General features: G+C 39.1%; 6 protein-coding genes and 4 long non-coding RNA genes across 16 annotated transcripts; 8 read left to right on the plus strand and 2 right to left on the minus strand.

The window, feature by feature from the left end:
* The first annotated feature begins 18942 nt into the window (after positions 1-18942).
* Positions 18943-22635, plus strand: LOC135645214 (RAN GTPase-activating protein 2-like). Its single transcript, XM_065163382.1, has 2 exons — positions 18943-19081; positions 20679-22635. Exon 2 carries the CDS (start codon positions 20695-20697, stop codon positions 22330-22332), a length of 1638 nt encoding a protein of 545 aa, XP_065019454.1. The 5' UTR covers positions 18943-19081; positions 20679-20694; the 3' UTR covers positions 22333-22635.
* A 676-nt stretch (positions 22636-23311) lies between these two features.
* Positions 23312-28129, plus strand: LOC135645396 (uncharacterized). 6 transcript variants are annotated; one of them, XM_065163729.1, is made up of 7 exons: positions 23313-23766; positions 23970-24048; positions 24889-24946; positions 25426-25524; positions 25665-25758; positions 26222-26399; positions 27761-28129. In XM_065163729.1, exons 4-7 carry the CDS (start codon positions 25441-25443, stop codon positions 27822-27824), a joined length of 420 nt encoding a protein of 139 aa, XP_065019801.1. In that variant the 5' UTR covers positions 23313-23766; positions 23970-24048; positions 24889-24946; positions 25426-25440; the 3' UTR covers positions 27825-28129. The 6 variants fall into 6 exon arrangements, with proteins under 6 accessions (XP_065019798.1, XP_065019801.1, XP_065019799.1 ...); XM_065163727.1 differs by having other exon boundaries at positions 23313-24048; XM_065163730.1 differs by lacking the exon at positions 24889-24946.
* A 4831-nt stretch (positions 28130-32960) lies between these two features.
* On the plus strand, positions 32961-39176 carry LOC135643989 (tobamovirus multiplication protein 3-like). Its single transcript, XM_065161323.1, has 11 exons — positions 32961-33281; positions 33627-33717; positions 33824-33876; positions 33964-34056; positions 34138-34209; positions 34747-34819; positions 34905-34950; positions 37080-37143; positions 37225-37278; positions 37390-37467; positions 38826-39176. The coding sequence occupies exons 1-11, from the start codon at positions 33135-33137 to the stop codon at positions 38916-38918; spliced, it is 864 nt and encodes a 287-aa protein (XP_065017395.1). The 5' UTR covers positions 32961-33134; the 3' UTR covers positions 38919-39176.
* Positions 39177-40937: 1761 nt separating this feature from the next.
* LOC135645499 (auxin response factor 12-like) lies at positions 40938-49806 on the plus strand. 2 transcript variants are annotated; one of them, XM_065163923.1, is made up of 15 exons: positions 40938-42092; positions 42183-42298; positions 42369-42467; positions 42549-42605; positions 42694-42849; positions 42954-43038; positions 44820-44910; positions 45017-45181; positions 45270-45392; positions 45545-45620; positions 46589-46736; positions 47110-48020; positions 48098-48288; positions 48563-48687; positions 49492-49806. In XM_065163923.1, the coding sequence occupies exons 1-14, from the start codon at positions 42050-42052 to the stop codon at positions 48642-48644; spliced, it is 2343 nt and encodes a 780-aa protein (XP_065019995.1). In that variant the 5' UTR covers positions 40938-42049; the 3' UTR covers positions 48645-48687; positions 49492-49806. The 2 variants fall into 2 exon arrangements, with proteins under 2 accessions (XP_065019995.1, XP_065019996.1); XM_065163924.1 differs by lacking the exon at positions 40938-42092 and having other exon boundaries at positions 42276-42298; positions 42553-42605.
* Positions 49807-51891: 2085 nt separating this feature from the next.
* On the plus strand, positions 51892-52556 carry LOC135645474 (uncharacterized). The gene is made up of 3 exons (XR_010498793.1): positions 51892-51967; positions 52050-52157; positions 52249-52556. It is a non-coding gene; the product is annotated as an uncharacterized LOC135645474 (long non-coding RNA).
* Positions 52557-52941: 385 nt separating this feature from the next.
* On the plus strand, positions 52942-56492 carry LOC135645764 (BRCA1-associated RING domain protein 1-like). The gene is made up of 8 exons (XM_065164453.1): positions 52942-53283; positions 53418-53518; positions 53810-53996; positions 54096-54205; positions 54309-54429; positions 54668-54833; positions 55515-55636; positions 56011-56492. Exons 1-8 carry the CDS (start codon positions 52942-52944, stop codon positions 56452-56454), a joined length of 1593 nt encoding a protein of 530 aa, XP_065020525.1. The 3' UTR covers positions 56455-56492.
* A 997-nt stretch (positions 56493-57489) lies between these two features.
* On the minus strand, positions 57490-58312 carry LOC135644432 (defensin Ec-AMP-D2-like). Its single transcript, XM_065161979.1, has 2 exons — positions 58156-58312; positions 57490-57866 (listed from the first exon to the last, which is right to left on the minus strand). Exons 1-2 carry the CDS (start codon positions 58217-58219, stop codon positions 57685-57687), a joined length of 246 nt encoding a protein of 81 aa, XP_065018051.1. The 5' UTR covers positions 58220-58312; the 3' UTR covers positions 57490-57684.
* Positions 58313-59990: 1678 nt separating this feature from the next.
* LOC135644011 (uncharacterized) lies at positions 59991-61206 on the plus strand. Its single transcript, XR_010498399.1, has 2 exons — positions 59991-60696; positions 60826-61206. It is a non-coding gene; the product is annotated as an uncharacterized LOC135644011 (long non-coding RNA).
* Positions 61207-96155: 34949 nt separating this feature from the next.
* LOC135645340 (uncharacterized) lies at positions 96156-97109 on the plus strand. The gene is made up of 4 exons (XR_010498742.1): positions 96156-96290; positions 96393-96524; positions 96843-96926; positions 97000-97109. It is a non-coding gene; the product is annotated as an uncharacterized LOC135645340 (long non-coding RNA).
* A 1564-nt stretch (positions 97110-98673) lies between these two features.
* LOC135645423 (uncharacterized) lies at positions 98674-100363 on the minus strand. The gene is made up of 4 exons (XR_010498777.1): positions 100154-100363; positions 99697-99767; positions 99565-99613; positions 98674-98905 (listed from the first exon to the last, which is right to left on the minus strand). It is a non-coding gene; the product is annotated as an uncharacterized LOC135645423 (long non-coding RNA).
* Between the last annotated feature and the right edge of the window lie 2708 nt (positions 100364-103071).

Here is a 103071-nt window from a genome sequence, read left to right on the forward strand (position 1 = left end):
AAATATATGTGCATGACATGTCATATTAGGAGACCAAATCAAAATCCCCTTTGTCGATAATATTAAGTCGGTAAATGTGAGGCAATTAGATTGACCCACATGGCCTTCCATCGTTATAGGTAGGGACCAATTCTCGTATCATCAAAGGCAATATGTTGACTATGACGAAACATTCTCACTTATAACCATGCTAAAATTCATCTGAATTCTATTGACTATTACAATACACTATGATTATGAGATATGACAAATGAACGTGAAAACCGCGTTCCTTAATGGCAACCTCGAGGAGGAGGTGTATATGATATAACATGAGGGATACGTGTCCAAGGACTGCCCAAATAAGGTGTGTAGTTTGCTTAGATCCATTTATGGATTAAAGCAAGCTTCCCGAAGTTGGAACATAAGATTTGATGAGGCAATTAGATCTTATGACTTTGTTAAGAATGAAGATGAGCCTTGTGTGTATAGGAAGATAAGTGGGAGCGCTATCATCTTCTTAGTATTATATGTGAGTGACATCCTAATAATTAGGAATGATATAGGAATTCTATCCATGGTAAAGACTATTGAATCTCAGATTTTGATGATGAACCAATTGATAGTATTTATGATTTAATCTACGTTTTGAGTAACACAGGATGCTTCAATCAGGGAGAGACAATTAAAGTAGGAAGAATCATATTAGGCCGAAGAAAAACATGTCAGAAGATTGGACGTCGAGCTGAAGGATCGATCGACATATCGACAGAAGGCTTCGAGCCATGAGTTTGGGCATCAGGCCAAGAAGAGCGGATATTATGCTAAGGAAATCGGAGTTGCAGTGGTCAACTAGCCGATTGGGCAATAGGCCGCAAGAGAGGACGATGCGCCGAACAATCGGACGAGGCGTCGATGGACCAATGACGTGCCGGACAACATCTGATTAGCTTAGTATTAATTATCTAGATCGAAGTAGGTTTTATGTGTGCAGGATTAACTACAATAGCAAGGCATAAAACAAAATAAAGTCTCGCAGTCAAGGACGCGATTTCGTTGGGAGTTCGAGAGTTCGTCGGAAGTTTTGTCGGAATTAACCGAGAAGTCTAGGAGCTTGCCAAAGAAGCTCATCGGAACTCATCAAGAAGATCGTCGTGAAGTCCCGGAACTTGCCAGGAGTCCGCTGGAACATTGCCGAGAGATCGTTGAAAGTTTGCCCGAAGATCGTCGGAAGCTCGCCGGAAGAAACATAGACTTACATACTTGTTTAATTTAGTAATTGCCTTAGATTTCGTAGTTAGCACATAATTGAGATTAGAATTGGGTCAACCCAATTAGGGGCCGGTTGGGCTCATGTATGGACTGTGTTGGGCCTAATGAAAGGCCCAAACATTGACCCAACAGATGACACCGTCGTGGCATAGTCTTCGAGACTATGTCAGGCGGTGGTATCGCCCAATGGCAATATCAGGCGATGGTACCGCCCAATGGCAGTGCTGTAAGCGGTGGTACTGCTAGGACCTAGGAAACCCAGGATGAGATATTTTTAGGCTCGAAGTTTGAATCAACTTGAGGCCTATAAATATCCCTCTCATCCTTGGTTAACTTACACAAGCACAGAGAGCTTAAAAGTGGGAAAACGTTGTTGCAATCGCTTGAGAGATCCCCTCCTCTTGTCTAAGTTTAGAATTCTGTTTAGGAGGAATGAGTGCTTGTAAAGGTTGTCTCCTAAACCTATGAAATAAGAATAGGGGTGTAAAAGGTGGTTGGTCTTTGCCTATTGAAGGAAGACCAATAGTGGATACCAGTGGCCTCGACGGAAGAGGAATCAGCAGAGTGGATGTAAGTCACGACGACCGAACCACTATAAACTCGATTTGCATTTCTATTTGTGCAATTAACCTTTATTGTAAACTTACTTGCTTTACATCCACTACGCTCTTCCGTACGCTTTCAATTTTAAGTATCTTTCCGAAATTGGCTTTAATCGAACGAGAGATTTCGAACTAACGTAATTTTTACCGCTGCATTAATTCACCCCCACCACCCCCCCTCTTAGTGTCAACTCGTTCCTAACAGTTGGTATCAGAGCCTCATTATTTCTCATCTGGTTTAACACCCAAGAGAAATGGTTCTTTTCGGCTTTCAAGAGGGTCACTCTCTTATTTGTCCTCCCATGTTTAGTGGGACGGACTACACATATTGGAAAACTCGAATGAGAGTTTTCTTGCTTTATTTGGATTTGAATTTATGGAATATTATCGAAAGTGGTTTTTAAAAGTCTTCTACTCCAATGAAAGAATGGAATGATTCGGAGAAGAAAACTTTTTCCTTAAATGCTAGAGCTATGAACGCTCTATTTTGTGTTTTGGATAAAACTAAGTTTAATCGGGTTTCTACTTATGAAACAGATTTCGATATATGGCACACTCTCAAAATCACATACGAAAGCACTAGTAGAGTAAAAGATTTTAAGATAAATCTTTTAATGCATGATTTTAAACTTTTTCGAATGAAGCCAAGCGAAATCGTTGTTGACATGTACTTGTTTTACGGATGTTGTCAATGGTTTAAAAGCTCTTGGCAAATGCTTTTATAACCTTGAACTTGTGAACAAAATTTTACGATCTCTTTCTAAAACTTGGGATCCTAAAGTAATGACCATTCAAGAGGCCAAAGATTTGAATACTTTTTCGATCGAAGAACTTATCGGGTCTTTGATGACCTACGAAATGACCAATCTAGCACAAAACGAACATGAAAACAACATTCTAAAGAACATGAAGGATTTGACACTTAGAACAAATGAAGACCACTCGAGCGAAAGCTCAAGTGATGATGAACTTGAACTTCTCATTATAAAACTTAAAAAATTCATTAAATAAGAATTAAAAAATAAAAATAAACTTAAAAAGAAGGTGTCAAAGAAGAAGAAAGCACTCAGAGTGACTTGGGATGAAACGAGTGCATCCGAAGACGATGAGCTAACCAACAAAGGCGAGGTGGCAAACTATGCCTTAACGACTTTCGACAATAAGGTAACCAAAACCCCTTTGCCTTATTTCAAAATTACTTGATGTTTTTCATGAGTTATTTTTAAATTAGTTAGTAAAAATAAAAAATAAAAATTACAAAAAGGTTATATCATGCTTCATTTTATTTTGAAAAAATGATAATAAAAATTATATGTTTTATGATAAATGAATAAAATGTTAATATAATGCTTGTAGAGCTAATAAGATTAACCTTATGTATGTGTTTAAGAAGCATGAATGTGTATCTAAATTGACGATTTCCGAATGTGATTAAAAATGCTTCATGTTTAATGAAATCAATTTCGATGATTTAATGATGCATAATGATGTAATTATGTAATAAAAATATTAAAAGTTTTGATACAATGCTTGGTGATTTTATACTATGCATGAGATTTAGAAATGATGCATGATGATTTTTGTGATTTATGCCTTATTGATCTTTATCGTAATAAATCTTACACTTTTGGTTTTAAACAACGTTGATGCATGTTTTTATTAGGCATGCTTGTAGGAAATCAAATCACTTAAATTGAAACAAATAAAAAGAGGAAAACATTTTTCCTGAAAATTTTTTTTCTCTATTGATTTTAATGAATCTATTTGATCATTTTTATGAATCTCTTAAAAGTGACTTTGGTGAATTGACAAGTTGAATTAGTTGAAAATGAATGATGATTTTTCTCTTGATTATAACTTATGGTATTTCTTATATGAATCATCATTTTGATTTCTCGATATTTGATACTATCATAATGTGAAATATTTATGATTTGGAATGATACATGAAATACTTATGATTTTATTATGATATGATGTATTACATATGATGTGAATCATGATTAAAATTGCTTTGACTTGAATTCAATTTGAATTCAAGGTTTATCTCAATTATGACATATTGTAATAAGAATGATATTTTATCTTTGTTATAATTTGAAAATTGATATAAAGGGAAATAAATTATACCATTGCTTTATTATTCCCCTCATTTTGCGAATGACAAACAGGGAGAAAGGTTTGCTAGTGTGCACATCTTAAAAGAGAAATATTTGCTAGCTTGCACAATTCAAGAAAATGCAAAAATATGCTAGCTTGCTCATATCAAAAGAGAAGCAAAAATGCAAACTTGCAAAATTTATAATCTTGCGCATCTTTAAAGTTAATGATGATTTGGTGATTATACATGTTGTAAAGTGATATAAAATCTGCTACCTTGCATGTTCTAATGTGATGTAACACTTGCTAAATTTGCTAGCTTATAAACTATAATGATGATAAAACTTGAGATTATGTTTATTATGCAATGTTGTAAAGCTTATGTCTAACAACTTGATAGTTGCACTTCTCTTTTTTGTTGATGACAAAGGGGGAGAAGTATGATATTGTGCATAAGTTTATAATAACATGTTGCTTGGATTTTTGAATCCGAGAGTTCTATCAATATGGCATGTTGATAGGGGGAGTTTGTTTAAACTCCGTCATCAATTGGTTATCATCATAAAAAAAAGGGAGATTGTTGAATCTCGAATTTTGATGATGAAACTAATTGATAGTGTTTATGATTTAATCTGCATTTTGAGTGACGCAGGATGTTTCAATCAGGAAGAGACAATTAAAGCAGGAAGAATCATGTTGGGCCGAAGAAAAACATGTTAGAAGATTGGACATCAAGCCGAAGGATCGGTCGGCGTATTGACAGAAGGCTTCGGGCCATGAGTTCGAGCATCAGGCCAAGAAGAGCGGATATTGCACCCAGGAAATCAAAGTTGCGGAGGTCAACTGGCCGATTGGATAATAAGCCGCAAGAGAGGGCGATGCGCTGAACAATCGTATGAGGCATCGATGAACCAATGATGTGCTGAACAACATCTGATTGGCTTAGTATTAATTGACTCGGCGGTGGTACCGCCTAGTGACAATACTACAGGCGGTGGTACCGCCCAACAAAAGTGGTGGTACCGCCAAGACCCAGGAAACCCGGGATGAGACATTTTTAGGCTCCAAGTTTGAGTCAACTTGAGGCCTATAAATTGTTGAATCTCGTATTTTGATGACGAAACTACTTGATATATGTTTATGATTTAATCTGCGTTTTGAGTGACGCAGGATGCTTTGATCAGGATGAGACAATTAAAGCAGGAAAACCATGTTGTGTCGGAGGAACATGTCAGAAGATTGGACGTCGGGCCGGTAGATCGGTCGACGTATCGACAGAAGGCTTCGGGCAGTGGACTCGGGCATCGGGCCAAGAAGAGCGATTATTGTGCCAAGGATATCGGAGTTGCGGAGTCAACTGGCCGATTGGGCAATAGGCCGCAGGAGAGGACGATGCGTCGAAGAATTAGACGAAGCGTCGAGGGACCAATGACGTGCCGGACAACTTGGTTAATTGCTTAGGATTAATTGTCTCGATCGAAGTTTTGTTTCAATTGTGCAGGATTAACTATGATAACGATGAAGACATAAAGCGAAACAAAGTGTCGGAGTCAAGCGCGAAGGATTTGTTGCGAGTTCGAGAGTTCGACGGAAGTCCGAAGGTTCGTTGGGAGTTCGCGGAGCTCGCCGAGAAAGATCGGAGCTTGCCGAAGAAGCTCGTTGGAACTCGCTAAGAACAAATCGTGAAGTCTAGGAGCTTGCCGGGAGTCCGCATAATGGTTTCCGAGAGTTCATCGGATGATCGACGGAAGTTCGCCGGAAACTCGCCGGAAGAAGCGATTGACGCACCGAAGCAAAGCTGCAGAAATTGTCTTAGATCTAATCGTAGTTAGCACGTTGATTAAGTTGGAAAATGGGAGGTGATCCCATTAGCTTAATCTTGGGGCAATTGGGCCCCTGAAAGACTGAAATTGGGTCGAATAGAGTTAACCATTCGGACCCTGATTGCACCAGGAGGTGCAACCGCCTAGGCCAAGAGGTGGCACCGCCTGGGCTAAGCCTCCCAGCGAGACTGGGCGGTGCAACCTCCCCAGCCAGGAGGTGGCACCGCCTGAGCTCAGTCTTCGAGCTAGACTGGGCGGTGCAACCTCCCTGACAGAGAGGTGGCACCGCCTGAGCTCAGTCTTCGAGCTCTGGCAGAGAGGTGCAACCGCCTCAGTCAAGAGGTGGCACCGCCTGGGGCTCAGTCTCCGAGCCAGACTCAGGAGGTGCAACCGCCCTTGACAGAGAGGTGCAACCGCCTGGGATCAGTCCTCGAGCTCTGCCAAGCGGTGCAACCTCTCCAGTCAGGAAGTGCAACCGCTTGATCCTGGAATTCCGGGATTTGATCGTTTTGAGCTCCAAATTTGAATTGGGTTGGGGCCTATAAATACCCCACCCATTCAGCACTGAAAGCACAGAACACACACTCGAAATCTTGCTATCTTTCTGTGTTTCTTAGAGCTCAAAACTGCTAGTTCTCCTCTTTCTATTCTTCAAGTTTGAGTTGTAAAGAGAGGAGAGAAAACTTCTGTAAGGGTTGTCTCCTAAGCCCGTCAAAAGGAGTGAATCTGTAAGAGGGTAGTTGGCCTTCGCCTATTGAAGGAAGGCTTCTAGTTGACGTCGGTGACCTCGTCGGTGGAGGAAGCCAAAAGTGGAGTAGGTCAAGACTGACCGAACCACTCTAAATCTCTGGTTTGCGTTTATTTTGAGCACTTATCATTACTGCAAACCTCCTACATAGCTACTGCTCTCTATGCCTTTACGAACAAGTTTCTAAGTGCTGATCTTTCCTAATCTGCATTCAGACGTAAATCGGTGTTTTCATACGTTACAATTTACGTTTACGTTTTGATTCTGCAAAACTGTCTTCTGCGCTTTTACGAACGAAGTTTCTAAGTTCAGATCCCTTTAAAACTGCATTTAGATGTAAAACTACGTTTAGACATAAAACTGTGTTTTTGACGTAAACTGCGCAAACTGTGTTTAAATGTAAAACTGTGTTTTAGACGCAAACTGCGTTTAGACGTAAAACTACGTTTAGACGTAAAACTGTGTTTAGACGCAAACTGCGTTTAGATGTAAAACTACGTTTAGACGTAAAACTATGTTTAGATGTAAAACTGCGTTTAGACGCAAACTGCACTGCGCTTAGACGCAATATGATCTTAGACGCAAACTGCGCTTAGACGCAAACTACGCTTAGACGCAATCTGCATTTAGACGCAAACTGCATTTAGACGCAAACTGCGTAAACTGCGCTTAGACACAAACTGTGTTTAGACATAAACTGCACTCAATCATAAGTAATCTTAGAATCGGCTTTTGCATCAAAATAGTTTTTATCGAACGAACGCAGCTTTCGTTTTTAATCCGAAAAGATTTCCGCTGCACTAATTCACCCCCCCCCCCCCCCCCCCCCTCTTAGTGCTCTCGATCCTAACAATTGGTATCAGAGCGGGGTATTTCTCATTTCGGATTTACACCCGAGAAAAATGGCTCTTCAAGAGGGCTTTTCGGTCTTTCGTCCATCGTTCTTTAACGGATTGGACTACACTTATTGGAAAACTCGAATGAGAGTTTTCTTGATTTCTCTAAATCTGGATTTATGGAATATCATTGAAAACGGTTTTCAACTTCCCTCTAAACCGATGAACGAATGGTCGGATTTAGAGAAGAAGTATTTTTCTTTAAATGCAAAGGCTATGAATGCCTTATTTTGCGCTTTGGACAAAAATGAGTTCAATCGGGTTTCTTTGTGCGAAACGGCTTTCGATATTTGGCGCACTCTTGAAATCACGCATGAGGGAACTAGTAGAGTCAAAGACTCGAAAGTTAATATTTTACTACATGATTTCGAGCTTTTTCATATGAAACCAAGCGAAACCGTTGTTGACATGTACACCCGTTTTACGGATGTCGTCAATGGTTTAAAATCACTTGGTAAAAGCTTTTCGGATTTTGAACTCGTTAACAAAGTTTTGCGCTCACTTTCTAAAACTTGGGATTCAAAAGTAACTGCTATTCAAGAATCGAAAAACTTGAACCAATTTCCACTTGAAGAACTAATTGGTTCATTGATCACATATGAAATGACGTGCAATGCACGTGAAGAACTTGAGAACCACCTTCCAAAGAACAGGAAGGATTTGGGACATAGAACATTTGAAGACCACTCGAGTATAAGCTCAAGTGATGGTGAACTTAAACTACAAATGAAACAAAAATTAAAAAGTAAAAAGAACGGAACTACTTGCTTTGAACGCAAGAAGAAGAACAAAAATTGGGATGAATCGAGCTCCTCTGAAGACGAGGAAAAAATCAACAAAGGCGAGGTGGCAAACTACGCCTTTACGCCTTTCAACGCTGAGGTAATCAAAATGCCTCTAATTTACTTCGAAATTACATGATGCTTTTCATGATGTATTTTTCTCTTTTAGTTTAGAATTAATTTTCTTAAAAATTACATGTTAAAAAAAAAAATTTATGATCATACTAAGTAATTTCAAAAATGATAATATTGCATATTTTATGATAAACAAATAAAATGATCTTGATTGAAAATATGAAATCATGGTTAAGAAGTAATAATGTGCATTACGTTGATTTCCATTGTTATTTCTCGATTTTGATTAAAGATCATGTTTGATTTGAAGAAATGCATAATGATGAAATTAAATATTTTGATTAACAATTTTATGCATGAGATTTTAAGCCGATGATAAGCATGTGTTATTCTCATGAGTATATTTGAAAAACTATGGCAAAAATGTCCTCGAATGCATGAACGTGTTAAGATTATTTTTCGGACATTCTTGATTCAATGTTCAAAACACTTAATTGCCATGATGATTTTACACTATAACATGTTGGAAATTATATGTTTTGGATACATAAATTTTTATGATCATGAGCATGTTTTATCTTCATAATTGAACTTGAAAATCTATAGCAAAATCTTATCCGAATGCATGAAAGTACTAATTTCATTTTCGGATTCACTTAACAATTGGTATCCTAACAATCGGATTTTCTCATACACTTTTGAAAAATATTTTTCTAAAATGGATTTGATGAAATGATTCCTGCTTATAAATTCCATCTTGAAATATGAATGATAGTGTCTTTGCTTGCAAAGATTTGTTTCACATACATATCTCCTATGATTCATGTGCAGAAAAAGAATTTATAAATCATAATACAATGAGATTTCTTATGCAAAAATAAAGTGCTTTTGTGATTTTTTGCTAAAGAGAATAATTATTAAAATCATGATCTTGGTAATTATAACATGAAGCTCTTTATAAATCAAGATCGTTCATTATGCTCCCTACATTTATCAAAAAGGAGTTCTTCAAATGAAATGCAACTTGTCTTTTGATTTCATGATATTTTGTGAATTTCGAAATTAATTTTAATGACTTGATTATGAGTTTCAAGTTGACGATTTGATTTGAATAAGTTATGTCTAAATCATAATCATGATCTTGCAAAATTGAAATCATAAATAATATCTTTTGGTATTCATGAATTGATACTCACAATATAAAAGTATTGGTATTCATGACTTGATTTTGATTGAAACATTACATGCTTAAATTAATCATTCTTCTATGTTTCAAAAATTCTTTAAATGCCTTATGTGATGACTAAAAATTAATTTGCTTTATGATGAATCACGAATCATGACTTGATCTATGATATTGAAATATTTTAATCATGATTCTTGGTTATATAATTCCTTTGCCCTATTAAAAGGATTTGTTGAATGGATCATGTCCTTTTTGAACTTTCTTGATATCATGACAAGATTTTGTAATATGGCCTGTATAATAATTAAAAATTTTTGGCCATTGATTTCTCCCTTCTTTTCGACAAAAACAAAGGGGAGAAAGCTTTTGCTAGTTAGAACATGCAAAGAAAAGCAAGTGCAATCTTGCACATGAAGCAAGTGTTGAATTGTCATGATTGAACCTAAGAATCTTGCTATGCTTTTGTGCTTATATGTTGTGATGAAAATATAGCTTCATGTTATAAAAACTTGCATATACTTTAAAATAGCTAGAGCTACTTCTCCTTTTGTTGATGATAAAAGGGGAGAAATATATGAATTGATACTATAAGTGCCATATTTGAATTTTCATCATGTTAAGATATCAAGAACTTGCATCGTAATTCTACTTGATGATATCTTGCCATGTGATGAAATGCTACGATTTGTTGCTAAAATGATGCATGCAATACTTATGCTTTCTACGTAATGTATTGCATATGATATGAACCTTGATTAAAATTGCCTTGATTTGAATTCAAGGTTTATCTCAATTATGGAATTTTGAAATAAGAATGATTACTCACCTTTGTCATGATTTAGAAATTGACAGAAAGGGTTTTCCCTTCTTTTTGACAATGACTAAGGAGGAGATAACTTGCATGCACAATTCAAGAAGAAAGCAAATTTTCACTTCTCAAAAGAGAAGAAATTGCCATCTTGAACATCTTAAGAAACAAAAAGAACAAAGGTGCTATCTTGCCTATCTCAAGAAGCAAAACATGCTAACTTGCGCATCTAGCAAAGTGGACAAAATTTTCATATTTCAAGAAGCAAGAGCTGCCTTCTTGAACATCTCTAATTTGCTAGCTTGCATGATGTAGAACTTGCTATCTTGAACATCTCTAATTTTCATACCAAGTGCTATCTTGTATGCTATAAAACTTGCATATCTAACACTTGATAGCTTGAATATTCTAAGCATGATTCAACACTTGCTATATTTTCTAGCAAAATTGCATGATGATAAAACTTGATATTATGTTTTTCATGCAATGAGTTGAACCAATATCACAAACACATGATTGTGATACTTCTCCTTTTTGTTGATGACAAAGGGGGAGAAGTATGTTGATGAAAGTATGTTGATGACATGACATGTGATGCATATGTTCATGTTGACGTGTTGCAAGTATTCATGATGAATATTGCAATGACTTGAATTCAGTTTGAATTCAAGGTTCTATCAATATGGCATATTGATAGGGGGAGTTTGTTTAAACTCCGGGAGTTAAGTTTAACTCCGTCATTAAGTAGTTGTCATCATCAAAAAGGGGGAGATTGTTGAATCTCGTATTTTGATGATGAAACTACTTGATATATGTTTATGATTTAATCTGCGTTTTGAGTGACGCAGGATGCTTTGATCAGGATGAGACAATTAAAGCAGGAAAATCATGTTGTGTCGGAGGAACATGTCAGAAGATTGGACATCGGGCCGGTAGATCGGTCGACGTATCGACAGAAGGCTTCGGGCAGTGGACTCGGGCATCGGGCCAAGAAGAGCGGTTATTGTGCCAAGGATATCGGAGTTGCGGAGTCAACTGGCCGATTGGGCAATAGGCCGCAGGAGAGGACGATGCGCCGAAGAATCAGACGAAGCGTCGAGGGACCAATGACGTGCCGGACAACTTGGTTAATTGCTTAGGATTAATTGTCTCGATCGAAGTTTTGTTTCAATTGTGCAGGATTAACTATGATAACGATGAAGACATAAAGCGAAACAAAGTGTCGGAGTCAAGCGCGAAGGATTTGTTGCGAGTTCGAGAGTTCGACGGAAGTCCGAAGGTTCGTTGGGAGTTCGCGGAGCTCGCCGAGAAAGATCGGAGCTTGCCGAAGAAGCTCGTTGGAACTCGCTAAGAACAAATCGTGAAGTCTAGGAGCTTGCCGGGAGTCCGCATAATGGTTTCCGAGAGTTCATCGGATGATCGACGGAAGTTCGCCGGAAACTCGCCGGAAGAAGCGATTGACGCACCGAAGCAAAGCTGCAGAAATTGTCTTAGATCTAATCGTAGTTAGCACGTTGATTAAGTTAGAAAATGGGAGGTGATCCCATTAGCTTAATCTTGGGGCAATTGGGCCCTTGAAAGACTGAAATTGGGTCGAATGGAGTTAACCATTCGGACCCTGATTGCACCAGGAGGTGCAACCGCCTAGGCCAGGAGGTGGCACCGCCTGGGCTAAGCCTCCCAGCGAGACTGGGCGGTGCAACCTCCCCAGCCAGGAGGTGGCACCGCCTGAGCTCAGTCTTCGAGCTAGACTGGGCGGTGCAACCTCCCTGACAGAGAGGTGGCACCGCCTGAGCTCAGTCTTCGAGCTCTGGCAGAGAGGTGCAACCGCCTCAGTCAAGAGGTGGCACCGCCTGGGGCTCAGTCTCCGAGCCAGACTCAGGAGGTGCAACCGCCCCTGACAGAGAGGTGCAACCGCCTGGGCTCAGTCCTCGAGCTCTGCCAAGCGGTGCAACCTCTCCAGTCAGGAGGTGCAACCGCTTGATCTTGGAATTCCGGGATTTGATCGTTTTGAGCTCCAAATTTGAATTGGGTTGGGGCCTATAAATACCCCACCCATTCAGCATTGAAAGCACAGAACACACACTCGAAATCTTGCTATCTTTCTGTGTTTCTTAGAGCTCAAAACTGCTAGTTCTCCTCTTTCTATTCTTCAAGTTTGAGTTGTAAAGAGAGGAGAGAAAACTTCTGTAAGGGTTGTCTCCTAAGCCCGTCAAAAGGAGTGAATCTGTAAGAGGGTAGTTGGCCTTCGCCTATTGAAGGAAGGCTTCTAGTTGACGTCGGTGACCTCGTCGGTGGAGGAAGCCAAAAGTGGAGTAGGTCAAGACTGACCGAACCACTCTAAATCTCTGGTTTGCGTTTATTTTGAGCACTTATCATTACTGCAAACCTCCTACATAGCTACTTCTCTCTACGCCTTTACGAACAAGTTTCTAAGTGCTGATCTTTCCTAATCTGCATTCAGACGTAAATCGGTGTTTTCATACGTTACAGTTTACGTTTACGTTTTGATTCTGCAAAACTGTCTTCTGCGCTTTTACGAACGAAGTTTCTAAGTTCAGATCCCTTTAAAACTGCATTTAGACGTAAAACTATGTTTAGACGTAAAACTATGTTTTTGACGTAAACTGCGCAAACTGTGTTTAAATGTAAAACTGTGTTTTAGATGCAAACTGCGTTTAGACGTAAAACTACGTTTAGACGTAAAACTACGTTTAGACGCAAACTGCGTTTAGACGTAAAACTACGTTTAGACGTAAAACTGTGTTTAGACGTAAAACTGCGTTTAGACGCAAACTGCACTGCGCTTAGACGCAATATGATCTTAGACGCAAACTGCGCTTAGACGCAAACTGCGCTTAGACGCAATCTGCATTTAGACGCAAACTGCATTTAGACGCAAACTGCGTAAACTGCGCTTAGACGCAAACTGTGTTTAGACATAAACTGCACTCAATCATAAGTAATCTGAGAATCGGCTTTTGCATCAAAATAGTTTTTATCGAACGAACGCAGCTTTCATTTTTAATCCGAAAAGATTTCCGCTGCACTAATTCACCCCCCCCCCCCCCCCCCCCTCTTAGTACTCTCGATCCTAACATAAATACCCCTCTCATCCCTGGTTAACTTACATAAGCACGGAGAGCTTAAAAGGGGGAAATGCTATTATAATCACTTAAGAGATTCCCTCCTATAGTCTAAGTTTAGAATTCTATTTAGGAGGAGTGAGTGCTTGTAAAGGTTGTCTCCTAAACCTATGAAAAGAAGAAGAGGGGTGTAAAAGGTGGTTGGTCTTCGCCTATTGAAGGAAGACCGATAGTGGATGCTAGTGGCCTCGACGGAAGGGGAATCGATGGAGTGGATGCTAGTGGCCTCGACGGAAGAGGAATCGACGAAGTGGATGTAGGTCACGACGACCGAACCTCTATAAACTCAGTTTACATTTCTATTTGTGCAATTTACCTTTACTACAAACTTACTTTACATCTATTATGCTCCTCCGTACGCTTTTAATTTTAAGTATCTTTCCGAAATCAGCTTTAATCGAACGAGAGATTTCAAACCGACGTAATTTTTACCGCTGCACTAATTCACCCCCCCTAATGCCGACTCGTTCCTAACAAAGACTTGATTATCTAGACACTTCTCCATGAAAGACTTAGGAGAAACATCCTATATATTAGGGATTCAGATCTATAAAGATGGATCCAAAATGATGCTTGGCTTGTCCCAGTCCAGGTACATAGATACCATTGTCAAAATGTTTGACATGAAAAATTCCAAGAGATGTCTCATACCGATGAGACATGGGATATCGCTTTGTAGGAGAATGTCCCTAAAGACTTTGAATAAAGGGCGAACATGGATAGGATATCCTATGCCTCAATGATAGGATCTATCATGTATGTCATACTATGTACTAGGCCTGATATAACACATGCTCTGAGTGTTACGTGCAAGTATCAGGCGGATCGAAGCTTTGAGCACTAGAAAGCAGTAAAGTATATCCTTAAGTATTTGAGACTAATTGAGGATCTTTTATGGGTTTATAGAGGTAGTAGCCTTAGGGTTTAAGGCTACACGAACTCGAGTTTCTAATTCGATGTCGATGATAGAAAGTCAAATTCAAGGTATGTGTACACCCTGAATGGAGGAGCAGTATGCTAAAAGAGTTCCAAGGAAGATACTACTATCGACTTTACTACAGAGGCGGAGTACATTACTGCAATAGAGGTATTGAAAGCGGGAGTCAAGATGAAGAAGTTCATCACAAATTTGGGAGTCGTGCCGGGCAACGAGGAGCTGATTCCCTTATATTGTGATAACAACGGTGTGATTGCTCAAGCGAAGGATCCCAAGTCTCATCAGAAGTGTTCTGAGGAGGTTCTAGCTCATTAGAGAGATCGTGGCCCGAGGAGATTTAGTAGTAGAAAGAGTTCTATCCGAAGATAATATTGCAGATCCACTAACAAAGCCATTGTCTTATATTATCTTTGAGCGTCATAGGAGTCTGATAGAGATCAGACACAGAGGTAATTGGCTTTAGGTCAAGTGGGAGATTGCTAGTCATATGTGCTCTACAAGCCAATAATATGAGTAATGACACATGTGACTTGACACGTAGTGTTTTTACTTATTATTATTATTTGATATTTTATCACTTTATATTGCATATTGTTTGAATATATTGTGATGTCCATGGATCTGTGCAATGAGAATTAGATTATGATGAGATTACGATAATGAGACCGATTCGCTTTTAAACACAAATCCTAAATAATCTCGATCATAAGTTACTCGAGAGGGACATTGAGATAACCGGATAGACTGGTGTGTTGTATACCCATCCATATGATAAATGCAGTTGGTCTCATAGCTGTTCATGTTGGGACACTGGGGATACAGTACAGGTGCTCATTGGAGAATGAGTTCACTAATTGATCCGCTTACAGAATGCTGGATGGTTGATGATGCCTTATTGTCAGACAGTGATTCCGTAGTCCCAATAGTGTATCTAGTCCTTAGACTTGAGACACTAAGGATGTTCTGTATGAGTACTCCACTTTTTGATACTAGACTTATAAGTTTAGAGGTTCCAGATATAGCATAGTTGGTTATCGAGAGTAGTAGTCAACCTTACGGAGATTATTGAGTGTCGATAGAGGATCATCTACTCTCGATGTCATGAGATAAATATCCCACGTGTTCTTGCTCAGACAAATCCATGGCCAGGGTCATTCGGATTGAGAGAGAAAGAGTTCTCCGAGAGGATATGATTAGAGTGAGACTCGAGTAGAAACCGTATGGGTTTGACAGTACCATACTCGGTATACAATCTCTGGGATATTAGATAGATGATGGAGTATAAGTATATGGTAATTGAGTATAAGCAGGTCCAATGGATTGGATTCTCTTGTATCGTTTGGGGACTACGACATAGTGGCTTAGTAAGTCTGCTTTCGATGAGTCGAATGAATTATTATGGAGATAATAATTCACCGAATCAAAAGGAGTTTTGACATGTATGACTTAGATCCAGCTCGATATTGGGCCTAGAGGGTCACACATATATGGTAGGCGTTACGATGAGTAGAGGTTCGGATATGAGATATCCATCAGAGCTCCTATCTTATTGGATATCCAATAAGCCCATGAATTATTGAATCCTATGTATAAGATCCAATAAGAGCTAATGAGAAATTATTGGATAAAGATTCACTAATCTAAAAGTTTTGGGTAGTTGGATGAAGATCCAATACCGAATAAGGCAGGATCCATTCATGTTATGTTGACAGGGGATCTCTATAAATAGGAGGAAACTAATGATTCATAGGCTATATCCTCTTTGGGTTGTCATCTCCTATTTACCTCCCCTTCTCCTCAGATAGTAGGCCTGGAGTTTTGAGGAGCATCGTCGCAGTCCTATTGTATGGATCACCGCTAGAGATGAGGACACTTGGACCTTATTCATCCTCTCCTAGAGATCTATAGGATTTAAGGATATATAATCTTCCTATGTAACATAATCTTTAATATACATAGTTTTAAGTTTCGTAGATTTTGCGCACCAATCTTCGTATGACGATAAACATATTTTTAAAAAATTTAGAGATTTTGATTTATGTTCTTCCGTTGCGCATGTGATGTCGCCCCCTAAATTTCCCTATTTGTATCGCCAATGTTAGGCAGTGATACCGCCCTAACATAGTCTCACATACTGTGTTAGACGGTGGTGCCACCTAGTGTCAATGTTATAGACGGTGGTACTGCCTAACATAGACAGTGATATCGCTAGTACCTTAAAATTCTAGGGTTTTAAATTTTAGCTCTATTTTTTAAAGTCATTTTGGGTCTATAAATACTTCATTACTTCCTACTTGGGCAAGTAGAAAAAGAGTGAAAATGGGTAAAGAATCCTTATGAAAAAAGAGTTATAATCTCTTTTTAAGTGTAGAGTCTCTTTCTCCTAGTGTTTATAGATAAGTCTTTTTGAGGGAGGAGTGAGCTCTTAGTGTAAAAAAGAGAGGTGTAAAGGTTCTCTCTTGAGCTTCTGAAAATAAAAAAGAATTATAAAGAAGGTAGTTGATTTTCGTTCATTGAACGAAGATCGTTAGTGAACGTCAATAGCCTCGACAGAAGAGGAATCAAGAGTGGACATAGGTTGTGACGACCGAACTACTATAAATTTAGTATGTATTTTTGTTCTACTTTTCATTGCCATTACTAATTAATTTAATTGTTTACTACTCTTACTTGCATTTTAAGTTAAATATATTTTCAATACGGGTTTGAGCGAATGAAGTTTTCAAATCGATACAATTTTATGAAAGCACTAATTCACCCCTCCCTCTTAGTACCATTTTCGATCCTAATACTTTCTTAAACAAACATTTTTATGAAAAATTAGAACATCTTGTAGTGTGTCAAAAAAATTTTTCAAAAGACTTTATTGGTCTTCAAGGATCCTTTTATGTACTATGTTTGATATCAAGGAAAAGTGATTATGGGTTCAAGGGGGTACTATGAAGAAATGAAAATGCCACTTTCTAAATTTCTGACAATATTATTATTATTTTTTGTCTCAACCGTACATGATCCATATAAACTAATTATCAAACTATTATTTCTATTTTTTGGATTATCTTTCTAAGTGTACTAATAAATTCTTCATGGTAAGGAATCAAATGCTAGAGAATTCATTTCTAATAGATATTTTTACTAAGAAATTTGATACCATAGTCCCAATTATTCCTCTTGCTTGATCATCGTCTAAAGCTAAATTTTGTATTGTATTCGGGCATCCTATTAGTAAGCCGATTTAGATCGATTTCTCATATTGTGATATTATTAATCGATTTGGTCGGATATATAGAAATCTTTCTCAGGATCCTTAAAAAAATAGAGTTTATATCAAATGAAGTATATACTTCGACTTTCGTGTGCTAAAACTTTGGCTTGTAAACATAAAAGTACGTAGTTTTTTTTGCAAAGATTAAGTTTAGGATTATTAGAAGAATTCTTTAAGGAAGATTAAGTTTAAGATTAAGTTTAGCAAGTTCTTTCTTTGATCTTCCCCAAAATAACTTCTTTTTATTTACATGGATCATATAGAGAACGTATTTGGTATTTGGATATTATCCATATCAATGACCTGATAAAAAATTTATAATAAATTAGGCATAAAACGATATAATAAAAATAGAAGATATAATATAAATTATCTATAGATATAGAGATCAAGAGAAAAAAAATATTCACGAATTCTAATTCTAAAATGCTCGTATAAGTAGTATAGTGGTTGAATCAATTGAGTAGTCAAAATTCCTGTACTTTCTTCTCTTTTTTTTTTCTTAAGAAAGTCGTATGCAATGAAACACAGTTCAGGGAGGGATTTTTTTCGACTATTTTATTTAGAGAAAGTCGTAAGCAATGAAACAAGGAAAAAATATCCATTAGAAACAAAATAAGAGATATGAGACATGAATATTTTATTTATATAAAATTCTATTTCGACTATTTGAACTTTCTTTCCCTCCTATATATATGCGATTATACTTGAAAAACGAATAAAGATTAATTTAATTTTATCATTTTAGGTTAAGTTCAGCATTGACTATAACATGCACAAAACTCTTTAACTATTATAAAGTCTCCTCCCAAACATCTACTCGTCTAAACGAATATTGTGACATGAAAATGTGTGATTGTGGAGAAAATCTAAAGACTCAATTTTGACGTTTAGAGAACTAAAGATCACAAGTTAATTTGCAGTACGTTCAGTGAACCAGGCGGAACTCGAGTCACTCAAACCAGCCATTCCCTGAGCTTTAGATCGTAAACTCATCGTGGGTCCCACTGTATCCTGCACGTTGATCGTTGGAACGCACTGTTGCGTGCTGTGCATCGTAAACTGAATCCGCACCCCTTTCTTGGAGGCAAAATGGATACACCAGAATTCAAAACCATTTCAAAAGAACGACTCCCGGGCAAAAAGAGCCGTCGGTTCGGATCGCAAATCACAACGGCCTAATTGGACCGGTCCAATGCATTGATGGAGGATCAGTGGACCAGATCCTCCGTTTCCGCATCCGTTAAAGCAATAAACCCGGTTCGGAATACGGTTCATTTAACGTCCAGATTCCAAAATGGGGGCCGGGTCGGCTCTGTCTTTCCCACGTTTACCTCTTCTTTCTAGTAGGGTGTAAGGGTTAGGGCTTCAATTTTTCCTCTTCCTTCTATTTTAACCCCATTTCGTTTCTCTCTCTCTCTCTCTCTCTCTCTCTCTCCGGTGGCGTTGCATCTGAACCCTGGTACGCGTCTTCCTGGCCCTCGTCTCTTGTGGATCTTTCGCTTTGTAGGGTTTCTTGAATCGACGTTGTCTGCTCTTCGGAGGATGCTTTGATGGGTATCTGGTTATTGTATGTAAAGATAAGCAGTGCATGTTCTTATCGTTGATTAGGACCAGAAGGAAGCTTTAGGAATATTGTTTGCCGTTGCTATCCTTTGGATTGGATGGTTTTTTTATGGTCTGCTTTTGTTTGAACTTATGGGTGAAGCTTGATTCTTGCATCGGCGACCTTGTTCTGTTTTTCTGGTTCATGTGAAGGGTTCCTTTCTTTTCTCATCACCGCACATAGAAGCTTGCGGGAATGGCTGTACTTTTTAATCCCCGTTTATTGTTAAAACAAGCTTTATAGGGTTGTCGAGTCTGCGTCACTGATCTACCAATACATGGTGAAAGTTATGAACTTCATAGAACGACATCCATCTCTTCTCGAGCAACATCAATGTTACCATGGTTGTATTGATAGATGGGTTGTGGGTTTTCATTAGTCGACTGCTGGAGTGCAAAGAAGCCGACTTTCTACTTAATTTGGTTGGTTTAGGTCTTTAATAGTGTAATCCACGACACGTTCACTTCAGTGGTGGACAAAGCAGAGATGAATACGCCGGGAGGATTTAACTTTGTAAAGGAAATTGTTAGTGGTTGATTATATTGTGAAAAGGTTTTACCGGTTCAATCTCTTCTTTTTCTTTTGTGAATTTGTGGAGTTACTAAAAATGATAATAAAAGAAATATTTTCATTAATGAACAATTATATATAGACTTGATATAATATAAAAATGAAAGATAATCGTTTAAAATGTTATAAACATGTATCAAGGAGACTTGTAGATGTTGTAGTCAGAAGAATTGAAACAATTACTACTATTGGTTTGATAAGAGAAGAGATAGAACGAGACGTACGGATGCTTCTAGAAACACAAAATAAAGATTTAGAAATTTTAATTTAATCAATGATACGATTTTCCACATAGTTCAATGGCAGTAAAAGACCAGTCGATCCCATTTGGGACGTTATGGTTTTATTATTGTTATTGTTGTATTTCTTTTCTTTTTGGTCTACATGAAGGGCACTTCTAGGGCTTAAATTTCTTTTGGTCAAAATTATTAGGAAAAAGCATTTTGTTCCTTACTTTTGCATATTTCAATTTGTTTTAAACAATCTGATATCTTTGTGGAGAAAACAAAGTTTTTGCCATAGCATATCTAGTGGACAAAACCTGTCGTTACAAGTACCATTTATGAAGATTTATCAGCATTCTAGACCTCTTTGGATTCTGTGGCACTATGCATACCTTCGTTCTTGTATGCCCAAGTGCAGTGTTTGGTTTTGTTCATATGGTCTCAAATGGGAACTCTATGCTTTCTGTGCTTTGTTGCTTGTTGCTTCTCTCATCTGTGTAGGACACTTTGTTGCCTGTCTTTTTGGCTTTGATTCACTTTTTCTGTTCTGATGATTCATGCTGGAATGTTCCTTTTTACATCCTATCAATCGAACATCTTTTTCATAGACATATAAACATCTGCTATTTTGCCACTTCTTTTCACATGTTGTAAAACAGAAGTTCGGATTTCGATATGGATGGTTCTCAAGAATTTGATCCTCATCCATTCACGATCAAATTATGGCCGCCCAGTTCAAGCACAAGAATGATGCTTGTGGAAAATATGACCCAGAATCTCTCCTCGGAATCGATCTTATCCAGGAAGTACGGCCTGTTGAGCAAAGAAGAGGCTCATGAGAATGCTAAGCGAATCGAGGATGAATGCTTTGTTGCTGCCAGTAAACATTTTGAAAAAGAGCCTGATGGTGTTGGAAGTTCTGCAGTTCAATTCTATGCTAAACAAACCAGCAAGCTGATGTTGGAAGTGCTTAAAAAAGGCCCTAAACCCAAAGATGGTGAAATGGCAGCGGTTGATAGACCTGTTAAATCTGGTGAAGTTGTGTTTGATATTTCAGGGGGTACTAGGGCATTTATTGATGCTGAGGAGGCCAGAAAACTTCTTAGCCCACTAACTGAGCAAGGAAACTCATTCAGAAAGATATGCCTCAGCAACAGAAGCTTCGGTATCGATGCAGCTCATGTTGCAGGGCCTATTCTGGCCTCTCTCAAGGAGCAGCTGACTGAAGTAAATCTATCAGATTTTATCGCAGGAAGACCAGAGGAAGAAGCTCTTGAAGTGATGAGGATATTTTCATCAGCCTTGGAAGGCAGTGTTCTCAGATATCTGAACCTGTCCGACAATGCCCTAGGTGAGAAGGGTGTCCGGGCATTCGAGGCACTTTTAAGATCACAGAAGAGCTTAGAGGAGCTTTACTTAATGAATGATGGAATATCTGAGGAGGCTGCCAAAGCTGTGTGTGAGTTAATTCCATCGACTGACAAGCTTAAGATCCTGCATTTCCATAACAATATGACAGGAGATGAGGGTGCTATTGCTATTTCTGAGGTCCTCAAACGTTCTCCTCTGCTGGAGGACTTCAGATGCTCATCGACCAGGGTGGGCTCTGTGGGTGGAATTGAGTTGGCCAAGGCATTGGAGACCTGCACTCGTTTGAAGAGGATTGATCTCCGTGATAATATATTTGGTGTTGATGCTGGGATAGCCCTGAGCCAGACACTTGAAAAGCTTGTTCACGTTAAAGAAATCTACCTTAGCTACCTAAATCTAGAAGATGAGGGGGCCATTGCCATCGCTAATGCCCTGAAACAATCTGCTCCTTCTCTAGAAGGCTTGGACATTACTGGAAATGATATCACACCAAAAGCTGCCCCTGCACTGGCAGGGTGTGTTGCCATCAAGAAGTCACTTAGGATGCTGATCTTGTCTGAGAATGAGCTGAAGGATCAGGGTGCTGTTCTCATTGGCAAAGCATTGGAAGAGGGTCATACACAGCTCAGAGAACTTGATCTGAGCACCAACCTGATACAGAGGGTAGGAGCAAGATGCTTGGCTCAGGCAGTGTCAAACAAGCCTGATTTCAAGCTGCTAAACATAAATGGCAATGCCATTTCCGATGAAGGCATCGATGAGGTGAAGGAAATACTAAAGAATGGCAAAAATTTTGTGGACGTGCTTGGACCATTGGATGAGAATGATGTCGAAGGGGAAGGTGAAGAGGACGAAGACGAAGGAGAGAAAGAAGGTGCTACCGAAGAGGGAGAAGGTGCATTGGAGTCAGGACTTCAGCATCTCAAAGTTGAGCAGGACTAGGAGACGAACTGTATTGATGCATGAGGTGCAAAAGACACTCTTGTTAACTGTTGATGTTACCTCTTGAGCAAGGCCTGCTGTTGGAGCTCAGCAACCTTCCCTCAGTACGAGGTAGACGATGCAGGTAACATTGGCTCGACTTCTCCATGTCTTGTATTAACTGCCGAAGTTGATGGTCTGTACTGCACTGGCTTAATGATTTATGTCATGTTTCATGTAGTCATTCCCGATCCCCCCCATTGTTATCCGTGCAGTGCTTTTCCTAAGACTTAAGATGAGCTAATTTGAACACATTGTGGTTGATCCGTGTTTGCCTTCAAATTCTGATTAGGTTGTTTGAGAAAACTGATAGCTTCTTCAAACTATGATCCACTTTATTTGTGATGTTGGTCCATCGTTGACCTCGTGATGCGCCTTTGACGGCGACGTCAGGATCTATTGATGGGTCCAACACTTACGCGGTGCACGTGAATTGGGGGACGGTCTGGTCACCCATGACAGCCAGACGTGAAAAGGCGAGGGTTTATTTGATTATGTTTATTTACGAGAATTGTTTATACTGGAAATTTATTTGTAGGAATACATCTTTATCTGTATGATTTAGTTACCTTAGATCGTCCTCAGACTCGGTGGATGACTTGTACAAAATTGTGGCTGGTTGCAGTGTCCAGGGGGAACGACATACCTCTGGAGAAAACTTTGACCGGCGGGTTAGTGGATCCAGCAGACCGACCGACCGCTGGATTTCCACCCGGCGGATTTTGTCGGGATCTCGTTGTACGCGAGAATCACGACAATCTACTTACTAAATCGTGCGTTGTGGGTTTCTGGGCCGTCCATCACAGTCTGTGATGATAAATAAACAGCACCAATAAAAAAAAACCCCACCTTTTTCAAAGATAAATTGGATCGAGCGTTAGGGGTTTATATCCGATCTGGAATCATTGAGTTGGAGCCATTAGGAAACAGTATCCAAGGGTAAATGATGCAGTATCCAATTGGATCGAGAAATAGACTTCCCCCAACTCTACTGTAGTACATGAATGCAACTGGTGGCCAGCATTACACGACCCACGGGACGCCAAAACTCTATTCAGATTTATGAAGCTACTCGAAGAGGATGAAACATACGCAGACGAGGATGATGGAGTTTCGTTTCACTAATCTTTGTTGTCGAGTGACGCCCGTGAGATCGGACAATAATACTCACGAGGTGAGGCAAAATTGGCCAAAGAAACAGATTAGGAACTCCAGATTCCCTCCTACCAAGATAGTAGTTGATCAGTGGGGATGATGAAATTTAGAGATATAGTGCTTTCAGGAATAGTTTTCCTGCTCTCGATTGGATCGCGGAACATTTGGACGAGAGAATCATTGCTCTAACATGTCGACGGCTCTTCTTGGCTTTACTTTTCACTCCGGATGAGTAAAAAGGTTACCTTCTCTCTTCTTCTTCTCGGGCATTATTGTGTGGGATTTTGGCCCCTTGCCATTGCCAAGCGTCCCTAACATTTACAGCATCACCAACACTGGTTGGTCATCCACACAGAGAGAGAGAGAGAGAGAGAGCTGACACGCTATACACTGGTTGGTCATCCACAGAGTTAGCTCTCTCTGTCTCTTCCAAATGTTTGCAGGTCTATAGCCAACGAGAGCATCGGGAAACGTAAACAAGCTATAGTCTTCTTAGAGAAAGAGGGGGAACACTCCCCAACGGTTAGACTCTTCCTTCTCTCTCTCTCTCTCTCTCCCTTTTTTCGCATCTTGTTCCGAAATTTGTGTGCTTTTTTTTCTCGCCTCTGACACTAGTAGGAGAATGGCTCGAACATTTCTGTTTGTAGACGTACCCTTCTATTTCCTCCTGTCGTCTCTTGATCTCTTCCATCATTGATCTTGAAAGAAATTTCAGGATTTGTTTGTCCCTCTGCCTAATAAAATTTCCATCTTGGAACAGTTAGAACTACTTTCGTGATATTTTGGTCTATTTTTGAGGCTACTGCAAATGCTTCTTTTAGCTTTCTCTACACATTGTAACATTCGCTTCGCTTCCTTTTCCTTCTCTTGTCGAAATATATTAAACGCATGAGTTTCTACGACTTCCGTTTTTGTTTCTTCCTTTTTCCTTTTTGGGAGATGCTTTAGTTTTCGAAGAATCGAATAAAATATTGTTTTTGAAGTAGGCTTTTGACACAAAAAAAAAATATCGAGGTTGGAGAATTTGCGGCCGTACACACTGTATGAGAGTAATAATAAAGTTCTGCGACGATATTGTAAAATTTTTATGTAATTGCAGATTTCTTTCTTTGCCGAATATTATGTTAATTTTTAGATACATGACTTGATTCCTTAGAGAAAAGAACAATTCGCTACTTATATTCGTTGTTGAGCCCTTTGATCCTGCTCTTTCTAGACTAGTTTTGTCTATAGCTGTACTGTGAGAAATACTCCACGCATTAGAATCATGAGTAATTATTATTTTTGATTAGTCTATTTAATTTTTGTTAGTTTTAGAGACCTATTTGATTGAGCATTTACTCTCTGGATGCATGTTTGCAGATACTAGTATTAGCTGAAACAGGACAAGTCCCAATGGAGATGAGTGAAGTGTCTCTCTGTATGTCTTAATGCTTCAGCTTCCCAATTATTCTAAATTATAGGAAAGAAATACATTTTTAGCATAATTTTGAGTCAGTTGAATTTGGCATTGAGAAGCCGGTGTTTAGGTCCATTTTGTGGCTAAAGTGGAAAGAAGGTAATTTAGAGTTAAATGCTGTTGGTAGGTAAGCAGAGAAGGAAAACTGATCGGACTTGGTGTGATGTATATGTTCTGAACTATGGTATATTCATAGAGGACTCGAACAAAGGATTTAGGATACAGTAGCATTACTCTGATATGTGATACATATTTCCGGGTCATTGATTCTTGCAGGATCCAGCCAATAGTGAGTCTTATCTGACAGGGGTTACTTGCAAAATAAAAATCCTTGTCGATCATGGTTCCCACCAGTTTGTCATTTCAGTATTGTTAAGGGTCATATTTCTTAACTATAAGTTTGTATCTTTCTTAAGATTTTACGGTCTAATGAATTGCAGAGCCGAACTACAGTTATGGATAAAGTGGGAAATGTGGTTGTAGATATTGAGAGCCTAACTCAACCATCAGACAATTGCTCTGGAAGTCCAAAAGTGACAGTGAGTCATCTATATGATTTGTCTGACAATTCCAAATTACTGTGGAAGCAATTTTTTGACATCCCTGTAATAGTTAGGATTTTATAGCGCCTTTGTTGGTTATCTTGATATCTGATGTTTGGTTCTTATCTTCGAAACAGAAAGCTCTATCTCGTAAAGGTTCATGCAGAATGGACAGGCGAAATGGTGAGGAGCAAGAGGCAGATGAGGCCACCAAAAAGCTTGTGGTTAAAGGTATAAGATGCGTATGACTGAAAAAGCTGCTTTTAGAGAGTAATTGATCAGGAGATATTGCACATGCTGTTAGGATAAATGTGTAGCCATATGATGATTTAGCTTCCTTTCTCCCTCTTCTTTTTTTTGCTTTTGTGTTGCATATGGTATTTCATCTACTTTATAAGATACAGAAATTATACACTGTCATAAAATTCAAGTGCATCCTAGAGATTAGCCCTTCTAAAACCTTGCTGACAATCTTGAAATGCATCAGTTGACCTTGACTGTATCATTGTTAGTTCGTGCCGAACATGCCATCTTGTCTGCCAAATTTGCTGATTTAGTTTACTTCAGCATTTGATCTTGAATTTGCTTCTTGTTTTATGCATGTCTGGTATGTAGTCACAGTAGCCGATAATATGCATTGCCACATCGAGTGATGGTGTCCTGGATCTGATCTTGTTGATTTCCTCCCGTACAGTATTCTATTCCCAATCCGAACAGTTGAAGCAACAACCGATTACCAACAAGTCTCATGTAGGACTTCCAGCTGTGGCAAATGTCTCTAATCTCTCAGATGCTGGAGATGGAAGGACTAGGAAGTTAAATCGCTTCACAGCCATCAACCCAAAAAAGATACTTCTCCTCTTTGCATCAATGTAAGTGTTATGTAATAATCTTGTTTCGCTAAGATAATAATTGGTCAATTTGGAGTTGTCACAAGACCATCACTAATTCAACGTGTACATTCCTTCAATTTTTAATTCTTTCCAATTCCCATCATCATGATTAATGGCTAGTTATTTGTTCCATAATTGAGCATATACTGCCGCAGTTGGAAGTTTTATGACTGGTGAAGATAGTGGAAGCTTCTCTAGTTGTGGAAGTTTCTCTAGTCTGGAATCTGCATTTTAGCCTACCTCTGCAATTGCACTTAAAATGTGGCTATAGTTTTACTGTGACTTGCCTGCAGTATCATGGCCAACAATTTTTGGGTTTTTAGAACTAGAAAAATTTTGATCTGAAATAAGCGAAAGTGTAATAAAGGATGGAGAAAGGAAAGAGTATAATTAGTCCTTTATGGCTAATATTTAATTGTATCTTGCTGATTGAGAACTTCCTGCACTTGTAAGAGATTAGAAATTATTATATGATCGTTGCCTATTCATTAGCATCAGAGCTTTCTACAGTTAAGCCAAACAAACACGGGTCGAGGAAAGGTGATATTAACTTGGTATTTCATGACATATTCATAACTGCCATTAAGCTTGTAGAGCTTCTCTCAACACGGAGCTATCCGGTTGGCCCGGAGTTTAATATAAATTAGATCATGGGGTGCAGACCATATGCAAAATGCTTTTGATGATATGTGGAACACCGATGCCTCAAAAGCATGTCAGCTAAGGATACTCTTTGCATGCATAAAAGATACTTCTTCAGAGTCTTATTACCATATCATATCATATTTATTCTATATTTGACATCTGCATATTCCCTGTTTGGTCATTTCAGTATTCTGTCATTGCATCTATTTTTCATAGAAGGGCAAAATTAGGAAAGTATATGAGTGCAAATTGATACTCTGCCCCTTTGTTTTGGAAATTGAATCGATGCTAGAATATGGTTGCATTTCCTTTTCAGTTGAAATCTATTTTTTCTCTCATAACATATGTCCTAACGGAGGAGGGTTGTCCTGATGGTTGGTTCTTTCATTGATCCTCTATTCTTATTAGCTCTTGTATGCTTGCGGAGATCTCGAACTAACTAACTGCTGAGTTCAAATCAAATTATAACTGCTATGAGACACCAAAAAAAAAAAACAGTTGATTGTAACATCTACCAGACATGTCGAGTCCACCCACATGAGAAAAAAAAAAAAGTGTTTTTGTACTTCTGACTCTTTGTCACATTAAAAACTTGATCGATTGATGCTTGTTGTTCATCCTAGCTTAATTTTTTGAGAGCTGAAAGCATCATCTTAGGATAATGAACATGACTAATGCTTGCGTATTGTTCACAGGTCTAGCATGGGTACAATCATTCTCATATATTTCACACTTGCTATCTACCTGAGAGGAGCTTAATTACTTCCTAAAATTTGGTTGGCCGATAAGGTCAGCTTTGATTATTTTCTTGTTCTTTCTGTTTTTTGGTGGAAAGAACCCTCGTAGATACTACGAGTGGAGGATCCAGAAAACGAGAAGCACAACAATACCGCTTATAAAACCCGATTTCTGGGTATGTGATCGATGAGCAGGTGGTTGTGGAGGCATTATAATCTGCAAAGCTCTGCCTGGCTGTTTTTAGTTTAGCTTTCTTTTCTAAATATCAGCTTTGAGATCTTGCAATTTGAAGCAAATAATTGTTGTGCAGAACTTCATGCCTTTGACTTCTTTTTCTTCCTTTTTTGTGAGTCTACGAGGAATTTAACCCTTTTTTTCTTCACTATCTTGGAAATTTCTCAGCAGTATCTCAGCAGTTGTGGAGATCCTAATGGGAAAAACATGTAAAAGTGGAATAATTTTTTCTCTTTTTGTGTATCAAAATGAGTTTTTCATCAAAGTACCAACTTGATATCAAAATATAAATATCAACCAGAGCAGCATAAACGTGAAAAACCCTATGCGAGAAAAACTATGGATTATAGTCCACCTAAAACTTCCACTATCAATAATAATGATAACAGGTTTACAATAAGTCTTCTCTAAAATAACAAGAGGATCATAATAATATTAAAATCATATATCTTGGCTCAAGAATAACATATATTAATCACATAGATGAATCTAATCATAAGAAAATTTTATGTCTCACAAAATGGGTATAGTAGAGAAGTACCTCAGAGAGGGTAAACTTCAGATCAACACCGTTAATATTGTAGAGCTTGTAAGGATTCTCTGCATAAAATTTGGGCCAAAACTGACAAAGCTTAACCCCTAATTGTCGAGTAGAAAACTCAAAATCCTAATTTTTCTGTCTCTTTTCTCTCTCTCTCTCTCTCTCTCTCTTCTTTCCTCTCGTTGTGCGCCATCACCACTCGCTGCGCGAGCTCGCTGCCCTCTTCTTTTGCCTTTTAATTAATGATTTGAGCTTAAAAGGCCTAATTGTCTAAGCCCACATATGGGCTGGACCCAACAATTCTTCCCCTCCAACTCATATGATGTGCTGTATTAAGCCCGCTTTTCGCCTTCATACTTCGAGCTTTTCCTTAGGCAAATACTTTATCAACATATCTGATCCATTCTCATTGGTATGCACCTCTTCCAAGTGTAATTCTTTCATCTCAAGTATATCACGAATCTAGTGTCATCTCACATCAATATGCTTGGATCTAGAATGATATATTGAATTCTTGGAGAGGTGAATGGCGTTCTGACTATCACAGTAAACAGTATATGCTTTATGTTTCAAGCCCAATTCCTGAAGAAATTTTTTCACCCATAAAGCTTCCTTGCAGGCTTCATGGTTAATAGAGCAACACAATGCTGTAACTTAGATTGTCAAGAGACTGCTCCCCTGCAAATGTCATCAAGAACCCGAAGTGGACTTCTTGGAATTAGTATCACCTACTATATAACACATGTCCATCACTGCCAAAACATAAACACAACCTGGAAGTACCTCTTAGATATCTTAATATTCATTTCACTATTGTCCAATGTTCCATACCAGAATTAGAGATAAATCGGCTAACAACTTTAACTACATGAGTTATATCTAACCTAATATAAACTATAACATACATCAAACTACCTACTGCAGATGAATAAGACACTTTAGATATTTCTTCTTTTTCTTTTTCACTTGTAGGACATTATTTCGAACTAAGCTTGAAATGATCTACAAGTGGAGAACAAATTGCTTTGGCTTTACTCATGTTGAATCTTTCAAAAACCTTTTCAATGTAGGTCTCCTAAGATAGTCAAATCTTTCTTTTCTTCCTTTCACAAAAATTTTTCATGCCAAGTATTTGTTTCACTGATCCTAAGTCTTTCATGGCAAAAGACTTACTTAGCTCTCTTTTAAGCTTTTCAATTTTACCGGCATCATGACCAACAATCGGCATATCACCAACATATAATAGTAGAATAATAAAATCATCATCTAAAAATTTCTTCATAAACACACAATGATCAGATGTGATTCTATTATACTCTTGGCTTATCATAAAAGAATCAAACTTCTTATACCACTGTCTAGGTGCCTCTTTGAGTCCATATAAGCTTTTCCTAAGCTTGCACATCAGATTTTCTTTTCCCTTAACTTTGAAATCTTCTAGTTGCACCATGTAAATTTCTTCTTCTAAGTCAAATTGCTCAACTTCTAAATTTAAGCGGGCAGCTAAACCAAGAACAACACGGATAGAGGACATTTTCACCATAGGAGAAAATATTTCTTCAAAGTCAATATATTTCTTCTGATTGAATCCTTTCACAACTAGTCATGCCTTGTATCTTTGTTGTGAGCTATTATTTTCAATCTTCAATTTGTAAACCCACTTATTCTTGAGAGCTTTCTTCTTTTTATACCAAGTTATAGGTGTGATTCTCAAGCAAAGATCTCATCTCTTTTTGCATGGCTTTAACCCACTCATTCTTATACTTATATAGAATAGCTTCTTGGTAAGTTTCTAACTCTCCCCCGTCAATAAGCATAACATACTCATGTGGAGGATATCTAATAGATGGTTGTCGCTCTCTAGTGGATCTTCTCAATAAAATCTCAACTAGTGGTAGAGGTGCTTATTTAGTTGGTTCAACATCATCAATTGTAGGAGTCTCATCACTGACATTCTTACCATAATCTTCTTATTTATCTTCCCCATGATCATCATAAACTACAAGTGAAGGAACTAGACTCAAACTCAAAGGAATATAAACAAAGGTTTTTAGCTTATCAACATTATCACCATCATCAAACAATTGGTCTTCAAGAAATATAACATCTCTGCTTCTAATAATCTTCTTGTTCACTAGATCTCATAATCTACCCAAACTCTTCATGATCATATCCTAAGAAGATATATGCTTTTGCTTTATTATCAAGCTTGAACCTTTCATCTTTGGGAATATGAACAAATGCTTTACACCCAAAGACTCTCAAATGATTATAAGATATATATTTTCCTTTCCATATTGTCTCTAGAACATCACCTTTCGAAGGAACCGATGGACAAAGATTTATCAGGTCAACTATAGTTCTCATAGCCTCCCATCAAAATGACTTAGGTAACTTGGTATGAGAAAGCATACACTTAATCATTTCTTCAATGGTTCTATTCATCCTTTTTGCCACACTATTCTGCTAAGGAGTTTTGGAAACTATTTTCTTAATTCTGATACCATGAAACCTGTAATAATTTTCAAAAAACCCATGTACTCACTACCATTATCTTATCGAACACACTTTAGCTTTCTGCTAGTTTTTCTTTCAACACTGACATGAAACTCTTTGAAAACATTGAGTACCTGTTCTTTAGATTTCAAAGCAAAAGCTCAAATTTTTCTAGAATGATCATAAATAAAAGTAACAAAAAAAGGAGCATCTCCAAGAGTTCTAGTTTGCATAGTATAAACATCAGTATGAACTAAATCAATAACATCTGATTTTCTAGATTATGGATATATATGAAATCAACTCTATGTATTTTTTCAGCTAAGTAATGATCATAAGATTCAACAGATGTACCTTGCAACTCTGGTAAGAATTGCTTTCTAGCAAGAGTTTGAAGTCATTTCTCGCTAATATGTCCAAGTCTCTTGTGTCAAACTTCTATACTTTCACATTTCTGAATTGCATTAATCTCTCCTTTGTGTAGCTTAACTTCCATGACATAAAAAGAGTTAAACTTCTTTCTTCTTGCTACAATTAGAGAACCTTTAGTGAGTTTTCATTTACTTTCACTAAAATAATATGTAAATCTCTCATCATCAAGTTTGCTATAATCAAGTTTGCCAGTAGATATCAAGTTAAGACGAATATCTGAAACATGCCTAACATCTTTGAGTATCAATTTGCTCCCAATATTGATCTTCAAGTAAATGTCTCCAATACCCATAATCTTCGACGTACCACTGTTTCCCATTCTAACATTACCAAAATCACCAGTAGTGTAAGATCTGAAGAAATTACCATGAAAAGTGACATAAAATGAAGCACTAGAGTCAATCACCCAATTACTATCCTGAGCTACAAGACTGACACAACCGTCATCACAAACAATAATGATATCATCTTTAGCCTATTGGTCTCTTTTTCATTTTTCTTCTTTTCATTCTGTTCTTGTTTTCAAAACCTATACTCTTTATTCATGTGACCTGACCTATTACAGTGGAAATATTTGATATATCTTCTAGACTTGGATCTTCCTCTATAACCATGTGGATTTCTACTATGACTTCTTCCTTGTCTTTTTTGTTATTTAGTAACAAATGCCTCAGAAGAAGATTCACCATATTCTTTCCTTCTGACATTTTTATTTAGCAAATTTTTTTTAATCATATCTATAGTTAGAGTACCACTGCCCTCGTTGCACCCTATCGGTCGCTGCCCTTTTTTTTATCTTTTAATTAATGATTTAAATTCAAATAACCTAATTGTCCAAAAGCACTGGACCAATAGATCCCACATATCGTGGTGTCTTAAAAGTGGCGTTCTATAGTTAGAAATCTTCTGCAGCATGTTTGCAGATCTGAGATTTGATCTCAACATCAGTGTGTCAGAAAAAAAAATGCCACAGTGACAGTGGATAGAATTTAGGATCAAATAGCTAAGTTCATGAATAATGATGCTTGATGGAATGCCAAGTCGGAGAATTAATATATGTTTCATGAATGGCATTCTCCTACTTTGGTCTCCTCCCGTCTCTCTCTGCTCGTGTTTGTTCGAGATACCCGAACCCGATTTAAACGGGTCGGATGGACCGAACGACCCGACCCGTAACATGCCGACCTCCGATTTCTTTAGCCCGCACGCGATTCCAAGCGTGGAGCGGAGGCCACCGAAGCCGAGCTGTTCCTGCCTTGCAACAACACGTGCCAAGAATCCATAATGGTTGGGTGTCGGATCGTTACTCGATCGATACCCCCCTTCTAATGGTTGGATGTTCTTTGTGGGCTCCACAACGTTCGATATAGAGGTATGCGTGCGGGTAGACCCGTCCTGTAATTTGGGCCCGCTGTCTCGAGATTAATTTGGGAGCATTCGGCGGTTTCCCCTTTCGGTTTCCCGTCCTTCTTAGATTGCCCGCATCGTCTCTACCATCTCGCTCCGCCTTCGAGATCCTCCCGGTCTCTCATCTCCGGACCCCGGGCGCTGCCGATCCATTGACCCCTCACCCTTGATTCGCGGCGTTCTGAACCCTATCCCTGGGTGAGACCCGAGGAACGAGTCCGATGGCCCCATCCGTGCCGAAGGTGACGGCAGTCGTGGTCAGCAGCGCCTCCAACTGGTGGGACGAGGTTAACAACTCTGCCCTGTGGCAGGACTGGATCTTCCATATCCTCGCCTTGCTCTATGGCCTCGTCGCTGCCGTCGCCCTCGTAATCTTCCAACCGTTTCTCTCTCTCTCTCTCTCTCTCCCCCCGTCTAATTCCTTCCTTTTTTTTTTGGATTCTGTCGTTGATCTCATTGCCGCGCCCTGGTGTTTCTTTCGACTAGAAAGTTTTGTGTGTCAAAAGACGCAAGGAAAGGGAAAAAGATTGTTTTCTTGTTTCTGAGGTTATTAGGTTTTCTTAAAATTGTTCGAATATTTGAGGGTTTTTTTGGTGGGAAAAAGGTTTGAAATCTTACATCTTTTTTGGGGGGAAGAAGTATTGATTTCTTTATGATTTACAGAGTAGATGGTTGGAGTTGTGAAAACTGGACTAAAAGATCAAACTTTGCAGATTCAACTGATTAGGATCGAATGTAGGGTTCCAGAGTACGGTTGGACGACGCAAAAGGTCTTCCATTTCTTGAATTTCTTGGTAAATGGTGGTATGCACGGATCCCTCTCCATTTGATTTCCACGCATCTGGTAGCACCAGTGGAGCCTTCGCGCATTATGATCTTCTGCTCATGTTGCTTTGGTGTTCGATTGCAGTGAGATCAGCTGTCTTTACATTTCGCAGGAGTGTCCAACGCATAAGGCCCGAGGTTTTTGTTTGACTTCATTCTTTTGCTGGTTTTGAGCGTACAGCTTCAGGCTTCTGTAGCAATTAGCGCACTGTTGCTCCCTTTCAGGTGCTTCAACATGTTCTTCTTGATTTTCCCAGCCTTGCGTTCTTCACAACTTATGCACTTTTGGTGCTCTTCTGGGCTGAGATATATTATCAGGTTTGTTGGGAGGGTTTTCCTCGCTTATTCAAATGGTTCTGATGCTTATCAGTTTATTTTTACTGCATAAAAATGTCACAGGCACGTGCAGTATCGACTGATAGACTCCGGCCAACTTTTTATGCAATTAACTCTGTCATCTATTCCATACAGGTAATTTTGATATTGCACCCTGGATTAGGTGATCTTGCCTGCCTCTTTTTCTTGTATTATAGTAGATCTGTGGTTGAAAGAGAATTACAAATAGAAGTTGGGACGAATAAAATAGCCATCATGGTTTTGTATTTTAGATATTCTTCTACTCTTAGATCATGTTTTATAGAATTGGTTAGCCACAAGCTCTCCTAAGCTCCCTATTAAGCAAATGATGAGAGAATAATGGAAAGATGAGAGATAAACCTAGTGGGAAAGATTATCGTGCCTTCATTAACTTCATTCAAACTCTGCTAGATTTCTCCTTTTTTTTTTTTTTTTAACTCTGGTTATTAGTAAACTGAAATTACTTTTTCTTATTACATTTGTTCCTTCTCTTTGGCTTGTCTCTGCTTATTTTGTCGGGATTTTCACCTTATACAGTTCACAAGTCTTTTCAATGTCCTTTTCTGTGCATCATTCTTTGGATAAGAAGACAATCCTGTACAATTGGTCTGACATGTAAATCTTCACTTACCTAACCAAAAATTCTTACAGATAGCTTTGTGGTTGCTTTTCTGGTGGAAGCCCATTCAGCCTGTGCTTGTATTGTCGAAGTTGTTTTTTGCAGGTACAGTTTAAATACCTGGGTTGTTTTATCTTTTTGGTTAATGCAGCTTATGCTAGTGGAAAACTGAGCAAATTTGTATTAACAGGTGTCTCATTCTTTGCTGCCCTTGGGTTTCTCCTTTATGGAGGGAGGTAATAGCTTTTAGTCATGTACTTCATCATATCATCCATTTGGTCTGAATGTCTTTGAGCATCATTCTGTAATTCTGTCACTGCCAATACTCGTATTGGATTATGAATCAGTTCTGGTTGGTGACTTGTGTAACTTTAACCTAAAGTATGTTGCTTATGATTAGCTTTTATTATTGTCTTCTTTATAATATGAGAAGCGAACTGGTTACTTCTAGTTTTGTTGTTGCTGAATGTTTCAAGTTCCTCAGTATGCTTTCAAGCTATTGGCGATAATGATTGGCTGCAGATGCAGTCCAGATAAGACGAGCACTGTCTATCCATTTCTGCCGATGAGCTTACAGGATGTGCTTTGGATGTCTGAACCATGTAGTCCAAAGAACTGTTGAAGCTGGCTATCATAGTACTAAAATTGAGTTATATGGATCCTTGCATTTGTGTCATTATTTCAAATACCATGGTAATTTGACTATAATATACTCGTTTGACATAATATACGTACGCTATGTTCTGTGAACCCGGTTATCATTGCTGGTTGCAATATGAATTTTAGTGTTTTGACATGATTCTGTTACGGTTGAGAAGCGGTCAAATATAAAATTCATGTACGATGACACTAGGTCACATATAATTATCTAAACATGTAAATATACTTAAAGAAACTTTGTATTTGTAAAAGATGTATTTAGTTATTCTTAAGATTATCATAAAGCCTGAAATAAATTTAAGAAAATTAGATCAGTTTACAATAATGATGATTTTTCGTCTCTTATTTTTCTCCTCATCACTTTTTATTCTTTCTTCTCTCTTTTTCTCTTCTCTTCTCCTTTTTCCTTTCCCTCCCTCTCATCTGTTTTTCATTTTACTTTTTTTATATTAACTGGACAGTCGAGGATGCCAACAAACTTCTACTGAACCTAAGGACTCGTGGAATCCTTGACTGACTTTGCTTCTTTATCTCCTTCCATATCTTTCTTGTAGCATCAGCAGCAACGATGGGTGATTGCATGCACTGCATTGGTGAGCAACAATGGGCAGCATGCCTTCCCATGGCAGCAATGGCTGGTGATATGCCTGGTTCTGTTTAAACTGACCACAGTCAATTGAGTCTGGACTTTAAGTCTAGTTGTTTTGTGGTTGACTTTCTGTAACATCCCATTAGTCCCACATCGGAAGTAGGCAATGTGTATGATTGGCTTATAAGGGTCTGATGAGTGTACTATTATCAACTTCAGCTTAAGCATTTTGGTCAGTGGATTAGACCAAACGAAGTTGATAGGCTAATTAGCTCATCAGGCTCGGGTCATAATATTTGGTATCAGAGCCGACCTAGCATTTGGGCATGGTGAGGGGGCTCGAGTAGGAAAGGACTACCCGTAGACGGAGTAAGAGGACTCGTCACGACGTGGAGCCACCACTGAGCTATGCCTCACATGCACTATGCTAGGGTCTGATCTGAGTTATGTTGAGGCTTGACGAGGACGTCAAGCCTTTGAGTGGGGGTGATTGTAATATCCCATTAGTCCCACATCGGAAGTGGGCAATGTGTATGATTGGCTTATAAGGGTCTGATGAGTGTACTATTATCAACTTCAGCTTAAGCATTTTGATCAGTAGATTAGACCAAACGAAGTTGATAGGCTAGTTAGCTCATCAGGCTCGGGTCATAATACTTTCTCTGATTGTTCTGCATATCGGACACTGGCACACATGTCATGTCATGTTGACATGGGTATGATGGGTGAATTGATTTGTCTGAGCACCATAGCTGATATACCAATGCATCAACTGCACCACTCAGTGGGGTTAAGTGATTTTTTGGTTATTTATTGTTCTATCAAAGCATATCAGACCTTAATAGATGGTACATACCAGTCTAATGAGATTCTAATACAGATACTAGAATTTGACTTTTTTTATGCGAACTGTGGGATTACCCATTCTTTTTTAAAACACATTTACCATTTAGGAAGGAGGATTCTGTCCTCTTTGGATGACTGACAATTTAGCATGCTTCTTAGGGTCTATAACTACTAGCCTTTTGATGGTTTGATTTGACCACATGTGTTCCACATTTTTATATTTCTACTCGGTTACAGCTTTTAACTAGTTTTATTTGTTGATACTTATAGGCTTTTTCTGATGTTGCAACGCTTCCCTGTTGAATCAAGAGGGAGACGGAAAAAGTTACAGGAGGTATATCTAAAATTGTCTATATTGAACGGTAGAGCTCTTTGGTGTCTGTAGTTTCTTCTGGCTGACTTATTGCTTTTGTAGGTTGGTTATGTAGCAACTATATGTTTCTCCTGCTTTTTAGTGAGATGCATAATGGTAAGTTTGATTCCTGTAGTGCAGTTACTGCTATTCTCTGTTCCTAACCCATTCGACGAATCAAGCGATTTTTTAATAATGGTTTGCATTAAATTATTTTCTGATTCACAGATGTGCTTTAACGCATTTGACAAAGCTGCAGACCTTGATGTTCTCAACCATCCTATTTTGAACTTCCTGTACTACCTGGTATGAACTTGTCTTTTTGTTGCAGTTATAGAAGTAGGCTCTACAAATAATGAGCTTTGGTTGGTAACATTCTGATTATTGTTTTACATTTACAGGTGTCGTATCAGTGTTTATTTTTCTAAATTATTTTAAAGCTCTGGTTTAAGCTGAGACACTTCATCCGTTGAACAGAAGTCACATCGACCTTCTGTTCATTTCTTCATAATGATATGATTAAATATCCAACTGACTGTTTTACTGTTTCTTATCGTGTTGAAGATTAACATATCACTCATGTTGGCAAGTCTTAGACATATCTGTTTCATGCTTTTGACAATTCGAGTAGTGATTGAGCTTTATAGAACTCATCTAATAAGTTCTAAAACTGGGAAAAAATGATAATAGCCAACAAAAGCAAGGTATGACTGAAAACCAGAACTAGGACTGGATAATCATGAAAATCATAGTTGTACATGGATCTATGCTCTATAACTTTATTAAGCCTGCAGTTCTAGAAGTTTCTAGATAATAAAAGGAGGCTCAAACTATTTATTATTCTCTGACGAAGTAGAGAATTAAAGGTGCTTATTCATTAGTGAACTGTTGTTAACCACAAGAATGCCCCACACAGTTTGTTATTCCTCCTATATAACCGACACTATTCTATTTGTTAACAAATATATTTTTTGTATAATTTTATGAAAATATGGTGTATCCTCCTTGGTTTAGTCTGATTTTATATTTGCCAACTTTCTACCTGAGACATCGCACTTCATCCACCTAAGGTTTAGTACATTGATTTATGAAAATATTAAGGGAAAAAAATTATGGTCTACTCACCTTGGTTTAGCCTCATAATATATTGTTCACTGCAGTACAAAAAGTGGCACTTAAACCACTTGAGTTGAGGTCCGTTGGTCTCGGGGTCTTTATTGCCTACTTGGCTCCGAACCATTATGTAAATTACTTCTGCACCAAGATTTGAATTCTTACAAAGGTGGCAAGCACATAACTATAGTCGTAAAATAGTTGACAAGACCCAAGGCTTGATGGGATTAGGCTGCTTGTTTAACAAAAGGGCTAAAATTAACTTGGTTGGAGTGTCTGTCACTAGTTGAACAAATGGGCTATGTGAAACCCGGCTAACCTGCAAGTGAATAAACTATATATTTTTAAAAATAAAATAGTCAGTTCCTCAAATTTCAGTTGTTGAAAACCTGCATGAACCAATTAAAGCTTTAAAGTTTTGTACTGAAGTTTGTTTTGCGGTTACATTCTAGTTTTTCATCCTTTTATTTTTGAGACATGCATTCACAACGGGTTGCTGGAACTTTCTATGTACTTTATTCATGTGTTTGACTCCTCTATTTGATGTGCAGCTAGTGGAAATTATACCCTCATCTCTCGTTCTTTTTATCCTAAGGAAGCTACCTCCAAGACGTGGAATCACTCAATATCATCCCATTCATTAGTCAGGGTTTTGGTTGTTTAGTCGAAGAGTTCAGATCATAGGATCGCCAAGTGTATCCTCCCTCAAGGAGAAAAAGAATGAAGGATGTAAAGATGCCATAATGTTGTTGGATGGTGGTGGAGAGACTGGTTTCTGGAGTGAGTGTTATGTACATGTGGAGACTGTAGATATGTAAATTGTGGCATGCCAGTTCAGTTGATATTCCTCTTTGTGAAATTAATTGCAGATTAAGGTTTGGGGGGTGTGGTTTTTGGTTTAAGTTTTGTGTCAGTGAATCAATCACACATAGATGCTTGAAATCTCATGCAACGTTTGCTCACAGTCTACGTTTACGTTTTGCCTGGAATATATATATGCTGGTGTGCTGAATTCACAATCAGCTCTGGACTGCTATACTGAATACTACTATGTACCAATTTGTCGAGCTGTTTAAGGATGCATTATGGCTGAATAATTGTAAACAAAGACCGAGAGGAAGAAAGATCAAATGTATCCATGAAATGGTGCATACCTCTGGGTGGAAATGTTGAGATGTCACAGTGGAGAATTCTGAGAGCTCCTTTGATGAGAAGGCAGCTACAAGGTATCATCTTTTAGACCTCTCTCTCTCTCTCTCTCTCTCTCTCTCTCTCAACAACCACCAGTCCTTATTCACAAGGTGTTGAAGGTTAGTTACTTTTGATTACTGGAATATATATATATATATATATATATATATATATATATATATATATATATATATATATATATATATATATATATATATATATATATATATATATATATATATATATATATATATATATATATATATAGAATAAGGAGCTCTCGGAAGGACTGGTGTTTTGGTACAAATGTCCTTGACTTGCTGTTTCCTGCTTATGTTATGCTTAGATTATGGCAATAAGAACTTTGGTCATTGTCAGCTTAGATTATGGTAATGAATACTTGGCAAGTTTTATCTCTGTTGTGTGTTCATTTTGTTAGCTACACATCACTATCCATAAAAGCATCTGATACTTATGGGGACTATGTAGTCTTTTTAACCCTGTGCCGTATTCAAGTTAGATTGAGTGTTTGTTTACATTTCCTCATGCAGATTAGCATTCATTCTTCAACAGAGTTGTGTCATTATGGTCCAAAAAGTGACCCATCTTCCATTTAGTTGTGTTGATGATCAATGAGAAATGATTTCTGGATCCTGCAGATGAGTTGGGCTCCTGCCACAGAAAAGACTACATGGCCGAACTCTAATTCCACTTCCGATACGAAGCGTAAGGACATGTCCGGTTGTCGTTCGGTCAATGAGTGACATGATGGCGATTTCCTTTTAAGCATCTGAAGCTCCATCAAGTCAAACTGCACTCCTTTTATGTCTGCTCCCATCTGCGAAAAGCTGTCGTGCCCAACCCCTGCGCTCCAAAGCCAGCATTTAATGAAAGGCCTGTGTGGTTCTCACGGTGCAGCAGGTGGATGAAAGAGGCAAGTTTGCCAACAGGACGAAGTTTTCACGGAGATGTCTTGCCGACTAAGCTTTCCCATTAGCTGGCGAAATGATAGCTTTGCTCCTCGATCAAAGCCAACAACAGATTGAAATTGCATGCCGGAGAAGGTATGCGATGATTTTCTGTTTTGTGAAGATGTGGAGAGCGAGAGTAACTCATCTTTTACATGTATCTGCCACAGCTTGAAGACGTTTGATGTCCTTCCGCTGACGCTTCTTTTGTCGATAACAAGAGAGTTGAATTGACCGAAAGAATGACCCGCCAAGCGTTTGTGTAAATGCTTCAAAGGTATCTTAACATTATCAACTTCTGTCACCCTCTTGTGATACATCACATCTCATCTCTAGGAATCTAATTCGACTCCCGTGGGAACGATGTGCGAAGTAAAATGTACGACCGTTCCCCCGCTTGCCTCTGGTCGTTTCTTTCTTGTTTAGGTAGGGGGGTACGGTACCCGTACCTCAGTGACGGGAAGCGGGCGTGCACGGACCTTGACTCGCTGCTCCCCGGTCCTGACCGGTCCGGTCATTGGTAGCGCAATAATTCGTGGATCGACCGGGCCCGCGCGCGTCGTCGCCCTGTTCGTTATTTTCGCGAAGGTTAGGGGTGTTTTCGGAACACAAAAACTGTAGCCGAGTCTCCTCTGGGCCGCGACGTCCGTACGGAACTGGCTGCGAGCGACAGGCCCACGTGGAGTTAAGTACACATGTCACATCGCGTGTGTCACCTAGCGGGCGCCCGCGGTCCCAGCTCACCGCTTTAGGACACTTGATGGGTACACAGCTTGCCGTGGGGGGGTTTTGGACGCGGTTTTACGTGTTTGCAGCCAACTTTCCGCAACCCGATCCATTACCTATCCTCTGAGAAGAAGCCGAGGACCTGGGCCCCGCTGTCCCCACCGCGTATGTGAGAAGGACACAGAATAATGGTAGCGAAATTATTGTTCCTTTCGCCACAGCGACGACGTCTCTGGATGAGAGTTCGGTCGCGATCGAGCATAGAAAGCTGTATGCGGTGCCGACATCCGTCGCCCGATATCTTCGATCTTCTTTGAGATCCGTGAAATGAGAATCCGTCGGTGATGATGCACTTTCCGCATGAACCGTTTTCTACTCCTTCTACGCGGTTGCGATAAAAGGCGAGAAATTTGATTTGATGTGTTTTTGGCGAGGGGGTAATATTGAAATCTTGATCGATCCATCCATCGCTGCTCCGCCGTCTACTGTTTCGGGTTCAGAGATTCTTGGGGAGAGGGGTGGGGGGAGGAGGACGGGGATCCCATGGCGATCTCGAGGAACGAGAGCTTCTCCGAGCTCGGATGACCTCTCCTCCCGGAACCACAAGGGAGTGCGCTTCCTCGCCAGTTTCCTCCGCGTCGTTGGCGGTTCTTCGTAGCTCGGAGCTGTTCAGATCGCATCTTTTCCTTCAAGAACGTGGCATTTGTAAGGCGGTGTCGGGGTCGGCATTTCTACGTTTGAGAGTTAGGTCTGCCATCTAGTTGTTTCGGCATCTTGAGGAGATTTGGAGAAACCCTAACTTAGTTCTTGATGTGTTCTTGGGAGCTCCACTTCTTGACGTTGGTTCGGTTCATCGAATTGCGGCGAGGGAATTGAGTCGTCTTGGGAAGATGAAGCTTTCCACAGTAGGTATCGGTCAGCAAGAACCAGAAGGTAGCGCCCTTACTTGGCGTATTTTTATTGCATCTTAGTCCTATCCTCTTGCCGAGATGAAAGACCGTGGTCCTCATGGTGTTATATCAGAGGAGGAGAAGAGATGCTTGAATTCTGAGCTCTGGCACGCCTGCGCTGGACCACTTGTGTGCTTACCGACAGCCGGTACTCGGGTTGTCTACTTCCCCCAGGGCCATAGTGAGCAGGTGAAAGATCCGATCTTTGCCTACTTCTCTTCTTTCTTCCCCAGAGAAGTTAACGCTGGTTTTACTTAAGGTTGCTGTGTCGACAAACAAGGAAGCGGAGGGTCATATCCCTAATTATCCAAGCTTGCCCCCTCAGTTGTTTTGCCAGCTCCACAATGTCACGATGCATGTCAGTTCTTGCAGTAATTTCCGTGTCCGGATTTCAATATTTCTAGATGTGAAGAATAATTGGTGGCTGTACATATTGTAGGCAGATCCAGAAACAGATGAAGTTTATGCTCAGATGACTTTGCAACCTTTAAGACTGGTAAATCGAATGAGATATGCACTTTCTATGTTTCGATTGTATTTTCTCCTTAGGTGAAGGTATTGGACGTAATTGATATTGTCTGCAGCAAGAGCAGAAAGATGCTTATTTTCTTATTGAGATGGGCGTTGTAAGCAAGCAGCCAGTGAATTATTTCTGCAAGACTCTAACGGCAAGTGATACGAGCACACATGGAGGGTTTTCTGTGCGTCGTCGAGCAGCTGAGAAAGTCTTCCCTCCCCTGGTGTGTTGGTAAAATGAAAAATGTATAAATTTCTCAATGGCAATTTTTTGGAAGCAGGGGAAATGAGCTAATCGACTGTGCTGCTTCATCATTGGATGTTATAGGATTTCTCGCAGCAGCCACCAGCTCAGGAGCTTGTTGCCCGTGACCTTCACGGTGTTGAATGGAAGTTCAAGCACATCTACCGAGGTAAGTATAGCCGTCCTGGCCTCATCAGATGTTGTTCTAGCCAAAATCTCAATTGGTTGGTGTTCTTAGTTCATTTTTCGGAACATGAATAAGAATTAAGAAAAATCGACTGGAACAAACATTTTTTTTGTTAAGTGTACTAATTCTCCCTGTCCAAGAGAATAGGCATGCAAATTCTTGGGGTTCTCTTGTACCTTTAAACTTGGTAAATAAACAAAATAACCTAACCAAGTTGTCCGCTCCCAATTGGCCCTTATCTTAAGTTTCCGAAGAACAATGTGTCAGGCTATGAATTGATTAAGCCAAAAGAATAATTGGTTCGTGGCCAAAGTACTATAGTCAATGTAATTGTTCCCAAGAAAATATGGGGGCACCTAATTCTGGACAGAGTCTAGGTTTGGAAGAAAGCTTGAAGAACATTTCTTGGGTGTAGAAGTCTAAACGAGAACTTATTACTATGAAGTAAGAAAGGATTTCTTGATCAGAATATGGGAGTAAAAACGTATGGTTTGATGGGTGCTATTGGGCTGTGTTGCTAGGTTTTTTTTCTTTTTTTCTTTACTATGAAGGTCATGGCCATTTTCAAGTGTTCCTAAAATTTTCTAGTTTTGCATCGAGCTAGCACTCTTCTTACCATCATTTCTTCTTTGGAGGAGCATGAAATTTCATTCCTTAGGTTTGCTAACTCGACTAGTTTTAGGATACTTTTAACTTCAAATTTCACCCTTTACAAGGCTTGCTATTTGGGCGATATAGGATCATCAGGGGGCTTTTATTTGAATGTTATAAAGAGATGGAAATATATCGATGAGTATCATAACAAGGAAACTTGTTCTCCCAATCAAATATGAGAATTTATTTTCTTTGGAGAAATAGTGTTGCAATGATTGATGTCATGATTTATGCTGTGTTATTATTCTGCCTATTCTTTGTAAGTTTTTATTTTCTCTTGTCCTTCAAGATCTATTAAAAAAAGGAGAAAATAATGAATGGATGTCTTCACACATTATGTGTGAGCGGTTATTTTTTCAATAATATGATTTTTCCGTTCAAGTATGAGACATGTGGAGGAGTGTGTGATGTTTATCCTGCAAGCTTTTTCTTGAGCCAGATATTTGATAGTTCTCTTTTTTTTATTTTATTTTTTTATTATTATAATTCTATCTTTCTTTCTCATCTTATTTTCTCAAAAATAAAACCTGGAGCTGAGGAAAAGTGCATTTAGACAGCCTATAGATGTCAGGGATCTGTTGAAAGTTGATTACAATTTGACATAGCGTGAGGCTTCTTTTTTGTAGTACGAAAGAGGAAAATGATAAATCAAGCTATATGTCGTCACAAACCTTCTTTCTCTTCTAGTGTCAGACTAAACGAGATCTCATACTACATTAGTGGCAAGACCTTGATCCCTAGGGATCTGTTTGCTGCTCACTCTAATCTAAGATTTGCTCGCAATTTGGATCCTTCTATCCTTTCATGCACAAAAATTAACTAGTTATAAGAGCAGCGTCAGTCCTTTATTTAAAGGTCAGATTTTGACAGCTTGAACGAGAACTTTTACTACTGTGCCACCTTGAGTATTGTTCCCATCTAAGTTGCAAAATAGTCCAAAATGTGGAGCATCAGATTTATTTGTCAACTTTGCTAATTTACTTATATGCATCTAAGTTGGTTTTGGAGGAATATGAAAATTATTATTTCAGATGGCTGACCATAAAAACCTACTGCAACTATGTTGGTCACTTTTTAGATTTTCTTCGTATTTCATCTTCTGATTGCAGGTCAACCAAAAAGGCATCTGCTTACTACAGGCTGGAGTGTGTTCATCGGTGCCAAGAGATTAGTCGCTGGGGATTCTGTTCTTTTTATCTGGTTTGCTTAGTTTGTTTTGGTTCTTCCGTGATGCATAATGATTGAGATGGGAATCTCTCTCCTTTTCTTCTGATGTATAAAATATGAGTTTGTGCATTGTCTTTAGGAATGAAAAGAATCAGCTTTTGTTGGGAATCAGGCGTGCTAATCGTCCTCAAACTGTGATGCCATCATCAGTTTTGTCAAGTGACAGCATGCATATAGGGCTGCTTGCTGCAGCAGCTCATGCTGCTGCTACAAACGGCTGTTTTACAGTATTTTACAATCCAAGGCAGCTGCCATACTCTTGTACATGCAATTGTCTTTTTCTTGTACATGTACAAGTGTTCATTGATTATTCCTGGTTGAAATTTTCATAGGGCAAATCCATCTGAGTTCGTGATACCACTTTCTAAGTATGTTAAGGCTGTATTTCACACACGTGTGTCAGCTGGGATGCGATTTCGGATGCTCTTTGAGACTGAAGAATGCAGTATTCGCAGGTAATTATTTCCATGTATTCAACTCTCGTGGTTTTACTCACAAAATGGTACAACATCATGAAACCATCTGGTTTGTGAGCTCAGCTGGATGATTCTTGTTGATTAAGGGTTTCTGAAACATTTTTTTTTATTCAATTTCATGTTGAGCGAAGGTATATGGGAACAATTACTGGCACAAGTGATTTGGATCCTGTACGCTGGCCAAATTCGCATTGGAGATCGGTCAAGGTAAATATTATAATGTAGGTTCTATTTCTCATATAAATTCTGGATCAAGTAGCAGAATAAGGTCTACTTTTATTTGTTAATTAGCTGTTAGGTTAATTCATGATATATCCTTTTGCTTCTCTGCATGGTTATTGCACATCATAAAAATATTTTATTATCAATATCTCCTCTGTCCATTAAACTTTGTAAACAGATAGTCCTAACTTATCAGCTTTTTACTACCTGCACATATTACTCTCATGCTTTGACTATCATTTATTGAGTTTTCAAGCATGATCTCCAATTCTATATATTTTTTCCTGCTGCAACATATGAGCAGCTCCACTCGATCTGTAGCATATGATTCGAACAATTACCATTAGCTTCAGCCTTCAAGTTTGTCTATTTAGTAAGAACCTACCCATGTCTATCACAGCAGCATGGGTTGCACTTGTGAATGGTGCATGTGATTTGAAATGAAATTTAGAAAAACACGTTGCGCACAACCACACTCAAATCCAGTAATCTCTAGAAATTCTTATTGATAATTCACCTATATGCATGTAAGATTTGGTAGCATAATGGTTTATCTTACAAATATTGAATATTGATTTCCACCAATTCATGGTAGAAAAGAAAATTTTCCAAAATTTAGAAAAGATTATATCCTTCCATGCTGTCGTGTAATATCACTTTTGCCTTGATTACATTTGAACTGCTCCTTTCTTGCTATATGTTCCACGTTGGTCATAAACAGCTCAAGGGCACATGTGATATTGCTTGCTGCCTTGGTAAGTTTTGAAATGACTGTCTGGTGATGTTTGTAATAACTTGGTGCCCATCTCATGGGCTTTGGTTCTACTTTCCTTCTTTGCTCTCTTCCATTGATGGGTTACCTTGTGAGTTTTGTTCGAGAAACGAGCTGTTCTTTTCTTCGTTACAATTGTTAGCTGTTATTGAAGTAATATGTACCGTTCTAGTAATTGCAGGTTGGCTGGGATGAATCGACAGCAGGTGAGAGGCAGCCAAGAGTGTCATTGTGGGAAATCGAGCCTCTAACAACCTTTCCCATGTATCCGTCTTTGTTTCCTCTTAGGCTAAATCGTCCTTGGCATCTTGGAGGCCCTTTTTCTCAGGGTATATCTTTTTGCTTCGCTAGTACAGACTGTTCTTACTTATTATGAAATAATGCCTAGTGTTGCTTGTTGTTCTTTATTGAAAAGCATGTAGAAGAAGAAGTAAAACTATATCATTTGCTTATTTTACCTCTGTTCACTGATAATCTAACCTTGGGAAGGGCATTTGCATGTGTCTCATATCATCCTGATATTAGTCTCCAGAATGTTGCACCTTTAACGGTTCTCAATAGCTGCTACTTGCTAAAGCTGTCATTACTGCAATTGTGAGATCATCCATACCTTTGAATCATCTGTCATAGCTAATAAGGAAGTGTACCAAAGTAAATTGACCATTCATTGTATGCTTTGAGTATCTTTTCTTGCAATCTTAGACACCAAAGAAGATGAGCTAAATGCCCCCATATGGCTGAGGAATGATGCTGGTGAACAAGGCTCGCATCCCTTCAATTCCCCATCGCTTGGTATGGGCTCCTGGATGCATGAGAGACTCGAGCCGTTGCTACCAGGGAATGAGGTCAGTCAGTACCAAGCCATGTCAGCTGCCGCTTTGGAGGCCATTCGAGGCGTGGATATTCTGAGACCACATCTTTTACAATATCAGCAACCATTTCAATTTCTCCAACATTTGCAGCATCAAGATTTTCAGCAGGTCATCAGTTCTCCATCACTACGTTTATTAGAGAACCAACCAACCTCTGTTCCACAGCAACAGTTGCAGCAGCTACTAAGTGAACAGCACAAGCAGCAGGTTCAACAAACACATGCCTATGCAGACACATTTGAGATTCCCAACAATCACCCGCAGCAACAGTCGAGTTTGTCCTCTCAATTTTATGAGAAGCCCATCATTCCAGATTCAAGCTTTAATATCTTTCCCATCACAACATCGAGTTCTGTCCAGGGTATATTTGGATCTACTTACCCTGAAGGGAACACTGACCTTCTTAACTGTTCTCAACTTGGTCAGAGCCAGCAGCCAATGAAACCAAAACACAATGAGTCTCAGGTGACTCCTTTCGGTGCTGGAGCTCTTCTTCCATCATTTGCAGAGAAGGATGGTTCTGGTGGAAATCAAAATTGTCCTAGTTTCCAGAATCATGTCTCCTCTCTCCTCTCTATTGCAGCTCCTAACTTAACTATGAATGCAACTCTCGGTGATGCATCTGCCACGCCATATGTTGCTTCATGCATTCAAAACTCTCTTTATGGATATTTGGATGAATCATCAAACTTACTGCAAAATTCAGGAGAGAGCAATCCACAATCCCAAACTTTTGTGAAGGTAACAGCTACAAATTTTGGTGATTGTGCTACATCTGTAAGTTGGATGCCTGTAAGTTGTTGTGCTCTCCCATGCAGGTTTATAAGTCTGGATCAGTTGGACGGTCTTTAGACATATCCCGGTTCAGCAACTACGATGAACTGCGTGTGGAGCTGGGTCATATGTTTGGAGTTGGGGGTCTATTGGAAGATCCTCGTAGATCAGGCTGGCAGCTTGTATTTGTCGACAGGGAGAACGATGTGATTCTCCTTGGAGACGATCCCTGGGAGTAAGATATCCTTTCCAGCATCTTCAATTCATGTTCAATAAAAAATCCAAAGAAATCACTGGGTATACTGATGATTTATGTTCCATCAAAAACTAGTTTAGTGGTCTGGACTTCTGCATGAATTTTTCTTCAATGTTGAAAACAATTTGGAGCCTGGAGATTCTTAGAATAGGCATAAACTCATCTTAGTATCTGAATAAGTGAAGCATATATAATATTGTACATACTATATATGTTTCATAGTGGAGTTAACTTCATTTCATTCTCAATGCAGATCATTTGTGAATAATGTCTGGTATATCAAAATACTTTCTCCTGAAGATTTGCATAAGATGGGAAAGCAGGGGATTGATTGAGTCCACAAGTTTATCCTCTTGAGTCTCAAGGAAAAGTGAAATGGTATGTTATGTAAATGTAAATCAATATTTTAGTACCTAAAGTTGGACAATCCTCGTGACTTTTCTGCTCTACTATCAATTGTTATTTTTGATATCTTCACCATCATCACCAGTAGCAATTCTCTTGATTCTAATGACATTCTTCATTCTTTAAAAATGAAAAAACCATATCATTTGCAAATTTTAAAAATCTTTAAAAAAATGGTGGGTGATATAGAGTTATTTTTATGCACAGATTGGGGAATTGTAGATCAAGTCATTGAAGTTTCCATGACTAAATGCATCTTAGGAGGTTTCTGCATCTGCTTTACGATGATTTGTTGTAGTGCTTGCACACCCTGTGACTATTAATGCACATATAGATAAAGCATTCAAAGTGAATCAAATAAAATCATTATGGCATCTACTACATGACATGAGCAAATTCCATTAGATTTACAGTGTTTTTCTTTTCGAGAGAGAGAGAACTTAGTCACATATTTCGGCTGCACCAAGTTACAAACAAAACTTGTGTGGATTATTTAGGAAAGAGTGACAGGAAGCTAATAAACTAAATGAACCACACATTGCAACTTGCATATGCATATGAACATCAGGATTTTGGTTGGCTTCATTTCTTTGGCTGGTTAATAAATTTACTTATGGAAGAGTCGTATATTTCTTTGAAGCCTGCATCAAGTATGTTGTTGACTTTTACTTCTATCATTACATGTGGAAAGGACTTACTGTCATGGAATCTTCATCTATCAATTTCAGAAAGAAACTTTAATAACATCTGTCTTTTGGGCTGTCGTAATCTTTCCAGGTTTCCTGTATGCATGTCCCAAGTGGTTACTCCTGAGTGATATCTTTTGTTAGGACATCACCTAACATCTGCAAGGTCAATCATCTCTGGTTCTATAAATTATGTGTTGCCTTCCCCATGCTTTATAGCATATGTTGCCAATCATAATCTGCTCAAAACTAGATCTTGTAATTATGATTGTGACTTTCTGAGTGCCTGCACTATGTTTTACATTTGACACCCTGAACAAGTGATGTGTTGTAGAACCCCCTTGCAATCAGTATACTGTATCTGCTTTCTGGTTAATTTAGTTGATCTCAGTGATCTATACTTGTATGTGTGTGCGCGCGCGCTTGTCGGAGCGGTTGTGACATGATTGCGTTGCATGTTTATAGCATCTCATGTTTTGTTTTTCTATAAAATCTATTAGGCGATTTGCCTTAAAAAGTCATTTTTTTTAAGTATATTTTATTTTTAATTTTCTCAGATGATGCTTTTTTGTTTTGAATAATATCCAAGACATAATGGTACTATTTTTTCATCAATTATAGTGTTTTGACTTGTTGCAATGTTTTGATTATCGGAATAAAAATATTATAAAATTTATTTAATTTATAAATTTAATTAAAATAATTTTAAGTCTAAAAATTTAGTATTATAATGATCTATATAGACAACTAAAAAGATATAATATTATATTATTTATACTATTTTTAAATAATTTTATAATATTTTTTTTATTAAAAATAATAATATTATTGAAAAATATTATAAGTAGGTCAAATAAAATCAAAGTTCCACTAGACTTCGTCTGATATAGCATAGTAGGACTTAATTTGGTATTTGTATGTTAAGTATGGCATTACTCAAATAGGGATTAAAAAATAGTTTGTTATAATGTTTTGATTATCGTAATAAAGATGTTATAAAATTTAATTAAAAACGTTATAAGTGATCTGAATGGATGTCAACCAAATCAATTATATGATATCGTAATACTTTATGAGTAATGATAATAAAAAAGGTATAATATAATATTATTTATGATATCTTAACAAAAGTATTGTAGTATTTTATTAAAAAAATATTATAATGATGAAAAAATTAGTAAAAAAATTGACGAGAAAAAAGTATCATTGCGATTGGAAAAAAAAAAATCAAAGCAAAAGAGTTTTCTTTTTTTTTCTTAAGAAAACTTTTGAGGGAAACCGCCCAAACTTATTCAAACAAATAAAGATTATAAAAGCCAAAATTAGGAAGAGTTGGAAAAGGTTTCTCGTTGTGGCTCGTTTGGGTATTAAAACAAGAATGTCTTCTTTATGCTTATATGCATTCCTCCAATGAAATGCAACACTTTGGGTTATGCTTTATTATTATTTTATATGCATTCGTCGACATGAAACAGTGCAAGTATCTGCTCCGAATCGCGGGCTTATTGATTCCCACGGCGTCAGTTTCTCGTTGCTCGATTCCTTACCTTTCTTTTGATTGGGGACAGCGCTTCGATCGTGGGGTCGACGTGCGTGCACCAAATCATACTACAGGTAGCTTCCTGCGTACCCGACAAGCGGTGTCGCAAATCCATTTCGTTTGTGGTCCGGCCAGCGTAGCTTCCCGAATAAGAAGCCCTCTTAGCCGACGGTTCGGAAATCGCTCCCCCGCTCTGTATGATCGTATCCTGTCCGTCTATTCCATCCACCGACCTCCCCCACTCCTCTCTCTCTCTCTCCCGCCTCGATTCGTCGTCTAGCCCAGAGTCGAGAGAGAGCGAGAGAGAGAGAGAGAGAGAGAGAGAGAGAAACGTTGCCTGGGCCACTGCAAGTAACGACAGCACTTCAGCTGTCGACGTCAACGAGGTATAGCTCTTTTGTTTTGTTCCCTTTTATTCGTTCGCCGGAACCTATCTACGGAGTTTGTGGAAACCTACAGACCTCCGCGAGCAGAGAAAGGCCCGGAGATGATCGATTCCGAGGACATAGTTCAAATATGGAGTCCCTTCCTCGATTATCTAGTGAAATTGGAGTTGGAGCTCAAGTGTTCCATCTGGTCTGAATCAAGTCATTGACTTCTCATCTCTTTACGAGACGAAAAATGCATGTTATGGAGAAAATGTTTTTGAGTTTTGTGTGTTACTCTCTGTGCTTTCGTTTAATACGTGGGACTATTCGAACGATATGCGTTCTTCTTTTTCTTTCTGGCACTGAAAACTCAAATTTTTATGACGCTCTTGATACTTCTCATCTTATAATAATTTTCTTTGTTCTTTTTGCAGTACTAACTTGCTAGAGGTGCCTAAAGTGTTGCCCTGCGATCATGTGTTTTGCAGGTTTGATTTTCGTACCTTTATCTGTTGGTAGAAAGTTGATTATGGGTAATTTACCTTGATGGTACTGATTCCTGGGCAATGTGGTCTTGAGTTCATGCAGTTGTTGTATAAGTTCTTTGATCGACAAGGGTTCTGTTTGTCCTTCCTGTGACCTGCCTTTTCTTCCTAAAGGTGCTTCTCTCATGTTATTGGCGGTTTTTTTGTGTTACGCCAACAACATTTATGTTATGAGGTTCTAAACCACTGATTGCAGATATAAGGCTTGCTTTACATGTGGAAAGGCTTGTGAGCATTTTTCAAGAGATGGATGATGCTATCGGCACCATTGTTCAAAGGAAAGCATCTCCTCCTGGTTCCCCTGGTATGGACAATTTCTCAAATCATGAATGGTCTCATTTGCAGTACTTTGGTGATCATTAATTGTATAATCATCCTATGCCTTCGTGATGCAGGTGTAAGGATACCTGCCAAAAAAAACCCAGTCTCAGTCAACAATCATATCGAAGCTAAGTCAATAGGAGTACAACATATGCCCCAAGAGAAATCGGGCCATCTCCATTCGCATGGTTCTCCATTGACTGGTGAGGGTAGTAATAAAACTAGACATGATGGAGAAAATCAGGAAATAATTTTAGTTGGAAGCATGAATTCGGAGCAAAAGTCTGGTATAGTTGTTCCTTTGGACAAAGGGTCGCCTGATTGCCCTTCAACATTTAGCGAGAATGGGGATTCTAATTTGGACATTCATGATAGATATTCTGAACATGTAAGTTCGTTGATCTTACCTTTTGCACTTCTTATGCAGATTTACATATTCATGTTTTAGAAGCATCCCCGTGCATTTGCTACAAGATTGTGCTATGTATGGGGTACTATACGTTTCCATCTGCACAGATTGAAAAATATAAAGTAGTAAGGCTTATTTACTTATCAGAAAGGTTAATGCTAGTCTCCTTGCTATCTCTGATAGATTTCAAGTTCAGACTGGCATGGTGGGTGCGTGTAAAATTTCATGTTTTTTTTCTTTTTTCTTGAAGTCTTCGACATGCGAGCATTTCTTAATTGGACCTAGTAGAAAATAACCTACAGCTTCTTATGAAATGACAGGAATTAGAATATCTTAGTGTGGGCATTAGATTGGAGTTATGTCAGAATCTGTCAACTACATACTTCATTTATCGGTTGTGTTGCAGACTCCCAAGAAGTCACCAACAAAGACTATCAAAGCTGATTCTTATGCATCACATGAAGTTAGGAGGCCTCAACTCTCACCTTCCTCTGTTACTGGGCATCCTATAACAAAAGATGATGGTAAGACAGCTGTAGGCTCTTCTCAAACGAGAGCTGGTGTTCAAAAACAAAGGACTTCCAAGAGGCAGAAGCTAAACAATAAACATGTCAAAAACCATACCATTCAGCATGTTCGTACACCTAGCATTGTGTTTGGTGATGAATGTGCATTTTGCCATTCCTTCAGGACCACTGAGGTGATGCTTGCAGCAGAGTTCTTTTCTTTGTCAATTTCAGTTTTTAGGTGATTGTTATGGTGTTATGTTAGACACATTGAACAGCTTTGATAGATATACTACATTATTGTTTTTCTGACAAGATGGCATGTCAGGCGTCTGGGCCAATGTGTTGCTACAAAGATGGTAGACTCGTAGCTATGGAGGAAGCAGGCCAATCTCATGTGACACATGCACATCAAAAGTGCATTGAATGGTACGATCCCAATCAGGACATGCTCAAATGTCTTTGTATTTTGGACTGTAAGATCATCGAATTTTAGCTTAGCTGCGATTTGAAATTCTTGTTTAAACAAGTGAGTACATCTGAGTTACTGTGGTTGTTTCAAAGAGTCAACAAGTTTAAACAACTTGTTTTATCATTATTGTTGTTCTTCTTTCAGCTGTTCTTTGTTATCCTGTCTGGGTTTACTATGTTGTTGTATATGTTGGATGTTCTCTTTGGTCGACTTTGAATATTTTCTTCGATGACTTTGCATCTGTGCAGGGCTCCACAGATATATTTTTCTGGTGATACTGTAAAGAATTTGGAGGTGGAACTTAGACGTGCCTCAAAGATAAAGTGCAGCAAATGCGGGCTGAAAGGTGCTGCTCTTGGTTGTTACTTTGGGAGCTGTCCTAAAAGCTTTCATGTGCCCTGTGCAGTTGAGATCTTTGATTGTCGATGGGATTGCGTAAGCTTGGACCATAACTTGTTGTTGCTGTTGTTACTATCTTTCTTAAGTGTCAACTTCTTCGTTTACTTATCCAACATGATTGCCTTCTGGTAACAGGTAAATTTCCATGTGTTGTGCCCTAATCATTCTTCAGAAAAATTGCCATGTGATGATGATGGGCGACTTGAAAAATCTTCTGGAACTACACATTTTCCATCAGTTCAGATGTATGTCTTCTTGTTGTTGCCATCACCACCAATTTCTTGTTTATTCTTCACAGTCAAGCCATTTAGTGTATATTTCATTTTGCATCTCATCTTTTTCCGATAGAGAATGTCGAAAATCTTCGGGGAAGCTAACAGAACATCAAAATAGTGAACATCACGCAGCTGCTGTTGGTGTTAAAAATGATAGAATATTTATTGGATCTGCTCTCATGGATTCAGAAAAGGTGATGTCGAAGGCAATGTTTGTTTTCAGTGTTTTGAGTATTTAGATCATAAGATGCAATAAGTGTTATCGTTCTCCAACTTTAAATTAGAACCCTATGATGTTTATTGAATAACTTTTCCTTTATTTTGGCTTATATTCTGTAAAACTGTTTTTCTCGCATATTGTTATTATTTGCTTCTGAGATAATAAATTGCTTGATATTTCAAATAATTTGTGCCTTATTGATCTATTGACAGGAGCTACTGGTCAAGTTTGCTAGCTTGGTTGGTGGAACAGTGACCGAAATGTGGAGACCAGATGTGACCCATGTCATTGCTTCAACCGATGAGAGTAGTGCATACGGTAGAACGCACAATGTCCTAATGGCTATTTTGACGGGGAAATGGGTTCTCACTACAAAGTGTGAGTTTTAACTAAAAGAAATATCATTCTTTATTTTGTCGACTACACTTTCCTAGATTGATATTTTTGTTTGCCCAATTTAGACAGCATAAGTGCTATAGATGTCTACTATTGTAAACATATATACATATATATATATATATATATATATATATATATATATATATATATATATATATATATATATATATATATATATATATATATATATATATAGATATATATTCATACATACATAAATACATACATACATATATATTGAAGCTATTTGCTGAGAACAAGGACCCTTATGCTTATACACAGGCATGAACTAGAAGATAAGTATGTCCTTAGCTGAGCTCCTGTGTCACTTATCTTAGTGCTACATCACAAATTTTTAAGCCTTCTAATGCTCGTAAATCATATGCTTATCTGTGAATTACACTGCACTTAGAAATTATTCTGGTTGATATCAATCTATTTAGTTACATCTTACTACCGGATGATTCCTGTTATGTTTGTTGATACAAAATAACATTTTTCTTTGGCACCACATATCTTTTTATATAGACTGCTATTAGTTGCACTTGCAAGAGAATATGGTTTGAGTGGTTCATTCGTTCTAATTAAGTGTGTGCTGATAAGTCGTGCAGCAAATTATCTTAGTGTTGTGTATTCATTTTGATTGATTATCATATGCAGGGGTTAAGGTTTGCATGGAGGCTGGGCATTTTGTTTGGGAAGAACCCTATGAAGTCCGCTTTGATGTGCATGGTTTTACAGATGGGCCGCCCATGAGAGGAAGGCTTGGAGCAATGGAGAAGGTACCTCTACTTGTTTATGTGTCTCTACCTTGCTCTGTTCCTACAAGAAATGGATTAGTATTTCTTTCGTCTTTTCTTGATATTGGGAAACCGAATGGGTCATGGGTCATTTTATCCAACCAAATTTGTTACTATAAAAAGAATTACTTTGAATTAAATGGATTATTAATTCTTCTCTTTTGTTAAAATTAACACCTTAGTGCAGGATATCTGATCCTTTGGTTTATGCTGGTCTTCACAGACATCCAATAGCATTTTTTCTCTCCTTGTTTTAGGATGTATGATTTTTAAATTTCACGTTGCTAATCATGCTTACTACTATTATATTACACATTGATACATTAACTTGCATCCATTTGGCATCTTTCTGGCAGGCACAAAAGTTGTTCGCAGGTCTAAGTTTTCGTCTAAGTGAGCACTTCACTCTCTCATGCAGACAGTCCCTAAAAGAACTTGTTGTCACTGCTGGTGGAGTTGTATTAGAGGATGATATCTTAATTCCACAGGACCCTTTTGCGATAGGATTTCCAGCTCCCTGTTTTATTTACAATGAAGAACCTCCACAAGAATATGATCCAAGAGGTCTTGCAAAGGTTAAAGATGAGAGATGTGAAGAGGCTATTGACTTTTTTAAGAAGACTGGTGCTCGAGTTAGAGGCCACACCAGGGTTTTGGATGCTATTGCTGCTTTGGATATCCGATATTTGCTTATGGAAAGTGCGCCTAAGGTAAAAATGTTGATGCTTTTGTTTTGTTGGCTGAGCTTGAACTTTATGATTCTCTCAGCATGTACTATGTCGTTTTTGTTGCACTTGTAGACAGTTGGAAGCACCATCTGTATATAATGCTACATTTGGCTTGGTGATATTTAAAACTCAAACTCTTCATTATGAACTGCTATTATGCATGAAGTAGGCTTTCGGTTGATACAATATCAACTTCATCATAAATTTATTAATGTGCTTGTTATTATGTAGTGGCTTTTTAGAAATGATGCCAATATCATTTCATTTATTAAAAATTCCAGACTTTTGGTTTTATCTTACCGTGGCAAAAAACTTGCACATTTGATATCTTCTAGCAGCCAGTCATGTCATTTTGATATTATATATACTTGTTAGCTGATATTCCTATTGATCAATCTAAAGTAGGATACTAGTTTCTGTTGTTTAAGTTGAGTTTTCACAGTGGTTTAGAGGTAATGAGATAAATTCCATTAGCCCATGAAATCTTACAAGGTAGTAAACTTTGATAGACCAAATAATTACAAGTTCCTTTTAGTGGCTGAAAAATAGTGGTTTTGTTGCGCTCTTTGGGTGTTTATTTAGAGATTTTATTTGAGTATGACAGGAAGCATGTCTTTTTTGTTTGAACCACCAATGATAACTTCTGATTTAGGATTCTATAGTTGAATTAGGATTTTATTTTGTTATTTTTGGGAGCATGTGGGCAGAAATCCAACAACTTCATTTCACAAGATCTTTGAAATGAAGATATTGATTGAACGAGCAAATGAAAGAGAAAAGAAAATTCTTGGGGTTAAAAATTGAAGAACAACTCAGTGGAAAGACACATTACTTCTACACTCTAAAAGCCAAAAGTGAGATGAGAGGCATGCTGAAGATTATTTACTTGAGAATTTGGTCTTTTCTTGGTTGAGTGCCTCGCAGAAGAAAGGAACGCCAATATTTCCAGCCAAGGGGATTCCAAAAGCACTTTACTGTGTGCAGCCAAGAGGATCATACACAGTTTTCCTACCTGAAAGCTGCGTATGATCATTTCACAATGGGAAGAAAGGAGGGGCTTTGCTTGTCACCTTAGGAGGCATAACTCCTTGGACTGTAACTAGTAAATGATAGTAACCACAAGACTTTATTCTCATGAAGATCCAAGATTCAAACAAAGTGGAAACCATGGACAAGATCAAGGCAGCTTTAACAGCAAACTCTTGGCATAAGAAAGGAAGATGGACTCTTAACATAATTTATTGTCGAGACACCACCAATAACCTAGCCACCATCATCGACATCATTTTCACCATGTTGTGCTCATGTAGCAGAGTTGCAATGCTTGGTGCAGAAGCATCGGCGACGGAGGCCCCTGCAATGGCCTCCATGGAAGCCTTCTGTCTTGCAGACATTTGCACAGTTGCTGGCCCGAAAGCAGAGCCCCTTGAACTTGTGGCTCGCCGACTCGCACTTCCTCGCTTCCACTGATGTCATCCCCATGTCTTCAACAGTGAGAATAAAAGCATTATTAGTATTTGAACACTCACACAACAGTTTACTAGAAGCAAGAAGACTCCTTGATGCAACAGAACCTTGACTTTTATGGAAAATATATTAAGAAATAAGAGAGTTACATGGGCCTGCTTGATACTTGCATGTCTTATTGCTTAGAATCCTTGTTTCTATTAGTTTCAGACTGCTAACATGCTATGTGTTTTACTGTTCTAGTTGTATCCTGATAACACCTAACTGCAACATGTATGGGGAGAAGAAAGCAGAACAGGAGAGCACCAGAGGAGATCAGTAGCAGGAAGAGCAGAACGATGGCTGGAAGCATTCTCCGAGAATCCTCCATAGCTGAAGAGAGAGTGAGAGAGAGCAGGGGAAGTTGGATGCATATGAAGGAAATCCTTCTGCATTATATAGAAGTTCTCCAGGGTCCTGTAAGCATTTTACAGATTGTCATAGCTGGTATTTTAATAGGATTTTATGAAAAGTGACCTATTTAAAACAACCCCACTAGATTTTCTGTGCTGCTTACGAGTTCATGCAGTCATGATGCATCTTCTTTTTTTCAAAGAAAGGATTCTTTCTGTTCTCACTGGTTTCACGAATTAGTACTGCCGACAAAAGTAAAAAAGTCATTGATAAGGCTGGGTTCTTTTCATGTCTAGATCATCAAAGAAGCAAGATATAGTGAGGTGAAGAAAGTTCAGAGCATCTGAAAACATTTGTGGTGCTTTCTCATCAAGATTGTGTTAACTTTGCGGATTCTAGTGTGATAAAAATGTGCACAAGTGAAGTAAATGCTTAGCGATATGATACTTAATATGGTTTCATATTTTTCTTCAAGTGAAATATTGCTTCATATTATCATTGACACATGGTAAGGATTGAATTTTAAAGCTATCTAGGTTTCCAAGGTCTCTATGATGGAGTCAGATATCCATAAGGAAGGTTGTCATGAACATGGGGTTGTTATGAAATAAAACTGTGATCTTACAAAGCTTTCTAGCATATCTTTAGACATGCTTAGTTTCTACAGGCTTGCCGTCATACCAAAGTAATTCTTATTTGCGAGAGCACAATGAAAAAAGAAGCCAGATGAGTCTAGAAAATGAATAAAGTGATGAAAGATGGCACACACTAGTGCTTCAACTATTGGCTTTTGTAATCTCTTGATCTTCTGTGCTTGAATCCAGCCAGCTCCTTCCGGAAAACTCCTAGACATGCTTACTCACACCTGAAGTGGGGGGTTGGCAAAAAAGCAACAGGCATAAAGATGGCAGCAGGATCAGCAGCTTTTGTGAGCAATCTCAGTATACACCAGTGTTGCACATCCAGTTGGTTTTAGATCATATGCAGCTTTTCAAAGCATTGCTTTAACCATCAATGTTTCACATTCAAATTGGTGTAGTGCCAGCTGAGATGTCGATGCCTGTTTTCTTCAAGATCAGCAAGCTGGAGTGATGGCATTGCAAAGGAGAAGGCTTATTATTATTCAATGGTGAAGTTGTATTCTGCTTTCCCTCTTTCATTATCTGACAACCTGGTCATGTTGAACTATCAAAACTAAATATTATTTAACATCTTTTTGTACTAAATTTGATTGGTGGTGCATTTATATATTACTTCTGGGAAATCTTGCTTGTTCAAAGTGGCTGAGGGAGAACACAAGCCCAGAGATGGTCATCATGTTTGTTTTCTGATTGCTAACCTAGGATCACATTGCTTTGGATTGGCTACTTGCAGCATGCAGCTTCTTTGTGAACTTTTAGGTGGGATAACAACAGCCATCATATATGTTGATAAGTCTGCATATTTGTGAACTTATATATATTAGTTTTAAGATAGCAAGTCCATTGCAGGCTTCTTCCAGTGATGCCAAATGTCAAATTGGGTTCTTTTTCAACGTCATAGACATAGTTAGCAACTCCTTATGGAGGTCATGAACAATATCATCATCATTATTATTAATGTTTAGTCATCCGTGAATTTGTTCGGAAATATCTTATTTGACTAAATAAGATCGTCCAGTCTCTATTGAACCTATCACTACTTATATATATACTCTATACAGTGATTAACATCATGGAAAATGTTGATGAATTAGAAAGAAACTTGACTACAGCTTCAACATATCCCATATCGGACGGTCGTTAGAGCGCACTTGGTCGGGGAATCTTAATGCAGTGATCAAAATAACTGCCTTCCTTCTCCATCTTAAATAGACAATCTCGAATGTTAATGCAGTGACCAAAATAACTGCGCCTTCCCTCGCATCTTAAACATACATCTCTTCTCTTCCCTTCGTTTCCTCCTCTCATCCTTTCCCCTATTTCTATTGCTTGTTCTTAGGGTTTCTGCTTGGATCATTAGGGTTTTCCTTAGGCTTCACCTCCTCTCGTCCCTCCCATGTTTCTGCTGCTCTTTTTGTCCTTGGGGTCTCTCTGGTTCCTTCTCGATTCTTTAGGGCTTTCTCGCCCCTCGAGATTGGCTCTCCCTTTTGCACCACCCAGAAACTGGCGAGAGCTCATTGACGGTCTCCGACGCCTCAGATGTATGTTCTGTGTAATTGCGGCTCTTCGACCGCGCCACGACCTCCAAGATTGTGTCTCCGCTCTTCAGCGTTTGCCTCGACTCGTTGTGGACTCGCGTGGCTCGTGTTCTTTCTCCTTGTTCTCTCCGTAGCACCGGAATTTTCTTTAATCTTTCGCTTTTGCTCTATTGTGGTTTCAGCAGTTCACGGGGTTACTGAATGCTAAGGCGTCGAAGAAGTGCAAGAACGACCTAGAGAGCGCTTTGGAGGATCCAACTACTAAATGTAACAAGGTAAAGCGCCACAGACTCATTTTCTGAATCATGATGTCAATCGGTGATCATATAATTATTGATTATGTGGTGAGACACTTCTTTTATGATAATGTATGTGAAGTGGTTGTTGAAATGGCTAAACCACAGAAAAACCAAGAAGATGGTACAAAACTATGTGTAATTAGCAAGTATCACGAGGCGAAAAGAAGATTTGGGAATATGCAACGATCAACGGACGGGTGGGTGGTCATTCTTGATTTGCCACTGATAGTTCTTCATTACTGCATAAAATGATAGGCTATGATCCCACTTGTATTCTTCATGTAAAACGGAAGAGGAAATATGATTAACTAAGACTCGGCAACATGTCGTTGTCAAGTTTTGTTTGTCAATCGGTTGCCTTAACTTGCGAGTCCAAGTAAAATTTCATTTGAACTACTTTGTTACTAGCATCTTTAGACTGCTTGTGCAATGTTCACCTCACAGAAATATGAACCCTCAAGATGTGATGATGAATTTCACTTTTGACATTTTGAGAATCATTGTCTTCCAAATTTTCTTTCGGGTTCTAATATTGATCACTGCAGTGGCAAATATCTATTCTACATCTAAGGTGTCTATACTATTATATTTATATATAGATAAGACATTTAACTTGGGTTCGTTGGGAACGTAAAGAGCATCACATGTATAGTAAAAATAAAATAAAATTATTTTTTTAAAAAAATTATATCGATCATCGTGTAAAGATAAAGAGTGTAAAATTTGTGAAAAACGTACCTAGAAGAGATGGTATATTTCTTAATCTACATATTCTAGCTCGTGCATGAAGGAGTTTTCACAAACTCATAGCTAGTGGTGATCCACAAGATGGATAAAGCGATAATGCATCTCCTATCATGTAATAGCAAAACAAGAAGGGATCAGCCCTTTTTATTATCGTCATACCTAAGTAGCCCAAGTAAGAAGGAAGTTTTCACATTATCATGACCTTTTGGTCCCTCTCTTATTTAGAGAGAGTTCTCTCAACTTAATACAAATGAATCCTGGCATATTAGACATTGGATCTCTATCCAATTATTCATAGTCTAATGAAAATTTGATCTCTATTCAAAAATTCACTCTAAGCTTCGATTGGGTTCCGCCCAATTGATCCAATAAAATAAGGGCTTATTAGATATCACATATTCAATCTTCTATTCGTCGTGCTATCCACCATATGTGTATGACCTTCTAGGCTTAATACCGAGCTGATCATGAGTTGCACCTGTCAGAATTATTTCTGACTCAATGAATTATTATCCCATAATAATTCACTCAACTCATCGACTATGGACATATTAGGTCATTACGTCATAGTCCTCAAACGGGACAAGGGGATCTAATCCATTAGACATGTTTGCCCTCAGTTATTATATATCTATAGTACATCATTTATCTAATATTCTAGAGATCGTACATCGAGTATGGTATTGTTAGGCCCATACTGTCACGAATGATCGTTGTACACTCGTAACAACTTCGTTCAACGAACCATTCGTCGCTTTTGCATGCTTGTACATAAACATGACAACCTGTTTTGCCTTGGTCTTGTGTGTTTTTGCTTGTAAAAATGCATGTTCGAACAGGTTGCAACGTTGTAGTGCGATCGCTTGCCATGCCAACCCGAAATGCCCCAAAATGGCTCCGTTTTCGCGAGCCACTGCTTGTTTTCTGCAAGCCATAGTAGCACACCAAAACGTCAGCCATCTCAGCACCCTGGAACCTCCCGGATGGCACAAGGCTGGATGGGACTTCGATATATTGTCGGGTATTGAAAAATCTTCACAAGTTCACATGTTAACTTGACGGGAACTTGCCTTTGCGCTCGGCACCCGGTGAGTAGTTGTTTGTGGACTTACAACTGTTTGTTCTACCTTCTAAAGTCCTTGTTTTCTGATTCCTCTCTTTTCTCTCTTGCACTCAAGGTGTTTGCTGAATTGCTTGTAAAGCTTCACTCTTCGTGAGACATCGGGACTTGTCCATCGCTTGTTTTCAAACTAATCAACTTTCTATTTTACAAGTCCTTCGGGGCCTGTACGAGATTGTAACTAAGCTAAACCTTTGCGGACGCTAATGTCGCAAGGGCGCCTTATGACTTAAGCAATCCCAACTAAGTCCGAGGAGTTGGTGCAAGGGTGCTTCATGACTTAGGCAACTTTAGCTAAGTTTGTGACTTTGACGCAATGGTGCCTCATGACTTAGGCAATTCCAGCTAAGTTTGTGACACCCGTGTTGCTATGGAGGTGCTAGGGACGCAAAAGAGCTCGAGAATTTCTTGTTTGACATGAAATAGTACTTTCGAGCTATAAGGCCTGATTCTGAAGATACTAAAGTTTCAATAGCAACCATGTATCTGAACGGGGATGCAAAACTTTAGTGGTGAACCCGTTAGGAGGAGATCCAACAAGGTCGGTGTCGAGTGGACACATGGGAGGACTTAAAGCTGGAGTTGAGAACTCAGTTCCTATCCGAGAACACAGAGTTCGTTGTAAGGAGGAAGTTGAGATAACTTCGCTAAAGTATTTATATCCAAGACTACGTGAAGCAATTTTCTATGCTAATGCTGGACACACAAGACAAGTCCGAGAAGTATAAGCTATTCAGCTTCCTCGATGGCCTGAAACCATGGGCTCAACAAGAATTACATCGAAGGAATGTCACCGATGTGATCGGGGCAATTGCGGCCACAAAATAGCTCATCGACTTTGTTTTCTCGGATGACTCAGGGAAAAGGAAATAATCTTCAGGAAATCGCCCTCCAAAATATTCTCGAGGGAAGGAGCCCGGGGGCGAACAAAGGAAGAAGAGTTCCCACAAAGGGCCAAGCTCAAAAGGCAAAGCCCCAAAACCTAGCGGATGCTTCTTGTGCAGAGGGTCACACATGGTGAGGGAGTGCCCACAGAAACAAGCACTCAATGCTTTAACAGCTTCAATCCACCCTCCTAAATCAGACAAGGGCAAGGTCGTCGTCCTCAGTTCAAGTAGTTTAGAATCTAGTAGCAACGATGAAGAGTCACAAGGTCCCCGAATGGGAGCAATGTGTTTGTTGAATGCATTGCAGGGTCAAGTGGGGGAGAATATGAAGGGCAAAGCCATTGAAAGCAAGGAGTAGCGAGCTGATGTACGTGGACATTAAGCTCAATGGCCAAACAACCTGTGCAATGGTGGACATGGGCACTACCCACAACTTTATTGCCAATCGAGAAGTAAAGCAACTTGGGCTGATCTTGGAGAAGAACCCAAGTCGGATGAAGGCAGTGAACTCGGAGGCCAAGCGAATCTCCAGGCTGGCAAAGGGAGTCCCCATCAAGATCCGAACATGGAGCGGGAGCACGAATATGATGGCGGTGCCACTAGACGACTTCCAAGTGATTCTTAGAATGGAGTTTATGCGCGCGATGAAGTTGGTGCCAATGTCGTTTCTAAACTCCCTATGTATGATGGGAGGTGACGACCCTTGTGTGGTTCTCATCTCTCGGAGAGGAACCAAGAACCCCCAATAGATATCGGCATTACAACTGAAGAAATGGGTACAAAAAGGTGAATTAACATTAATGGTTGTTGTGAAGCTAGAGCCACTCGACGAGGAGGTCATTCATGAACCTACTGTGGTGGCAAACATTCTGAAGGAGTTCACAGATATTATGCGACCCGAGTTGTCGAAGACTCTGTCACCACGCAGAGGCGTGGATCATCATATCAAGCTGGAGCCAGGAGTGAAGCCTCCAGCGAGACCACCCTACCGCATGTCCCCTCTAGAGTTGGCAGAGCTCAGAAAGTAGTTAGATGAACTACTAAGCGATGGTCTCATTCGTAGCTCCAAAGCACTATTCGGAGCTCCAATTCTCTTCCAAAAGAAACAAGATCTCCAACTATGCGTCAATTATCGAGCCCTCAACAAAGTGACGGTGAAGAACAAGTATCCCATCCCACTCATCACAGACTTGTTCGACCAATTAGGTAAAGCCAAGTATTTCTCCAAACTTGACCTTCGGTCAGGGTACTAGCAGGTGCGCATTGCTGAAGGCGACGAAGCGAAGACTACTTGCATGACCAGGTATGGAGCGTTTGAATTCTTGGTGATGCCTTTCAACTTAACTAACGCTCTGGCCACGTTCTGCACTCTTATGAACCAACTATTCAAAGAGTATTTGGATAAGTTTGTGGTTGTCTACTTGGACGATATCATCGTCTACAACCAAACGCTCGAGGAGCATGTCGAGCACCTTCGAACAATTTTCAAGTTTCTCAAGGAGAACACTGTTAGGATCAAGAGCACTAAGAGGGGGGGGGGGTGAATTAGTGCAGCGGAAAACCTTCTACGATTAAAATAAAAACTGCGTTCGTTCGTTAAAAGTGATTTCGGTAAGAAAGTCGATTCGTAAATCACTTTAACTTTTGTTTAAGCGAGATGCAGCAAAGATATAAATGCAGTTTGCAGTTATGATTCAAATAAGATAGTAGGTGCAAACTGAAATATGATATTCGTACGAAAAAACTGATTTACGTCTAAATGCTGATTCATAAATCACTTGATTAAGCGAGATGCAGTTTAAGCAAGGATATAAAGGCAGTTTGCAGTTATGATAGAAATCAAAACGTAAACGCAAACCGAAATATGATGATCGTATGATAAAACTGATTTACGTCTAAACGCCGATTCGGAAAGTGCAAAGCTTGAAACCCGATCGTATATGCACAGAAAGCAGTAAGCTTTTGAGGAGGTTTGTAGTAAAGATAATATGCTTAAAGTAAATGCAAACCGAGATTTAGAGTGGTTCGGTCAATCTTGACCTACTCCACTTTTGGCTTCCTCCAACGACGAGGTCACCGACGTCAACTAGAGGCCTTCCTTCAATAGGCGAAGGCCAACCACCCTTTTACAGTTTCACTCCTTTTGACGGGTTTAGGAGACAACCCTTACAGAACTTTCTCTCCTCTCTTTAAAGCTCAGAACTTGGAAGAAAAGAGGGAGAAGAACTCTTGGCCTTTACAACAATTTTGAGCTCTAAAAATCATAGAACAAGATCAGGATTTCGGTGTATGTTTTGTCCCCTTTCAGTGCTGAATGGGTGGGGTATTTATAGGCCCCAACCCAGTTTGAATTTGGAGCTCAAAACTGTCAATTCTCGGAATTCCGGGATCTAGCGTTTGCACCTCCTGACTGAGGCGGTTGCACCGCCTAGCAGAGCTCGAAGACTGAGCCTCTGGGCGGTGCCACCTCCTGTCAAGGGCGGTTGCACCTCCTGCCAGAGCTCGAAGACCGAGCTCAAGCGGTGCCACCGCTTGACTGAGGCGGTTACACCTCCTGCCAGAGCTCGAAGACCTCGCTCAGGCGGTGCCACCTCCTGTCAGGGGAGGTTGCACCGCCCAGTCTCGCTCGGAGACTGAGCCCAGGCGGTGCCACCTCCTGGCTGGGGCGGTTCAATCGCCTGGCAGAAATCAGGGTCCGAATGGGTTGATCCATTCAGCCCAATTTGGGTTTTTCAGGGGCCCAATTGCCCCAAGATTAAGTTAATGGGATCACCTCTCATTTCCAACTTAATCATTGTGCTAACTATGATATTTCCTAAGACATTTACTGCAACTTGCTTCGGTGCGTCAATCGCTTCTTCCGGCGAGCTTCCGGCGAACTTCCGTCGATCATCCGATGAACCCTCGGTGATGCTCCTGCGGACTTCCGACAAACTCCTAGACTTGCGACGATCCACTTGGCGAGTTCCGACGAGCTTCTTTAGCAAGCACATGGACTTCTCAGATTTGTTCCCGCAGAACCTCCGACGATTGTCCGAACTTCCGTCGAACTCTCGAACTCCCAACGTGATCATTGTCTTGATTCCGGCGCAACTCCTGCTGCATGTCTTTCTTCCATCGTAGTTAATCCTGCATACTTAAAACAAAACTTCGATCGAGACAATTAATCTTAAGCAATTAACCAAGTTGTCCGGCATGTCATTGGTCCCTCGACGCTTCGTCCAATTCTTCGGCGCATCGTCCTCTCCTACAGCCTATTGCCCAATCGGCCAATTGACTTTGCAACTCCAATATCCTTGGCACAATACCCGCTCTTCTTGGCCCGATGCCCGAGTCCACGGCCCGAAGTCTTCTGTCGATACATCGACCGATCCACCGGCCCGACGTCCAATCTTCTAACATGTTCCTCCGGCACAACATGATTTTCCTGCTTTAATTGTCTCATCCTGATCGAAGCATCCTGCATCACTCAAAACGCAGATTAAATCATAAACATATATCAAGTAGTTTCATCATCAAAATACGAGATTCAACAAACACTTTGTTTGTGAAAAGGGAGAAGTGCTAGTTTGCCCAAACGAAGATCTTATTCTTGGGGCATCGAATCGGTGATGGCTCCATTCGGATGGACAAATCAAAGGTGCAAGTTGTTGCCGAATGGCGAACTCCAAAGAAGGTGTCAAAGCTGAGATCCTTTCTTGGTTTCGTCAACTACTATCGACGCTTCATAGCGGGGTATTCGAAGCATGCAACTCCACTAACGGAGTTGCTGAAGAAAGAGCAGCTTGGAGGTGGTCTGATAAATGTGAAGCTGCATTCCAAGATCTGAAGGCTGCTGTGTTGGAAGAACCGGTGCTCAAATTGCTGGACTATGGGGAGCCTTTCAAAGTCCATACAGATGCTTCAGACTTCACTATTGGAGGAGTACTCATTGCAGGAGGGTCACCCGGTGGCCTATGAGAGCAGCAAGCTCAATGAGACCAAGCGACGGTATCCGGTGCATGAGAAGGAGATGATAGTGGTGGTCCACTGTCTACGAGTTTGGCAGCACTACCTTCTTGGATTGCGATTTGTGCTGAGGATAGACAATATCGTTTTGAGCTATTTCCAAACTCAAAATAAACTCTCTCCAAAGTAAGCACGATGGCAGGACTTTCTGGCTGGGTTTGATATGGCAATGGAGTACAAGCCCGGAAAAGCAAATGTCGTGGTTGATGCATTGAGCCGGAAAGTGGAGCGAGTGAATGCCATACAGTTGGAGGGCAAAGGCCAAGCAAGTCAGTTGCACTCCAGCTTCCTTTCCAGGATAAGGGATGGACTATACAATGACCCTCAGGTAGTAACCCTAATGCAGCTCATCAAAGAATGCAAAGCACAATGATTTTGGATCTACGAGAGACTCGTTTACACAAAGGGGAATAGAGTTTATGTTCCTCGGGTGGACAATTTGAGGCGTGAACTCTTAAGAGAGTGTCACGATTCCTTTTGGGCTGGACATCCAAGTATTCACTGAACCTTGGCTCTCGTGAAAAGGGCCTTCTACTGGCCGAAGATGCCAGCAGTAGGGGGACTCGGATCGATACTCGCGGTGGTTGATCGATTTTCAAAATATGTAATTTTCATTGCTACACCTCTACACTATTCGGTAGAGGAGGCGGCTAAGTTGATGATGAAGAATGATGGAGACGCTAGGTTCTTGGGACGATTCTGGACCGAGCTATTCAATTTTTTGGGGTCTAAGTTATACTTCTCCATAAGACTCCACCCCTAAACGGATGGTCAAACTAAACGGATAAACTCGCTCCTTGAGCAATATCTTCGGCACTATATGAGTGCCAACCTACGAGATTGGGTGAAGCTGTTATACATAGTTCAATTCTTCTACAACTTACAACGGAGCTTTATGTCAAACAAGAGCCCCTTCGAGATCATTACATGACAACAACCGTCAACTCCTCACACCTTAGCTATTGGATATCTTGGGAGTAGTCCTTCAGCATATCACTTTGCAAAAGAATGGCACCGAAATGTAAATATTGCGTGAGCTTACTTGGAGAAGGCGACCAAAAAGATGAAGAAGTGGGCAGACTTGGGAAGGCGACCATAGGAATTCAAAGTCGGTGATTTAGTGTTGGTAAAGCTTCAACCAACATCACTCCAATTCTTTAGGAACAAAGTACACAAAGGATTGGTGCACAAGTATGAAGTGTTGGTAAATCATTGGGGGGCGACATCATATGCGCAGCGGAAGAACAAGAAAACAAAAATCCTCGATTCCCAAAAAGATGTTCGTCGTCGTGCGAAGATTGGTGCGCAAAAATCCGCAAAACATAAAACTGCGTATAGAGATTGTGTTACCTAGGGAGATCGTATATCCCTGTTTCCTTGCAGATCCTTAGGAGAGGGTGAAGGAGGTCAAGCGTCCTCCTCTCTAGCGGTGATCCACACAGCAGGGTTGCGACGACGCTCCTCAAAACTCTAGGCCTACTCTGAGGTGGAGAGGGAGAGGAGAATAGGAAAGGCAAGTAAAGACTCTAGCCTATGAGGCTGTGAATCCCTCCTATTTATAGAGATCCTGTGTCAAACCCTAATGGGTCCTTCCCTAGTGGGTATTGGATCTGCATCCAATAAGACAAGGGCTCCGTCGGATATCTCATATCCGAACCTCTACTCATCGCAATGCCTACCATATGTGTGTGACCCTCTAGGCCCAATATCGAGCTGGCCGTGAGTCATACCTGTCAGAACTCCTTCTAACTCAGTGAATTATTATCTCTGTAATAATTCACTCGACTCATCGACTACGGACGTACTAGGCCACTACGCCGTAGTCCCCAGACGATACAGGGGAATCCAATCCATTGGACCTGTCTGTCCTTAGTTACCATGTACCTATAGTCCCTCATCCATCTAATATCCCAGAGACCGTATATCGAGCATGGTGCTGTCAGACCCATACGGTTTCTACTCGAGTCTCGCTCTAATCGGATTCTCCCGGAGAACTCTTTCTCTCTCAACTCGAATGACCCTGGCCAGGGATTTGTCTGAGCAAGAACACATAGGATATTCCTCTCATGACGCCGAGAGTGGATGATCCTCTATTGACACTCAATAGCCCTCGTAAGGTCGACTACCACTCCCAATGACCAGTTGTACTAGATCTGGGGACAGCTAAACCTATAAGTCTGGTATCAAAGAGTGGAGCACTCATACACGACATCCTTGGTGTCTCAAGTCTAAGGACCAGATACACCACTAGGACTACGGAATCGCTGTCTGACAATAAGGCATCATCAACCATCCAGCATTCCGTAAGCGGATCAATCAATGAACTCATTCTCCAATGAGCACCTGTACTGTATCTCTAGTGTCCCTACACGAGCTGCTATGAGACCAGCTGCATCCATCATATGAACAGGTATACAGCACACCAGTCTGTCCGGTTATCACGATGTCCCTCTCGAGTAACCTATGACCGGGATTATTTAGGATATGTGTTTAAAGGTGAATCGATCTCATTATCGTGATCTCATCACGATCCGATTCCCATTGCACAAATCCAAGGACATCACAATATATATATGCATTTATGCAATAGTTATAAAGTGATATACGCCAAAATATAATAAGCAAAAAGATTCTGTATCAAGTCACACGTGCCATCACTCACGTGATTGGCTTGCTGGGCACCTATGACTAGCAATCTCCCACTTGACCTAAAGCCAATCACCTATGTGTCTGATCCCCATCAGACTCCTGTGACGCTCAAAGATAATCTGAGACAACGACTTTGTCAATGGATCTGCAATGTTATCTTCGGATGGAACTCTTTCCACTGCTACATCTCCTCGGGTTACGATCTCTCTGATAAGTTGGAACTTCCTCAGAACACTTCTGATGAGACCCGGGTTCCCTTATTTGAGTAATCGCCCCGTAGTTGTCGCAATATAAGGAAGTCGGCTCCTCGTTACTCGGCACGACTCCCAAATCTATGATGAACTTCTTCATCCAGACTCCCTCCTTTGCTGCATCTAATGCAGCAATGTACTCCGCCTCTGTGGTCGAGTCAGCAGTGGTATTTTGTTTGGAACTCTTCCAGCACACTGCTCCTCCATTCAAGGTGTACACATACCCTGAATTCGACTTGCTATCATCGACATCAGATTGAAAACTTGAGTCAGTGTAGCCTTCAACCTTAAGGCTATTACCTCCATATACTAGCAAAAGATCCTTAGTCCTTCTCAAGTACTTAAGGATACACTTTACTGCTTTCCAGTGCTCCAAGCCTGGATCCGCCTGATACCTGCTCGTGACACTCAGAGCATGCGCTATATCAGGCCTAGTACATAGCATGGCATACATGATAGACCCTATTGCTGAGGCATAAGGTATCATATTCATGTTTGCCCTTTCTTCTGGAGTCTTTGGGGACATACTCATAGAAAGCGATATCCCATGTCTCATCGGTATGAGACCTCTCGGAATTTTCCATGCCAAACCTTTTGACAATGGTTTCTATGTACCTGGACTAGGACAAGCCAAGCATCCTCTTGGATCTATCTCTATAGATTCTAATCCCCAAGATATAGGATGCTTCCCCTAAGTCCTTTATGGAGAAGTGTCTAGATGACCAAGTCTTTACTGTGGATAGCATTCCTACGTCATTCCCAATGATGAGGATGTCATCCACATATAACACCAAAAAGGTGATAGCGCTCCCACTTACCTTCCTGTACACACAAGGCTCATCTTCGTTCTTAACGAAGTCATAAGATCTGATTGCCTCATCAAATCTTATGTTCCAACTTTGGGAAGCTTGCTTTAGTCCATAAATGGATCTAAGTAACCTACACACCTTATCTGGGCAGTTCTTGGACACGAATCCCTCAGGTCATATACACCTCCTCCTCGAGGTTCCCGTTGAGGAATGCGGTTTTCACATCCATCTGCCAGATCTCATAATCATAGTGTGCTGCAATAGCCAATAGAATTCTGATGGATTTTAGCATTGCTACGGGTGAGAAGGTTTCGTCGTAGTCAACACCTTGCCTTTGACGATACCCTTTAGCCACTAGCCTTACTTTATAGGTCTCTACCTTTTCATCTACTCCGATCTTTTTCTTAAAGATCCATTTGCAACCGATGGGTACAATACCTTCGGGCGCATCAACTAGGTTCCAAACCTTATTGGAGTACATAGAATCCATCTCAGAATTCATGGCTTCTTGCCACTTCCCGGAGTCTATACTCATAATAGCCTCCTCGTAGGTCTGAGGATCAATATCCTCTACATCCTCTGCTCTAATATGTCCCACATATCTCTCAGGAGGATGGGATACTCTATCAGACCTGCGTAAAGTTGATACTTGTGTATTAGGTACCTGAACAGACTCGGGCTGTAGAGTGGTGCTTGAGCTTGGTTCTCCAACCTCGCTCAACTCTATCATTCTCCCACTGTCTCCGCCAAGAATGTGTTCCTTCTCAAGGAACATTGCTCTCTTAGCTACAAAGACCTTTTGGTCCTCGAGATGATAGAAGTAATACCCACAAGTTTCCTTGGGGTATCCCACAAATATGCATCGCTCTGTCCTTGATTCTAACTTATCGGGGTTGTGTCTTTTAACGTGGGCTGGGCAGCCCCAAATCTTAACAACCTTAAGATCAGGTTTCTTCCCTTTCCATATCTCATATGGTGTAGACACTACCGACTTAGTTGGAACTCTGTTCAGAAGGTAAGCTGCGGTTTCTAGGGCATATCCCCAGAATGAGATGGGTAGGTCAGCGAAACTCATCATGGACCGTACCATATCTAATAAAGTACGATTTCTCCTTTCAGAGACACCATTGAGCTGAGGTGTGTAAGGAGGTGTCCATTGGGATAATATCCCATAGTCCTTGAGGAACTGAGTAAACTCTGTACTTAAGTACTCACCTCCTCGATCTGATCGAAGAGTTTTGATACTCTTTCCAGTCTGGTTCTCCACCTCATTCTTATACTCTCTGAATTTCTCAAAGGCCTCGGACTTGTACTTCATTAAGTACACATATCCATACCTTGAGAAATCATCAGTAAATGTAATGAAGTAGGAGTAACCTCCAATGGCATGAGTTGACATGGGTCCACATACATCACTATGTATGAGTTCCAACAACTCAGTGGCTCTCTCTCCAGTTCTACAAAATGGAGATTTGGTCAGTTTTTCACGAATGCAAGGCTCACAAGTTGCATATGACACATAGTCGAATGGATCTAGATATCCATCATTTAGCAACTTTTGAATCCTTCTTTCATGGATGTGACCTAGCCTACAATGCCACAGGTATGCACTGTACAACTCATCTCGTTTCCTTTTGGACACATTTACATTCATGATATGTGGAGTGGTGTCTAACATAAATAAACCATTATGCAATGTTCCTTTCGTGATGATCTTATCATCTAATAATATCGAACAACCATTGTTCTCAAAAACAAATTTATATCCACTAACTATTAAACATGAAATGGAGATAATGTTTTTGATAATAGAAGGAACAAAATAACATGCATTTAATGCAATAAAAGCTCCACTAGGCAGATGTAAGGCGACCTCGCCAACAGCTACTACAGCAACTTTTGCTCCATTACCCATCTCGAGGTCCATCTCGCCTCTCTCTAGTCTCCTAGGCTTTGCCAGAACCTGCAACGAATTGCATATATGATAAGCACTATCGGTATCCAATACCCATGTGTTATCATAAGATTCTGACAAATGGAGACTGATCATGAATGTACCTGAAGCTTCATCAAGCTTTTGTTTCGCCCTTTCTGCAAGGTACTCTTTGCAGTTTCTCTTCCAATGCCCATCTTTACCATAGTGGAAGCACTGGCCTTTGTCCTTTGCTGGGTCTTTCTTAGCAACCTTTGCTTTACCTTGTTTGCCCTTGCCCTTTCCCTTCTTAAGGGACCTTTATGCTATCCTTTTCTTTCTGGTCTCACCAGTGTAGAGAACTGGCTTCTCTTTCTTAATAGTACTCTCTGTCTCCCTCAACATATTGAGGAGCTCTGAGAGAGTCACCTCAAGCTTGTTCATATTAAAATTCATTATGAACTGTGAAAAGAAATCTGGTAGGGACTGAAGCACAATGTCCACACACAAGTTATCCTCTAGGACCATTCCTAGACCTGTGAGTTTCTCTATCCACTCAATCATCTTTAGGACATGGTTCTGAACCGGTGTCCCCTCAGTCATCCTAGCGCGGAAAAGGCTCTTGGATATCTCATATCGTTGAGTCCTTCCCTGTTCCTCAAACAATTTGCGGACATGTAGGAGAATGGATCTGGCATCCATCTTTTCATGTTGTCTCTGTAACTCTGGAGTCATAGAGCCCAACATATAGCACTGAGCAAGAGTAGAGTCATCAATGTACTTCACGTAGCGAGCGATCTCATCCTCGTTTGCCCCTTCTTCGGGCGTAGGCATCACTGTGTCAAGGACGTACACGATTTTCTCCGCTGTGAGAACAATTCTCAAGTTACGGAGCCAATCCGTATAATTTGGACCAGTGAGGCGGTTGACATCAAGTATGCCACGTAAGGGATTTGAAAGCGACATTTTCTGAAAATAAAGATGTAGCAGAAATGAATAACATGCAGATTTTGCAAGAAATAAACTATCAAGATATGGACTTCTATCTTAATATGCTCCCACTATTTTACTAACGAGTCACGCGACATCCTCAGCACGTGAAACGGAAGTCTCCGGCAGACTTCTAGTGGGGATCAAGATCCAATCAGCGTCTTAGTGTAACCTCGAGGGACTCGACCAATCACACTAAGCCTAAAAGGTAGGCAACTCTTGCCGATCACAACTCCTTGTGATTCCCGTCCTGTTCGGCCTCCGAATCACCATGGCCTCGAGGGACTCGACCAACCATGATACTCGGTTAAGTCAACACCTTCGTTACAAAATGAGTCTGATTTGATTATATACCCTCGAGGGACTCGACCAAGCATACCATGCCCTCAGGTCACCGGTGACATCTCTATGTCGTAAGCAAGATAGCGAATCGCGATATAGGTGAGTCTCGAGGGACTCGACCAACTCAACCTACACCGGGAATCGGTTCCTACTCATACACGTGGGTCAATCTAATTGCCTCACGTTTACCGACTTAATATTATCGAGAGATGTTTCTATGATTTGGTCTCCTAATATGACATGTCACACATATATATATTTAATATATATCTACATCGCATGCAAATATATATACTTATCTAGTATGTGTATAATCAATTACACCAGATGATCATGGACCACAACCTAATGTGATTAGGCCCGAGCCAGTAGGCCTAATCACTCACATCAAGATCTATGTGTGCAACGGTGCATCTCTATGCCCTGTGATCGTCCATCTCGTCCTCGTCGGTTCCGTCGACATCTTGATGCATCTTCATGCATCGCGATCGTCCGTCTCATGGGTCCCGCTATCGCATCCACGCTCCCGCTGCGCCTCCTCATGTGATTACAACTTAATCATAGGCACGCAGGCCCGACAATAAACAAGAAATATAATAGAGGTTCGCAGACCTCAATAATAATAATCACAAGTACACACATCACACGGTCCATGATCATCCGTCCACACATCATACATCACATGTATAAATGATCATCATCATGTAGGACTACTAGATAATAATAAAAATAATAATCAACTAAACCTTTTAATTAATTAATATTTTCTGAAATCAGGGATATATAGGGATATATAGGGAATTTCTCAATTCCTAAGGGTATTTTCGTAATTTAGACAAAAGACAAAAACTGGAATTTCTCAAATTCTTAGGGGCAAAATTGTCTTTTTCCCAGAAAACCCTAATGCCCTTTCCCCCTTTCGCTGCTGCCGCCGCCGCCACCCTGCCGGCGGCGGCCTGTGCGGCGGGGCGAGGGCACTGCCCTCGCCTGCAGGCGGCACGCCCGCTGGCGGCGATGCCGCTGCGGGTGGGCGCCCCCTTCGGGCGCCGCTGCCTCCGCAGGCGGTGCTGTCCCGCCGGGCGGCCGCCCCTGTGGGGGGGGTTTCGCCCGCGGGAGCAGCGGCGGCAGGCGCCGCTGCCCTGCGGCGCCTCTGCCCGTGGGCTGCTGCCCCGCGGCGCCTCTACCCGCGGGCTCAGCGGCCGCAGGCGCCTCTACCCGCGGGCTGCCAGCCCCGCCGGCCGCAAGCCTGCTGCAGGCACAGCGCTTGCGCATGCGCCGGCGTTGTGCTGCCTGGCTGCGGCTGCGGCTGCGGCTGCCGCTGCAGGTGGCTTGCTGCCCTTCCTCGCTTTTGCGTCAACGATTTTGACGTCAATATTCTTCCTAAACACAACACACGCAGTTCAAAACCAATCATTCGCACGAACAACCTGGCTCTGATACCACTGTTGGTAAATCATTGGGGGGCGACATCATATGCGCAGCGGAAGAACAAGAAAACAAAAATCCCCGATTCCCAAAAAGATGTTCGTCGTTGTGCGAAGATTGGTGCGCAAAAATCTGCAAAACACAAAATTGCGTATAGAGATTGTGTTACCTAGGGAGATCGTATATCCCTGTTTCCTTGCAGATCCTTAGGAGAGGGTGAAGGAGGTCAAACGTCCTCCAGCCTATGAGGCTGTGAATCCCTCCTATTTATAGAGATCCCGTGTCAAACCCTAATGGGTCCTTCCCTAGTGGGTATTGGATCTGCATCCAATAAGATAAGGGCTCCGTCGGATATCTCATATCCGAACCTCTACTCATCGCAATGCCTACCATATGTGTGTGACCCTCTAGGCCCAATATCGAGCTGGCCGTGAGTCATACCTATCAGAACTCCTTCTAACTCAGTGAATTATTATCTCTGTAATAATTCACTCGACTCATTGACTACGGACGTACTAGGCCACTACGCCGTAGTCCCCAGACGATACAGGGGAATCCAATCCATTGGACCTGTCTGTCCTTAGTTACCATGTACCTATAGTCCCTCATCCATCTAATATCCCAGAGACCGTATATCGAGCATGGTGCTGTCAGACCCATACGGTTTCTACTCGAGTCTCGCTCTAATCGGATTCTCCCGGAGAACTCTTTCTCTCTCAACCCGAATGACCATGGCCAGGGATTTGTCTGAGCAAGAACACATAGGATATTTCTCTCATGACGCCGAGAGTGGATGATCCTCTATTGACACTCAATAGCCCTCGTAAGGTCGACTACCACTCCCAATGACCAGTTGTACTAGATCTGGGGACAACCAAACCTATAAGTCTGGTATCAAAGAGTGGAGCACTCATACAGGACATCCTTGGTGTCTTAAGTCTAAGGACCAGATACACCACTAGGACTACGGAATCGCTGTCTGACAATAAGACATCATCAACCATCCAGCATTCCGTAAGCGGATCAATCAGTGAACTCATTCTCCAATGAGCACCTGTACTGTATCCCTAGTGTCCCTACACGAGCAGCTATGAGACCAGCTGCATCCATCATATGGACGGGTATACAGCACACCAGTCTATCCGGTTATCACGATGTCCCTCTCGAGTAACCTATGACCGGGATTATTTAGGATATGTGTTTAAAGGTGAATCGATCTCATTATCGTGATCTCATCACGATCCGATTCCCATTGCACAAATCCAAGGACATCACAATATATATATATATATATATATATATATATATATATATATATATATATATATATATATATATATATATATATATATATATATATATATATATATATATATATATATATATATATATATATATATATATGCATTTATGTAATAGTTATAAAGTGATATACGCCAAAATATAATAAGCAAAAAGATTCTGTATCAAGTCACACGTGCCATCACTCACGTGATTGGCTTGCTGGGCACCTATGACTAGTATGAAGGACCCTTCCCAATTATCAATAGGGTGGGCAACGTCTCCTACAAGTTGTAGTTGTCGGCACGGCTCAAAATTCACAATATTTTTCATGCTAGCAACTTGAAAGCCTACCACTCAGATTCGCAAGATGATTCCCGAAGTGTTCCAACTTAGCTACCCCCCACCAAAGCCTCCTACGAAAAGTGAGTTGAAACCATTTTAGCGGATCGCAAGATAAAGCTACCCAATGGAGCTGAGCAGACCGAGTACTATGTAAAGTGGCGAAAGCTTCCCCGAATTGAAGCTAGTTGGAAGCCCGAAGACACCCTACGACATAAAAAAGTAATCATCAATAACTACCAATAAGCGTCGACGAGGGCATCGACAGTTTAAGTGGGGGAGAATGTCACGAACGGTCGTCACGCACTCGCAACAACTTCGTTCAACAAACCGTTCGTCACTTTTGCATGCTTGTATAGAGACATGGCAGCCTGTTTTGCCTTGGTTTTATATGTTTTTGCTTGTAAAAATACATGTTCGAATAGGTTGCAACGTTGTAGTGCGACCGCTTGCCACGCCGGGCCGAAATGCCCCAAAATGGCTCCGTTTTCATGTGCCACTTCTCGTTTTCTGCAAGCCATAGCAGCACACCAAAACGTTAGTCATCTTAGCACTCTGGAACCCCCCGAGTGGCACAAGGCTGGATGAGGCTTTGGTATATTATCATGCATTGAAAAATCTTCACAAGTTCGCATGTTAACTTGATGAGAACTTACCTTCATGCCCGGCACCCGGTGAGCAGTTGTTTGTGGACTTGCAACTGTTCGTTCTACCTTCTAAAGTCCTTGTTTTCTCCTTCCTCTTTTTTCTCTCTTGCACTCAAGGTGCTTGCTGAATTTCTTGTAAAGCTTCTCTCTTCGCGAGACGTCGAGACTTGTCTATCGCTTGTTTTCAATCTAATCAACTTTCTGTTGTACGAGGTTGCAACTAGGATGAACCTTTGAGGACGCATATGTTCAAGGGCGCCTAATGACTTAGGCAATCCTAGCTAAGTCCGAGGAGTTGGTGCAAGGGTGCTTCACGACTTAGGCAACTTCAACTAAGTTCGTGACTTTGTTGTAAGGATACCTCACGACTTAGGCAATTCTAGCTAAGTCTGTGACAATACGGAATCCATCCGAGTTTTACTTTATCGGATTCTCTTGGAGAATTTTTTCTCTCTCAATCCGAATGATCATGGCCAAGGATTTGCCTAAGCGAGAACACAGAATATTCCTCACATGACACCGAGAGTGGATGATCCTCTATTGATACTCAATTGCCTTTATAGGGTTAGCTGTCATTCCCGATGACTAGCTGTGCTAGATCATGAACTTTCAGATCTATAAGTCTCGTATTAATGAATGAAGTACTCATACACGGCATCCTTTGTTAGGATCAAGAGCACTAAGAGGGGGGGGGGGATGAATTAGTACAGCGGAAAAACTTTCGTCGATTTAAAAACTACGTTCGTATGATGAAATCGTTTCCGACGTAAAACTGTTTTCGGAAACTTAACTTGAAAGCGAGTTTGTAAAGGAGTGCAGCAAAAGTAATAAGGAAGTAAAGCACATATAGAGGTTTGCAGTAAGGTAAACAGCAAGAATAAATGCAAACCAAAGAGCACCACAATTTTAGAGTGGTTCGGTCAATCTTGACCTACATCCACTTTTGGCTTCCTCCTCCGACGAGGTCACTGACGTCCACTAGAGGCCTTCCTTCAATAGGCGAAGGACAACCACCCTTTTATAGTTTCACTCCTTTTGACGGGCTTAGGAGACAATCCTTACAGAATTTTCATTCCTCTCTTGAATGATCAAAACTTGGAAGAAAAGAGGGAGGAGAACTTTTGGCCTTTACAACACTTTTGAGCTCTAAAATCACATAGTAAGATCAAGCTTTCGGTTGCCCTTTCATGCAAAAAGGGTGGGGTTTATATATACCCCAATCAGTTTGAATTTGGCGCTGAAAAATGTCATCTCCCAGTTTTTCGGGGTCCTGGCGGTACTACCGCCATAACTGGGCAGTACTACCGCCTGTCATCTATCACTGAGTGGTACTACCGTTCAGTCTGGGCGGTACTACCGCCTGACATCGCTCGGAGACCGAGCTCAGGCGGTACCACCACCTGACAAGGGCGGTACCATCGCTGGCAGTAATAACTATCGACGGTACCACCGCCTGACAAGGGCGGTACTACTGCCCAGAATTCCTGGGAGACCAAGTCTCCTAGGCAGTGCCACCGCCGATCAGGAATTCTAGGTTCGAATGGGCTGATCCATTCGGCCCAATTTGGGTCTATCAAGGGCCCAATTGCCCCCAGATTAAGTTAATGGGATCACCTCCCATTCCTAACTTAATTTACATGCTAACTACGATATTTAAGACATTAATACTGTAACTTTCTTCGGTGCGTCAATCGCTTCTTCCGGCGAGCTTCCAGCGAACATCCGACGAACCCTCGGCGATGCTCCGGCGGACTTCCGGCAAACTCCTGGACTTGCGACGATCCACTTGGCGAGTTCCGACGAGCTTCTTTGGCAAGCTCCTGGACTTCTCAGATTTGTTCCCGTAGAACCTCTGATGACCGTCCGGACTTCTGTCGAACTCTCGAACCCCCAACGTGATCATGGTCTTGACTCCAGTGCAACTCTTGCTGCATGTCTTACTTCCATCGTAGTTAATCCTGCACACTTATCTCAACATATGAATTAGATAATAAATGGCAATTGATTTCATCATCAAAATATGATATTCAATATCCTTGATGTCTCAAGTCTAAGGACCATATACGCAATTGAGACTACAAAATTGTTGTTTGATGATGAGGTATCATTAATTAACCAACATTTCGTAAGCGGATCATTCAATGAGCTTATTTTCTAATAAGCACCTATGAGACCAATTGCCTCCATCATATGGGTGGGTATATAGCACATTGGTTTGTCTAGTTATCTTGATGTCCCTCTTGAGTAATCTGTGATCGGGAATATTTATGGTCTTTGTTTATAGGTGAATTGGTCTTATTATTATGATCTCATCATGATCGAATTTTCATTGCATAGATTAACAGACATCACAATATATATTCATCATCAATATAAAGAGATAAAATATCATAATAATAATAATAATAATAACAAAAAAGAGTGTGCAGCGTATTACATGTGTCGTCACTTACGTGATTAGCTTGTAGGGCACCTGTAACTAGCAATCTCTCACTTGACCTAAAATCAATCATCTATGTGTATGATTCCCATTAGACCCTTGTGACGCTAAAAAATAATATGAGACAACGACTTGGTTAGTGGATCTACAATGTTTTCTTCAGATAAAACTCTTTCCACTGCTACATCATCATTAGCTACGGTCTTTCTGATCAAGTGGAATCTCCTCAAAACGTGTTTGAACTTCTGATGAGACTTGAATTCCTTTACTTGAGCAATCGCTTTGTTATTGTCATGATATAAGGGAATCGACTCTTCGTTGAAATATATATATATATATATATATATATATATATATATATATATATATATATATATATATATATATATATACACACACACTTAGTATGTGTAGAAATATATATATCACATACATAAACACTCATCCACACCATATGATCATGGACTAGAACCTAGTATGATCAGGCTTGAGCCAAAAGACATGATTGCGTACATAAAGATCTATGTGTATCTCAACGCATCTCCATGCTTGGTAATCATCTATCTTGTCTCATCGGTTCCACCGACACCTCAATGCACCTCCATACCTGACGATCATCCGCCTCGTCCTCTTGGGTCCCTTTAGCACCTCCATGCTCCCCTCGCACCTTCTTGTACAATTTATAACTTAATTACGAGCATATAGGCTCACAAATGTATATACACATATAATAAGCTTTGATCTCATCAAGGAGAGGTACAACACTAAGGGAGATAGAAATACATGTTGGATATAATAAGAGAGAGGGAGGCTTATAGACCCCAATAATAATAATCACATATACACATCACATCATCACACATGGCTCATGATTATCTATCCACATCATACATCGTATGTATATTAACATGTAGGACTACTAGATAATAATTAATTAGACTTAGATTAACTTTTAATCTAATTTAGAAAACCATATCCCTAAGGTAAGGTGCCCTTTGTGGTCAGGAAACCCTGGCCGCTAGGGCTACCCCTACAGCCAGGAGTCCTGGTCGCCATGGCTACCTCTAGCCAAGCACTCCTCGACTAAGGCTGTAAGTAGCCCTTGACCAAATATGTAAGGCAACAACTTTTACTGCCCTTGTGCCTTACCATATCAAATATCCAAAAGTTCTTGGGCAACAAATCGGCAATAGCGCAACTTGTTTATGAAATACCAATTCAACACACATACAGTTTATAACCAATCTTCACACGAGCAACTTAGCTCTGATACCACTGTTCGAAAACCATAGAGAGCATCACATGCATAATGGAAATAAAAAAACAAAACTGGTTTGCCAAAAGAATCAAATCGAATCGTCGTGCAAAGATCGGAAGTATAAAACTCGTGAAAACTAAAAACTATGTAAGATATGTTAAACACTCTCACCTAGGGGATATCGTATATCCCATAATCTGTAGATCCTAGTCTGTGGATGAAGGAGCTCTCGCAAACTCTTCTCTAGCAATGATCCATATGATGGATGAAATGGTGACGCACCTCCTCTCATAGTACGTTCTTTCCTCGCCTTCGTGCACCACCATGCAATGGCAAAACAAGAAGAGGTCAGCCCTTCTTACTGTCCTCATGCCCAAGTAGGGACTAGTGGTAAGGGAAGAAAGGGGAGGAGAAGAAAGGAGGTAGGCAACCAAATGAGTCCAGCCTATGACCCTTTAGTCCCTCTCCTATTTATAGAGAGCCCTCTCAACTAAACTCTAATGGATCCTACCATATTGGGCATTGGATCTTCACCCAATTATCCTAGTATATTGGATATTGGATCTCCATCCAATTATCCCTAACTTAATGAAAATTAGATTTCTATCCAAATATCCACTCTATGCTCCTATTGAGTTTCACCCAATGGATCCAATAAAATAGGGGCTTATTGGATATCATATATCCAATCCTCTATTCGTCATGTCATCCACCATATGTGTGTGACCCTCTAGGCTCAATACCGAACTGACCGTGAGTTGCACATATCAGAACTTTTTCTGACTCCAAACTCCTTCTAACTCAGTAAATTATTATCACATAATAATTTACTCAATTCATCAACTATTGGGACTAAGGACCAGATATACAAGTGGGATTACATAATTGTTGTATGACGATAAGGTATCATTAATCAACCAGCATTTCGTAAGCGGATCATACAATGAACTCATTCTCCAATGAGCACCTACACTATGTCCCTAGTGTCTCCACACAAGCAGCTATGAGACTAGCTGTCTCCATCATATGGACTAGTGTATAGCACACCGATCTGTCCAGTTATCTCGATATCCCTCTAGAGTAATCTATAATCGAGAATATTTATGGTCTGTGTTTATAGGCAAATTGATCTCATTATTATGATCAAATTCTCATTGCACATATCTAAGGATGTCACAATTTATGTTCATCATCAATATAAAGTGATAAAATATTATTATTATTATTATTATTATTATTATTATTATTATTATTATTATTATTATTATTATTAAATATTATATAATGTGTAACATATGTAATATCAGCACTTGTGTAATTGGCTTAGAGGGTATCTATAATTAACACAATTTTTATGTGAACTTAATTTCTAATACTAAATCTCAATTGGGAAGTTTCTCCGATTACCAGGGGTATTTGAGAATTCCAATTGCTTTCTTTTCTGTTTTTTTTAGGTTTTTGATCTCCAATCAAGTCTAAACCCCTGGCATGTTTCTTTTAGTGAATATATCTCTTAAAGCATGTTAAATAAGTTTGGTCCTACATGAAAATATTAATGAAATAAGCAAAAGTTAACTCTAAACACTTTACATCGACCTTATATAACTCTTACCCACATCGAAGACAATGAAACTAGAAACTTAAAAAGTTCACCTTGTTTTTATAATTGTCTAGAATTTTTTTATGTTTCCCATAATTATTGTAACATGCTTAATATTCAAAAGGTCTATATTTATGTAAACCTCAGTTTCATGTTGAAGTTGACTTCAATTGGAACTAAATTTGAACCAGGCATAATGACATTCTCTAATATCTGCTTATAAAAAAAGGAAAACAAAAATGAAACTTTAGTGCTGCTAAATTTTCAGGTTTTTATTGTTTTTTATTCTGTCATATTTGAATATTACATTAAAGAAAATATGTTTAGTGTTTCTTTGTTGCTTTTTATATTTTTCATTATATATAAACCTAAAGCCTCCTATCCTTGGTTTTAGGTTGGTTTCATGTTTAGGGATTACTTCTTGTTTGCTACCGGGGGCTCATCACCATCATAAAAAAGTTTATTAGTATTGCTTACTTTATGATATTACTCTATGACTATGGGAATATAATGAGTGGGTATTCAAATATATGTCAATAAATAATTATTTTTTTATATTTATATATGATACGGGAGTGCCTAATTTATTATAATATGCTCATATTGATTATGTTGATGCTATGGTTTTTTTTTCAATCCACGATGTTACCTCATATCTTCAACTCAGCCCACTATGGTAGCTCATGAGCATATTTTCTATATAAAGTTAAAACTATTTCAATATGCGTTTCTTCATAACTAAGAAACGTATTAAATGAGTTAGTTACCAGCTATAAAATATTTAATTTCATAATTTCCCATGAAGGGTTATTTCATGCACTAGTACTTATTTTGGTATTTTAGGATTAAAAAAAAGTTTAGAAACTGATAATACTAGCAGAAGCTCTCTTGGAGTTCTCTCTTAGACTCTATCTCTTATATGCATCCTTGAATGGTGAGTCTTTTGTTTTTAGTTCTATATTCATGTTTATTATCCTTGGGGTGATAAACGTTATGTATCCCTTTATGATTTTAAATTTGGTGGTGAGTTATTTTTTTATTTTATTAAAGTATTATCGTTAGTTTGTTCATTTCCTACTATTAGCTTTCATTTGAAATCAATTATGCATTACACCCATATCAGTTTGGTATTAAAGCTAAAGGTTAGAGATCATGACAATGCGGAATAAAAAGATATAGTTGATGAAGGTAACAACCATAAAGATGATGTTGAGTCATTGAGGCTGCAGCTACGAAAATTACTACATAGTCTACAAGAAAAAAATAGAATCATTAAATAACTTCAAGGTAGAAACAACTAGCATGAAAATGATATCCAAAAGTCCACTTCTGATAATGATACACCTCCTTATCCAAGGGAGTCGAGAAGATTTTGGGCAAGACATGGAGTCTAAGATGAATGGCAAGAAGAAATATAACTCAAGATTTGATATTCCGGAGTTTGAAGGGAAAATTAATATTGATAACTTTATTGATTAGTTTAATACAGTGGAAAGATTTTTTTATTTTCATGAACCACCGTAACAAAAGAAGGTAAAACTTATAGCGCTAAAACTCAAACGAAATGCATCTTTTTGGTAGGAAAATCTAAAGAAGCAAAGAGAACGTGAGGGGAGGAGTAAGATCGTGACATGGGAGAAAATAAAAAGGGAGTTGAAGAGAAAATACTTACATGAAAACTATAGGTAAGAGATCTTTCTCAAAATCCATGATTTCAAGCAAAAAGATCTTAGTATGGAGGAGTACACAATAGAATTCGATAATCTCATGTTAAAATGAGAGCTTGCGGAACCAGAAGAGCAAACCATTGCAAGATACATAGGAGGTCTGAAATATAAGATTTGCTAAAGTGGTTCAACTGCAGCCATATTGGTATTTAAATGATATGAACCAGTTGACTTTAAAAGTTAAAAGCAATATGAGTTTGAAAAGAGTTCTCGGTACGGGTCAAAAAAAGACTATACGAAAGAGGAAATTCTAAGCCTACTATCGAAAGCAATGTGATATCAAAGGTGCAAGACAAGGGTAAAAAATCTGTAGGCAACAAACAAACACCGAATTCTTCTATCCCAAGTGGCCGAAAATGCTTAAAATGTCATGGTTTTAGGCATATTGCTTCAGGTTATCTAAATAAGAGGATTATAATATTGGTTGAAGACAATAGTGATGGAGGAGAAGATGAAGTCGACGAGGAACCAAAATATGATGATGAGGAAAAAGAAGTTACTTATACTAATCATGGTTTATCTATTGTATTGCAACATAGCTTCCAAGTGTCCTATGTGGCAGAAGATGAAAGTTGAGTAAGAAAGAACGCGTTTCACACTAAATGCACTTCTCATGACAAGGTGTGCTTGGTGATCATCGATAGTGGCAGCTTTGAGAATATGGTATCTTTGGGGATGGTGCAAAAGCTAAAGTTGGAGACAATCCCTCATCCACATCCATACCAATTATGTTGGTTGCAAAAAGGAAATGACATCAAGGTAACTAAAAGATGTTTAATTTTATTTTCTATTGGTAAGTATTATAAAGATGAAGTATGGTGTGATATTGCTCCTATGGCGCTTGTCATTTGCTATTGGGTAGAACTTGACATTATGATAGAATGGTGTTGTATGATGGCTACAAACATATTCTTTTAAAATGAATGAAAAGATTATTTTAGCTCCATTACAATCTTCTGAAATCAGTGCACCGAAGAAGGAAGTTATCGCTTTTATGTCCTATGGTCAATGTAAGGGTGAATTGGAAATGAGTAGTCATGTTTTAGCTCTAGTAGTAGTAGAGAAGAATGAACAACACAATGAGACACTAGCAATTATGAAACAAATCCTAGAGGAGTTTCAAGATATTATACCGGAAGATATTCCACATGGCCTTCCATCTTTAAGAGATATCCAACATCATATTGATCTTATTCCGGGAGCTATTCTACCTAACAAGGCAAGCTACAGAATGAGTCTCATGTTAGGATCGAGTCGGCTTTAAGAGAGGGGGCTTTCAAGCCATGTCTTTTCTCAATTGGTTTAACACCCAAGAGAAATGACTCTTTTCGATTTTCAAGCGAGCTTTTCTATCATTCGTCCTCCTATGTTTAATGGGACGGACTACACATATTGAAAAACTCGAATAAGAGTTTTCTTATTTTTAATGGATTTAAATTTATGAAGTATTATTGAAAATGACTTTTAAAAATCTTCTAAACCAATAGATGAATGGAATGATTTAGAGAAGAAGATTTTTTCTTTAAATGCTAGAGCTATGAATGCTTTATTTTGCGCCTTAGACAAAAATGAATTCAATCGGGTTTCTACTTGCAAAATGACTTTTGACAGTTGGCACACATTCAAAATCACACACGAAGGCACTAGTAGAGTTAAAGACTCTAAAATAAATATTTTGATGCATGATTTTGAATTATTTCATATGGAATAAAGCTAGACTATTGGAGACATGTACACCCATTTTACGGATGTCGTCAATAGTCTAAAAGCTCTTGGTAAAAGTTTTTCGAATCTTGAACTTGTGAATTAAGTTTTACGATCACTTTCTAAAAATTAGGATTCGAAAGTAACGGCAATACAAGAATCAAAGAACTTGAACCATTTTCCGATTGAAGAACTTATTAGGTCTTTGATGACCTATAAAATGACGTACAATGCACATGAAGAACTCAAAAATAACCTTCCAAAGAACACGAAGGATTTGACACTTAGAATAAATAAATACTACTCGAGTGAAAGCTCAAGTGATGATGATTTTGAACTCTTAACTATAAAGCTTAAAAAATTCTTAAAAAAAAATAAAAAATAAAAATAAAACTAAAAAGAAAATGCTACAAAAGAAGATGAAAACACTTAAGGTAGCTTGGGATGAATCGAGTTCATCCAAAGATGAAAAAAAAAACCAACAAAGGCGAGGTGATAAACTACGCCTTAACGGCTTTCGATAATGAGGTAACCAAAACCCCTTTACTTTATTTTGAAATTACTTGATGCATTTCATATGTTGTTTTTAAATTAGTATATAAATATAAAAATTATTAAATAAATAAAAGGGGATCATGCTTTTCTTTTTCTAGCTAATTTTGAAAATGATAATGACAATTGCATGCTTTATGAAAATACAACAAAATGTTAGATTTAAATCTAATGATTAATCCTATGTATATTTTTAAGAAAAAATAATGTGTATCTAAATTAATGATTTTCGATTTTAATTGAAAATACCTTATGAAATCATGTTTGATGATTATGCTTAATGAGTTTATATTTTGAAATTATGCATGATGATTATTATGATTAATGGCTTATCGATATTTGCCATGATGAAAGTTCTTTTTTCAGTTTTAAACGATGATGCATGTTTTGATTTGGCATAAAAAAAATACTTGGGCATGCTTATAAGAAATCAAACCATAAATTGAAACAACTAAAAAGGGAATGCATTTTGAAATTTTCTCTATCACGCTCTTATCGATTTTTCAAAAAGAGATTAATAAATCTATTTATATTTTGAATTTCTTTAAAGTGATTTTGATGATTTTGATTATTTAAATTTAATAGGTTTTATCAAAATAATGATCTTGATTTCTTGGTATTTATAACTTGAAATCGTTTATGAATCAAGATCTCTTATTATGTGTTCTCATATCTTCTTATTGAGATTTATCTAAATGAACTATGGTTTTTCTCTTGATTTCTCAGAATTTATAACATAAGATTACCTTTGAAGATCATTAACTATTTAATCTCCTAAAAAAAATTTTGTTATTTACTAAAAAGGAGATTTATCAAGATGAATCATTTACGAATTGATCTTTCATCTTTCATGTCATGATTTTCATATACCTTTGTATTTATGTGATGCTTAGAGCAATGATGTAAGAAGAAAATTAATTGCATCATTAAAAAATTCCCCTCTTCTTCTTTCTTGTTTACAATAAAAAAGGGGAGAAAGAAAATCACTAGCATCTCAAGAGATTGATAAATCAATTAATGTCATTTTAAATCTCTTATGATTTTGATAATTTGAATCTAAATGAGATTTTTATAATCGAATCATGAACATTCTCTTGATTTCTTAACTTGAGATTTTCTTTTATGAATGAAGATTTCTCACTATTTATTTTCATATGATTCTTACATTTTGTTTAAGAGAAAAATTTCTATATGAATCATGTCTTTTGGTATTCAAATAATATTTGATATTATATCTTCCATGATATAATTTATTTATAATACTCCCTTGTATTCATAAATTGTATACCTCATCACATTTAATTTAAATTTATCTTTGTCATGATATGAAAATTGATGTAAAGGAAAAAGAATTATAAAATTATATTCTTCCCTTCTTTTTGACAATAACAAAGGGGGAGATAAAATTTGCTTGCTTGCACATTTCAAGAAGATGCAAAAATAGGCTCTCTTGCATATCTCAACAAATATAAAATTTTACTAACTATAAAATTTACTAGATTGCATGCTCTAAAATGATGTAAAATTTGCTAGCTTGCATGTTTTAATATAATTTAACACTTGCTAAATTTGCTAGCTTACAAATTACAAGGAGAAAAACTTGCTATGAAGCAAAAGTGCTATCTTACACATCTCAAGATAGGCAATACTCATGATGCATAAACATCTCAAAAATTTGCTAACTTACAAGAAGTAAAATTTTGCTAGCTTGTGCTTTGAAAAAGAAGCAAAAAAATTACACTTCTCAAAAGGAAAGAAAGAAAATTACTAGCTTGCATCATGATAAAACTTGAGATTATAGCAATGATTTGAAATTATATCTCAGAAAATTGGCTAGATGCACTTCTCCTTTTTGTTGATGACAAAGGGGGAGAAGATATGCTGATATGAGAATCATACATGATAGGATGTAATATAATTTGATATTTTGATACCATGATAATTTGAATGATGCAAGCAATGTAACGATATGCAAATATTCATAATAAAATATTGTTTTGACTTTAATTTAACTTGAATTCAAGGTTCTATCAATATGGCATATTGATAGGGGGAGTTAAAGTTAACTCCGTCGTCAATTAATTGTCATCATCAAAAGGGGGAGATTGTTGAATCTCGAATTTTGATGATGAAACCAATTGATAGTGTTTATCTAATATGTGTTTAAGTGATACAGGACTAACTTCAATCAGAAGAGGCAAATCGATTAAAGTAAGAGGAATCAGACATTGGGCCAGAGCAAACATATCAGAAGATTAGACATTGAGCTAGAGGATTGGTCGACATGTCGACAGAAGGCTTCAATCCATGAATTTGGGCATCGAGCCAAGAAGATCAGACATTGCGCTGAGATCAGATGTTGCGAGAAGACAACATGCTAATTGGGCAATACGCCGAATGAGAGGACGATGCGCCAAAGGATTGGATGAAGTACTAGAAGAACCAATGACATACCGGATAATATAGGATTCGCTTGTAATCGATTATGTCTAGATCAAGTTAGTTTAGAGTGTAATTGAGTCAGTTTAGAATGTAATTAGAGCAACTCAATTAGGGACCAACTAGGCTCAAGTTTGGGTTGTGTTGGGCCAAGCAAAAGGCCCAAACAGTGACCCAATAGGTGGAACCATCGTGACACAATCTTCAAGACTATGTCAGGCGATGGTACCGCACAAACATAGTCTCCGAGAGACTATCAGGCGGTGGTATTACTAGACTAGGCGGTGGTACCGCCCAGTGTTAGTGTTGCAGGCGGTGGTACCGTTAGGACCCGAAAAACCCGGGATGAGACACTTTTAGACTCCAAGTTTGAATCCACTTGAAACCTATAAATACCCCTCTCATCCCTAGTTAACAAACACAAGCACAAAGAATTTAAAAGTAAGAAAACGTTGTAGTAATCACTTGAGAGATCCCCTCCTCTATTTATAAGTTTAGAATTATGTTTAGAAATGAGTGAGTGCTTGTAAAAGGTTGTCTCCTAAACCTGTGAAAAGGAGAAGAAGGGTGTAAAAGGATAGTTGGTCTTCGCCCATTGAAGGAAGATCGATAGTGGAAGCCGGTGGCCTCGAGTAAAGAAGAATCGGGAGTGGATATAGGTTATGATGACTGAACTACTATAAAATCGATTTACTGCCTTTTACTTTGTTGTTTACCTTTGTTGCAAATCATTTTACTTGTTCACTACCCTTACGAACAAACACACTTTTAAGCTATCTTCCGAGATCGATTCTTTTTTAACGTATGAATATTTTTATACCGATGCTTTTATCCGTTGTATTAATTCACCCCGCCCCCCCCTCTTAGTGCCGACTCAATCCTAACATCTCAAAAAGCATGAAGAACTTCAAAGGCAAGTAGATGAGTTGGTGAAAAAAAGGTTAATTCGGAAGAGCATGAGTCCTTGTGCGGTTCCAGCCTTGTTAGTGCTTAAGAATGATGGTTCTTGGAGAATGTGTGTGGATAGTCGCACCATCAACAAAATCACAGTAGACTATCGTTTTCCCATTCCAAAGTTAAATGATTTACTTGATCAATTGTATTGTGCTTCTATTTTCTCTAAAATTGATTTGAGAAGTGACTATCACCAAATAAGAATGGGACCTAAAGATGAGTGAAAAACAATATTTAAAACTAGAGAAGGCTTATATGAATGGTTGGCTATGTCATTTGGACTATCTAATGCTCCTAGTATTTTCTTGAGACTTATGAATCACATACTTAAGCCATGCATTGAGACTTTTATTATAGTTTACTTTGACGATATATTAGTGTAGTAAAAAGGAGCATATGAATCATCTTAAGAAGATCTTTTTTATTTTGAGACAACAAAAGCTTTATGCTAGTATGAAGAAGTGTGATTTTTTTACTCATAGTGTGGTGTTTTAGGGGTATATTGTTTCAAAAAATGGAATCATAATAGATCAAAGCAAGGTAGAAGTTATTCTTAATTGGTCAACACTTATTTCATTGCATGATGTGAGGAGTTTTCATGGCTTAACTTTCTTTTACAAAAGATTCGTCAAGGGTTTCAGCTTTATTGTCGCTTCAATCACTAAATGTCTGAAATGTGATAAGTTTAAATTGACTAGTGGGGCTAATGATGCTTTTGAGCTTTAAAAAAAAAAAGGTGACCGATCTTAGTACTACTTAATTTTGATAAAGTGTTTAAAGTTGAATGTGATGCATCTAATGTAGGAATTGGTATTGTTTTGAGTAGAAAGTTTATTGCTTTTTTTAATGAGAAGCTAAATGATACAAGAAGAAAATATTCTACATATGATAATGAGTTATATGTCATTTATGGAGCTTTATCTCATTGGAGTCAATATCTTCTTGCGACATTAAAGTTTATTAATCACCAACACAAGCTAAATAAGAGGCATACAGCTTGGGTGTAGTTCTCGTAATCTTATAATTTTACAATCAAGCACAAATCTGATGTTCAAAATATAGTTGCTAATGCATTGAGTAGAAAACATTCTTTATTATCAGCAATGGAAGTCAAAGTGGTTGGATTTGAAACAATCAAAGATCTCTATGAGAATGATATGGATTTCGGCTAAATATGACATAATTGCAAATTAGGTTTCTTTCAATAATTTTCTATCTTTGATGATTTTCTTTTTCGAGCTAATACATTATGTGTTTCATCTTCTTTGAGACAAGTAATTCTAGTTGAAGCTCCTGGTGGTATTTTAGGAGGACATTTCGGTAAGGACAAGACTCTAGCTCTTGTTCAATCAAATTTCTATTAGCCTAAGATATTCATGTTGAATCTCGGATTTTGATGATGAAACCAATTAAGAGTATTTATGATCTAATGAGCATTTTGAGTAACGCAAAGCTAATGTCGATTAGAAAAGGCAAATTGATTAAAGCAAGAGGAATCGAACGTTGGGCCAGAGCAAACATGTCAGAAGATTGGACGTCGGGCTGGAGGAATGGTCGACGTATCAGTAGAAGGCTTCGGGCCGTGAATTCGAGCATCGGGCCAAGAAGATCGGATGTTGCGAGAAGATAACATGCGGATTGGGCAATACATCGAAGGAGAGGATGATGCGTCGAAGGATCGGATTAAGCGCCGGATGAACCAATGACATGCCGAACAACAAGGATTCGCTTGTGATCAATTATGTCTAGATCGAGTTAGTTTAGAGTATAATTGAGTGGGTTTAGAATATAATTAAGCCAACTCAATTAGGGGCTAGTTGGGCCCAAGTTTAGACTATGTTGGGCCAAGTGGAAGGCCCAAATAGTAACTCAATAGGTAGCATCGTCGTGGCACAGTCTTCGAGACTATGTCAGGTGGTGGTACTATCGGTCTGGGAGTTGGTACCGCCCAGTGGCAGGGTATCAGGCGGTGGTACCACCCAGTGTTAGTGCAGCAGGCAGTGGTACCGCCCAACATAGGCGGTGGTACCGCTAGAACCCCGAAAACCGGGGATGAGACATTTTTATGCTCCAAGTTTAAATCAACTTGAGGCCTATAAATACCCCTCTCATCCCAGGTTAAAATACATAAGAATTGAGAGTGAAAAGGAAAGAAAACGCTGTTGTAATCTTGTGTGAACTCCTCTCAATCTCTAAGTGTATAGAATTCTATTTAGGGAGGAGTAAGTGGGGGTGTAAAGGTTCTCTCCTGAGCCTGCAAAAGGAGAATAGAGTTATAAAGAGATGGTTGGTCTTCGCCTATTGAAAGAAGACCTTTAGTGGATGTCGGTGGCCTCAACGAAAGAGGAATCAGGAATGAATGTAAGTCACGATGACCGAACCATTATAAACTCAGTTTGCATTTCTTTTGATCAATTTACTTTAACTGCAAACTTCCTTACTTACTATACTCTTCCGCACACTTTCAATTTAAGCATCTTTACAAAATGAGTTTTTATCGTACGAAAGATTTTTAAAACCGACGACTTTTATCCGCTGCACTTATTCACCCCCCCGTGTCGACTCGTTCCTAATAATTCAGAGATATGGAGAGACATGTAAAGCAATGTCGAGTGTCATTTGGCAAAAATAAGAAGTCAAAATTCTGGTTTGTACATTTCATTGCTAGTACCAAATACTCCATGGGAGGAAGTGAATCTTGATTTCATTTTAGGACTGTCAAGAACTCAAAGGAACAAGGATTCTATCATGGTTGTTGTTGACATATTTTCAAAATTGTTTGACTTTGTTTCATATAATAAATCAAATGATGCATCTCATATTACTTATTTGTATTTTAAGGAGATTGTTATATTGAATGGTATTCCACCGATGGGCCAACTGAGGTAACAAATAGAAACTTGAGAAACTTAGAAGTTATGTTTGAAAGAACATTAAGCAACGGGATCTCGTTCTTTTACAAATTAAGTTTGCCTACAATCATTTCATGCATCATAGCATTGGTAAGAGTCCTTTTGAGGTTGTTTATTATACTAATCATATTGGTCCTTTGGACTTAGTCCTTCATTCGACAACTAAACAATTTAGTGGAGATGTTGATGAGAGAGTTAATTAAGCAGATAAAGAAGCTACATGAAAGTGTTAAAGCAACCATAGAAAAGCAAAATGAGAGGCACATGCAAGTTGCCAACAAACACAAATAACATGTGGAGTTTAATGTAGGTGATTTGGTCTGGATTTATCTAATGTATGAGAGGTTTCCATCGGGCAAATTTAAAAAATTAAAACCAAAGGCTAATGGTCTATTCAAGGTGCTTAAGAGAATTGATAAAAATTCTTATGAGATCGAGCTACCTGTATATTACGAAATGTCCCCAACATTTAATGTAGCTGATTTAAGTCTTTATCATAATCATGTTGATGAAACAAACAAGGACTTGAGGATAAGTCTTTTTCAACCAAGGGAGATTAACATAGAAATGCTTAATTTACTACAATATACTTATGTGAACTATGCTACTGCTATGGTATTTTTTTCAACTCATAATATTGTCTCATAGTCTTCAACTCAGCCCACTCAAATATGACAACTTCATATTCCCTACATAAAGTTAAAACTGTTTTAAAGTACTTTTAAAGTACTTTTCTTCATGACTAAGGAACATATTAAACGAGTTAGTTACCGGTTGTAAAATATTTAATCTCATAATTCCCAATGCATGAAGGGTTGTTTCATACACTAGTACTTATTTTGGTGTTTTAGGGTTAAAAGTTTAGAAACTGATGATATTGGCATAAGTTCTCTTGAAGTTCTCTCTTAAACTCTATATCTCTTGGATACTTCCTTGAGTGGTGAGTCTTTTGTTTTCAGTTTTGTATCTGTATTTATTATCCTTGGGGTGGTAAACTTTTTGTATCCCTTTGTTATTTTAAATTTGTTGGTGAACTATTTTTTGATTTGATTTAAGTATTATCATAAATTTGTTTCTTTCCTATTATCGATTTTTTTTTAAATGCATTCTGCATTATACCTCGTATCAACATCAACTTGATTTAGAGCGATCCCTCTCTCTCTCTCTCTCTCTCTCTCTCTCTCTCTATTTACTTATGGTTTCAAAGCGTTCTTGATTACAAGCGGAAGTTGCCCTTTTCTCACTCTCTTGTTTGCTTCTTGTTTCAAAGCATTCTTGATTGCAAGCAGAAATTGCCTTTTATATATTTGTTTGTGTTTGGGATTTTTATCTTCTTGTTATATACAAGTCTGGGAATGCTTAGGGTTAGATATATATTACATGAAGGATCCATGGGGCGTTCTGCCAAACAAAGTTCTTCAAGTTCGTCAACACAGTAGGAGATCAGTGGGCGCAATGAAGTCGTCGACTCCCTCCAAAGCGAGATCACTACTAAGGAGGACCAAGTGCAGGCAATGGATGAACTCATCAAGCAACACTAGGTCTGACCTCTTTCTTGGGTCATCTTCCTCAGCTTTGTGCTCTCATGGGAATGCACGATGATCAGGCGAAAGTGTCCGACATCGATCAGCAGCCGAGCGATCACATCCAAGAGAACGCGGCGATGAAATCCAAGTGCCGAGAGAAGTTGATGAGTTCATGTGAGGTGAGATGATTGAAGATGTTTTTTTCCACAAAGACGCAGTCGGAGATAATTGACTGAGGTATGTGTTTTTGGTACAAGATCATAAATTATCCATCAATCTTTATTTAATCAACCCGAATCTTAACGCAAGGATATATATATATATATATATATATATATATATAAGTCCTCTCTCTCTCTCTCTCTCTCTCTCTCGTTTCTTGGGCTGCTGGGTTTGGAGGTTTCTTGGTCCCAAACAAAGATCCTCCCCTTTGTCCTTTTCTAGCCTCTTTATCTTGCGACCATTAAACACTGCTCACCGCCAAACGATACTCAATTCCGCCCCTCGTACTTTAGCCTCTCTCTCTCTCTCTCTCTCTCTCTCTCTCTCTCTCTCTCTTCTTGTGTGCGCTGGCAATCCAAGTGGAGGATGGATCGTGTCACTCGGCTTTCCCATGCCACTTGTGAAAGCCATCTCGAGTGACAGCTAATTGTGAATGCATTAAATCTTTAATTTGTTAAACCTCTTTCCAAATTAAAACTCATTATTTAATTTCCCTCCATATCGGACGGTCGTCCGAGCTCCTCGTGGTGCGTTAATCTTAATGCAATGTGGTGGTGCACCCCTATATAAGACCACCGCCTACTCTCCGCTCCCTCCGTTCCATTTATCTTCCTCCGATCTTTAGGGCGGGCTTTGGTTTCCTCGAACAATGTCTCGCGCTCCTCCATCGGACGCCGACAAGGGCTCGCCTGGCGACTACGAGCTCGAGGAGGACTCTCTGCAGAAGCTCGTCAACTGCGAGAATCGCTGCCGCGAACTCCAAGATCAGATCTCGTCTCTCGAGCGTGAGGTTCTCTCGTTGGAGGATCGCCTGGAGAAGCGCCGGGTTCGTGTTCTTTTCCCGTTCCTGTGTCAGATCCTTTCCCTTTTTCTTTTTTTTTTTGTCTTTTGCTTTGCTCTGTTCCTGACCTCGCTGTGGTGGTCGCAGTACGGGGCGAGACTGAGCGACGTGGCGTTGGACAAGTGCATTAGCGCATGGAACGATCTGGAGATGGAGAAAAAATTCTGGGTTGATACGTATGGGAAGTCACCGAGAACTTGGTACAAAGTCGACGATGATGTGCGGTGATATCCTTTTTGCTTTTGGTGTTGATTTAAGAATCCTTTACGCTTTTCTCTTCATGTTGTTTCTTGATCGAGATCATGCTGTGTGATGATGTCGTCTCTTGATAGTCATATTGCTTTTAAATTGGCTAAACTAAAGGAAGATCAAGAAACTGGAAGGGAAATTAGGGTTTAATTGATGCCAGTCGACAGCGCAATAACTGTGGAAATTGGTTCGAAATTTTTGTTGGTTACACAGAGTGTTGTCTTCAACTTTAAGTGGCATTCATGCATCAGTACCAATTCCCCTATTACTTATTGCTGCGTTCGTTAGATCGATGCGTTGCGGGCTGAGGTTGGATCCTTAAAAGATAGCAGGCAAGCGCTGTGGACCAATGTGCGACAAATTCAAGAAGAGGTATCAAAGATAGATGAGTTGTTACTCTCCTTTACCTCATCACATCAGTAATCGATGCCATATTTTGTTGAAGGTCAAGAAATGCAATGAAGAGAATCGACGATTGCTGAAACAGTTGAGCAAGAGGAGAGATGGCAAAGGATCAGAGGCCGAACACAACAGCAGTGCTGATAAAGTGAGCGAAAGTTTTTTTTTTTTTAAATAAATCATTCTTAATTGATTGATTATTTTGGTTTACAATTCAATGTTGTGTCTCCGCTAATTACTTCAAGTCTCATCATGCGCATAGGGAAAGCGAATTCGGGCATGAAAAAGCAAGGCATTTCCCTTGATCCTTGGGGTTAGGTTCCTTTGATGTTTAGGGATTGCTTCTTGTATGCACCATGAAGAAGCTTGTTAGTTAGTAATTCTTGCTTTGTGATGGCTTTCAACAGTGATACTGCCATCTAATGAGTGAGGGTGGGGGGGGGGGGTATTCACCATGGCTTGCAACATGTACAAGGAATTGACTACCGGAATATAATGAGTGAGTGGGTAATTCAGACTCATGTCAATGAGTAATTGCCTTATAAGATTGATTGATTCAGAGTGGAGCTTTCTTGGTTCTCTGTCCTCTTTATCTTCTTCCGCTGCTACTGCTGCTTTTGTGTTCAAAGCTTTGTTTATCGCCAGCAAGGTCCTCCTCTTCTTCTCCCTCTCTTCTTTCTCTTGTTGCTGTGTCCGGGTTCACAGCTCTCTCTCTCTCTCTCTCTCTCTCTCTCTCTCTCTCTCTCTCTCTGCCTGTGCTGCTTCTTATGGGTTCAGAGGTTTCTGATCCCCAGCAGGGAGGGAAAGGGCCTCCTGACTTCCAATATTTCTTGTTCCGAGCTGGGGAACACGGGTTTTATTTCTTGGTCCAGGAAATGAACCATGGCAGACGAAATCTCCAGCTGCGGCGTTGGAGGATCAGCCCCGCGACTGCGAGGAGAGCAGCATTTGATTTGAAGTATTAAGGATTTGTAGCCCGAATTACAAATATATACACACCTTTGGTAGTTCTTATGTGTGCCATCAAATTATTCCATGTTTGGTTATCTGTTCTCAATTTTAATCAAAAGCAAAACAAACAAGGCGATGCTTTATGTTTTGATCATTTCTGACACCAACATGCCTTTTTTTTTTTTTTTTTGTCTTTATCATGATGTTGCACCTATCTGATTAACTGCATTCGGAAACAGAAATGGAGCTGGAATAACCGGAGGCCAGCGTCACCTCACCCTCCACCTCCACCACTTTGTGATAACAGAGGTAGTGCAGCCTTGAATGGTTGTGATAACAGAGGTACTACCAGGATGGTTCACGATGAAGAAAAAGTGCATCGCGGAGTCGTCGGCTTCGGTGATTCTGTATTTGGATGGTTGCAAAAGAGACTAAGCCGGTGAGATTGCCAAAAGGTGCTATTTGATTACTGGTTTCTTTCTTAAATAACATATGCAGAAGAAAAACACTAGGATTCAAATTGTGGAATTATACATGTATTACATGTGTGTGTGTGTGTGTATAATATATTTATATTACAATATGTAGTCAGAGCTACGAAAAGTAAACAGCTTATGTCGATGGGCACAAAATTCATAGGTCACAAGTTCAAGTTTGGCAGACATTCAACAAATCGAACAAGCTTAGAACAACTTAAGAGCCAATCAAGAAAAAGTTTGCGAAAATCTTCCAAACGGGAATAAGCTATTGCGAAAAAGTAATTGCCAGGACAAAAAAAATCCAGTTCCATTTTGAATTTCATGTTTTAAGCATAAAAATTGACCAATGGAAGCATGAGCCACTTTTGAAGGAAGAGGATAATCAACCAATGGCAAAACTTAAATCGTAGATTTAGAGACCAGGATCGGCGGAAAATTGCTTCAAACCTAGTAGTGGTACAGGGTCCCTACTGGTCTGCTCAGTATCATCCATCGTGTCTTTAGAAAACCTCAGTGCCAAACCTACAATTATATATATCAAGCTTTTTAAGCTGTGTAACAATATGCCCATCGATACAATAAATGAAATAAATGCAGAAACACTGGCAACAATGATAACCTTGTATTGAACTGTTTGATTTAAGTCACCCTTGAAAATGAAAGCATGAATCATTATCAAATTATCATGGATCAGTATTGAATTTATCTCTTGACATGTCCAAGTTCTTCCCAGTGCTTTGTACAGAAGAAGAAAAAAAAACATCAACTCAGAGGGAACTATAAGCTTGTTAGTAATAAGACCAACTTCTGTTATGGAAAAGAGCCTGTAAATCGGAGTTCTGTCTTAGAGGTGATGATAACCATCCGATCAAAGAATAAAGGAATGAAGCTTCTAACTTGATACGACTAATTAAAAAAATTAAAAAAAAAAGTTTTAGTAAAGTTCAAATTGTGGAACATGATAGTAGAAGCATTCTGCACTTGTATACATAGGCACGGTGATAGCTGCTGCTAAGCAACTGAGCTAGGAGGGATTCACATGGAAATCGCCTATCCTATCATCAAGTGTCAATAATTTTAACCAACAGATCGTAGCTCTGAATCAAAATTCATAATTAATCAGATTTTGAAATTTATAAAGTTCAAGAATTTTTCTCGCTTGAGTTACTGGAAGCACTTACGATGAACTTACAGATCCTTTATTGTTCACTTCCGTCACAACTCTGCTTTCTGCAAGAAGAGTACGAGCATCATCAATATGATCAAAAACCACTTTTTGATGAGCCAACCATTTCTTTTTCCTATCCTCATACCTTGCCCTGGGTTGTTTTAGCTGTTCTTGATCATTTGCCAAGGTCTTAATATGATCCTCCAGTTGTTCAATCTAGATAACAAAGCAGGAAAAGAAAGGTGTTAACGAAAGTAGTAGGAAACTGATTCATGTGCAGTATACACAATGTTCTAAAAGGCAGTTGGCTCTCCAAAAGTTGGTACGAGGAGCCTTCATGGGGTCATTTTGAATCTCTAGCTGTAAATGTAGTTCTCAACACTTGGCGAATACAATTTTTCTTTAAGAGAAAAAAGAAAGTTGGCAACATTTTGTAATAGGATAATTAATGTCACAAAATATTGGGATAACATGTTCACTTTGTCGAATTTGAACCCAAACGATTAAGTCCAAGTTTACTAAATTGGGATATTCAATTCGATGATAAATCAATCATATCTTTGCCCAAACTTAATGTGGAACTAAGGTATACTGGTTGGTACCTTTGTGTTGGCAATCTTCGTTGTTTATCAGCGATGCATCAAACTGATCATGCGACCCTGTTCTCCTTTGCCCCAATCTAAATCTCTCAAGGCCATGAGCTTCATTTCTGCTTCTTTCTGCAACCAAGTCAAGACCACAAGAATGGAAGCCGAGAATTCACATGAGAGGGGAAAACAGAAGAACCAAAAACGAACACGCGTAGATGGCAAACCAGGCTTTAATCATCCGGATCGCTGCATTCCCGTCGCAGTGTGCCATACTTCCGAAAGAGATGTTGGGAAGAAAACTATTTAAAGCGGAATATTCTTTTCCGTATCAAAATGGTTCCTTATCAAAATACCAACTTGTTATCCAAATATAAATATCAACAGCACAGCATAAACAATAGAGCAAATAATCAATTACACAATGAGACCAAATCTTCTAACGTGAAAAAGAAAAACCACGGGACCGTAATCCACCTCAAACTTCCACTATCAATAATAATTATAACAGGTTTACAGTAGGTCTTCTCTAGAATAACTAGAAGATCAGAATAACATCAAGAACATAGATCTTGGCTCTAGAATATCATCAGATGAATCTCCTCAAAAGAGAATTCTAGGTCTCACAAAGTAGATATCGCAGGAAAGTACTTTAGAGAGGGTAAACTGCAGATCAACACTGTTAGGATTGTAGAGTTTGCTGCAAGGATTCTCCACTTAAAATTTAGACCGAAACTGATAACGTTTGACCACATATCGTCAAGCAGAAAACTCAGAAACCTAATATTTCTCTCTCCTCTGCATGCCGTCGCACGCTACACGCGTTTACTGTGCACGCACACACACACTGCCATGTCTATTTTCTCACCTTTTGCCCTTTCTCTCTCTTGTTTGCTGCCCTCGATTAGTGATTTGGGCTCAATAGGCCCAATTGTCCAAGCCCACATATGGGCTGGACCCAACAATTCTCCCCCTCCAGCTCATATGGTGGGCTGTACCAAGCCCGCTCTTCGCCTACATGCTTCAAGCTTCTTCTTAGGCAAAGACTTTGTCAACATATCTGAACCATTATCATTGGTATGCACATTTTCCAACTGTAATTCTTTCAACTCAAGCACATCACGAATCCAGTGATATCTCACATCAATATGCTTGGATCTAGAATGGTATGTTGAATTCTTGGAGAGGTGAATGGCGCTCTGACTGTCATAGTAAACAGTATATCCTTCCTGTTTCAAGCACAAATCCTGTAGAAACTTTTTCATCCATAAAGCTTCCTTGCAGACTTCAGTAATTACTATGTATTCTGCTTCTGTGGTTGATAGAGCAACACACTTCTGTAACTTAGACTGCCAAGAGACTGCTCCTCCTGCAAATGTCATCAAGAATCCCGAAGTGGACTTCCTGGAATCAGTATCACCTGCCATGTCTGCATCTATGTAACCTTCTGACATAGGTTCATCACTACCAAAACATAAACATAACCTGGAAGTACCTCTTAGATATCTTAATATTCATTTCACTATTGCCCAATGTTCATTTCCAGGATTTGAGAGAAATCGACTAATAATTCCAACTGCATGAGCTATATCTGGCCTAATACAAACCATAGCATACATCAAACTGCTTACTGCAGATGAGTAAGGCACTTTGGACATTTCTTCTTTTTCTTTCTCACTTGTAGGACATTGTTTCGAACTCAGCTTTAAATGACCTGCAAGTGGGGAACAAACTACTTTGGCTTTACTCATGTTGAATCTTTCAATAACCTTTTCAATGTAAGTCTCATGAGATAGTCAAATCTTCCTTTTCTTCCTATCACGAAGAATGTTCATGCCAAGTATTTGTTTCACTGATCCCAAGTCTTTCATGGCAAAAGACTTACTTAGCTCTCTTTTAAGCTTTCCGATTTTTTCAACATCATGGCCAACAATCAACATATCATCAACATATAGCAGTAAAATAATAAAATCATCATCTGAAAATTTTTTCATAAACACACAATGATCAGATGTGGTTCTATCATACCCTTGGCACATCATAAAGGAATCAAACTTCTTGTACCACTGTCTATGTGCTTGTTTGAGTCCATATAAGCTTTTCTTAAGCTTACATACCATATTTTCTTTTCCCTTGATTTTGAAACCTTCTGGTTGCTCCATGTAAATTTCTTCTTCTAAGTCACCATGAAAAAATATTGTTTTTACATCAAGTTGCTCAACTTCTAAATTCAAACGGGCAGCCAAACCAAGAACAACTCGGATAAAGGACATTTTCATAATTGGAGAAAATATTTCTTCAAAGTCAATACCTTTCTTCTGACTGAATCTTTTCACAACTAGTCGTGCCTTGTATCTCTGTTGTGAGCTATTATTTTCAGTCTTCAATTTATAAACCCACTTATTCTTGAGAGTTTTCTTCTCTTTAGGCAATTTTACCAAGTCATAGGTGTGGTTCTCAAGTAATGATCTCATCTTTTTTTGCATGGCTTTAACCCACTCATTCTTATTCTCATGTATAATAGCTTCTTGGTAAATTTCTGGCTCTCCCCCGTCAGTAAGCATAACATACTCATGTGGAGGATATCTGGTAGAGGGTTGTCGCTCTCTAGTGAATCTTCTCAATGGAATCTCAACTGGTGGTGGAGGTGTCTGTTCAGTTGGTTCAGCATCATCAACTGTATGTGTATCATCACTAATATTCTAACCACAATCTTCTTGTTCATCTCCCCCATGATCATCATGAACTACAGATGAAGGAACTGGACCCAAACTCCAAGGAATATAAACAGAGGTTTCTGGCTTCTCAATATTATCACCATCATCAAACAATTAGTCTTCAAAAAACACAACATCTCTGCTTCTAATAATCTTCTTATTCACTGGATCCCATAATCTGTAACCAAACTCTTCATGACCATATCCCAAGAAGAT

This window comes from Musa acuminata, chromosome BXJ3-8 (assembly GCF_036884655.1).
Source record: "Musa acuminata AAA Group cultivar baxijiao chromosome BXJ3-8, Cavendish_Baxijiao_AAA, whole genome shotgun sequence".
In the NCBI taxonomy this organism is placed as follows: domain Eukaryota; kingdom Viridiplantae; phylum Streptophyta; class Magnoliopsida; order Zingiberales; family Musaceae; genus Musa; species Musa acuminata.

Excerpts from the sequence above, each read along its gene's own strand:
- LOC135645214 (XM_065163382.1), top strand. The coding sequence starts at position 20,695 with ATGGATGGTTCTCAAGAATTTGATCCTCATCCATTCACGATCAAATTA.
- LOC135645396 (XM_065163726.1), top strand. Across the intron at positions 25,759-26,221 it reads CAAAAAGCTTGTGGTTAAAG|TATTCTATTCCCAATCCGAA; the intron begins GTATAAGATGCG and ends CCTCCCGTACAG. Across the intron at positions 26,400-27,760 it reads CTTCTCCTCTTTGCATCAAT|GTCTAGCATGGGTACAATCA; the intron begins GTAAGTGTTATG and ends TATTGTTCACAG.
- LOC135643989 (XM_065161323.1), top strand. The coding sequence starts at position 33,135 with ATGGCCCCATCCGTGCCGAAGGTGACGGCAGTCGTGGTCAGCAGCGCC. Across the intron at positions 34,951-37,079 it reads TTTCTCCTTTATGGAGGGAG|GCTTTTTCTGATGTTGCAAC; the intron begins GTAATAGCTTTT and ends TGATACTTATAG. Across the intron at positions 37,279-37,389 it reads TTTTAGTGAGATGCATAATG|ATGTGCTTTAACGCATTTGA; the intron begins GTAAGTTTGATT and ends TCTGATTCACAG.
- LOC135645499 (XM_065163923.1), top strand. The coding sequence starts at position 42,050 with ATGAAGCTTTCCACAGTAGGTATCGGTCAGCAAGAACCAGAAG. Across the intron at positions 42,468-42,548 it reads TCCACAATGTCACGATGCAT|GCAGATCCAGAAACAGATGA; the intron begins GTCAGTTCTTGC and ends TACATATTGTAG. Across the intron at positions 46,737-47,109 it reads TGGAGGCCCTTTTTCTCAGG|ACACCAAAGAAGATGAGCTA; the intron begins GTATATCTTTTT and ends TTGCAATCTTAG.
- LOC135645764 (XM_065164453.1), top strand. The coding sequence starts at position 52,942 with ATGTCAGAATCTGTCAACTACATACTTCATTTATCGGTTGTGTTGCAG. Across the intron at positions 54,430-54,667 it reads CTCTCATGGATTCAGAAAAG|GAGCTACTGGTCAAGTTTGC; the intron begins GTGATGTCGAAG and ends ATCTATTGACAG. Across the intron at positions 54,834-55,514 it reads ATGGGTTCTCACTACAAAGT|GGGTTAAGGTTTGCATGGAG; the intron begins GTGAGTTTTAAC and ends TATCATATGCAG.
- LOC135644432 (XM_065161979.1), bottom strand. The coding sequence starts at position 58,219 with ATGGAGGATTCTCGGAGAATGCTTCCAGCCATCGTTCTGCTCTTCCTG. Across the intron at positions 57,867-58,155 it reads CCTGCTACTGATCTCCTCTG|ACATGGGGATGACATCAGTG; the intron begins GTGCTCTCCTGT and ends TCACTGTTGAAG.